Source organism: Myxine glutinosa, chromosome 1 (genome assembly GCF_964187855.1).
Source record: "Myxine glutinosa chromosome 1, kmMyxGlut1.1, whole genome shotgun sequence".
Lineage (NCBI taxonomy): Eukaryota > Metazoa > Chordata > Myxini > Myxiniformes > Myxinidae > Myxine > Myxine glutinosa.
Genome location: NC_136261.1, coordinates 203,122,931 through 203,260,629, shown reverse-complemented (window position 1 = coordinate 203,260,629; position 137,699 = coordinate 203,122,931).

Here is a 137,699-nt window from a genome sequence, read left to right as displayed (position 1 = left end):
GTTTGGCGGATGTGTTAGTTTGGCACATGTGTTTGTTTGGCCGATGTGTTAGTTTGGTGGATGTGTTAGTTTGGCGCATGTGTTAGTTTGGCGGATGTCTTAGTTTGGCACATGTTTGTTTGGCGGATATGTTAGTTTGGCTGATGTCTTAGTTTGGCGCATGTGTTTGTTTGGCGGATGTGTTCGTTTGGCGGATGTCTTAGTTTGGCGGATGTGTTAGTTTGGCGGATGTGTTAGTTTGGCGGAGGTCCTCGTTTGGCGGATGTGTTAGTTTGGCGGATGTCTTAGGTTGGCGCATGTGTTTGTTTGGCGGATGTGTTAGTTTGGCGGAGGTCTTCGTTTGGCGGATGTGTTAGTTTGGCGGATGTCTTAGGTTGGCGCATGTGTTTGTTTGGCGGATGTGTTAGTTTGGCGGATGTCTTAGTTTGGCGCATGTGTTAGTTTGGCACATGTGTTAGTTTGGCGGATGTCTTAGTTTGGTGGATGTGTTAGTTTGGCGCATGTATTTGTTTGGCGGATGTTTTAGTTTGGCGTATGTCTTACTTTTGCGCATGTGTTAGTTTGGCGGATGTCTTAGTTTGGCGCATGTGTTAGTTTGGCGGATGTCTTAGTTTGGCGCATGTGTTTGTTTGGCGGATGTGTTAGTTTGGCGGATGTCTGAGGTTGGCGCTTGTGTTTGTTTGGCGGATGTGTTAGTTTGGCGCATGGGTTTGTTTGGCGGATGTGTTAGTTTGGTGGATGTGTTAGTTTGGCGCATGTGTTTGTTTGGCGGATGTGTTTGTTTGGCGGATGTCTTAGTTTGGCGCATGTGTTTGTTTGGCGGATGTGTTTGTTTGGCGGATGTCTTAGTTTGGCGCATGTGTTTGTTTGGCGGATGCGTTAGTTTGGCGGATGTGTTAGTTTGGCGGCTGTCTTAGTTTGGCGCATGTGTTTGTTTGGCGGATGTGTTAGTTTTGCGGATGTCTTAGTTTGGCGCATGTGTTTGTTTGGCGGATGTGTTAGTTTGGTGGATGTCTTAGTTTGTCGCATGTGTTAGTTTGGCGGATGTCTTAGTTTGACGCATGTGTTTCTTTGGCAGATGTGTTAGTTTCGCGGATGTCTTAGTATGGCGCATGTGTTTGTATGGCGGATATGTTAGTTTGGCGGATGTCTTAGTTTAGCGCATGTGTTTGTTTGGCGCATGTGTTAGTTTGGCGGATGTCTTAGTTTGGCGCATGTGTTTCTTTGGCGGATGTGTTAGTTTGGCGCATGTGTTTCTTTGGCGGATGTGTTAGTTTGGCGGATGTCTTAGTTTGGCGCATGTGTTTGTTTGGCGGATGTGTTAGTTTGGCGGATGTCTTAGTGTGGCGGATGTCTTAGTTTGGCGCATGTGTTTGTTTGGCGCATGTGTTTGTTTGGCGGATGTGTTAGTTTGGCGGATGTCTTAGTTTGGCAGATGTTTTAGTGTGGCGGATGTCTTAGTTTGGCTCATATGTTAGTTTGGCGGATGTGTTAGTTTGGCGGATGTCTTAGTTTGGCGCGTGTGTTTCTTTGGCGGATGTGTTAGTTTGGTGGATGTCTTAGTTTGGCGCATGTGTTTGTTTGGCGGATGTGTTAGTTTCGCGGATGTCTTAGTTTGGCGCATGTGTTTGTTTGGCGGATGTGTTAGTTTGGCGGATGTCTTAGTTTTGCGCATGTGTTTGTTTGGCGGATGTGTTAGTTTGGCGGATGTCTTAGTTTGGCGCATGTGTTAGTTTGGCAGATGTCTTAGTTTGGCGCATGTGTTTGTTTGGCGGATGTGTTAGTTTGGCGGATGTCTTAGTTTGGCGCATGTGTTAGTTTGGCAGATGTCTTAGTTTGGCGCATGTGTTTGTTTGGCGGATGTGTTAGTTTGGCGGATGTCTTAGTTTGGCGCATGTTAGTTTGGCGGATGTCTTAGTTTTGCGCATGTGTTAGTTTGGCAGATGTCTTAGTTTGGCGCATGTGTTTGTTTGGCGGATGTGTTAGTTTGGCGGATGTCTTAGTTTGGCGCATGTGTTAGTTTGGCGGATGTCTTAGTTTTGCGCATGTGTTTGTTTGGTGGATGTGTTAGTTTGGCGGATGTCTTAGTTTGGCGCATGTGTTTGTTTGGCGGATATGTTAGTTTGGCGGATGTCTGAGGTTGGCGCATGTGTTTGTTTGGCGGATGGGTTAGTTTGGCGCATGTGTTTGTTTGGCGGATGTGTTAGTTTGGTGGATGTGTTAGTTTGGCGGATGTCTTAGTTTGGTGCATGTGTTAATTTGGCGGATGTCTTAGTTTGGCGCATGTTTGTTTGGCGGATATGTTAGTTTGGCGGATGTCTTAGTTTGGCGCATGTGTTAGTTTGGCGGATGTGTTAGTTTGGCGGACGTGTTAGTTTGGCGCATGTGTTAGTTTTGCGGATGTCTTAGTTTGGCGCATGTGTTTGTTTGGCGCATGTGTTAGTTTGGCGGATGTGTTAGTTTGGCGCATGTGTTGGTTTGGCGGATGTCTTAGTTTGGCGCATGTGTTTGTTTGGCGCATGTGTTTGTTTGGCGGATGTGTTAGTTTGGCGGATGTCTTAGTTTGGCGCATGTGTTAGTTTGGCGGGTGTCTTAGTTTTGCGCATGTGGTTGTTTGGTGGATGTGTTAGTTTGGCGCATGTGTTTGTTTGGCGGATGTGTTAGTTTGGCGCATGTGTTTGTTTGGCGGATGTGTTAGTTTTGCGGATGTCTTAGTTTGGCGCATGTGTTTGTTTGGCGCATGTGTTAGTTTGGCGGATGTGTTAGTTTGGCGCATGTGTTGGTTTGGCGGATGTCTTAGTTTGGCGCATGTGTTTGTTTGGCGGATGTGTTAGTTTGGCGGATGTCTTAGTTTGGCGCATGTGTTAGTTTGGCGGGTGTCTTAGTTTTGCGCATGTGGTTGTTTGGTGGATGTGTTAGTTTGGCGCATGTGTTTGTTTGGCGGATGTGTTAGTTTGGCGCATGTGTTTGTTTGGCGGATGTGTTAGTTTGGCGGATGTGTTAGTTTGGCGGATGTCTTAGTTTGGCGCATGTGTTAGTTTGGCGGATGTCTTAGTTTGGCGCATGTTTGTTTGGCGGATGTGTTAGTTTGGCGGATGTCTTAGTTTGGCGCATGTGTTAGTTTGGCGGATGTCTTAGTTTGGCGCATGTTTGTTTGGCGGATATGTTAGTTTGGCTGATGTCTTAGTTTGGCGCATGTTTGTTTGGCAGATGTATTAGTTTGGCGCATGTGTTAGTTTGGCGGATGTCTTAGTTTGGCGCATGTTTGTTTGGCGGATATGTTAGTTTGGCTAATGTCTTAGTTTGGCACATGTGTTTGTTTGTCGGATGTGTTAGTTTGGCGGATGTGTTAGTTTGGTGGATGTCTTAGTTTGTCGCATGTGTTAGTTTGGCAGATGTCTTAGTTTGGCGCATGTGTTTGTTTGGCGGATGTGTTAGTTTTGCGGATGTCTTAGTTTGGCGCATGTGTTTGTTTGGCGGATGTGTTAGTTTGGCGGATGTCTTAGCTTGTCGCATGTGTTAGTTTGGTGGATGTCTTAATTTGGCGCATGTGTTAGTTTGGCGGATGGCTTAGTTTGGCGCATGTGTTTGTTTGGCGGATGTGTTAGTTTTGCGGATGTCTTAGTTTTGCGGATGTCTTAGTTTGGCGGATGTCTTAGTTTGGGGCATGTGTTTGTTTGGCGGATGTGTTAGTTTGGTGGATGTGTTAGTTTGGCAGATGTCTTAGTTTGGCGCATGTGTTAGTTTGGCGGATGTCTGAGGTTGGCGCTTGTGTTTGTTTGGCGGATGTGTTAGTTTGGCGATGTCTTAGTTTGGCGCATGTGTTAGTTTGGCGGATGTCTTAGTTTGGCGCATGTGTTAGTTTGGCAGATGTCTTAGTTTGGTGGATGTGTTAGTTTGGCGGATGTCTTAGTTTGGCGGATGTCTTAGTTTGGCGGATGTCTTAGTGTCGCGGATGTCTTAGTTTGGCTCATGTGTTAGTTTGGCGGATGTGTTAGTTTGGCGGATGTCTTCGTTTGGCGCATGTGTTTGTTTGGCGGATGTGTTAGTTTGGCGGATGTCTTAGTTTGGCGCATGTGTTTGTTTGGCGGATGTGTTAGTTTGGCGGATGTCTTAGTTTGGCGCATGTTTGTTTGGCGGATATGTTAGTTTGGCTGATGTCTTAGTTTGGCGCATGTTTGTTTGGCAGATGTATTAGTTTGGCGCATGTGTTAGTTTGGCGGATGTCTTAGTTTGGCGCATGTTTGTTTGGCGGATATGTTAGTTTGGCTAATGTCTTAGTTTGGCACATGTGTTTGTTTGTCGGATGTGTTAGTTTGGCGGATGTGTTAGTTTGGTGGATGTCTTAGTTTGTCGCATGTGTTAGTTTGGCAGATGTCTTAGTTTGGCGCATGTGTTTGTTTGGCGGATGTGTTAGTTTTGCGGATGTCTTAGTTTGGCGCATGTGTTTGTTTGGCGGATGTGTTAGTTTGGCGGATGTCTTAGCTTGTCGCATGTGTTAGTTTGGTGGATGTCTTAATTTGGCGCATGTGTTAGTTTGGCGGATGGCTTAGTTTGGCGCATGTGTTTGTTTGGCGGATGTGTTAGTTTTGCGGATGTCTTAGTTTTGCGGATGTCTTAGTTTGGCGGATGTCTTAGTTTGGGGCATGTGTTTGTTTGGCGGATGTGTTAGTTTGGTGGATGTGTTAGTTTGGCAGATGTCTTAGTTTGGCGCATGTGTTAGTTTGGCGGATGTCTGAGGTTGGCGCTTGTGTTTGTTTGGCGGATGTGTTAGTTTGGCGATGTCTTAGTTTGGCGCATGTGTTAGTTTGGCGGATGTCTTAGTTTGGCGCATGTGTTAGTTTGGCAGATGTCTTAGTTTGGTGGATGTGTTAGTTTGGCGGATGTCTTAGTTTGGCGGATGTCTTAGTTTGGCGGATGTCTTAGTGTCGCGGATGTCTTAGTTTGGCTCATGTGTTAGTTTGGCGGATGTGTTAGTTTGGCGGACGTGTTAGTTTGGCGCATGTGTTAGTTTTGCGGATGTCTTAGTTTGGCGCATGTGTTTGTTTGGCGCATGTGTTAGTTTGGCGGATGTGTTAGTTTGGCGCATGTGTTGGTTTGGCGGATGTCTTAGTTTGGCGCATGTGTTTGTTTGGCGCATGTGTTTGTTTGGCGGATGTGTTAGTTTGGCGGATGTCTTAGTTTGGCGCATGTGTTAGTTTGGCGGGTGTCTTAGTTTTGCGCATGTGGTTGTTTGGTGGATGTGTTAGTTTGGCGCATGTGTTTGTTTGGCGGATGTGTTAGTTTGGCGCATGTGTTTGTTTGGCGGATGTGTTAGTTTTGCGGATGTCTTAGTTTGGCGCATGTGTTTGTTTGGCGCATGTGTTAGTTTGGCGGATGTGTTAGTTTGGCGCATGTGTTGGTTTGGCGGATGTCTTAGTTTGGCGCATGTGTTTGTTTGGCGGATGTGTTAGTTTGGCGGATGTCTTAGTTTGGCGCATGTGTTAGTTTGGCGGGTGTCTTAGTTTTGCGCATGTGGTTGTTTGGTGGATGTGTTAGTTTGGCGCATGTGTTTGTTTGGCGGATGTGTTAGTTTGGCGCATGTGTTTGTTTGGCGGATGTGTTAGTTTGGCGGATGTGTTAGTTTGGCGGATGTCTTAGTTTGGCGCATGTGTTAGTTTGGCGGATGTCTTAGTTTGGCGCATGTTTGTTTGGCGGATGTGTTAGTTTCGCGGATGTCTTAGTTTGGCGCATGTGTTAGTTTGGCGGATGTCTTAGTTTGGCGCATGTTTGTTTGGCGGATATGTTAGTTTGGCTGATGTCTTAGTTTGGCGCATGTTTGTTTGGCAGATGTATTAGTTTGGCGCATGTGTTAGTTTGGCGGATGTCTTAGTTTGGCGCATGTTTGTTTGGCGGATATGTTAGTTTGGCTAATGTCTTAGTTTGGCACATGTGTTTGTTTGTCGGATGTGTTAGTTTGGCGGATGTGTTAGTTTGGTGGATGTCTTAGTTTGTCGCATGTGTTAGTTTGGCAGATGTCTTAGTTTGGCGCATGTGTTTGTTTGGCGGATGTGTTAGTTTTGCGGATGTCTTAGTTTGGCGCATGTGTTTGTTTGGCGGATGTGTTAGTTTGGCGGATGTCTTAGCTTGTCGCATGTGTTAGTTTGGTGGATGTCTTAATTTGGCGCATGTGTTAGTTTGGCGGATGGCTTAGTTTGGCGCATGTGTTTGTTTGGCGGATGTGTTAGTTTTGCGGATGTCTTAGTTTTGCGGATGTCTTAGTTTGGCGGATGTCTTAGTTTGGGGCATGTGTTTGTTTGGCGGATGTGTTAGTTTGGTGGATGTGTTAGTTTGGCAGATGTCTTAGTTTGGCGCATGTGTTAGTTTGGCGGATGTCTGAGGTTGGCGCTTGTGTTTGTTTGGCGGATGTGTTAGTTTGGCGATGTCTTAGTTTGGCGCATGTGTTAGTTTGGCGGATGTCTTAGTTTGGCGCATGTGTTAGTTTGGCAGATGTCTTAGTTTGGTGGATGTGTTAGTTTGGCGGATGTCTTAGTTTGGCGGATGTCTTAGTTTGGCGGATGTCTTAGTGTCGCGGATGTCTTAGTTTGGCTCATGTGTTAGTTTGGCGGATGTGTTAGTTTGGCGGATGTCTTCGTTTGGCGCATGTGTTTGTTTGGCGGATGTGTTAGTTTGGCGGATGTCTTAGTTTGGCGCATGTGTTTGTTTGGCGGATGTGTTAGTTTGGCGGATGTCTTAGTTTGGCGCATGTTTGTTTGGCGGATATGTTAGTTTGGCTGATGTCTTAGTTTGGCGCATGTTTGTTTGGCAGATGTATTAGTTTGGCGCATGTGTTAGTTTGGCGGATGTCTTAGTTTGGCGCATGTTTGTTTGGCGGATATGTTAGTTTGGCTAATGTCTTAGTTTGGCACATGTGTTTGTTTGTCGGATGTGTTAGTTTGGCGGATGTGTTAGTTTGGTGGATGTCTTAGTTTGTCGCATGTGTTAGTTTGGCAGATGTCTTAGTTTGGCGCATGTGTTTGTTTGGCGGATGTGTTAGTTTTGCGGATGTCTTAGTTTGGCGCATGTGTTTGTTTGGCGGATGTGTTAGTTTGGCGGATGTCTTAGCTTGTCGCATGTGTTAGTTTGGTGGATGTCTTAATTTGGCGCATGTGTTAGTTTGGCGGATGGCTTAGTTTGGCGCATGTGTTTGTTTGGCGGATGTGTTAGTTTTGCGGATGTCTTAGTTTTGCGGATGTCTTAGTTTGGCGGATGTCTTAGTTTGGGGCATGTGTTTGTTTGGCGGATGTGTTAGTTTGGTGGATGTGTTAGTTTGGCAGATGTCTTAGTTTGGCGCATGTGTTAGTTTGGCGGATGTCTGAGGTTGGCGCCTGTGTTTGTTTGGCGGATGTGTTAGTTTGGCGATGTCTTAGTTTGGCGCATGTGTTTGTTTGGCGGATGGGTTAGTTTGGCGCATGTGTTTGTTTGGCGGATGTGTTAGTTTGGTGGATGTGTTAGTTTGGCGGATGTCTTAGTTTGGTGCATGTGTTAATTTGGCGGATGTCTTAGTTTGGCGCATGTTTGTTTGGCGGATATGTTAGTTTGGCGGATGTCTTAGTTTGGCGCATGTGTTAGTTTGGCGGATGTGTTAGTTTGGCGGACGTGTTAGTTTGGCGCATGTGTTAGTTTTGCGGATGTCTTAGTTTGGCGCATGTGTTTGTTTGGCGCATGTGTTAGTTTGGCGGATGTGTTAGTTTGGCGCATGTGTTGGTTTGGCGGATGTCTTAGTTTGGCGCATGTGTTTGTTTGGCGCATGTGTTTGTTTGGCGGATGTGTTAGTTTGGCGGATGTCTTAGTTTGGCGCATGTGTTAGTTTGGCGGGTGTCTTAGTTTTGCGCATGTGGTTGTTTGGTGGATGTGTTAGTTTGGCGCATGTGTTTGTTTGGCGGATGTGTTAGTTTGGCGCATGTGTTTGTTTGGCGGATGTGTTAGTTTTGCGGATGTCTTAGTTTGGCGCATGTGTTTGTTTGGCGCATGTGTTAGTTTGGCGGATGTGTTAGTTTGGCGCATGTGTTGGTTTGGCGGATGTCTTAGTTTGGCGCATGTGTTTGTTTGGCGGATGTGTTAGTTTGGCGGATGTCTTAGTTTGGCGCATGTGTTAGTTTGGCGGGTGTCTTAGTTTTGCGCATGTGGTTGTTTGGTGGATGTGTTAGTTTGGCGCATGTGTTTGTTTGGCGGATGTGTTAGTTTGGCGCATGTGTTTGTTTGGCGGATGTGTTAGTTTGGCGGATGTGTTAGTTTGGCGGATGTCTTAGTTTGGCGCATGTGTTAGTTTGGCGGATGTCTTAGTTTGGCGCATGTTTGTTTGGCGGATGTGTTAGTTTGGCGGATGTCTTAGTTTGGCGCATGTGTTAGTTTGGCGGATGTCTTAGTTTGGCGCATGTTTGTTTGGCGGATATGTTAGTTTGGCTGATGTCTTAGTTTGGCGCATGTTTGTTTGGCAGATGTATTAGTTTGGCGCATGTGTTAGTTTGGCGGATGTCTTAGTTTGGCGCATGTTTGTTTGGCGGATATGTTAGTTTGGCTAATGTCTTAGTTTGGCACATGTGTTTGTTTGTCGGATGTGTTAGTTTGGCGGATGTGTTAGTTTGGTGGATGTCTTAGTTTGTCGCATGTGTTAGTTTGGCAGATGTCTTAGTTTGGCGCATGTGTTTGTTTGGCGGATGTGTTAGTTTTGCGGATGTCTTAGTTTGGCGCATGTGTTTGTTTGGCGGATGTGTTAGTTTGGCGGATGTCTTAGCTTGTCGCATGTGTTAGTTTGGTGGATGTCTTAATTTGGCGCATGTGTTAGTTTGGCGGATGGCTTAGTTTGGCGCATGTGTTTGTTTGGCGGATGTGTTAGTTTTGCGGATGTCTTAGTTTTGCGGATGTCTTAGTTTGGCGGATGTCTTAGTTTGGGGCATGTGTTTGTTTGGCGGATGTGTTAGTTTGGTGGATGTGTTAGTTTGGCAGATGTCTTAGTTTGGCGCATGTGTTAGTTTGGCGGATGTCTGAGGTTGGCGCTTGTGTTTGTTTGGCGGATGTGTTAGTTTGGCGATGTCTTAGTTTGGCGCATGTGTTAGTTTGGCGGATGTCTTAGTTTGGCGCATGTGTTAGTTTGGCAGATGTCTTAGTTTGGTGGATGTGTTAGTTTGGCGGATGTCTTAGTTTGGCGGATGTCTTAGTTTGGCGGATGTCTTAGTGTCGCGGATGTCTTAGTTTGGCTCATGTGTTAGTTTGGCGGATGTGTTAGTTTGGCGGATGTCTTCGTTTGGCGCATGTGTTTGTTTGGCGGATGTGTTAGTTTGGCGGATGTCTTAGTTTGGCGCATGTGTTTGTTTGGCGGATGTGTTAGTTTGGCGGATGTCTTAGTTTGGCGCATGTTTGTTTGGCGGATATGTTAGTTTGGCTGATGTCTTAGTTTGGCGCATGTTTGTTTGGCAGATGTATTAGTTTGGCGCATGTGTTAGTTTGGCGGATGTCTTAGTTTGGCGCATGTTTGTTTGGCGGATATGTTAGTTTGGCTAATGTCTTAGTTTGGCACATGTGTTTGTTTGTCGGATGTGTTAGTTTGGCGGATGTGTTAGTTTGGTGGATGTCTTAGTTTGTCGCATGTGTTAGTTTGGCAGATGTCTTAGTTTGGCGCATGTGTTTGTTTGGCGGATGTGTTAGTTTTGCGGATGTCTTAGTTTGGCGCATGTGTTTGTTTGGCGGATGTGTTAGTTTGGCGGATGTCTTAGCTTGTCGCATGTGTTAGTTTGGTGGATGTCTTAATTTGGCGCATGTGTTAGTTTGGCGGATGGCTTAGTTTGGCGCATGTGTTTGTTTGGCGGATGTGTTAGTTTTGCGGATGTCTTAGTTTTGCGGATGTCTTAGTTTGGCGGATGTCTTAGTTTGGGGCATGTGTTTGTTTGGCGGATGTGTTAGTTTGGTGGATGTGTTAGTTTGGCAGATGTCTTAGTTTGGCGCATGTGTTAGTTTGGCGGATGTCTGAGGTTGGCGCTTGTGTTTGTTTGGCGGATGTGTTAGTTTGGCGATGTCTTAGTTTGGCGCATGTGTTAGTTTGGCGGATGTCTTAGTTTGGCGCATGTGTTAGTTTGGCAGATGTCTTAGTTTGGTGGATGTGTTAGTTTGGCGGATGTCTTAGTTTGGCGGATGTCTTAGTTTGGCGGATGTCTTAGTGTCGCGGATGTCTTAGTTTGGCTCATGTGTTAGTTTGGCGGATGTGTTAGTTTGGCGGACGTGTTAGTTTGGCGCATGTGTTAGTTTTGCGGATGTCTTAGTTTGGCGCATGTGTTTGTTTGGCGCATGTGTTAGTTTGGCGGATGTGTTAGTTTGGCGCATGTGTTGGTTTGGCGGATGTCTTAGTTTGGCGCATGTGTTTGTTTGGCGCATGTGTTTGTTTGGCGGATGTGTTAGTTTGGCGGATGTCTTAGTTTGGCGCATGTGTTAGTTTGGCGGGTGTCTTAGTTTTGCGCATGTGGTTGTTTGGTGGATGTGTTAGTTTGGCGCATGTGTTTGTTTGGCGGATGTGTTAGTTTGGCGCATGTGTTTGTTTGGCGGATGTGTTAGTTTTGCGGATGTCTTAGTTTGGCGCATGTGTTTGTTTGGCGCATGTGTTAGTTTGGCGGATGTGTTAGTTTGGCGCATGTGTTGGTTTGGCGGATGTCTTAGTTTGGCGCATGTGTTTGTTTGGCGGATGTGTTAGTTTGGCGGATGTCTTAGTTTGGCGCATGTGTTAGTTTGGCGGGTGTCTTAGTTTTGCGCATGTGGTTGTTTGGTGGATGTGTTAGTTTGGCGCATGTGTTTGTTTGGCGGATGTGTTAGTTTGGCGCATGTGTTTGTTTGGCGGATGTGTTAGTTTGGCGGATGTGTTAGTTTGGCGGATGTCTTAGTTTGGCGCATGTGTTAGTTTGGCGGATGTCTTAGTTTGGCGCATGTTTGTTTGGCGGATGTGTTAGTTTCGCGGATGTCTTAGTTTGGCGCATGTGTTAGTTTGGCGGATGTCTTAGTTTGGCGCATGTTTGTTTGGCGGATATGTTAGTTTGGCTGATGTCTTAGTTTGGCGCATGTTTGTTTGGCAGATGTATTAGTTTGGCGCATGTGTTAGTTTGGCGGATGTCTTAGTTTGGCGCATGTTTGTTTGGCGGATATGTTAGTTTGGCTAATGTCTTAGTTTGGCACATGTGTTTGTTTGTCGGATGTGTTAGTTTGGCGGATGTGTTAGTTTGGTGGATGTCTTAGTTTGTCGCATGTGTTAGTTTGGCAGATGTCTTAGTTTGGCGCATGTGTTTGTTTGGCGGATGTGTTAGTTTTGCGGATGTCTTAGTTTGGCGCATGTGTTTGTTTGGCGGATGTGTTAGTTTGGCGGATGTCTTAGCTTGTCGCATGTGTTAGTTTGGTGGATGTCTTAATTTGGCGCATGTGTTAGTTTGGCGGATGGCTTAGTTTGGCGCATGTGTTTGTTTGGCGGATGTGTTAGTTTTGCGGATGTCTTAGTTTTGCGGATGTCTTAGTTTGGCGGATGTCTTAGTTTGGGGCATGTGTTTGTTTGGCGGATGTGTTAGTTTGGTGGATGTGTTAGTTTGGCAGATGTCTTAGTTTGGCGCATGTGTTAGTTTGGCGGATGTCTGAGGTTGGCGCTTGTGTTTGTTTGGCGGATGTGTTAGTTTGGCGATGTCTTAGTTTGGCGCATGTGTTAGTTTGGCGGATGTCTTAGTTTGGCGCATGTGTTAGTTTGGCAGATGTCTTAGTTTGGTGGATGTGTTAGTTTGGCGGATGTCTTAGTTTGGCGGATGTCTTAGTTTGGCGGATGTCTTAGTGTCGCGGATGTCTTAGTTTGGCTCATGTGTTAGTTTGGCGGATGTGTTAGTTTGGCGGATGTCTTCGTTTGGCGCATGTGTTTGTTTGGCGGATGTGTTAGTTTGGCGGATGTCTTAGTTTGGCGCATGTGTTTGTTTGGCGGATGTGTTAGTTTGGCGGATGTCTTAGTTTGGCGCATGTTTGTTTGGCGGATATGTTAGTTTGGCTGATGTCTTAGTTTGGCGCATGTTTGTTTGGCAGATGTATTAGTTTGGCGCATGTGTTAGTTTGGCGGATGTCTTAGTTTGGCGCATGTTTGTTTGGCGGATATGTTAGTTTGGCTAATGTCTTAGTTTGGCACATGTGTTTGTTTGTCGGATGTGTTAGTTTGGCGGATGTGTTAGTTTGGTGGATGTCTTAGTTTGTCGCATGTGTTAGTTTGGCAGATGTCTTAGTTTGGCGCATGTGTTTGTTTGGCGGATGTGTTAGTTTTGCGGATGTCTTAGTTTGGCGCATGTGTTTGTTTGGCGGATGTGTTAGTTTGGCGGATGTCTTAGCTTGTCGCATGTGTTAGTTTGGTGGATGTCTTAATTTGGCGCATGTGTTAGTTTGGCGGATGGCTTAGTTTGGCGCATGTGTTTGTTTGGCGGATGTGTTAGTTTTGCGGATGTCTTAGTTTTGCGGATGTCTTAGTTTGGCGGATGTCTTAGTTTGGGGCATGTGTTTGTTTGGCGGATGTGTTAGTTTGGTGGATGTGTTAGTTTGGCAGATGTCTTAGTTTGGCGCATGTGTTAGTTTGGCGGATGTCTGAGGTTGGCGCTTGTGTTTGTTTGGCGGATGTGTTAGTTTGGCGATGTCTTAGTTTGGCGCATGTGTTAGTTTGGCGGATGTCTTAGTTTGGCGCATGTGTTAGTTTGGCAGATGTCTTAGTTTGGTGGATGTGTTAGTTTGGCGGATGTCTTAGTTTGGCGGATGTCTTAGTTTGGCGGATGTCTTAGTGTCGCGGATGTCTTAGTTTGGCTCATGTGTTAGTTTGGCGGATGTGTTAGTTTGGCGGATGTCTTCGTTTGGCGCATGTGTTTGTTTGGCGGATGTGTTAGTTTGGCGGATGTCTTAGTTTGGCGCATGTGTTTGTTTGGCGGATGTGTTAGTTTGGCGGATTTCTTAGTTTGGCACATGTGTTTGTTTGGCGCATGTGTTAGTTTCGCTGACGTCTTAGTTTGGCGCATGTGTTTCTTTGGCGGATGTGTTAGTTTGGCGGATGTCTTAGTTTGGCGGATGTCTTAGTTTGGCGCATGTGTTAGTTTGGCGGATGTGTTAGTTTGGCGGATGTGTTAGTTTGGCGGAGGTCTTCGTTTGGCGGATGTGTTAGTTTGGCGGATGTCTTAGGTTGGCGCATGTGTTTGTTTGGCGGATGTCTTAGTTTGGTGGATGTCTTAGTTTGTCGGATGTCTTAGTTTGGCGCATGTGTTTGTTTGGCGGATGTCTTAGTTTGGTGCATGTGTTTGTTTGGCGGATGTGTTAGTTTGTGGGATGCGCATGTGTTTGTTTGGCGGATGTCCTAGTTTGGCGCATGTGTTTGTTTGGCGGATGTGTTAGTTTGGCGGATGACTTAGTTTGGCGCATGTGTTTGTTTGGTTGAGGTGTTAGTTTGGCGTATGTGTTTGTTTGGCGGATGTGTTCGTTTTGCGGATATCTAAGTTTGGCGCATGTGTTTGTTTGGCGGATGTGTTAGTTTGGCGGATGTCTTAGTTTGGCGCATGTGTTTGTTTGGTGGATGTGTTAGTTTGGCGGATGTCTTAGTTTGGCGCATGTGTTTGTTTGGCGGATGGGTTAGTTTGGCGCATGTGTTTGTTTGGCGGATGTGTTAGTTTGGTTGATGTGTTAGTTTGGCGGATGTCTTAGTTTGGCGCATGTGTTAATTTTGCGGATGTCTTAGTTTGGCGCATGTTTGTTTGGCGGATATGTTAGTTTGGCTGATGTCTTAGTTTGGCGCATGTGTTTGTTTGGCGGATGTGTTAGTTTGGCGGATGTCTTAGTTTGGCGCATGTGTTAGTTTGGCGGAGGTCTTCCTTTGGCGGATGTGTTAGTTTGGCGGATGTCTTAGGTTGGCGCATGTGTTTGCTTGGCGGATGTGTTAGTTTGGCGGAGGTCTTCGTTTGGCGGATGTGTTAGTTTGGCGGATGTGTTAGTTTGGCGGATGTCTTAGTTTGGCGCATGTGTTTGTTTGGCGGATGTGTTAGTTTGGCGGATGTCTTACTTTGGCGCATGTGTTAGTTTGGCGCATGTGTTAGTTTGGCGGATGTGTTAGTTTGGCGGATGTCTTAGTTTGGCACATGTGTTAGTTTCGCGGACGTCTTCGTTTGGCGCATGTGTTAATTTGGCGGATGGCTTAGTTTGGCGCATGTGTTTCTTTTGGCGGATGTGTTAGTTTGGCGTATGTCTTAGTTTGGCGCATGTGTTTGTTTGGCGCATGTGTTTGTTTGGCGCATGTGTTAGTTTGGCGGATGTCTTAGTTTGGCGCATGTGTTAGTTTGGCGCATGTGTTAGTTTGGCGGATGTCTTAGTTTGGCACATGTGTTTGTTTGGCGGATGTGTTAGTTTGGCGGATGTCTTAGTTTGGCGCATGTGTTAGTTTGGCGGGTGTCTTAGTTTTGCGCATGTGGTTGTTTGGTGGATGTGTTAGTTTGGCGGATGTCTTAGTTTGGCGCATGTGTTTGTTTGGCGGATATGTTAGTTTGGCGGATGTCTTAGTTTGGCGCATGTGTTTTTTTGGCGGATGTGTTAGTTTGGCGGATGTCTGAGGTTGGCGCTTGTGTTTGTTTGGCGGATGTGTTAGTTTGGCGCATGTCTTTGTTTGGCGGATGTGTTAGTTTGGCGGATGTCTTAGTTTGGCGCATGTGTTAGTTTGGTGGATGTCTTAGTTTGGCGCATGTTTGTTTGGCGGATATGTGAGTTTGGCTGATGTCTTAGTTTGGCGCATGTGTTTGTTTGGCGGATGTGTTAGTTTGGTGGACGTGTTAGTGTGGCGGATGTCTTAGTTTGGCGCATGTGTTAGATTGGCAGATGTCTTAGTTTGGTGCATGTTTGTTTGGCGGATATGTTAATTTGGCTGATGTCTTAGTTTGGCGCATGTGTTTGTTTGGCGGATGTGTTAGTTTGGCGGATGAGTTAGTTTGGTGGATGTCTTAGTTTGTCGCATGTGTTAGTTTGGCGGATGTCTTAGTTTGGCGCATGTGTTTGTTTGGCGCATGTGTTTGTTTGGCGGATGTGTTAGTTTTGCGGATGTCTTAGTTTGGCGCATGTGTTTGTTTGGCGCATGTGTTTGTTTGGCGCATGTGTTTGTTTGGCGCATGTGTTTGTTTGGCGGATGTGTTAGTTTTGCGGATGTCTTAGTTTGTCGCATGTGTTAGTTTGGTGGAAGTCTTAGTTTGGCGCATGTGTTTTTTTGGCGGATGTGTTAGTTTGGCGGATGTCTTAGTTTGGCGCATGTGTTTGTTTGGCGGATGTGTTAGTTTCACGGATGTCTTAGTTTGGCGCATGTGTTTCTTTGGCGGATGTGTTAGTTTGGCGGATGTCTTAGTTTGGCACATGTGTTTGTTTGGCGCAGGTGTTAGTTTCGCAGACGTCTTCGTTTGGCGCATGTGTTAGTTTGGCGGATGGCTTAGTTTGGCGCATGTGTTTCTTTTGGCGGATGTGTTAGTTTGGCGGATGTCTTAGTTTGGCGCATGTGTTTGTTTGGCGCATGTGTTAGTTTGGTGGATGTCTTAGTTTGGCGGATGTGTTAGTTTGGCGGATGTGTTTGTTTGGCGGAGGTCTTCGTTTGGCGCATGTGTTTGTTTGGCGGATGTGTTCGTTTGGCGGATGCCTTAGTTTGGCGCATGTGTTTGTTTGGCAGATGCGTTAGTTTGGCGGATGTGTGAGTTTGGCGGATGTCTTAGTTTGGCGGATGTGTTTGTTTGGCGGATGTGTTAGTTTGGCACATGTGTTTGTTTGGCCGATGTGTTAGTTTGGTGGATGAGTTAGTTTGGCGCATGTGTTAGTTTGGCGGATGTCTTAGTTTGGCACATGTTTGTTTGGCGGATATGTTAGTTTGGCTGATGTCTTAGTTTGGCGCATGTGTTTGTTTGGCGGATGTGTTCGTTTGGCGGATGTCTTAGTTTGGCGGATGTGTTAGTTTGGCGGATGTGTTAGTTTGGCGGAGGTCCTCGTTTGGCGGAGGTCCTCGTTTGGCGGATGTGTTAGTTTGGCGGATGTCTTAGGTTGGCGCATGTGTTTGTTTGGCGGATGTGTTAGTTTGGCGGAGGTCTTCGTTTGGCGGATGTGTTAGTTTGGCGGATGTCTTTGGTTGGCGCATGTGTTTGTTTGGCGGATGTGTTAGTTTGGCGGATGTCTTAGTTTGGCGCATGTGTTAGTTTGGCGCATGTGTTAGTTTGGCGGATGTCTTAGTTTGGCGGATGTGTTAGTTTGGCGAATGTATTTGTTTGGCGGATGTTTTAGTTTGGCGTATGTCTTACTTTTGCGCATGTGTTAGTTTGGCGGATGTCTTAGTTTGGCGCATGTGTTAGTTTGGCGGATGTCTTAGTTTGGCGCATGTGTTTGTTTGGCGGATGTGTTAGTTTGGCGGATGTCTGAGGTTGGCGCTTGTGTTTGTTTGGCGGATGTGTTAGTTTGGCGCATGTGTTTGTTTGGCGGATGTGTTAGTTTGGTGGATGTGTTAGCTTGGCGGATGTCTTAGTTTGGCGCATGTGTTAGTTTGGCGGATGTCTTAGTTTGGTGCATGTTTGTTTGGCGGATATGTTAGTTTGGCTGATGTCTTAGTTTGGCGCATGTGTTTGTTTGGCGGATGTGTTTGTTTGGCGGATGTCTTAGTTTGGCGCATGTGTTTGTTTGGCGGATGCGTTAGTTTGGCGGATGTGTTAGTTTGGCGGCTGTCTTAGTTTGGCGCATGTGTTTGTTTGGCGGATGTGTTAGTTTTGCGGATGTCTTAGTTTGGCGCATGTGTTTGTTTGGCGGATGTGTTAGTTTGGTGGATGTCTTAGTTTGTCGCATGTGTTAGTGTGGCGGATGTCTTAGTTTGACGCATGTGTTTCTTTGGCAGATGTGTTAGTTTGGCGGATGTCTTAGTTTGGCGCATGTGTTTGTTTGGCGGATGTGTTAGTTTCGCGGATGTCTTAGTATGGCGCATGTGTTTGTATGGCGGATATGTTAGTTTGGCGGATGTCTTAGTTTAGCGCATGTGTTTGTTTGGCGCATGTGTTAATTTTGCGGATGTCTTAGTTTGGCGCATGTTTGTTTGGCGGATATGTTAGTTTGGCTGATGTCTTAGTTTGGCGCATGTGTTTGTTTGGCGGATGTGTTAGTTTGGCGGATGTCTTAGTTTGGCGCATGTGTTAGTTTGGCGGATGTGTTAGTTTGGCGGATGGCTTAGTTTGGCGCATGTGTTTGTTTGGCGGATGTGTTAGTTTTGCGGATGTCTTAGTTTGGCGGATGTCTTAGTTTGGCGCATGTGTTTGTTTGGCGCATGTGTTAGTTTGGCGGATGTCTTAGTTTGGCGCATGTGTTTCTTTGGCGGATGTGTTAGTTTGGCGGATGTCTTAGTTTGGCGCATGTGTTTGTTTGGCGGATGTGTTGGTTTGGCGGATGTCTTAGTGTGGCGGATGTCTTAGTTTGGCGCATGTGTTAGTTTGGCAGATGTGTTAGTTTGGCGGATGTCTTAGTTTGGCGTGTGTGTTTCTTTGGCGGATGTGTTAGTTTGGCGGATGTCTTAGTTTGGCGCATGTGTTTGTTTGGCGGATGTGTTAGTTTGGCGGATGTCTTAGTTTGGCGCATGTGTTAGTTTGGCGGATGTGTTAGTTTGGCGGATGTCTTAGTTTGGCACATGTGTGTTTGTTTGGCGCAGGTGTTAGTTTCGCGGACGTCTTCGTTTGGCGCATGTGTTAATTTGGCGGATGGCTTAGTTTGGCGCATGTGTTTCTTTTGGCGGATGTGTTAGTTTGGCGGATGTCTTAGTTTGGCGCATGTGTTTGTTTGGCGCATGTGTTAGTTTGGCGGATGTCTTAGTTTGGTGCATGTGTTAGTTTGGCGGATGTCTTAGTTTGGCGCATGTGTTAGTTTGGCGGGTGTCTTAGTTTGGCGGATGTGTTAGTTTGGCACATGTATTTCTTTGGCGGATGTGTTAGTTTGGAGGATGTCTTAGTTTGGCGCATGTGTTAGTTTGGCGGAGGTCTTCCTTTGGCGGATGTGTTAGTTTGGCGGATGTCTTAGGTTGGCGCATGTGTTTGCTTGGCGGATGTGTTAGTTTGGCGGAGGTCTTCGTTTGGCGGATGTGTTAGTTTGGCGGATGTGTTAGTTTGGCGGATGTCTTAGTTTGGCGCATGTGTTTGTTTGGCGGATGTGTTAGTTTGGCGGATGTCTTACTTTGGCGCATGTGTTAGTTTGGCGCATGTGTTAGTTTGGCGGATGTGTTAGTTTGGCGGATGTCTTAGTTTGGCACATGTGTGTTTGTTTGGCGCATGTGTTAGTTTCGCGGACGTCTTCGTTTGGCGCATGTGTTAATTTGGCGGATGGCTTAGTTTGGCGCATGTGTTTCTTTTGGCGGATGTGTTAGTTTGGCGTATGTCTTAGTTTGGCGCATGTGTTTGTTTGGCGCATGTGTTTGTTTGGCGCATGTGTTAGTTTGGCGGATGTCTTAGTTTGGCGCATGTGTTAGTTTGGCGCATGTGTTAGTTTGGCGGATGTCTTAGTTTGGCACATGTGTTTGTTTGGCGGATGTGTTAGTTTGGCGGATGTCTTAGTTTGGCGCATGTGTTAGTTTGGCGGGTGTCTTAGTTTTGCGCATGTGGTTGTTTGGTGGATGTGTTAGTTTGGCGGATGTCTTAGTTTGGCGCATGTGTTTGTTTGGCGGATATGTTAGTTTGGCGGATGTCTTAGTTTGGCGCATGTGTTTTTTTGGCGGATGTGTTAGTTTGGCGGATGTCTGAGGTTGGCGCTTGTGTTTGTTTGGCGGATGTGTTAGTTTGGCGCATGTCTTTGTTTGGCGGATGTGTTAGTTTGGCGGATGTCTTAGTTTGGCGCATGTGTTAGTTTGGTGGATGTCTTAGTTTGGCGCATGTTTGTTTGGCGGATATGTGAGTTTGGCTGATGTCTTAGTTTGGCGCATGTGTTTGTTTGGCGGATGTGTTAGTTTGGTGGACGTGTTAGTGTGGCGGATGTCTTAGTTTGGCGCATGTGTTAGATTGGCAGATGTCTTAGTTTGGTGCATGTTTGTTTGGCGGATATGTTAATTTGGCTGATGTCTTAGTTTGGCGCATGTGTTTGTTTGGCGGATGTGTTAGTTTGGCGGATGAGTTAGTTTGGTGGATGTCTTAGTTTGTCGCATGTGTTAGTTTGGCGGATGTCTTAGTTTGGCGCATGTGTTTGTTTGGCGCATGTGTTTGTTTGGCGGATGTGTTAGTTTTGCGGATGTCTTAGTTTGGCGCATGTGTTTGTTTGGCGCATGTGTTTGTTTGGCGCATGTGTTTGTTTGGCGCATGTGTTTGTTTGGCGGATGTGTTAGTTTTGCGGATGTCTTAGTTTGTCGCATGTGTTAGTTTGGTGGAAGTCTTAGTTTGGCGCATGTGTTTTTTTGGCGGATGTGTTAGTTTGGCGGATGTCTTAGTTTGGCGCATGTGTTTGTTTGGCGGATGTGTTAGTTTCACGGATGTCTTAGTTTGGCGCATGTGTTTCTTTGGCGGATGTGTTAGTTTGGCGGATGTCTTAGTTTGGCACATGTGTTTGTTTGGCGCAGGTGTTAGTTTCGCAGACGTCTTCGTTTGGCGCATGTGTTAGTTTGGCGGATGGCTTAGTTTGGCGCATGTGTTTCTTTTGGCGGATGTGTTAGTTTGGCGGATGTCTTAGTTTGGCGCATGTGTTTGTTTGGCGCATGTGTTAGTTTGGTGGATGTCTTAGTTTGGCGGATGTGTTAGTTTGGCGGATGTGTTTGTTTGGCGGAGGTCTTCGTTTGGCGCATGTGTTTGTTTGGCGGATGTGTTCGTTTGGCGGATGCCTTAGTTTGGCGCATGTGTTTGTTTGGCAGATGCGTTAGTTTGGCGGATGTGTGAGTTTGGCGGATGTCTTAGTTTGGCGGATGTGTTTGTTTGGCGGATGTGTTAGTTTGGCACATGTGTTTGTTTGGCCGATGTGTTAGTTTGGTGGATGAGTTAGTTTGGCGCATGTGTTAGTTTGGCGGATGTCTTAGTTTGGCACATGTTTGTTTGGCGGATATGTTAGTTTGGCTGATGTCTTAGTTTGGCGCATGTGTTTGTTTGGCGGATGTGTTCGTTTGGCGGATGTCTTAGTTTGGCGCATGTGTTTGTTTGGCGGATGTGTTAGTTTGGTGGATGTGTTAGCTTGGCGGATGTCTTAGTTTGGCGCATGTGTTAGTTTGGCGGATGTCTTAGTTTGGTGCATGTTTGTTTGGCGGATATGTTAGTTTGGCTGATGTCTTAGTTTGGCGCATGTGTTTGTTTGGCGGATGTGTTTGTTTGGCGGATGTCTTAGTTTGGCGCATGTGTTTGTTTGGCGGATGCGTTAGTTTGGCGGATGTGTTAGTTTGGCGGCTGTCTTAGTTTGGCGCATGTGTTTGTTTGGCGGATGTGTTAGTTTTGCGGATGTCTTAGTTTGGCGCATGTGTTTGTTTGGCGGATGTGTTAGTTTGGTGGATGTCTTAGTTTGTCGCATGTGTTAGTGTGGCGGATGTCTTAGTTTGACGCATGTGTTTCTTTGGCAGATGTGTTAGTTTGGCGGATGTCTTAGTTTGGCGCATGTGTTTGTTTGGCGGATGTGTTAGTTTCGCGGATGTCTTAGTATGGCGCATGTGTTTGTATGGCGGATATGTTAGTTTGGCGGATGTCTTAGTTTAGCGCATGTGTTTGTTTGGCGCATGTGTTAATTTTGCGGATGTCTTAGTTTGGCGCATGTTTGTTTGGCGGATATGTTAGTTTGGCTGATGTCTTAGTTTGGCGCATGTGTTTGTTTGGCGGATGTGTTAGTTTGGCGGATGTCTTAGTTTGGCGCATGTGTTAGTTTGGCGGATGTGTTAGTTTGGCGGATGGCTTAGTTTGGCGCATGTGTTTGTTTGGCGGATGTGTTAGTTTTGCGGATGTCTTAGTTTGGCGGATGTCTTAGTTTGGCGCATGTGTTTGTTTGGCGCATGTGTTAGTTTGGCGGATGTCTTAGTTTGGCGCATGTGTTTCTTTGGCGGATGTGTTAGTTTGGCGGATGTCTTAGTTTGGCGCATGTGTTTGTTTGGCGGATGTGTTGGTTTGGCGGATGTCTTAGTGTGGCGGATGTCTTAGTTTGGCGCATGTGTTAGTTTGGCAGATGTGTTAGTTTGGCGGATGTCTTAGTTTGGCGTGTGTGTTTCTTTGGCGGATGTGTTAGTTTGGCGGATGTCTTAGTTTGGCGCATGTGTTTGTTTGGCGGATGTGTTAGTTTGGCGGATGTCTTAGTTTGGCGCATGTGTTAGTTTGGCGGATGTGTTAGTTTGGCGGATGTCTTAGTTTGGCACATGTGTGTTTGTTTGGCGCAGGTGTTAGTTTCGCGGACGTCTTCGTTTGGCGCATGTGTTAATTTGGCGGATGGCTTAGTTTGGCGCATGTGTTTCTTTTGGCGGATGTGTTAGTTTGGCGGATGTCTTAGTTTGGCGCATGTGTTTGTTTGGCGCATGTGTTAGTTTGGCGGATGTCTTAGTTTGGTGCATGTGTTAGTTTGGCGGATGTCTTAGTTTGGCGCATGTGTTAGTTTGGCGGGTGTCTTAGTTTGGCGGATGTGTTAGTTTGGCACATGTATTTCTTTGGCGGATGTGTTAGTTTGGAGGATGTCTTAGTTTGGCGCATGTGTTAGTTTGGCGGAGGTCTTCCTTTGGCGGATGTGTTAGTTTGGCGGATGTCTTAGGTTGGCGCATGTGTTTGCTTGGCGGATGTGTTAGTTTGGCGGAGGTCTTCGTTTGGCGGATGTGTTAGTTTGGCGGATGTGTTAGTTTGGCGGATGTCTTAGTTTGGCGCATGTGTTTGTTTGGCGGATGTGTTAGTTTGGCGGATGTCTTACTTTGGCGCATGTGTTAGTTTGGCGCATGTGTTAGTTTGGCGGATGTGTTAGTTTGGCGGATGTCTTAGTTTGGCACATGTGTGTTTGTTTGGCGCATGTGTTAGTTTCGCGGACGTCTTCGTTTGGCGCATGTGTTAATTTGGCGGATGGCTTAGTTTGGCGCATGTGTTTCTTTTGGCGGATGTGTTAGTTTGGCGTATGTCTTAGTTTGGCGCATGTGTTTGTTTGGCGCATGTGTTTGTTTGGCGCATGTGTTAGTTTGGCGGATGTCTTAGTTTGGCGCATGTGTTAGTTTGGCGCATGTGTTAGTTTGGCGGATGTCTTAGTTTGGCACATGTGTTTGTTTGGCGGATGTGTTAGTTTGGCGGATGTCTTAGTTTGGCGCATGTGTTAGTTTGGCGGGTGTCTTAGTTTTGCGCATGTGGTTGTTTGGTGGATGTGTTAGTTTGGCGGATGTCTTAGTTTGGCGCATGTGTTTGTTTGGCGGATATGTTAGTTTGGCGGATGTCTTAGTTTGGCGCATGTGTTTTTTTGGCGGATGTGTTAGTTTGGCGGATGTCTGAGGTTGGCGCTTGTGTTTGTTTGGCGGATGTGTTAGTTTGGCGCATGTCTTTGTTTGGCGGATGTGTTAGTTTGGCGGATGTCTTAGTTTGGCGCATGTGTTAGTTTGGTGGATGTCTTAGTTTGGCGCATGTTTGTTTGGCGGATATGTGAGTTTGGCTGATGTCTTAGTTTGGCGCATGTGTTTGTTTGGCGGATGTGTTAGTTTGGTGGACGTGTTAGTGTGGCGGATGTCTTAGTTTGGCGCATGTGTTAGATTGGCAGATGTCTTAGTTTGGTGCATGTTTGTTTGGCGGATATGTTAATTTGGCTGATGTCTTAGTTTGGCGCATGTGTTTGTTTGGCGGATGTGTTAGTTTGGCGGATGAGTTAGTTTGGTGGATGTCTTAGTTTGTCGCATGTGTTAGTTTGGCGGATGTCTTAGTTTGGCGCATGTGTTTGTTTGGCGCATGTGTTTGTTTGGCGGATGTGTTAGTTTTGCGGATGTCTTAGTTTGGCGCATGTGTTTGTTTGGCGCATGTGTTTGTTTGGCGCATGTGTTTGTTTGGCGCATGTGTTTGTTTGGCGGATGTGTTAGTTTTGCGGATGTCTTAGTTTGTCGCATGTGTTAGTTTGGTGGAAGTCTTAGTTTGGCGCATGTGTTTTTTTGGCGGATGTGTTAGTTTGGCGGATGTCTTAGTTTGGCGCATGTGTTTGTTTGGCGGATGTGTTAGTTTCACGGATGTCTTAGTTTGGCGCATGTGTTTCTTTGGCGGATGTGTTAGTTTGGCGGATGTCTTAGTTTGGCACATGTGTTTGTTTGGCGCAGGTGTTAGTTTCGCAGACGTCTTCGTTTGGCGCATGTGTTAGTTTGGCGGATGGCTTAGTTTGGCGCATGTGTTTCTTTTGGCGGATGTGTTAGTTTGGCGGATGTCTTAGTTTGGCGCATGTGTTTGTTTGGCGCATGTGTTAGTTTGGTGGATGTCTTAGTTTGGCGGATGTGTTAGTTTGGCGGATGTGTTTGTTTGGCGGAGGTCTTCGTTTGGCGCATGTGTTTGTTTGGCGGATGTGTTCGTTTGGCGGATGCCTTAGTTTGGCGCATGTGTTTGTTTGGCAGATGCGTTAGTTTGGCGGATGTGTGAGTTTGGCGGATGTCTTAGTTTGGCGGATGTGTTTGTTTGGCGGATGTGTTAGTTTGGCACATGTGTTTGTTTGGCCGATGTGTTAGTTTGGTGGATGAGTTAGTTTGGCGCATGTGTTAGTTTGGCGGATGTCTTAGTTTGGCACATGTTTGTTTGGCGGATATGTTAGTTTGGCTGATGTCTTAGTTTGGCGCATGTGTTTGTTTGGCGGATGTGTTCGTTTGGCGGATGTCTTAGTTTGGCGGATGTGTTAGTTTGGCGGATGTGTTAGTTTGGCGGAGGTCCTCGTTTGGCGGAGGTCCTCGTTTGGCGGATGTGTTAGTTTGGCGGATGTCTTAGGTTGGCGCATGTGTTTGTTTGGCGGATGTGTTAGTTTGGCGGAGGTCTTCGTTTGGCGGATGTGTTAGTTTGGCGGATGTCTTAGGTTGGCGCATGTGTTTGTTTGGCGGATGTGTTAGTTTGGCGGATGTCTTAGTTTGGCGCATGTGTTAGTTTGGCGCATGTGTTAGTTTGGCGGATGTCTTAGTTTGGCGGATGTGTTAGTTTGGCGAATGTATTTGTTTGGCGGATGTTTTAGTTTGGCGTATGTCTTACTTTTGCGCATGTGTTAGTTTGGCGGATGTCTTAGTTTGGCGCATGTGTTAGTTTGGCGGATGTCTTAGTTTGGCGCATGTGTTTGTTTGGCGGATGTGTTAGTTGGCGGATGTCTGAGGTTGGCGCTTGTGTTTGTTTGGCGGATGTGTTAGTTTGGCGCATGTGTTTGTTTGGCGGATGTGTTAGTTTGGTGGATGTGTTAGCTTGGCGGATGTCTTAGTTTGGCGCATGTGTTAGTTTGGCGGATGTCTTAGTTTGGTGCATGTTTGTTTGGCGGATATGTTAGTTTGGCTGATGTCTTAGTTTGGCGCATGTGTTTGTTTGGCGGATGTGTTTGTTTGGCGGATGTCTTAGTTTGGCGCATGTGTTTGTTTGGCGGATGCGTTAGTTTGGCGGATGTGTTAGTTTGGCGGCTGTCTTAGTTTGGCGCATGTGTTTGTTTGGCGGATGTGTTAGTTTTGCGGATGTCTTAGTTTGGCGCATGTGTTTGTTTGGCGGATGTGTTAGTTTGGTGGATGTCTTAGTTTGTCGCATGTGTTAGTGTGGCGGATGTCTTAGTTTGACGCATGTGTTTCTTTGGCAGATGTGTTAGTTTGGCGGATGTCTTAGTTTGGCGCATGTGTTTGTTTGGCGGATGTGTTAGTTTCGCGGATGTCTTAGTATGGCGCATGTGTTTGTATGGCGGATATGTTAGTTTGGCGGATGTCTTAGTTTAGCGCATGTGTTTGTTTGGCGCATGTGTTAGTTTGGCGGATGTCTTAGTTTGGCGCATGTGTTTCTTTGGCGGATGTGTTAGTTTGGCGGATGTCTTAGTTTGGCGCATGTGTTTGTTTGGCGGATGTGTTAGTTTGGCGGATGTCTTAGTGTGGCGGATGTCTTAGTGTGGAGGATGTCTTAGTTTGGCGCATGTGTTTGTTTGGCGCATGTGTTTGTTTGGCGGATGTGTTAGTTTGGCGGATGTCTTAGTTTGGCAGATGTTTTAGTGTGGCGGATGTCTTAGTTTGGCTCATATGTTAGTTTGGCGGATGTGTTAGTTTGGCGGATGTCTTAGTTTGGCGCGTGTGTTTCTTTGGCGGATGTGTTAGTTTGGTGGATGTCTTAGTTTGGCGCATGTGTTTGTTTGGCGGATGTGTTAGTTTCGCGGATGTCTTAGTTTGGCGCATGTGTTTGTTTGGCAGATGTGTTAGTTTGGCGCATGTGTTTTTTTGGCGGATGTGTTAGTTTGGCGGATGTCTTAGTTTGGCACATGTGTTAGTTTGGCGGATGTCTTAGTTTGGCGCATGTGTTAGTTTGGCAGATGTCTTAGTTTGGCGCATGTGTTTGTTTGGTGGATGTGTTAGTTTGGCGGATGTCTTAGTTTGGCGCATGTGTTAGTTTGGTGGATGTCTTTGTTTTGCGCATGTGTTTGTTTGGCAGATGTGTTAGTTTGGCGGATGGCTTAGTTTGGCGCATGTGTTTGTTTGGCGGATGTGTTCGTTTTACGGATGTGTTAGTTTTGCGGATGTCTTAGTTTGGCGAATGTGTTTGTTTGGCGGATGTGTTAGTTTGGCGGATGTGTTAGTTTGGCGGATGTCTTCGTTTGGCGCATGTGTTTGTTTGGCGGATCTGTTAGTTTGGCGGATGTCTTAGTTTGGCGCATGTGTTTGTTTGGCAGATGTGTTAGTTTGGCGGATGTCTTAGTTTGGCACATGTGTTTGTTTGGCGCATGTGTTAGTTTCACGGACATCTTAGTTTGGCGCATGTGTTTCTTTGGCGGATGTGTTAGTTTGGCAGATGTCTTAGTTTGGCGCATGTGTTTCTTTGGCGGATGTGTTAGTTTGGCGGATGTCTTAGTTTGGTGGATGTGTTTGTTTGGCGGATATGTTAGTTTGGCTGATGTCTTAGTTTGGCGCATGTGTTTGTTTGGCGGATGTGTTAGTTTGGCGGATGTCTTCGTTTGGCGCATGTGTTTGTTTGGCGGATGTGTTAGTTTGGCGGATGCCTTAGTTTGGCGCATGTGTTTGTTTGGCAGATGCGTTAGTTTGGCGGAGTGTGAGTTTGGCGGATGTCTTAGTTTGGCGGATGTGTTTGTTTGGCGGATGTGTTCGTTTGGCACATGTGTTTGTTTGGCCGATGTGTTAGTTTGGTGGATGTGTTAGTTTGGCGCATGTGTTAGTTTGGCGGATGTCTTAGTTTGGCACATGTTTGTTTGGCGGATATGTTAGTTTGGCTGATGTCTTAATTTGGCGCATGTGTTTGTTTGGCGGATGTGTTCGTTTGGCGGATGTCTTAGTTTGGCGGATGTGTTAGTTTGGCGGATGTGTTAGTTTGGCGGAGGTCCTCGTTTGGCGGATGTGTTAGTTTGGCGGATGTCTTAGGTTGGCGCATGTGTTTGTTTGGCGGATGTGTTAGTTTGGCGGAGGTCTTCGTTTGGCGGATGTGTTAGTTTGGCGGATGTCTTAGGTTGGCGCATGTGTTTGTTTGGCGGATGTGTTAGTTTGGCGGATGTCTTAGTATGGCGCATGTGTTAGTTTGGCGCATGTGTTAGTTTGGCGGATGTCTTAGTTTGGTGGATGTGTTAGTTTGGCGCATGTATTTGTTTGGCGGATGTTTTAGTTTGGCGTATGTCTTACTTTTGCGCATGTGTTAGTTTGGCGGATGTCTTAGTTTGGCGCATGTGTTAGTTTGGCGGATGTCTTAGTTTGGCGCATGTGTTTGTTTGGCGGATGTGTTAGTTTGGCGGATGTCTGAGGTTGGCGCTTGTGTTTGTTTGGCGGATGTGTTAGTTTGGCGCATGGGTTTGTTTGGCGGATGTGTTAGTTTGGTGGATGTGTTAGTTTGGCGCATGTGTTTGTTTGGCGGATGTGTTTGTTTGGCGGATGTCTTAGTTTGGCGCATGTGTTTGTTTGGCGGATGTGTTTGTTTGGCGGATGTCTTAGTTTGGCGCATGTGTTTGTTTGGCGGATGCGTTAGTTTGGCGGATGTGTTAGTTTGGCGGCTGTCTTAGTTTGGCGCATGTGTTTGTTTGGCGGATGTGTTAGTTTTGCGGATGTCTTAGTTTGGCGCATGTGTTTGTTTGGCGGATGTGTTAGTTTGGTGGATGTCTTAGTTTGTCGCATGTGTTAGTTTGGCGGATGTCTTAGTTTGACGCATGTGTTTCTTTGGCAGATGTGTTAGTTTCGCGGATGTCTTAGTATGGCGCATGTGTTTGTATGGCGGATATGTTAGTTTGGCGGATGTCTTAGTTTAGCGCATGTGTTTGTTTGGCGCATGTGTTAGTTTGGCGGATGTCTTAGTTTGGCGCATGTGTTTCTTTGGCGGATGTGTTAGTTTGGCGCATGTGTTTCTTTGGCGGATGTGTTAGTTTGGCGGATGTCTTAGTTTGGCGCATGTGTTTGTTTGGCGGATGTGTTAGTTTGGCGGATGTCTTAGTGTGGCGGATGTCTTAGTTTGGCAGATGTTTTAGTGTGGCGGATGTCTTAGTTTGGCTCATATGTTAGTTTGGCGGATGTGTTAGTTTGGCGGATGTCTTAGTTTGGCGCGTGTGTTTCTTTGGCGGATGTGTTAGTTTGGTGGATGTCTTAGTTTGGCGCATGTGTTTGTTTGGCGGATGTGTTAGTTTCGCGGATGTCTTAGTTTGGCGCATGTGTTTGTTTGGCAGATGTGTTAGTTTGGCGCATGTGTTTTTTTGGCGGATGTGTTAGTTTGGCGGATGTCTTAGTTTTGCGCATGTGTTAGTTTGTTGGATGTCTTAGTTTGGCGCATGTGTTAGTTTGGCAGATGTCTTAGTTTGGCGCATGTGTTAGTTTGGTGGATGTCTTTGTTTTGCGCATGTGTTTGTTTGGCGGATGTGTTAGTTTGGCGGATGGCTTAGTTTGGCGCATGTGTTTGTTTGGCGGATGTGTTCGTTTTACGGATGTGTTAGTTTTGCGGATGTCTTAGTTTGGCGAATGTGTTTGTTTGGCGGATGTGTTAGTTTGGCGGATGTGTTAGTTTGGCGGATGTCTTCGTTTGGCGCATGTGTTTGTTTGGCGGATCTGTTAGTTTGGCGGATGTCTTAGTTTGGCGCATGTGTTTGTTTGGCAGATGTGTTAGTTTGGCGGATGTCGTAGTTTGGCACATGTGTTTGTTTGGCGCATGTGTTAGTTTCACGGACATCTTAGTTTGGCGCATGTGTTTCTTTGGCGGATGTGTTAGTTTGGCAGATGTCTTAGTTTGGCGCATGTGTTTCTTTGGCGGATGTGTTAGTTTGGCGGATGTCTTAGTTTGGCGGATGTGTTTGTTTGGCGGATATGTTAGTTTGGCTGATGTCTTAGTTTGGCGCATGTGTTTGTTTGGCGGATGTGTTAGTTTGGCGGATGTCTTCGTTTGGCGCATGTGTTTGTTTGGCGGATGTGTTAGTTTGGCTGATGTCTTAGTTTGGCGCATGTGCTTGTTTGGCGGATGTGTTCGTTTGGCGGATGTGTTCGTTTGGCGGATGTGTTAGTTTGGCGCATGTGTTTGTTTGGCGGCTGCGTTTGTTTGGCGGATGTGTGAGTTTGGCGGATGTCTTAGTTTGGCGGATGTGTTTGTTTGGCGGATATGTTAGTTTGGCTGATGTCTTAGTTTGGCGCATGTGTTTGTTTGGCGGATGTGTTAGTTTGGCGGATGTCTTCGTTTGGCGCATGTGTTTGTTTGGCGGATGTTTTAGTTTGGCAGATGTGTTAGTTTGGCGGATGTCTTAGTTTGGCGCATGTGTTTGTTTGGCGCATGTGTTTGTTTGGCGGATGTGTTATGTTGGCGGATGTCTTAGTTTGTCGCATGTGTTAGTTTGGTAGATGTCTTAGTTTGGCGCATGTGTTTCTTTGGCGGATGTGTTAGTTTGGCGGATGTCTTAGTTTGGTGCATGTGTTTGTTTGGCGGATGTGTTAGTTTCACGGATGTCTTAGTTTGGCGCATGTGTTTGTTTGGCGGATGTGTTAGTTTGGCGGATGTCTTAGTTTGGCGCATGTGTTTCTTTGGCAGATGTGTTAGTTTGGCGGATGTGTTTGTTTGGCGCATGTGTTTGTTTGGCGCATGTGTTTGTTTCGCGGATGTGTTAGTTTGGTGGATGTCTTAGTTTGTGACATGTGTTAGTTTGGCGGATGTCTTAGTTTGGCGCATGTGTTTGTTTGGCGGATGTGTTATGTTGGCGGATGTCTTAGTTTGTCGCATGTGTTAGTTTGGTGGATGTCTTAGTTTGGCGCATGTGTTTCTTTGGCGGATGTGTTAGTTTGGCGGATGTCTTAGTTTGGTGCATGTGTTTGTTTGGCGGATGTGTTAGTTTCACGGATGTCTTAGTTTGGCGCATGTGTTTCTTTGGCGGATGTGTTAGTTTGGCGGATGTCTTAGTTTGGCGGATGTCTTAGTTTGGCGCATGTGTTTGTTTGGCGGATGTGTTAGTTTGGCGGATGTCTTAGTGTGGCGGATGTCTTAGTTTGGCGCATGTGTTTGTTTGGCGCATGTGTTTGTTTGGCGGATGTGTTAGTTTGGCGGATGTGTTAGTTTGGCGTATGTCTTAGTTTGGCAGATGTTTTAGTGTGGCGGATGTCTTAGTTTGGCTCATATGTTAGTTTGGCGGATGTGTTAGTTTGGCGGATGTCTTAGTTTGGCACGTGTGTTTCTTTGGCGGATGTGTTAGTTTGGCGGATGTCTTAGTTTGGCGCATGTGTTTGTTTGGCAGATGTGTTAGTTTGGCGCATGTGTTTTTTTGGCGGATGTGTTAGTTTGGTGGATGTCTTAGTTTGGCGCATGTGTTAGTTTGGCGGATGTCTTAGTTTGGCGCATGTGTTAGTTTGGCAGATGAATTAGTTTGGCGCATGTGTTTGTTTGGTGGATGTGTTAGTTTGGCGGATGGCTTAGTTTGGGGCATGTGTTTGTTTGGCGGATGTGTTCGTTTTACGGATGTGTTAGTTTTGCGGATGTCTTAGTTTGGCGAATGTGTTTGTTTGGCGGATGTGTTAGTTTGGCGGATGTGTTAGTTTGGCGGATGTCTTAGTTTGGCGCATGTGTTTGTTTGGCGGATGTTTTAGTTTGGCGGATGTGTTAGTTTGGCGGATGTCTTAGTTTGGCACATGTGTTTGTTTGGCGGATGTGTTAGTTTTGCGGATGTCTTAGTTTGGCGCATGTGTTTGTTTCGCGGATGTGTTAGTTTGGCGGATGTGTTAGTTTGGCGGATGTCTTAGTTTGGCGCATGTGTTTGTTTGGCGGATGTCTTAGTTTGGTGCATGTGTTTGTTTGGCGTATGTGTTAGTTTGTGGGATGCGCATGTGTTTGTTTGGCTGATGTGTTAGTTTGGCGGATGTCCTAGTTTGGCGCATGTGTTTGTTTGGCGGATGTGTTTGTTTGGCGGAGGTGTTAGTTTGGCGCATGTGTTTGTTTGGCGGATGTGTTAGTTTTGCGGATATCTAAGTTTGGCGCATGTGTTTGTTTGGCGGATGTCTTAGTTTGGCACATGTTTGTTTGGCGGATATGTTAGTTTGGCTGATGTCTTAGTTTGGCGCATGTGCTTGTTTGGCGGATGTGTTTGTTTGGCGGATGTGTTAGTTTGGCGCATGTGTTTGTTTGGCCGATGTGTTAGTTTGGTAGATGTGTTAGTTTGGCGGATGTCTTAGTTTGGCGCATGTGTTAGTTTGGCGGATGTCTTAGTTTGGCACATGTTTGTTTGGCGAATATGTTAGTTTGGCTGATGTCTTAGTTTGGCGCATGTGCTTGTTTGGCGGATGTGTTCGTTTGGCGGATGTCTTAGTTTGGCGCATGTGTTTGTTTGGCGGCTGCGTTTGTTTGGCGGATGTGTGAGTTTGGCGGATGTCTTAGTTTGGCGGATGTGTTTGTTTGGCGGATATGTTAGTTTGGCTGATGTCATAGTTTGGCGCATGTGTTTGTTTGGCGGATGTGTTCGTTTGGCGGATGTCTTCGTTTGGCGCATGTGTTTGTTTGGCGGATGTGTTAGTTTGGCTGATGTCTTAGTTTGGCGCATGTGCTTGTTTGGCGGATGTGTTCGTTTGGCGGATGTGTGAGTTTGGCGGATGTCTTAGTTTGGCGCATGTGTTTGTTTGGCGGCTGCGTTTGTTTGGCGGATGTGTGAGTTTGGCGGATGTCTTAGTTTGGCGGATGTGTTTGTTTGGCGGATATGTTAGTTTGGCTGATGTCTTAGTTTGGCGCATGTGTTTGTTTGGCGGATGTCTTAGTTTGGCGCATGTTTGTTTGGCGGATGTGTTAGTTTGGCGGATGTCTTAGTTTGGCGCATGTGTTAGTTTGGCGGATGTCTTAGTTTGGCGCATGTTTGTTTGGCGGATATGTTAGTTTGGCTGATGTCTTAGTTTGGCGCATGTTTGTTTGGCAGATGTATTAGTTTGGCGCATGTGTTAGTTTGGCGGATGTCTTAGTTTGGCGCATGTTTGTTTGGCGGATATGTTAGTTTGGCTAATGTCTTAGTTTGGCACATGTGTTTGTTTGTCGGATGTGTTAGTTTGTCGGATGTGTTAGTTTGGCGGATGTGTTAGTTTGGTGGATGTCTTAGTTTGTCGCATGTGTTAGTTTGGCAGATGTCTTAGTTTGGCGCATGTGTTTGTTTGGCGGATGTGTTAGTTTTGCGGATGTCTTAGTTTGGCGCATGTGTTTGTTTGGCGGATGTGTTAGTTTGGCGGATGTCTTAGCTTGTCGCATGTGTTAGTTTGGTGGATGTCTTAATTTGGCGCATGTGTTAGTTTGGCGGATGGCTTAGTTTGGCGCATGTGTTTGTTTGGCGGATGTGTTAGTTTTGCGGATGTCTTAGTTTTGCGGATGTCTTAGTTTGGCGGATGTCTTAGTTTGGGGCATGTGTTTGTTTGGCGGATGTGTTAGTTTGGTGGATGTGTTAGTTTGGCAGATGTCTTAGTTTGGCGCATGTGTTAGTTTGGCGGATGTCTGAGGTTGGCGCTTGTGTTTGTTTGGCGGATGTGTTAGTTTGGCGATGTCTTAGTTTGGCGCATGTGTTAGTTTGGCGGATGTCTTAGTTTGGCGCATGTGTTAGTTTGGCAGATGTCTTAGTTTGGTGGATGTGTTAGTTTGGCGGATGTCTTAGTTTGGCGGATGTCTTAGTTTGGCGGATGTCTTAGTGTCGCGGATGTCTTAGTTTGGCTCATGTGTTAGTTTGGCGGATGTGTTAGTTTGGCGGATGTCTTCGTTTGGCGCATGTGTTTGTTTGGCGGATGTGTTAGTTTGGCGGATGTCTTAGTTTGGCGCATGTGTTTGTTTGGCGGATGTGTTAGTTTGGCGGATTTCTTAGTTTGGCACATGTGTTTGTTTGGCGCATGTGTTAGTTTCGCTGACGTCTTAGTTTGGCGCATGTGTTTCTTTGGCGGATGTGTTAGTTTGGCGGATGTCTTAGTTTGGCGGATGTCTTAGTTTGGCGCATGTGTTAGTTTGGCGGATGTGTTAGTTTGGCGGAGGTCTTCGTTTGGCGGATGTGTTAGTTTGGCGGATGTCTTAGGTTGGCGCATGTGTTTGTTTGGCGGATGTCTTAGTTTGGTGGATGTCTTAGTTTGTCGGATGTCTTAGTTTGGCGCATGTGTTTGTTTGGCGGATGTCTTAGTTTGGTGCATGTGTTTGTTTGGCGGATGTGTTAGTTTGTGGGATGCGCATGTGTTTGTTTGGCGGATGTCCTAGTTTGGCGCATGTGTTTGTTTGGCGGATGTGTTAGTTTGGCGGATGACTTAGTTTGGCGCATGTGTTTGTTTGGTTGAGGTGTTAGTTTGGCGTATGTGTTTGTTTGGCGGATGTGTTCGTTTTGCGGATATCTAAGTTTGGCGCATGTGTTTGTTTGGCGGATGTGTTAGTTTGGCGGATGTCTTAGTTTGGCGCATGTGTTTGTTTGGTGGATGTGTTAGTTTGGCGGATGTCTTAGTTTGGCGCATGTGTTTGTTTGGCGGATGGGTTAGTTTGGCGCATGTGTTTGTTTGGCGGATGTGTTAGTTTGGTTGATGTGTTAGTTTGGCGGATGTCTTAGTTTGGCGCATGTGTTAATTTTGCGGATGTCTTAGTTTGGCGCATGTTTGTTTGGCGGATATGTTAGTTTGGCTGATGTCTTAGTTTGGCGCATGTGTTTGTTTGGCGGATGTGTTAGTTTGGCGGATGTCTTAGTTTGGCGCATGTGTTAGTTTGGCGGATGTGTTAGTTTGGCGGATGGCTTAGTTTGGCGCATGTGTTTGTTTGGCGGATGTGTTAGTTTTGCGGATGTCTTAGTTTGGCGGATGTCTTAGTTTGGCGCATGTGTTTGTTTGGCGCATGTGTTAGTTTGGCGGATGTCTTAGTTTGGCGCATGTGTTTCTTTGGCGGATGTGTTAGTTTGGCGGATGTCTTAGTTTGGCGCATGTGTTTGTTTGGCGGATGTGTTGGTTTGGCGGATGTCTTAGTGTGGCGGATGTCTTAGTTTGGCGCATGTGTTAGTTTGGCAGATGTGTTAGTTTGGCGGATGTCTTAGTTTGGCGTGTGTGTTTCTTTGGCGGATGTGTTAGTTTGGCGGATGTCTTAGTTTGGCGCATGTGTTTGTTTGGCGGATGTGTTAGTTTGGCGGATGTCTTAGTTTGGCGCATGTGTTAGTTTGGCGGATGTGTTAGTTTGGCGGATGTCTTAGTTTGGCACATGTGTGTTTGTTTGGCGCAGGTGTTAGTTTCGCGGACGTCTTCGTTTGGCGCATGTGTTAATTTGGCGGATGGCTTAGTTTGGCGCATGTGTTTCTTTTGGCGGATGTGTTAGTTTGGCGGATGTCTTAGTTTGGCGCATGTGTTTGTTTGGCGCATGTGTTAGTTTGGCGGATGTCTTAGTTTGGTGCATGTGTTAGTTTGGCGGATGTCTTAGTTTGGCGCATGTGTTAGTTTGGCGGGTGTCTTAGTTTTGCGCATGTGGTTGTCTGGTGGATGTGTTAGTTTGGCGGATGTCTTAGTTTGGCGCATGTGTTAGTTTGGCGGAGGTCTTCCTTTGGCGGATGTGTTAGTTTGGCGGATGTCTTAGGTTGGCGCATGTGTTTGCTTGGCGGATGTGTTAGTTTGGCGGAGGTCTTCGTTTGGCGGATGTGTTAGTTTGGCGGATGTGTTAGTTTGGCGGATGTCTTAGTTTGGCGCATGTGTTAGTTTGGCGCATGTGTTAGTTTGGCGGATGTCTTAGTTTGGCGGATGTGTTAGTTTGGCACATGTATTTCTTTGGCGGATGTGTTAGTTTGGAGGATGTCTTAGTTTGGCGCATGTGTTAGTTTGGCGGATGTCTTAGTTTGGCGCATGTGTTAGTTTGGCGGATGTCATAGTTTGGCGCATGTGTTTCTTTGGCGGATGTGTTAGTTTGGCGGATGTCTTAGTTTGGCGCATGTGTTTGTTTGGCGGATGTGTTAGTTTGGCGGATGTCTTACTTTGGCGCATGTGTTAGTTTGGCGCATGTGTTAGTTTGGCGGATGTGTTAGTTTGGCGGATGTCTTAGTTTGGCACATGTGTGTTTGTTTGGCGCATGTGTTAGTTTCGCGGACGTCTTCGTTTGGCGCATGTGTTAATTTGGCGGATGGCTTAGTTTGGCGCATGTGTTTCTTTTGGCGGATGTGTTAGTTTGGCGTATGTCTTAGTTTGGCGCATGTGTTTGTTTGGCGCATGTGTTAGTTTGGCGGATGTCTTAGTTTGGCGCATGTGTTAGTTTGGCGGATGTCTTAGTTTGGCACATGTGTTTGTTTGGCGGATGTGTTAGTTTGGCGGATGTCTTAGTTTGGCGCATGTGTTAGTTTGGCGGGTGTCTTAGTTTTGCGCATGTGGTTGTTTGGTGGATGTGTTAGTTTGGCGGATGTCTTAGTTTGGCGCATGTGTTTGTTTGGCGGATATGTTAGTTTGGCGGATGTCTTAGTTTGGCGCATGTGTTTTTTTGGCGGATGTGTTAGTTTGGCGGATGTCTGAGGTTGGCGCTTGTGTTTGTTTGGCGGATGTGTTAGTTTGGCGCATGTCTTTGTTTGGCGGATGTGTTAGTTTGGCGGATGTCTTAGTTTGGCGCATGTGTTAGTTTGGTGGATGTCTTAGTTTGGCGCATGTTTGTTTGGCGGATATGTGAGTTTGGCTGATGTCTTAGTTTGGCGCATGTGTTTGTTTGGCGGATGTGTTAGTTTGGTGGACGTGTTAGTGTGGCGGATGTCTTAGTTTGGCGCATGTGTTAGATTGGCAGATGTCTTAGTTTGGTGCATGTTTGTTTGGCGGATATGTTAATTTGGCTGATGTCTTAGTTTGGCGCATGTGTTTGTTTGGCGGATGTGTTAGTTTGGCGGATGAGTTAGTTTGGTGGATGTCTTAGTTTGTCGCATGTGTTAGTTTGGCGGATGTCTTAGTTTGGCGCATGTGTTTGTTTGGCGCATGTGTTTGTTTGGCGGATGTGTTAGTTTTGCGGATGTCTTAGTTTGTCGCATGTGTTAGTTTGGTGGAAGTCTTAGTTTGGCGCATGTGTTTTTTTGGCGGATGTGTTAGTTTGGCGGATGTCTTAGTTTGGCGCATGTGTTTGTTTGGCGGATGTGTTAGTTTCACGGATGTCTTAGTTTGGCGCATGTGTTTCTTTGGCGGATGTGTTAGTTTGGCGGATGTCTTAGTTTGGCACATGTGTTTGTTTGGCGCAGGTGTTAGTTTCGCAGACGTCTTCGTTTGGCGCATGTGATAGTTTGGCGGATGGCTTAGTTTGGCGCATGTGTTTCTTTTGGCGGATGTGTTAGTTTGGCGGATGTCTTAGTTTGGCGCATGTGTTTGTTTGGCGCATGTGTTAGTTTGGTGGATGTCTTAGTTTGGCGGATGTGTTAGTTTGGCGGATGTGTTTGTTTGGCGGAGGTCTTCGTTTGGCGCATGTGTTTGTTTGGCGGATGTGTTCGTTTGGCGGATGCCTTAGTTTGGCGCATGTGTTTGTTTGGCAGATGCGTTAGTTTGGCGGATGTGTGAGTTTGGCGGATGTCTTAGTTTGGCGGATGTGTTTGTTTGGCGGATGTGTTAGTTTGGCACATGTGTTTGTTTGGCCGATGTGTTAGTTTGGTGGATGAGTTAGTTTGGCGCATGTGTTAGTTTGGCGGATGTCTTAGTTTGGCACATGTTTGTTTGGCGGATATGTTAGTTTGGCTGATGTCTTAGTTTGGCGCATGTGTTTGTTTGGCGGATGTGTTCGTTTGGCGGATGTCTTAGTTTGGCGGATGTGTTAGTTTGGCGGATGTGTTAGTTTGGCGGAGGTCCTCGTTTGGCGGATGTGTTAGTTTGGCGGATGTCTTAGGTTGGCGCATGTGTTTGTTTGGCGGATGTGTTAGTTTGGCGGAGGTCTTCGTTTGGCGGATGTGTTAGTTTGGCGGATGTCTTAGGTTGGCGCATGTGTTTGTTTGGCGGATGTGTTAGTTTGGCGGATGTCTTAGTTTGGCGCATGTGTTAGTTTGGCGCATGTGTTAGTTTGGCGGATGTCTTAGTTTGGCGGATGTGTTAGTTTGGCGAATGTATTTGTTTGGCGGATGTTTTAGTTTGGCGTATGTCTTACTTTTGCGCATGTGTTAGTTTGGCGGATGTCTTAGTTTGGCGCATGTGTTAGTTTGGCGGATGTCTTAGTTTGGCGCATGTGTTTGTTTGGCGGATGTGTTAGTTTGGCGGATGTCTGAGGTTGGCGCTTGTGTTTGTTTGGCGGATGTGTTAGTTTGGCGCATGTGTTTGTTTGGCGGATGTGTTAGTTTGGTGGATGTGTTAGCTTGGCGGATGTCTTAGTTTGGCGCATGTGTTAGTTTGGCGGATGTCTTAGTTTGGTGCATGTTTGTTTGGCGGATATGTTAGTTTGGCTGATGTCTTAGTTTGGCGCATGTGTTTGTTTGGCGGATGTGTTTGTTTGGCGGATGTCTTAGTTTGGCGCATGTGTTTGTTTGGCGGATGCGTTAGTTTGGCGGATGTGTTAGTTTGGCGGCTGTCTTAGTTTGGCGCATGTGTTTGTTTGGCGGATGTGTTAGTTTTGCGGATGTCTTAGTTTGGCGCATGTGTTTGTTTGGCGGATGTGTTAGTTTGGTGGATGTCTTAGTTTGTCGCATGTGTTAGTGTGGCGGATGTCTTAGTTTGACGCATGTGTTTCTTTGGCAGATGTGTTAGTTTGGCGGATGTCTTAGTTTGGCGCATGTGTTTGTTTGGCGGATGTGTTAGTTTCGCGGATGTCTTAGTATGGCGCATGTGTTTGTATGGCGGATATGTTAGTTTGGCGGATGTCTTAGTTTAGCGCATGTGTTTGTTTGGCGCATGTGTTAGTTTGGCGAATGTCTTAGTTTGGCGCATGTGTTTCTTTGGCGGATGTGTTAGTTTGGCGGATGTCTTAGTTTGGCGCATGTGTTTGTTTGGCGGATGTGTTAGTTTGGCGGATGTCTTAGTGTGGCGGATGTCTTAGTGTGGCGGATGTCTTAGTTTGGCGCATGTGTTTGTTTGGCGCATGTGTTTGTTTGGCGGATGTGTTAGTTTGGCGGATGTCTTAGTTTGGCAGATGTTTTAGTGTGGCGGATGTCTTAGTTTGGCTCATATGTTAGTTTGGCGGATGTGTTAGTTTGGCGGATGTCTTAGTTTGGCGCGTGTGTTTCTTTGGCGGATGTGTTAGTTTGGTGGATGTCTTAGTTTGGCGCATGTGTTTGTTTGGCGGATGTGTTAGTTTCGCGGATGTCTTAGTTTGGCGCATGTGTTTGTTTGGCAGATGTGTTAGTTTGGCGCATGTGTTTTTTTGGCGGATGTGTTAGTTTGGCGGATGTCTTAGTTTGGCACATGTGTTAGTTTGGCGGATGTCTTAGTTTGGCGCATGTGTTAGTTTGGCAGATGTCTTAGTTTGGCGCATGTGTTTGTTTGGTGGATGTGTTAGTTTGGCGGATGTCTTAGTTTGGCGCATGTGTTAGTTTGGTGGATGTCTTTGTTTTGCGCATGTGTTTGTTTGGCAGATGTGTTAGTTTGGCGGATGGCTTAGTTTGGCGCATGTGTTTGTTTGGCGGATGTGTTCGTTTTACGGATGTGTTAGTTTTGCGGATGTCTTAGTTTGGCGAATGTGTTTGTTTGGCGGATGTGTTAGTTTGGCGGATGTGTTAGTTTGGCGGATGTCTTCGTTTGGCGCATGTGTTTGTTTGGCGGATCTGTTAGTTTGGCGGATGTCTTAGTTTGGCGCATGTGTTTGTTTGGCAGATGTGTTAGTTTGGCGGATGTCTTAGTTTGGCACATGTGTTTGTTTGGCGCATGTGTTAGTTTCACGGACATCTTAGTTTGGCGCATGTGTTTCTTTGGCGGATGTGTTAGTTTGGCAGATGTCTTAGTTTGGCGCATGTGTTTCTTTGGCGGATGTGTTAGTTTGGCGGATGTCTTAGTTTGGCGGATGTGTTTGTTTGGCGGATATGTTAGTTTGGCTGATGTCTTAGTTTGGCGCATGTGTTTGTTTGGCGGATGTGTTAGTTTGGCGGATGTCTTCGTTTGGCGCATGTGTTTGTTTGGCGGATGTGTTAGTTTGGCGGATGCCTTAGTTTGGCGCATGTGTTTGTTTGGCAGATGCGTTAGTTTGGCGGATGTGTGAGTTTGGCGGATGTCTTAGTTTGGCGGATGTGTTTGTTTGGCGGATGTGTTAGTTTGGCACATGTGTTTGTTTGGCCGATGTGTTAGTTTGGTGGATGTGTTAGTTTGGCGCATGTGTTAGTTTGGCGGATGTCTTAGTTTGGCGGATGTCTTAGTTTGGCACATGTTTGTTTGGCGGATATGTTAGTTTGGCTGATGTCTTAATTTGGCGCATGTGTTTGTTTGGCGGATGTGTTCGTTTGGCGGATGTCTTAGTTTGGCGGATGTGTTAGTTTGGCGCATGTGTTAGTTTGGCGGAGGTCCTCGTTTGGCGCATGTGTTAGTTTGGCGGATGTCTTAGTTTGGCGCATGTGTTTGTTTGGCGGATGTGTTAGTTTGGCGGATGTCTGAGGTTGGCGCTTGTGTTTGTTTGGCGGATGTGTTAGTTTGGCGCATGGGTTTGTTTGGCGGATGTGTTAGTTTGGTGGATGTGTTAGTTTGGCGCATGTGTTTGTTTGGCGGATGTGTTTGTTTGGCGGATGTCTTAGTTTGGCGCATGTGTTTGTTTGGCGGATGTGTTTGTTTGGCGGATGTCTTAGTTTGGCGCATGTGTTTGTTTGGCGGATGCGTTAGTTTGGCGGATGTGTTAGTTTGGCGGCTGTCTTAGTTTGGCGCATGTGTTTGTTTGGCGGATGTGTTAGTTTTGCGGATGTCTTAGTTTGGCGCATGTGTTTGTTTGGCGGATGTGTTAGTTTGGTGGATGTCTTAGTTTGTCGCATGTGTTAGTTTGGCGGATGTCTTAGTTTGACGCATGTGTTTCTTTGGCAGATGTGTTAGTTTCGCGGATGTCTTAGTATGGCGCATGTGTTTGTATGGCGGATATGTTAGTTTGGCGGATGTCTTAGTTTAGCGCATGTGTTTGTTTGGCGCATGTGTTAGTTTGGCGGATGTCTTAGTTTGGCGCATGTGTTTCTTTGGCGGATGTGTTAGTTTGGCGCATGTGTTTCTTTGGCGGATGTGTTAGTTTGGCGGATGTCTTAGTTTGGCGCATGTGTTTGTTTGGCGGATGTGTTAGTTTGGCGGATGTCTTAGTGTGGCGGATGTCTTAGTTTGGCAGATGTTTTAGTGTGGCGGATGTCTTAGTTTGGCTCATATGTTAGTTTGGCGGATGTGTTAGTTTGGCGGATGTCTTAGTTTGGCGCGTGTGTTTCTTTGGCGGATGTGTTAGTTTGGTGGATGTCTTAGTTTGGCGCATGTGTTTGTTTGGCGGATGTGTTAGTTTCGCGGATGTCTTAGTTTGGCGCATGTGTTTGTTTGGCAGATGTGTTAGTTTGGCGCATGTGTTTTTTTGGCGGATGTGTTAGTTTGGCGGATGTCTTAGTTTTGCGCATGTGTTAGTTTGTTGGATGTCTTAGTTTGGCGCATGTGTTAGTTTGGCAGATGTCTTAGTTTGGCGCATGTGTTTGTTTGGTGGATGTGTTAGTTTGGCGGATGTCTTAGTTTGGCGCATGTGTTAGTTTGGTGGATGTCTTTGTTTTGCGCATGTGTTTGTTTGGCGGATGTGTTAGTTTGGCGGATGGCTTAGTTTGGCGCATGTGTTTGTTTGGCGGATGTGTTCGTTTTACGGATGTGTTAGTTTTGCGGATGTCTTAGTTTGGCGAATGTGTTTGTTTGGCGGATGTGTTAGTTTGGCGGATGTGTTAGTTTGGCGGATGTCTTCGTTTGGCGCATGTGTTTGTTTGGCGGATCTGTTAGTTTGGCGGATGTCTTAGTTTGGCGCATGTGTTTGTTTGGCAGATGTGTTAGTTTGGCGGATGTCGTAGTTTGGCACATGTGTTTGTTTGGCGCATGTGTTAGTTTCACGGACATCTTAGTTTGGCGCATGTGTTTCTTTGGCGGATGTGTTAGTTTGGCAGATGTCTTAGTTTGGCGCATGTGTTTCTTTGGCGGATGTGTTAGTTTGGCGGATGTCTTAGTTTGGCGGATGTGTTTGTTTGGCGGATATGTTAGTTTGGCTGATGTCTTAGTTTGGCGCATGTGTTTGTTTGGCGGATGTGTTAGTTTGGCGGATGTCTTCGTTTGGCGCATGTGTTTGTTTGGCGGATGTGTTAGTTTGGCTGATGTCTTAGTTTGGCGCATGTGCTTGTTTGGCGGATGTGTTCGTTTGGCGGATGTGTTCGTTTGGCGGATGTGTTAGTTTGGCGCATGTGTTTGTTTGGCGGCTGCGTTTGTTTGGCGGATGTGTGAGTTTGGCGGATGTCTTAGTTTGGCGGATGTGTTTGTTTGGCGGATATGTTAGTTTGGCTGATGTCTTAGTTTGGCGCATGTGTTTGTTTGGCGGATGTGTTAGTTTGGCGGATGTCTTCGTTTGGCGCATGTGTTTGTTTGGCGGATGTTTTAGTTTGGCAGATGTGTTAGTTTGGCGGATGTCTTAGTTTGGCGCATGTGTTTGTTTGGCGGATGTGTTAGTTTGGCAGATGTGTTAGTTTGGCGGATGTCTTAGTTTGGCGCATGTGTTTGTTTGGCGGATGTGTTAGTTTTGCGGATGTCTTAGTTTGGCGCATGTGTTTGTTTCGCGGATGTGTTAGTTTGGTGGATGTCTTAGTTTGTCACATGTGTTAGTTTGGCGGATGTCTTAGTTTGGCGCATGTGTTTGTTTGGCGGATGTGTTATGTTGGCGGATGTCTTAGTTTGTCGCATGTGTTAGTTTGGTGGATGTCTTAGTTTGGCGCATGTGTTTCTTTGGCGGATGTGTTAGTTTGGCGGATGTCTTAGTTTGGTGCATGTGTTTGTTTGGCGGATGTGTTAGTTTCACGGATGTCTTAGTTTGGCGCATGTGTTTGTTTGGCGGATGTGTTAGTTTGGCGGATGTCTTAGTTTGGCGCATGTGTTTCTTTGGCAGATGTGTTAGTTTGGCGGATGTGTTTGTTTGGCGCATGTGTTTGTTTGGCGCATGTGTTTGTTTCGCGGATGTGTTAGTTTGGTGGATGTCTTAGTTTGTGACATGTGTTAGTTTGGCGGATGTCTTAGTTTGGCGCATGTGTTTGTTTGGCGGATGTGTTATGTTGGCGGATGTCTTAGTTTGTCGCATGTGTTAGTTTGGTGGATGTCTTAGTTTGGCGCATGTGTTTCTTTGGCGGATGTGTTAGTTTGGCGGATGTCTTAGTTTGGTGCATGTGTTTGTTTGGCGGATGTGTTAGTTTCACGGATGTCTTAGTTTGGCGCATGTGTTTCTTTGGCGGATGTGTTAGTTTGGCGGATGTCTTAGTTTGGCGGATGTCTTAGTTTGGCGCATGTGTTTGTTTGGCGGATGTGTTAGTTTGGCGGATGTCTTAGTGTGGCGGATGTCTTAGTTTGGCGCATGTGTTTGTTTGGCGCATGTGTTTGTTTGGCGGATGTGTTAGTTTGGCGGATGTGTTAGTTTGGCGTATGTCTTAGTTTGGCAGATGTTTTAGTGTGGCGGATGTCTTAGTTTGGCTCATATGTTAGTTTGGCGGATGTGTTAGTTTGGCGGATGTCTTAGTTTGGCGCGTGTGTTTCTTTGGCGGATGTGTTAGTTTGGCGGATGTCTTAGTTTGGCGCATGTGTTTGTTTGGCAGATGTGTTAGTTTGGCGCATGTGTTTTTTTGGCGGATGTGTTAGTTTGGTGGATGTCTTAGTTTGGCGCATGTGTTAGTTTGGCGGATGTCTTAGTTTGGCGCATGTGTTTGTTTGGCGGATGTCTTAGTTTGGTGCATGTGTTTGTTTGGCGTATGTGTTAGTTTGTGGGATGCGCATGTGTTTGTTTGGCTGATGTGTTAGTTTGGCGGATGTCCTAGTTTGGCGCATGTGTTTGTTTGGCGGATGTGTTTGTTTGGCGGAGGTGTTAGTTTGGCGCATGTGTTTGTTTGGCGGATGTGTTAGTTTTGCGGATATCTAAGTTTGGCGCATGTGTTTGTTTGGCGGATGTCTTAGTTTGGCACATGTTTGTTTGGCGGATATGTTAGTTTGGCTGATGTCTTAGTTTGGCGCATGTGCTTGTTTGGCGGATGTGTTTGTTTGGCGGATGTGTTAGTTTGGCGCATGTGTTTGTTTGGCCGATGTGTTAGTTTGGTAGATGTGTTAGTTTGGCGGATGTCTTAGTTTGGCGCATGTGTTAGTTTGGCGGATGTCTTAGTTTGGCACATGTTTGTTTGGCGAATATGTTAGTTTGGCTGATGTATTAGTTTGGCGCATGTGCTTGTTTGGCGGATGTGTTCGTTTGGCGGATGTCTTAGTTTGGCGCATGTGTTTGTTTGGCGGCTGCGTTTGTTTGGCGGATGTGTGAGTTTGGCGGATGTCTTAGTTTGGCGGATGTGTTTGTTTGGCGGATATGTTAGTTTGGCTGATGTCATAGTTTGGCGCATGTGTTTGTTTGGCGGATGTGTTCGTTTGGCGGATGTCTTCGTTTGGCGCATGTGTTTGTTTGGCGGATGTGTTAGTTTGGCTGATGTCTTAGTTTGGCGCATGTGCTTGTTTGGCGGATGTGTTCGTTTGGCGGATGTGTGAGTTTGGCGGATGTCTTAGTTTGGCGCATGTGTTTGTTTGGCGGCTGCGTTTGTTTGGCGGATGTGTGAGTTTGGCGGATGTCTTAGTTTGGCGGATGTGTTTGTTTGGCGGATATGTTAGTTTGGCTGATGTCTTAGTTTGGCGCATGTGTTTGTTTGGCGGATGTGTTAGTTTGGCGCATGTGTTTGTTTCGCGGATGTGTTAGTTTGGTGGATGTCTTAGTTTGTCGCATGTGTTAGTTTGGCGGATGTCTTAGTTTGGCGCATGTGTTAGTTTGGCGGACGTCTTAGTTTGGCGCATGTGTTAGTTTGGCGGATGTCTTAGTTTGGCGCATGTATTTGTTTGGCGGATGTGTTATTTGGCGGATGTCTTACTTTGGCGCGTGTGTTAGTTTGGCGCATGTGTTAGTTTGGCGGATGTGTTAGTTTGGCGGATGTCTTAGTTTGGCACATGTGTGTTAGTTTGGCGCATGTGTTAGTTTGGCGGATGTCTTAGTTTGGCGCATGTGTTAGTTTGGCGGATGTCTTAGTTTGGCACATGTGTTTGTTTGGCGGATGTGTTAGTTTGGCGGATGTCTTAGTTTGGCGCATGTGTTAGTTTGGCGGGTGTCTTAGTATTGCGCATGTGGTTGTTTGGTGGATGTGTTAGTTTGGCGGATGTCTGAGGTTGGCGCTTGTGTTTGTTTGGCGGATGTGTCAGTTTGGCGCATGTCTTTGTTTGGCGGATGTGTTAGTTTGGCGGATGTCTTAGTTTGGCGCATGTGTTAGTTTGGTGGATGTATTAGTTTGGTGCATGTTTGTTTGGCGGATATGTTAATTTGGCTGATGTCTTAGTTTGGCGCATGTGTTTGTTTGGCGGATGTGTTAGTTTGGTGGATGTCTTAGTTTGTCGCATGTGTTAGTTTGGCGGATGTCTTAGTTTGGCGCATGTGTTTGTTTGGCGCATGTGTTTGTTTGGCGGATGTGTTAGTTTTGCGGATGTCTTAGTTTGTCGCATGTGTTAGTTTGGTGGAAGTCTTAGTTTGGCGCATGTGTTTTTTTGGCGGATGTGTTAGTTTGGCGGATGTCTTAGTTTGGCGCATGTGTTTGTTTGGCGGATGTGTTAGTTTCACGGATGTCTTAGTTTGGCGCATGTGTTTCTTTGGCGGATGTGTTAGTTTGGCGGATGTCTTAGTTTGGCACATGTGTTTGTTTGGCGCAGGTGTTAGTTTCGCAGACGTCTTCGTTTGGCGCATGTGTTGGTTTGGCGGATGGCTTAGTTTGGCGCATGTGTTTCTTTTGGCGGATGTGTTAGTTTGGCGGATGTCTTAGTTTGGCGCATGTGTTTGTTTGGCGCATGTGTTAGTTTGGTGGATGTCTTAGTTTGGCGGATGTGTTAGTTTGGCGGATGTGTTAGTTTGGCGGAGGTCTTCGTTTGGCGCATGTGTTTGTTTGGCGGATGTGTTCGTTTGGCGGATGCCTTAGTTTGGCGCATGTGTTTGTTTGGCAGATGCGTTCGTTTGGCGGATGTGTGAGTTTGGCGGATGTCTTAGTATGGCGCATGTGTTGTATGGCGGATATGTTAGTTTGGCGGATGTCTTAGTTTAGCGCATGTGTTTGTTTGGCGCATGTGTTAGTTTGGCGGATGTCTTAGTTTGGCGCATGTGTTTCTTTGGCGGATGTGTTAGTTTGGCGGATGTCTTAGTTTGGCGCATGTGTTTGTTTGGCGGATGTGTTAGTTTGGCGGATGTCTTAGTGTGGCGGATGTCTTAGTGTGGCGGATGTCTTAGTTTGGCGCATGTGTTTGTTTGGTGCATGTGTTTGTTTGGCGGATGTGTTAGTTTGGCGGATGTCTTAGTTTGGCAGATGTTTTAGTGTGGCGGATGTCTTAGTTTGGCTCATATGTTAGTTTGGCGGATGTGTTAGTTTGGCGGATGTCTTAGTTTGGCGCGTGTGTTTCTTTGGCGGATGTGTTAGTTTGGTGGATGTCTTAGTTTGGCGCATGTGTTTGTTTGGCGGATGTGTTAGTTTCGCGGATGTCTTAGTTTGGCGCATGTGTTTGTTTGGCAGATGTGTTAGTTTGGCGCATGTGTTTTTTTGGCGGATGTGTTAGTTTGGCGGATGTCTTAGTTTGGCGCATGTGTTAGTTTGGCGGATGTCTTAGTTTGGCACATGTGTTAGTTTGGCAGATGTCTTAGTTTGGCGCATGTGTTTGTTTGGTGGATGTGTTAGTTTGGCGGATGTCTTAGTTTGGCGCATGTGTTAGTTTGGTGGATGTCTTTGTTTTGCGCATGTGTTTGTTTGGCGGATGTGTTAGTTTGGCGGATGGCTTAGTTTGGCGCATGTGTTTGTTTGGCGGATGTGTTCGTTTTACGGATGTGTTAGTTTTGCGGATGTCTTAGTTTGGCGAATGTGTTTGTTTGGCGGATGTGTTAGTTTGGCGGATGTGTTAGTTTGGCGGATGTCTTCGTTTGGCGCATGTGTTTGTTTGGCGGATCTGTTAGTTTGGCGGATGCCTTAGTTTGGCGCATGTGTTTGTTTGGCAGATGTGTTAGTTTGGCGGATGTCTTAGTTTGGCACATGTGTTTGTTTGGCGCATGTGTTAGTTTCACGGACATCTTAGTTTGGCGCATGTGTTTCTTTGGCGGATGTGTTAGTTTGGCAGATGTCTTAGTTTGGCGCATGTGTTTCTTTGGCGGATGTGTTAGTTTGGCGGATGTCTTAGTTTGGCGGATGTGTTTGTTTGGCGGATATGTTAGTTTGGCTGATGTCTTAGTTTGGCGCATGTGTTTGTTTGGCTGATGTGTTAGTTTGGCTGATGTCTTAGTTTGGCGCATGTGCTTGTTTGGCGGATGTGTTCGTTTGGCGGATGTGTTCGTTTGGCGGATGTCTTAGTTTGGCGCATGTGTTTGTTTGGCGGCTGCGTTTGTTTGGCGGATGTGTGAGTTTGGCGGATGTCTTAGTTTGGCGGATGTGTTTGTTTGGCGGATATGTTAGTTTGGCTGATGGCTTAGTTTGGCGCATGTGTTTGTTTGGCGGATGTGTTAGTTTGGCGGATGTCTTCGTTTGGCGCATGTGTTTGTTTGGCGGATGTGTTAGTTTGGCAGATGTGTTAGTTTGGCGGATGTCTTAGTTTGGCGCATGTGTTTGTTTGGCGGATGTGTTAGTTTGGCAGATGTGTTAGTTTGGCGGATGTCTTAGTTTGGCGCATGTGTTTGTTTGGCGGATGTGTTAGTTTTGCGGATGTCTTAGTTTGGCGCATGTGTTTGTTTCGCGGATGTGTTAGTTTGGTGGATGTCTTAGTTTGTCACATGTGTTAGTTTGGCGGATGTCTTAGTTTGGCGCATGTGTTTGTTTGGCGGATGTGTTATGTTGGCGGATGTCTTAGTTTGTCGCATGTGTTAGTTTGGTGGATGTCTTAGTTTGGCGCATGTGTTTCTTTGGCGGATGTGTTAGTTTGGCGGATGTCTTAGTTTGGTGCATGTGTTTGTTTGGCGGATGTGTTAGTTTCACGGATGTCTTAGTTTGGCGCATGTGTTTGTTTGGCGGATGTGTTAGTTTGGCGGATGTCTTAGTTTGGCGCATGTGTTTGTTTGGCGGATGTGTTCGTTTGGCGGATGTCTTAGTTTGGCGGATGTGTTAGTTTGGCGGATGTGTTAGTTTGGCGGAGGTCCTCGTTTGGCGGATGTGTTAGTTTGGTGGATGTCTTAGGTTGGCGCAAGTGTTTGTTTGGCGGATGTGTTAGTTTGGCGGAGGTCTTCGTTTGGCGGATATGTTAGTTTGGCGGATGTCTTAGGTTGGCGCATGTGTTTGTTTGGCGGATGTGTTAGTTTGGCGGATGTCTTAGTTTGGCGCATGTGTTAGTTTGGCGCATGTGTTAGTTTGGCGGATGTCTTAGTTTGGCGGATGTGTTAGTTTGGCGCATGTATTTGTTTGGCGGATGTTTTAGTTTGGCGTATGTCTTACTTTTGCGCATGTGTTAGTTTGGCGGATGTCTTAGTTTGGCGCATGTGTTAGTTTGGCGGATGTCTTAGTTTGGCGCATGTGTTTGTTTGGCGGATGTGTTAGTTTGGCGGATGTCTGAGGTTGGCGCTTGTGTTTGTTTGGCGGATGTCTTAGTTTGGCGCATGTGTTTGTTTGGCGGATGCGTTAGTTTGGCGGATGTGTTAGTTTGGCGGCTGTCTTAGTTTGGCGCATGTGTTTGTTTGGTGGATGTGTTCGTTTTGCGGATGTCTTAGTTTGGCGCATGTGTTTGTTTGGCGGATGTGTTCGTTTGGTGGATGTCTTAGTTTGTCGCATGTGTTAGTTTGGCGGATGTCTTAGTTTGACGCATGTGTTTCTTTGGCAGATGTGTTAGTTTGGCGGATGTCTTAGTTTGGCGCATGTGTTTGTTTGGCGCATGTGTTTGTTTGGCGGATGTGTTAGTTTCGCGGATGTCTTAGTATGGCGCATGTGTTTGTATGGCGGATATGTTAGTTTGGCGGATGTCTTAGTTTAGCGCATGTGTTTGTTTGGCGCATGTGTTAGTTTGGCGGATGTCTTAGTTTGGCGCATGTGTTTCTTTGGCGGATGTGTTAGTTTGGCGGATGTCTTAGTTTGGCGCATGTGTTTGTTTGGCGGATGTGTTACTTTGGCGGATGTCTTAGTGTGGCGGATGTCTTAGTTTGGCGCATGTGTTTGTTTGGGGCATGTGTTTGTTTGGCGGATGTGTTAGTTTGGCGGATGTCTTAGTTTGGCAGATGTTTTAGTGTGGCGGATGTCTTAGTTTGGCTCATATGTTAGTTTGGCGGATGTGTTAGTTTGGCGGATGTCTTAGTTTGGCGCGTGTGTTTCTTTGGCGGATGTGTTAGTTTGGTGGATGTCTTAGTTTGGCGCATGTGTTTGTTTGGCGGATGTGTTAGTTTGGCGCATGTGTTTTTTTGGCGGATGTGTTAGTTTGGCGGATGTCTTAGTTTGGCGCATGTGTTAGTTTGGCGGATGTCTTAGTTTGGCGCATGTGTTAGTTTGGCAGATGTCTTAGTTTGGCGCATGTGTTTGTTTGGTGGATGTGTTAGTTTGGCGGATGTCTTAGTTTGGCGCATGTGTTAGTTTGGTGGATGGCTTTGTTTTGCGCATGTGTTTGTTTGGCGGATGTGTTAGTTTGGCGGATGGCTTAGTTTGGCGCATGTGTTTGTTTGGCGGATGTGTTCGTTTTACGGATGTGTTAGTTTTGCGGATGTCTTAGTTTGGCGAATGTGTTTGTTTGGCGGATGTGTTAGTTTGGCGGATGTGTTAGTTTGGCGGATGTCTTCGTTTGGCGCATGTGTTTGTTTGGCGGATCTGTTAGTTTGGCGGATGTCTTAGTTTGGCGCATGTGTTTGTTTGGCAGATGTGTTAGTTTGGCGGATGTCTTAGTTTGGCACATGTGTTTGTTTGGCGCATGTGTTAGTTTCACGGACATCTTAGTTTGGCGCATGTGTTTCTTTGGCGGATGTGTTAGTTTCGCAGATGTCTTAGTTTGGCGCATGTGTTTCTTTGGCGGATGTGTTAGTTTGGCGGATGTCTTAGTTTGGCGGATGTGTTTGTTTGGCGGATATGTTAGTTTGGCTGATGTCTTTGTTTGGCGCATGTGTTTGTTTGGCGTATGTGTTAGTTTGGCGGATGTCTTCGTTTGGCGCATGTGTTTGTTTGGCGGATGTGTTAGTTTGGCTGATGTCTTAGTTTGGCGCATGTGCTTGTTTGGCGGATGTGTTCGTTTGGCGGATGTGTTCGTTTGGCGGATGTCTTAGTTTGGCGCATGTGTTTGTTTGGCGGCTGCGTTTGTTTGGCGGATGTGTGAGTTTGGCGGATGTCTTAGTTTGGCGGATGTGTTTGTTTGGCGGATATGTTAGTTTGGCTGATGTCTTAGTTTGGCGCATGTGTTTGTTTGGCGGATGTGTTAGTTTGGCGGATGTCTTCGTTTGGCGCATGTGTTTGTTTGGCGGATGTGTTAGTTTGGCAGATGTGTTAGTTTGGCGGATGTCTTAGTTTGGCGCATGTGTTTGTTTGGCGGATGTGTTAGTTTGGCAGATGTGTTAGTTTGGCGGATGTCTTAGTTTGGCGCATGTGTTTGTTTGGCGGATGTGTTCGTTTTGCGGATGTCTTAGTTTGGCGCATGTGTTTGTTTCGCGGATGTGTTAGTTTGGTGGATGTCTTAGTTTGTCACATGTGTTAGTTTGGCGGATGTCTTAGTTTGGCGCATGTGTTTGTTTGGCGGATGTGTTATGTTGGCGGATGTCTTAGTTTGTCGCATGTGTTAGTTTGGTGGATGTCTTAGTTTGGCGCATGTGTTTCTTTGGCGGATGTGTTAGTTTGGCGGATGTCTTAGTTTGGTGCATGTGTTTGTTTGGCGGATGTGTTAGTTTCACCGATGTCTTAGTTTGGCGCATGTGTTTGTTTGGCGGATGTGTTAGTTTGGCGGATGTCTTAGTTTGGCGCATGTGTTTGTTTGGCGGATGTGTTAGTTTGGTGGATGTCTTAGTTTGTCGCATGTGTTAGTTTGGTGGATGTCTTAGTTTGGCGCATGTGTTTCTTTAGCGGATGTGTTAGTTTGGCGGATGTCTTAGTTTGGCGCATGTGTTTGTTTGGCGGATGCGTTAGTTTGGCGGATGTGTTAGTTTGGCGGATGTGTTAGTTTGGCGCATGTGTTTGTTTGGCGGATGTGTTAGTTTGGTGGATGTGTTAGTTTGGCGGATGTCTTAGTTTGGCGCATGTGTTAGTTTGGCGGATGTCTTAGTTTGGCACATGTTTGTTTGGTGGATATGTTAGTTTGGCTGATGTCTTAGTTTGGCGCATGTGTTTCTTTGGCGGATGTGTTAGTTTGGCGGATGTCTTAGTTTGGCGCATGTGTTTGTTTGGCGGATGTGTTAGTTTGGCGGATGTCTTAGTTTGGGGCATGTGTTTGTTTGGCGGAGATGTTAGTTTGGCTGATGTCTTAGTTTGGGGCATGTGTTTGTTTGGCGGATGTGTTAGTTTGGCGGATGTGTTAGTTTGGCGGATGTGTTAGTTTGGCAGATGTGTTAGTTTGGCGGATGTCTTAGTTTGGCGCATGTGTTTGTTTGGCGGATGTGTTAGTTTTGCGGATGTCTTAGTTTGGCGCATGTGTTTGTTTGGCGGATGTGTTCGTTTGGTGGATGTCTTAGTTTGTCGCATGTGTTAGTTTGGCGGATGTCTTAGTTTGACGCATGTGTTTCTTTGGCAGATGTGTTAGTTTGGCGGATGTCTTAGTTTGGCGCATGTGTTTGTTTGGCGGATGTGTTAGTTTCGCGGATGTCTTAGTATGGCGCATGTGTTTGTATGGCGGATATGTTAGTTTGGCGGATGTCTTAGTTTAGCGCATGTGTTTGTTTGGCGCATGTGTTAGTTTGGCGGATGTCTTAGTTTGGCGCATGTGTTTCTTTGGCGGATGTGTTAGTTTGGCGGATGTCTTAGTTTGGCGCATGTGTTTGTTTGGCGGATGTGTTACTTTGGCGGATGTCTTAGTGTGGCGGATGTCTTAGTTTGGCGCATGTGTTTGTTTGGGGCATGTGTTTGTTTGGCGGATGTGTTAGTTTGGCGGATGTCTTAGTTTGGCAGATGTTTTAGTGTGGCGGATGTCTTAGTTTGGCTCATATGTTAGTTTGGCGGATGTGTTAGTTTGGCGGATGTCTTAGTTTGGCGCGTGTGTTTCTTTGGCGGATGTGTTAGTTTGGTGGATGTCTTAGTTTGGCGCATGTGTTTGTTTGGCGGATGTGTTAGTTTGGCGCATGTGTTTTTTTGGCGGATGTGTTAGTTTGGCGGATGTCTTAGTTTGGCGCATGTGTTAGTTTGGCGGATGTCTTAGTTTGGCGGATGTCTTAGTTTGGCGCATGTGTTAGTTTGGCAGATGTCTTAGTTTGGCGCATGTGTTTGTTTGGTGGATGTGTTAGTTTGGCGGATGTCTTAGTTTGGCGCATGTGTTAGTTTGGTGGATGTCTTTGTTTTGCGCATGTGTTTGTTTGGCGGATGTGTTAGTTTGGCGGATGGCTTAGTTTGGCGCATGTGTTTGTTTGGCGGATGTGTTCGTTTTACGGATGTGTTAGTTTTGCGGATGTCTTAGTTTGGCGAATGTGTTTGTTTGGCGGATGTGTTAGTTTGGCGGATGTGTTAGTTTGGCGGATGTCTTCGTTTGGCGCATGTGTTTGTTTGGCGGATCTGTTAGTTTGGCGGATGTCTTAGTTTGGCGCATGTGTTTGTTTGGCAGATGTGTTAGTTTGGCGGATGTCTTAGTTTGGCACATGTGTTTGTTTGGCGCATGTGTTAGTTTCACGGACATCTTAGTTTGGCGCATGTGTTTCTTTGGCGGATGTGTTAGTTTCGCAGATGTCTTAGTTTGGCGCATGTGTTTCTTTGGCGGATGTGTTAGTTTGGCGGATGTCTTAGTTTGGCGGATGTGTTTGTTTGGCGGATATGTTAGTTTGGCTGATGTCTTTGTTTGGCGCATGTGTTTGTTTGGCGTATGTGTTAGTTTGGCGGATGTCTTCGTTTGGCGCATGTGTTTGTTTGGCGGATGTGTTAGTTTGGCTGATGTCTTAGTTTGGCGCATGTGCTTGTTTGGCGGATGTGTTCGTTTGGCGGATGTGTTCGTTTGGCGGATGTCTTAGTTTGGCGCATGTGTTTGTTTGGCGGCTGCGTTTGTTTGGCGGATGTGTGAGTTTGGCGGATGTCTTAGTTTGGCGGATGTGTTTGTTTGGCGGATATGTTAGTTTGGCTGATGTCTTAGTTTGGCGCATGTGTTTGTTTGGCGGATGTGTTAGTTTGGCGGATGTCTTCGTTTGGCGCATGTGTTTGTTTGGCGGATGTGTTAGTTTGGCAGATGTGTTAGTTTGGCGGATGTCTTAGTTTGGCGCATGTGTTTGTTTGGCGGATGTGTTAGTTTGGCAGATGTGTTAGTTTGGCGGATGTCTTAGTTTGGCGCATGTGTTTGTTTGGCGGATGTGTTCGTTTTGCGGATGTCTTAGTTTGGCGCATGTGTTTGTTTCGCGGATGTGTTAGTTTGGTGGATGTCTTAGTTTGTCACATGTGTTAGTTTGGCGGATGTCTTAGTTTGGCGCATGTGTTTGTTTGGCGGATGTGTTATGTTGGCGGATGTCTTAGTTTGTCGCATGTGTTAGTTTGGTGGATGTCTTAGTTTGGCGCATGTGTTTCTTTGGCGGATGTGTTAGTTTGGCGGATGTCTTAGTTTGGTGCATGTGTTTGTTTGGCGGATGTGTTAGTTTCACCGATGTCTTAGTTTGGCGCATGTGTTTGTTTGGCGGATGTGTTAGTTTGGCGGATGTCTTAGTTTGGCGCATGTGTTTGTTTGGCGGATGTGTTAGTTTGGTGGATGTCTTAGTTTGTCGCATGTGTTAGTTTGGTGGATGTCTTAGTTTGGCGCATGTGTTTCTTTAGCGGATGTGTTAGTTTGGCGGATGTCTTAGTTTGGCGCATGTGTTTGTTTGGCGGATGCGTTAGTTTGGCGGATGTGTTAGTTTGGCGGATGTGTTAGTTTGGCGCATGTGTTTGTTTGGCGGATGTGTTAGTTTGGTGGATGTGTTAGTTTGGCGGATGTCTTAGTTTGGCGCATGTGTTAGTTTGGCGGATGTCTTAGTTTGGCACATGTTTGTTTGGTGGATATGTTAGTTTGGCTGATGTCTTAGTTTGGCGCATGTGTTTCTTTGGCGGATGTGTTAGTTTGGCGGATGTCTTAGTTTGGCGCATGTGTTTGTTTGGCGGATGTGTTAGTTTGGCGGATGTCTTAGTTTGGGGCATGTGTTTGTTTGGCGGAGATGTTAGTTTGGCTGATGTCTTAGTTTGGGGCATGTGTTTGTTTGGCGGATGTGTTAGTTTGGCGGATGTGTTAGTTTGGCGGATGTGTTAGTTTGGCAGATGTGTTAGTTTGGCGGATGTCTTAGTTTGGCGCATGTGTTTGTTTGGCGGATGTGTTAGTTTTGCGGATGTCTTAGTTTGGCGCATGTGTTTGTTTCGCGGATGTGTTAGTTTGGTGGATGTCTTAGTTTATCGCATGTGTTAGTTTGGCGGATGTCTTAGTTTGGCGCATGTGTTTGTTTGGCGGATGTGTTAGTTTGGCGGATGTCTTAGTTTGTCGCATGTGTTAGTTTGGTGGATGTCTTAGTTTGGCGCATGTGTTTCTTTGGCGGATGTGTTAGCTTGGCGGATGTCTTAGTTTGGTGCATGTGTTTGTTTGGCAGATGTGTTAGTTTCACGGATGTCTAAGTTTGGCGCATGTGTTTGTTTGGCGGATGTGTTAGTTTGGCGGATGTCTTAGTTTGGCACATGTGTTTGTTTGGCGCAGGTGTTAGTTTCGCGGACGTCTTCGTTTGGCGCATGTGTTAGTTTGGCGGATGGCTTAGTTTGGCGCATGTGTTTCTTTTGGCGGATGTGTTAGTTTGGCGGAGGTCTTCGTTTGGCGGATGTGTTAGTTTGGCGGATGTCTTAGGTTGGCGCATGTGTTTGTTTGGCGCATGTGTTTGTTTGGCGGATGTCTTAGTTTGGCGCATGTGTTAGTTTGGTGGATGTCTTAGTTTGGCGGATGTGTTAGTTTGGCACATGTATTTGTTTGGCGGATGTGTTAGTTTGGCGGATGTCTTCGTGTGGCGGATGTCTTAGTTTGGTGCATGTGTTAGTTTAGCGGATGTGTTAGTTTGGCGGATGTCTTAGTTTGGCGCATGTGTTTGTTTGGCGGATGTGTTAGTTTGGCGGATGTCTTACTTTGGCGCATGTGTTAGTTTGGCGCATGTGTTAGTTTGGCGCATGTGTTAGTTTGGCGGATGTGTTAGTTTGGCACATGTGTGTTTGTTTGGCGCAGGTGTTAGTTTCGCGGACGTCTTCGTTTGGCGCATGTGTTAATTTGGCGGATGGCTTAGTTTGGCGCATGTGTTTCTTTTGGCGGATGTGTTAGTTTGGCGTATGTCTTAGTTTGGCGCATGTGTTTGTTTGGCGCATGTGTTAGTTTGGCGGATGTCTTAGTTTGGCGCATGTGTTAGTTTGGCGGATGTCTTTGTTTGGCACATGTGTTTGTTTGGCGGATGTGTTAGTTTGGCGGATGTCTTAGTTTGGCGCATGTGTTAGTTTGGCAGATGTCTTAGTTTGGTGCATGTTTGTTTGGCGGATATGTTAATTTGGCTGATGTCTTAGTTTGGCGCATGTGTTTGTTTGGCGGATGTGTTAGTTTGGCGGATGTGTTAGTTTGGTGGATGTCTTAGTTTGTCGCATGTGTTAGTTTGGCGGATGTCTTAGTTTGGCGCATGTGTTTGTTTGGCGCATGTGTTTGTTTGGCGGATGTGTTAGTTTTGCGGATGTCTTCGTTTGTCGCATGTGTTAGTTTGGTGGAAGTCTTAGTTTGGCGCATGTGTTTTTTTGGCGGATGTGTTAGTTTGGCGGATGTCTTAGTTTGGCGCATGTGTTTGTTTGGCGGATGTGTTAGTTTCACGGATGTCTTAGTTTGGCGCATGTGTTTGTTTGGCGGATGTGTTAGTTTGGCGGATGTCTTAGTTTGGCACATGTGTTTGTTTGGCGCAGGTGTTAGTTTCGCAGACGTCTTCGTTTGGCGCATGTGTTAGTTTGGCGGATGGCTTAGTTTGGCACATGTGTTTCTTTTGGCGGATGTGTTAGTTTGGCGGATGTCTTAGTTTGGCGCATGTGTTTGTTTGGCGCATGTGTTAGTTTGGCGGATGTCTTAGTTTGGCGGATGTGTTAGTTTGGCGGATGTGTTAGTTTGGCGGAGGTCTTCGTTTGGCGCATGTGCTTGTTTGGCGGATGTGTTCGTTTGGCGGATGCCTTAGTTTGGCGCATGTGTTTGTTTGGCAGATGCGTTAGTTTGGCGGATGTGTGAGTTTGGCGGATGTCTTAGTTTGGCGGATGTGTTTGTTTGGCCGATGTGTTAGTTTGGTGGATGTGTTAGTTTGGCGGATGTCTTAGTTTGGCGCATGTGTTAGTTTGGCGGATGTCTTCGTTTGGCGCATGTGCTTGTTTGGCGGATGTGTTCGTTTGGCGGATGTCTTAGTTTGGTGGATGTGTTAGTTTGGCGGATGTGTTAGTTTGGCGGAGGTCCTCGTTTGGCGGATGTGTTAGTTTGGCGGATGTCTTAGGTTGGCGCATGTGTTTGTTTGGCGGATGTGTTAGTTTGGCGGAGGTCTTCGTTTGGCGGATGTCTTAGGTTGGCGCATGTGTTTGTTTGGCGGATGTGTTAGTTTGGCGGATGTCTTAGTTTGGCGCATGTGTTAGTTTGGCGCATGTGTTAGTTTGGCGGATGTCTTAGTTTGGCGGATGTGTTAGTTTGGCGCATGTATTTGTTTGGCGGATGTTTTAGTTTGGCGTATGTCTTACTTTTGCGCATGTGTTAGTTTGGCGGATGTCTTAGTTTGGCGCATGTGTTAGTTTGGCGGATGTCTTAGTTTGGCGCATGTGTTTGTTTGGCGGATGTGTTAGTTTGGCGCATGTGTTTGTTTGGCGGATGTGTTAGTTTGGTGGATGTGTTAGCTTGGCGGATGTCTTAGTTTGGCGCATGTGTTAGTTTGGCGGATGTCTTAGTTTGGTGCATGTTTGTTTGGCGGATATGTTAGTTTGGCTGATGTCTTAGTTTGGTGCATGTTTGTTTGGCGGATATGTTAGTTTGGCTGATGTCTTAGTTTGGCGCATGTGTTTGTTTGGCGGATGCGTTAGTTTGGCGGCTGTCTTAGTTTGGCGCATGTGTTTGTTTGGCGGATGTGTTAGTTTTGCGGATGTCTTAGTTTGGCGCATGTGTTTGTTTGGCGGATGTGTTAGTTTGGTGGATGTCTTAGTTTGTCGCATGTGTTAGTTTGGCGGATGTCTTAGTTTGACGCATGTGTTTCTTTGGCAGATGTGTTAGTTTGGCGGATGTCTTAGTTTGGCGCATGTGTTTGTTTGGCGGATGTGTTAGTTTCGCGGATGTCTTAGTATGGCGCATGTGTTTGTATGGCGGATATGTTAGTTTGGCGGATGTCTTAGTTTAGCGCATGTGTTTGTTTGGCGCATGTGTTAGTTTGGCGGATGTCTTAGTTTGGCGCATGTGTTTCTTTGGCGGATGTGTTAGTTTGGCGGATGTCTTAGTTTGGCGCATGTGTTAGTTTGGCGGATGTCTTAGTGTGGCGGATGTCTTAGTTTGGCGCATGTGTTTGTTTGGCGCATGTGTTTGTTTGGCGGATGTGTTAGTTTGGCGGATGTCTTAGTTTGGCAGATGTTTTAGTGTGGCGGATGTCTTAGTTTGGCTCATATGTTAGTTTGGCGGATGTGTTAGTTTGGCGGATGTCTTAGTTTGGCGCGTGTGTTTCTTTGGCGGATGTGTTAGTTTGGTGGATGTCTTAGTTTGGCGCATGTGTTTGTTTGGCGGATGTGTTAGTTTCGCGGATGTCTTAGTTTGGCGCATGTGTATGTTTGGCAGATGTGTTAGTTTGGCGCATGTGTTTTTTTGGCGGATGTTTTAGTTTGGCGGATGTCTTAGTTTGGCGCATGTGTTAGTTTGGCGGATGTCTTAGTTTGGCGCATGTGTTAGTTTGGCAGATGTCTTAGTTTGGCGCATGTGTTTGTTTGGTGGATGTGTTAGTTTGGCGGATGTCTTAGTTTGGCGCATGTGTTAGTTTGGTGGATGTCTTTGTTTTGCGCATGTGTTTGTTTGGCGGATGTGTTAGTTTGGCGGATGGCTTAGTTTGGCGCATGTGTTTGTTTGGCGGATGTGTTCGTTTTACGGATGTGTTAGTTTTGCGGATGTCTTAGTTTGGCGAATGTGTTTGTTTGGCGGATGTGTTAGTTTGGCGGATGTGTTAGTTTGGCGGATGTCTTCGTTTGGCGCATGTGTTTGTTTGGCGGATCTGTTAGTTTGGCGGATGTCTTAGTTTGGCGTATGTGTTTGTTTGGCAGATGTGTTAGTTTGGCGGATGTCTTAGTTTGGCACATGTGTTTGTTTGGCGCATGTGTTAGTTTCACGGACATCTTAGTTTGGCGCATGTGTTTCTTTGGCGGATGTGTTAGTTTGGCAGATGTCTTAGTTTGGCGCATGTGTTTCTTTGGCGGATGTGTTAGTTTGGCGGATGTCTTTGTTTGGCGCTTGTGTTAGTTTGGCGGATGTCTTAGTTTGGCGGATGTCTTAGTTTGGCGGATGTGTTAGTTTGGCGGATCTGTTAGTTTGGCGGAGGTCTTCGTTTGGCGGATGTGTTAGTTTGGCAGATGTCTTAGGTTGGCGCATGTGTTTGTTTGGCGGATGTCTTAGTTTGGCGGATGTCTTAGTTTGGCGGATGTCTTAGTTTGGCGGATGTCTTAGTTTGGCGTATGTGTTTGTTTGGCGGAGGTGTTAGTTTGGCGCATGTGTTTGTTTGGCGGATGTGTTAGTTTTGCGGATATCTAAGTTTGGCGCATGTGTTTGTTTGGCGGATGTGTTAGTTTGGCGGATGTGTTAGTTTGGCGGATGTGTTAGTTTGGCGCATGTGTTAGTTTGGCGGATGTGTTAGTTTGGCGCATGTGTTAGTTTGGCGCATGTGTTTCTTTGGCGGATGTGTTTCTTTGGCGCATGTGTTAGTTTGGCGGATGTCTTAGTTTGGCGCATGTGTTTCTTTGGCGCATGTGTTTCTTTGGCAGATGTGTTAGTTTGGCGGATGTCTTAGTTTGGCGCATGTGTTTGTTTGGCGGATGTGTTAGTTTGGCGGATGTCTTAGTTTGGCGCATGTGTTAGTTTGGTGGATGTCTTAGTTTGGCGCATGTGTTAGTTTGGCAGATGTCTTAGTTTGACGCATGTGTTTGTTTGGTGGATGTGTTAGTTTGGCGAATGTCTTAGTTTGGCGCATGTGTTAGTTTGGTGGATGTCTTTGTTTTGCGCATGTGTTTGTTTGGCAGATGTGTTAGTTTGGCGGATGTCTTAGTTTGGCGCATGTGTTTGTTTGGCGGATGTGTTAGTTTGGCGGATGTGTTAATTTTGCGGATGTCTTAGTTTGGCGCATGTGTTTGTTTGGCGGATGTGTTAGTTTGGCGGATGTGTTAGTTTGGCGGATGTGTTAGTTTGGCGGATGTCTTCGTTTGGCGCATGTGTTTCTTTGGCGGATCTGTTAGTTTGGCGGATGTCTTAGTTTGGCGCATGTGTTTGTTTGGCGGATGTGTTAGTTTGGCGGATGTGTTAGTTTTGTGGATGTCTTAGTTTGGCGGATGTGTTAGTTTGGCGGATGTCTTAGTTTGGCGCATGTGTTAGTTTGGTGGATGTCTTTGTTTTGCGCATGTGTTTGTTTGGCAGATGTGTTAGTTTGGCGGATGTCTTAGTTTGGCGCATGTGTTTGTTTGGCGGATGTGTTAGTTTGGCGGATGTGTTAGTTTTGCGGATGTCTTAGTTTGGCGCATGTGTTAGTTTGGCGGATGTGTTAGTTTGGCGGATGTGTTAGTTTGGCGGATGTCTTAGTTTGGCGCATGTGTTTGTTTGGCGGATGTGTTAGTTTGGCGGATGTGTTAGTTTGGCGGATGTCTTAGTTTGGCGCATGTGTTTGTTTGACGGATGTGTTAGTTTTGTGGAGGTCTTAGTTTGGCGCATGTGTTTGTTTGGCGGATGTGTTTGTTTGGCGCATGTCTTCGTTTGGCGCATGTGTTTGTTTGGCGGATGTGTTCGTTTGGCGGATGCTTTAGTTTGGCGCATGTGTTTGTTTGGCAGATGCGTTAGTTTGGCGGATGTGTGAGTTTGGCGGATGTCTTAGTTTGGCGGATGTGTTTGTTTGGCGGATGTGTTAGTTTGGCACATGTGTTTGTTTGGCCGATGTGTTAGTTTGGTGGATGAGTTAGTTTGGCGCATGTGTTAGTTTGGCGGATGTCTTAGTTTGGCACATGTTTGTTTGGCGGATATGTTAGTTTGGCTGATGTCTTAGTTTGGCGCATTTGTTTGTTTGGCGGATGTGTTCGTTTGGCGGATGTCTTAGTTTGGCGGATGTGTTAGTTTGGCGGATGTGTTAGTTTGGCGGAGGTCCTCGTTTGGCGGATGTGTTAGTTTGGCGGATGTCTTAGGTTGGCACATGTTTGTTTGGCGGATATGTTAGTTTGGCTGATGTCTTAGTTTGGCGCATGTGTTTGTTTGGCGGATGTGTTCGTTTGGCGGATGTCTTAGTTTGGCGGATGTGTTAGTTTGGCGGATGTCTTAGTTTGGCACATGTTTGTTTGGCGGATATGTTAGTTTGGCTGATGTCTTAGTTTGGCGCATGTGTTTGTTTGGCGGATGTGTTCGTTTGGCGGATGTCTTAGTTTGGCGGATGTGTTAGTTTGGCGGATGTCTTAGTTTGGCACATGTTTGTTTGGCGGATATGTTAGTTTGGCTGATGTCTTAGTTTGGCGCATGTGTTTGTTTGGCGGATGTGTTCGTTTGGCGGATGTCTTAGTTTGGCGGATGTGTTAGTTTGGCGGATGTGTTAGTTTGGCGGAGGTCTTCGTTTGGCGGATGTGTTAGTTTGGCGGATGTCTTAGGTTGGCGCATGTGTTTGTTTGGCGGATGTGTTAGTTTGGCGGATGTCTTAGTTTGGCGCATGTGTTAGTTTGGCGCATGTGTTAGTTTGGCGGATGTCTTAGTTTGGCGGATGTGTTAGTTTGGCGAATGTATTTGTTTGGCGGATGTTTTAGTTTGGCGTATGTCTTACTTTTGCGCATGTGTTAGTTTGGCGGATGTCTTAGTTTGGCGCATGTGTTAGTTTGGCGGATGTCTTAGTTTGGCGCATGTGTTTGTTTGGCGGATGTGTTAGTTTGGCGGATGTCTGAGGTTGGCGCTTGTGTTTGTTTGGCGGATGTGTTAGTTTGGCGGATGTCTTAGTTTGGCGCATGTGTTTGTTTGGCGGATGTGTTAGTTTGGCGGATGTCTTAGTGTGGCGGATGTCTTAGTGTGGCGGATGTCTTAGTTTGGCACATGTGTTTGTTTGGCGCATGTGTTTGTTTGGCGGATGTGTTAGTTTGGCGGATGTCTTAGTTTGGCAGATGTTTTAGTGTGGCGGATGTCTTAGTTTGGCTCATATGTTAGTTTGGCGGATGTGTTAGTTTGGCGGATGTCTTAGTTTGGCGCGTGTGTTTCTTTGGCGGATGTGTTAGTTTGGTGGATGTCTTAGTTTGGCGCATGTGTTTGTTTGGCGGATGTGTTAGTTTCGCGGATGTCTTAGTTTGGCGCATGTGTTTGTTTGGCAGATGTGTTAGTTTGGCGCATGTGTTTTTTTGGCGGATGTGTTAGTTTGGCGGATGTCTTAGTTTGGCACATGTGTTAGTTTGGCGGATGTCTTAGTTTGGCGCATGTGTTAGTTTGGCAGATGTCTTAGTTTGGCGCATGTGTTTGTTTGGTGGATGTGTTAGTTTGGCGGATGTCTTAGTTTGGCGCATGTGTTAGTTTGGTGGATGTCTTTGTTTTGCGCATGTGTTTGTTTGGCGGATGTGTTCGTTTTACGGATGTGTTAGTTTTGCGGATGTCTTAGTTTGGCGAATGTGTTTGTTTGGCGGATGTGTTAGTTTGGCGGATGTGTTAGTTTGGCGGATGTCTTCGTTTGGCGCATGTGTTTGTTTGGCGGATCTGTTAGTTTGGCGGATGTCTTAGTTTGGCGCATGTGTTTGTTTGGCAGATGTGTTAGTTTGGCGGATGTCTTAGTTTGGCACATGTGTTTGTTTGGCGCATGTGTTAGTTTCACGGACATCTTAGTTTGGCGCATGTGTTTCTTTGGCGGATGTGTTAGTTTGGCAGATGTCTTAGTTTGGCGCATGTGTTTCTTTGGCGGATGTGTTAGTTTGGCGGATGTCTTAGTTTGGCGGATGTGTTTGTTTGGCGGATATGTTAGTTTGGCTGATGTCTTAGTTTGGCGCATGTGTTTGTTTGGCGGATGTGTTAGTTTGGCGGATGTCTTCGTTTGGCGCATGTGTTTGTTTGGCGGATGTGTTAGTTTGGCGGATGCCTTAGTTTGGCGCATGTGTTTGTTTGGCAGATGCGTTAGTTTGGCTGATGTCTTAGTTTGGCGCATGTGTTTGTTTGGCGGATGTGTGAGTTTGGCGGATGTCTTAGTTTGGCGCATGTGTTTCTTTGGCGGATGTGTTAGTTTGGCTGATGTCTTAGTTTGGCGCATGTGTTTGTTTGGCGGATGTGTGAGTTTGGCGGATGTCTTAGTTTGGCGGATGTGTTTGTTTGGCGGATATGTTAGTTTGGCACATGTGTTTGTTTGGCCGATGTGTTAGTTTGGTGGATGTGTTAGTTTGGCGCATGTGTTAGTTTGGCGGATGTCTTAGTTTGGCACATGTTTGTTTGGCGGATATGTTAGTTTGGCTGATGTCTTAGTTTGGCGCATGTGTTTGTTTGGCGGATGTGTTCGTTTGGCGGATGTCTTAGTTTGGCGGATGTGTTAGTTTGGCGGATGTGTTAGTTTGGCGGAGGTCCTCGTTTGGCGGATGTGTTACTTTGGCGGATGTCTTAGGTTGGCGCATGTGTTTGTTTGGCGGATGTGTTAGTTTGGCGGAGGTCTTCGTTTGGCGGATGTGTTAGTTTGGCGGATGTCTTAGGTTGGCGCATGTGTTTGTTTGGCGGATGTGTTAGTTTGGCGGATGTCTTAGTTTGGCGCATGTGTTAGTTTGGCGCATGTGTTAGTTTGGCGGATGTCTTAGTTTGGTGGATGTGTTAGTTTGGCGCATGTATTTGTTTGGCGGATGTTTTAGTTTGGCGTATGTCTTACTTTTGCGCATGTTAGTTTGGCGGATGTCTTAGTTTGGCGCATGTGTTAGTTTGGCGGATGTCTTAGTTTGGCGCATGTGTTTGTTTGGCGGATGTGTTAGTTTGGCGGATGTCTGAGGTTGGCGCTTGTGTTTGTTTGGCGGATGTGTTCGTTTGGCGCATGGGTTTGTTTGGCGGATGTGTTAGTTTGGTGGATGTGTTAGCTTGGCGGATGTCTTAGTTTGGCGCATGTGTTAGTCTTAGTTTGGTGCATGTTTGTTTGGCGGATATGTTAGTTTGGCTGATGTCTTAGTTTGGCGCATGTGTTTGTTTGGCGGATGTGTTTGTTTGGCGGATGTCTTAGTTTGGCGCATGTGTTTGTTTGGCGGATGCGTTAGTTTGGCGGATGTGTTAGTTTGGCGGCTGTCTTAGTTTGGCGCATGTGTTTGTTTGGCGGATGTGTTAGTTTTGCGGATGTCTTAGTTTGGCGCATGTGTTTGTTTGGCGGATGTGTTAGTTTGGTGGATGTCTTAGTTTGTCGCATGTGTTAGTTTGGCGGATGTCTTAGTTTGACGCATGTGTTTCTTTGGCAGATGTGTTAGTTTCGCGGATGTCTTAGTATGGCGCATGTGTTTGTATGGCGGATATGTTAGTTTGGCGGATGTCTTAGTTTAGCGCATGTGTTTGTTTGGCGCATGTGTTAGTTTGGCGGATGTCTTAGTTTGGCGCATGTGTTTCTTTGGCGGATGTGTTAGTTTGGCGCATGTGTTTCTTTGGCGGATGTGTTAGTTTGGCGGATGTCTTAGTTTGGCGCATGTGTTTGTTTGGCGGATGTGTTAGTTTGGCGGATGTCTTAGTGTGGCGGATGTCTTAGTTTGGCGCATGTGTTTGTTTGGCGCATGTGTTTGTTTGGCGGATGTGTTAGTTTGGCGGATGTCTTAGTTTGGCAGATGTTTTAGTGTGGCGGATGTCTTAGTTTGGCTCATATGTTAGTTTGGCGGATGTGTTAGTTTGGCGGATGTCTTAGTTTGGCGCGTGTGTTTCTTTGGCGGATGTGTTAGTTTGGTGGATGTCTTAGTTTGGCGCATGTGTTTGTTTGGCGGATGTGTTAGTTTCGCGGATGTCTTAGTTTGGCGCATGTGTTTGTTTGGCAGATGTGTTAGTTTGGCGCATGTGTTTTTTTGGCGGATGTGTTAGTTTGGCGGATGTCTTAGTTTTGCGCATGTGTTAGTTTGTTGGATGTCTTAGTTTGGCGCATGTGTTAGTTTGGCAGATGTCTTAGTTTGGCGCATGTGTTTGTTTGGTGGATGTGTTAGTTTGGCGGATGTCTTAGTTTGGCGCATGTGTTAGTTTGGTGGATGTCTTTGTTTTGCGCATGTGTTTGTTTGGCGGATGTGTTAGTTTGGCGGATGGCTTAGTTTGGCGCATGTGTTTGTTTGGCGGATGTGTTCGTTTTACGGATGTGTTAGTTTTGCGGATGTCTTAGTTTGGCGAATGTGTTTGTTTGGCGGATGTGTTAGTTTGGCGGATGTGTTAGTTTGGCGGATGTGTTAGTTTGGGGGATGTCTTCGTTTGGCGCATGTGTTTGTTTGGCGGATCTGTTAGTTTGGCGGATGTCTTAGTTTGGCGCATGTGTTTGTTTGGCAGATGTGTTAGTTTGGCGGATGTCTTAGTTTGGCACATGTGTTTGTTTGGCGCATGTGTTAGTTTCACGGACATCTTAGTTTGGCGCATGTGTTTCTTTGGCGGATGTGTTAGTTTGGCAGATGTCTTAGTTTGGCGCATGTGTTTCTTTGGCGGATGTGTTAGTTTGGCGGATGTCTTAGTTTGGCGGATGTGTTTGTTTGGCGGATATGTTAGTTTGGCTGATGTCTTAGTTTGGCGCATGTGTTTGTTTGGCGGATGTGTTAGTTTGGCGGATGTCTTCGTTTGGCGCATGTGTTTGTTTGGCGGATGTGTTAGTTTGGCTGATGTCTTAGTTTGGCGCATGTGCTTGTTTGGCGGATGTGTTCGTTTGGCGGATGTGTTCGTTTGGCGGATGTGTTAGTTTGGCGCATGTGTTTGTTTGGCGGCTGCGTTTGTTTGGCGGATGTGTGAGTTTGGCGGATGTCTTAGTTTGGCGGATGTCTTAGTTTGGCGGATGTGTTTGTTTGGCGGATATGTTAGTTTGGCTGATGTCTTAGTTTGGCGCATGTGTTTGTTTGGCGGATGTTTTAGTTTGGCAGATGTGTTAGTTTGGCGGATGTCTTAGTTTGGCGCATGTGTTTGTTTGGCGGATGTGTTAGTTTGGCAGATGTGTTAGTTTGGCGGATGTCTTAGTTTGGCGCATGTGTTTGTTTGGCGGATGTGTTAGTTTTGCGGATGTCTTAGTTTGGCGCATGTGTTTGTTTCGCGGATGTGTTAGTTTGGTGGATGTCTTAGTTTGTCACATGTGTTAGTTTGGCGGATGTCTTAGTTTGGCGCATGTGTTTGTTTGGCGGATGTGTTATGTTGGCGGATGTGTTAGTTTGGCGGATGTCTTAGTTTGGCAGATGTTTTAGTGTGGCGGATGTCTTAGTTTGGCTCATATGTTAGTTTGGCGGATGTGTTAGTTTGGCGGATGTCTTAGTTTGGCGCGTGTGTTTCTTTGGCGGATGTGTTAGTTTGGTGGATGTCTTAGTTTGGCGCATGTGTTTGTTTGGCGGATGTGTTAGTTTCGCGGATGTCTTAGTTTGGCGCATGTGTTTGTTTGGCAGATGTGTTAGTTTGGCGCATGTGTTTTTTTGGCGGATGTGTTAGTTTGGCGGATGTCTTAGTTTGGCACATGTGTTAGTTTGGCGGATGTCTTAGTTTGGCGCATGTGTTAGTTTGGCAGATGTCTTAGTTTGGCGCATGTGTTTGTTTGGTGGATGTGTTAGTTTGGCGGATGTCTTAGTTTGGCGCATGTGTTAGTTTGGTGGATGTCTTTGTTTTGCGCATGTGTTTGTTTGGCGGATGTGTTCGTTTTACGGATGTGTTAGTTTTGCGGATGTCTTAGTTTGGCGAATGTGTTTGTTTGGCGGATGTGTTAGTTTGGCGGATGTGTTAGTTTGGCGGATGTCTTCGTTTGGCGCATGTGTTTGTTTGGCGGATCTGTTAGTTTGGCGGATGTCTTAGTTTGGCGCATGTGTTTGTTTGGCAGATGTGTTAGTTTGGCGGATGTCTTAGTTTGGCACATGTGTTTGTTTGGCGCATGTGTTAGTTTCACGGACATCTTAGTTTGGCGCATGTGTTTCTTTGGCGGATGTGTTAGTTTGGCAGATGTCTTAGTTTGGCGCATGTGTTTCTTTGGCGGATGTGTTAGTTTGGCGGATGTCTTAGTTTGGCGGATGTGTTTGTTTGGCGGATATGTTAGTTTGGCTGATGTCTTAGTTTGGCGCATGTGTTTGTTTGGCGGATGTGTTAGTTTGGCGGATGTCTTCGTTTGGCGCATGTGTTTGTTTGGCGGATGTGTTAGTTTGGCGGATGCCTTAGTTTGGCGCATGTGTTTGTTTGGCAGATGCGTTAGTTTGGCTGATGTCTTAGTTTGGCGCATGTGTTTGTTTGGCGGATGTGTGAGTTTGGCGGATGTCTTAGTTTGGCGCATGTGTTTCTTTGGCGGATGTGTTAGTTTGGCTGATGTCTTAGTTTGGCGCATGTGTTTGTTTGGCGGATGTGTGAGTTTGGCGGATGTCTTAGTTTGGCGGATGTGTTTGTTTGGCGGATATGTTAGTTTGGCACATGTGTTTGTTTGGCCGATGTGTTAGTTTGGTGGATGTGTTAGTTTGGCGCATGTGTTAGTTTGGCGGATGTCTTAGTTTGGCACATGTTTGTTTGGCGGATATGTTAGTTTGGCTGATGTCTTAGTTTGGCGCATGTGTTTGTTTGGCGGATGTGTTCGTTTGGCGGATGTCTTAGTTTGGCGGATGTGTTAGTTTGGCGGATGTGTTAGTTTGGCGGAGGTCCTCGTTTGGCGGATGTGTTACTTTGGCGGATGTCTTAGGTTGGCGCATGTGTTTGTTTGGCGGATGTGTTAGTTTGGCGGAGGTCTTCGTTTGGCGGATGTGTTAGTTTGGCGGATGTCTTAGGTTGGCGCATGTGTTTGTTTGGCGGATGTGTTAGTTTGGCGGATGTCTTAGTTTGGCGCATGTGTTAGTTTGGCGCATGTGTTAGTTTGGCGGATGTCTTAGTTTGGTGGATGTGTTAGTTTGGCGCATGTATTTGTTTGGCGGATGTTTTAGTTTGGCGTATGTCTTACTTTTGCGCATGTTAGTTTGGCGGATGTCTTAGTTTGGCGCATGTGTTAGTTTGGCGGATGTCTTAGTTTGGCGCATGTGTTTGTTTGGCGGATGTGTTAGTTTGGCGGATGTCTGAGGTTGGCGCTTGTGTTTGTTTGGCGGATGTGTTCGTTTGGCGCATGGGTTTGTTTGGCGGATGTGTTAGTTTGGTGGATGTGTTAGCTTGGCGGATGTCTTAGTTTGGCGCATGTGTTAGTCTTAGTTTGGTGCATGTTTGTTTGGCGGATATGTTAGTTTGGCTGATGTCTTAGTTTGGCGCATGTGTTTGTTTGGCGGATGTGTTTGTTTGGCGGATGTCTTAGTTTGGCGCATGTGTTTGTTTGGCGGATGCGTTAGTTTGGCGGATGTGTTAGTTTGGCGGCTGTCTTAGTTTGGCGCATGTGTTTGTTTGGCGGATGTGTTAGTTTTGCGGATGTCTTAGTTTGGCGCATGTGTTTGTTTGGCGGATGTGTTAGTTTGGTGGATGTCTTAGTTTGTCGCATGTGTTAGTTTGGCGGATGTCTTAGTTTGACGCATGTGTTTCTTTGGCAGATGTGTTAGTTTCGCGGATGTCTTAGTATGGCGCATGTGTTTGTATGGCGGATATGTTAGTTTGGCGGATGTCTTAGTTTAGCGCATGTGTTTGTTTGGCGCATGTGTTAGTTTGGCGGATGTCTTAGTTTGGCGCATGTGTTTCTTTGGCGGATGTGTTAGTTTGGCGCATGTGTTTCTTTGGCGGATGTGTTAGTTTGGCGGATGTCTTAGTTTGGCGCATGTGTTTGTTTGGCGGATGTGTTAGTTTGGCGGATGTCTTAGTGTGGCGGATGTCTTAGTTTGGCGCATGTGTTTGTTTGGCGCATGTGTTTGTTTGGCGGATGTGTTAGTTTGGCGGATGTCTTAGTTTGGCAGATGTTTTAGTGTGGCGGATGTCTTAGTTTGGCTCATATGTTAGTTTGGCGGATGTGTTAGTTTGGCGGATGTCTTAGTTTGGCGCGTGTGTTTCTTTGGCGGATGTGTTAGTTTGGTGGATGTCTTAGTTTGGCGCATGTGTTTGTTTGGCGGATGTGTTAGTTTCGCGGATGTCTTAGTTTGGCGCATGTGTTTGTTTGGCAGATGTGTTAGTTTGGCGCATGTGTTTTTTTGGCGGATGTGTTAGTTTGGCGGATGTCTTAGTTTTGCGCATGTGTTAGTTTGTTGGATGTCTTAGTTTGGCGCATGTGTTAGTTTGGCAGATGTCTTAGTTTGGCGCATGTGTTTGTTTGGTGGATGTGTTAGTTTGGCGGATGTCTTAGTTTGGCGCATGTGTTAGTTTGGTGGATGTCTTTGTTTTGCGCATGTGTTTGTTTGGCGGATGTGTTAGTTTGGCGGATGGCTTAGTTTGGCGCATGTGTTTGTTTGGCGGATGTGTTCGTTTTACGGATGTGTTAGTTTTGCGGATGTCTTAGTTTGGCGAATGTGTTTGTTTGGCGGATGTGTTAGTTTGGCGGATGTGTTAGTTTGGCGGATGTGTTAGTTTGGGGGATGTCTTCGTTTGGCGCATGTGTTTGTTTGGCGGATCTGTTAGTTTGGCGGATGTCTTAGTTTGGCGCATGTGTTTGTTTGGCAGATGTGTTAGTTTGGCGGATGTCTTAGTTTGGCACATGTGTTTGTTTGGCGCATGTGTTAGTTTCACGGACATCTTAGTTTGGCGCATGTGTTTCTTTGGCGGATGTGTTAGTTTGGCAGATGTCTTAGTTTGGCGCATGTGTTTCTTTGGCGGATGTGTTAGTTTGGCGGATGTCTTAGTTTGGCGGATGTGTTTGTTTGGCGGATATGTTAGTTTGGCTGATGTTTTAGTTTGGCGCATGTGTTTGTTTGGCGGATGTGTTAGTTTGGCGGATGTCTTCGTTTGGCGCATGTGTTTGTTTGGCGGATGTGTTAGTTTGGCTGATGTCTTAGTTTGGCGCATGTGCTTGTTTGGCGGATGTGTTCGTTTGGCGGATGTGTTCGTTTGGCGGATGTGTTAGTTTGGCGCATGTGTTTGTTTGGCGGCTGCGTTTGTTTGGCGGATGTGTGAGTTTGGCGGATGTCTTAGTTTGGCGGATGTCTTAGTTTGGCGGATGTGTTTGTTTGGCGGATATGTTAGTTTGGCTGATGTCTTAGTTTGGCGCATGTGTTTGTTTGGCGGATGTTTTAGTTTGGCAGATGTGTTAGTTTGGCGGATGTCTTAGTTTGGCGCATGTGTTTGTTTGGCGGATGTGTTAGTTTGGCAGATGTGTTAGTTTGGCGGATGTCTTAGTTTGGCGCATGTGTTTGTTTGGCGGATGTGTTAGTTTTGCGGATGTCTTAGTTTGGCGCATGTGTTTGTTTCGCGGATGTGTTAGTTTGGTGGATGTCTTAGTTTGTCACATGTGTTAGTTTGGCGGATGTCTTAGTTTGGCGCATGTGTTTGTTTGGCGGATGTGTTATGTTGGCGGATGTCTTAGTTTGTCGCATGTGTTAGTTTGGTGGATGTCTTAGTTTGGCGCATGTGTTTCTTTGGCGGATGTGTTAGTTTGGCGGATGTCTTAGTTTGGTGCATGTGTTTGTTTGGCGGATGTGTTAGTTTCACGGATGTCTTAGTTTGGCGCATGTGTTTGTTTGGCGGATGTGTTAGTTTGGTGGATGTCTTAGTTTGGCGCATGTGTTTCTTTGGCGGATGTGTTAGTTTGGCGGATGTCTTAGTTTGGTGCATGTGTTTGTTTGGCGGATGTGTTAGTTTCACGGATGTCTTAGTTTGGCGCATGTGTTTGTTTGGCGGATGTGTTAGTTTGGCGGATGTCTTAGTTTGGCGCATGTGTTTGTTTGGCGGATGTGTTAGTTTGGCGGATGTCTTAGTGTGGCGGATGTCTTAGTTTGGCGCATGTGTTTGTTTGGCGGATGTGTTAGTTTGGCGGATGTGTTAGTTTGGCGTATGTCTTAGTTTGGCAGATGTTTTAGTGTGGCGGATGTCTTAGTTTGGCTCATATGTTAGTTTGGCGGATGTGTTAGTTTGGCGGATGTCTTAGTTTGGCGCGTGTGTTTCTTTGGCGGATGTGTTAGTTTAGTGGATGTCTTAGTTTGGCGCATGTGTTTGTTTGGCGGATGTGTTAGTTTCGCGGATGTCTTAGTTTGGCGCATGTGTTTGTTTGGCAGATGTGTTAGTTTGGCGCATGTGTTTTTTTGGCGGATGTGTTAGTTTGGCGGATGTCTTAGTTTGGCGCATGTGTTAGTTTGGCGCATGTGTTAGTTTGGCAGATGTCTTAGTTTGGCGCATGTGTTTGTTTGGTGGATGTGTTAGTTTGGCGGATGTCTTAGTTTGGCGCATGTGTTAGTTTGGTGGATGTCTTTGTTTTGCGCATGTGTTTGTTTGGCGGATGTGTTAGTTTGGCGGATGGCTTAGTTTGGCGCATGTGTTTGTTTGGCGGATGTGTTCGTTTTACGGATGTGTTAGCTTTGCGGATGTCTTAGTTTGGCGAATGTGTTTGTTTGGCGGATGTGTTAGTTTGGCGGATGTGTTAGTTTGGTGGATGTCTTCGTTTGGCGCATGTGTTTGTTTGGCGGATCTGTTAGTTTGGCGGATGTCTTAGTTTGGCGCATGTGTTTGTTTGGCGCATGTGTTAGTTTCACGGACATCTTAGTTTGGCGCATGTGTTTCTTTGGCGGATGTGTTAGTTTGGCAGATGTCTTAGTTTGGCGCATGTGTTTCTTTGGCGGATGTGTTAGTTTGGCGGATGTCTTAGTTTGGCGGATGTGTTTGTTTGGCGGATATGTTAGTTTGGCTGATGTCTTAGTTTGGCGCATGTGTTTGTTTGGCGGATGTGTTAGTTTGGCGGATGTCTTCGTTTGGCGCATGTGTTTGTTTGGCGGATGTGTTAGTTTGGCTGATGTCTTAGTTTGGCGCATGTGCTTGTTTGGCGGATGTGTTCGTTTGGCGGATGTGTTAGTTTGGCGCATGTGTTTGTTTGGCGGCTGCGTTTGTTTGGCGGATGTGTGAGTTTGGCGGATGTCTTAGTTTGGCGGATGTGTTTGTTTGGCGGATATGTTAGTTTGGCTGATGTCTTAGTTTGGCGCATGTGTTTGTTTGGCGGATGTGTTAGTTTGGCGGATGTCTTCGTTTGGCGCATGTGTTTGTTTGGCGGATGTGTTAGTTTGGCAGATGTGTTAGTTTGGCGGATGTCTTAGTTTGGCGCATGTGTTTGTTTGGCGGATGTGTTAGTTTGGCAGATGTGTTAGTTTGGCGGATGTCTTAGTTTGGCGCATGTGTTTGTTTGGCGGATGTGTTAGTTTTGCGGATGTCTTAGTTTGGCGCATGTGTTTGTTTCGCGGATGTGTTAGTTTGGTGGATGTCTTAGTTTGTGACATGTGTTAGTTTGGCGGATGTCTTAGTTTGGCGCATGTGTTTGTTTGGCGGATGTGTTATGTTGGCGGATGTCTTAGTTTGTCGCATGTCTTAGTTTGGTGGATGTCTTAGTTTGGCGCATGTGTTTCTTTGGCGGATGTGTTAGTTTGGCGGATGTCTTAGTTTGGTGCATGTGTTTGTTTGGCGGATGTGTTAGTTTCACGGATGTCTTAGTTTGCCGCATGTGTTTGTTTGGCGGATGTGTTAGTTTGGCGGATGTCTTAGTTTGGCGCTTGTGTTTGTTTGGCGGATGTGTTAGTTTCACGGATGTCTTAGTTTGGCGCATGTGTTTGTTTGGCGGATGTGTTAGTTTGGCGGATGTCTTAGTTTGGCGCATGTGTTTCTTTGGCGGATGTGTTAGTTTGGCGGATGTCTTAGTTTGGCGGATGTCTTAGTTTGGCGCATGTGTTTGTTTGGCGGATGTGTTAGTTTGGCGGATGTCTTAGTGTGGCGGATGTCTTAGTTTGGCGCATGTGTTTGTTTGGCGCATGTGTTTGTTTGGCGGATGTGTTAGTTTGGCGGATGTCTTAGTTTGGCACATGTGTTTGTTTGGCGCAGGTGTTAGTTTCGCAGACGTCTTCGTTTGGCGCATGTGTTAGTTTGGCGGATGGCTTAGTTTGGCACATGTGTTTCTTTTGGCGGATGTGTTAGTTTGGCGGATGTCTTAGTTTGGCGCATGTGTTTGTTTGGCGCATGTGTTAGTTTGGCGGATGTCTTAGTTTGGCGGATGTGTTAGTTTGGCGGATGTGTTAGTTTGGCGGAGGTCTTCGTTTGGCGCATGTGCTTGTTTGGCGGATGTGTTCGTTTGGCGGATGCCTTAGTTTGGCGCATGTGTTTGTTTGGCAGATGCGTTAGTTTGGCGGATGTGTGAGTTTGGCGGATGTCTTAGTTTGGCGGATGTGTTTGTTTGGCCGATGTGTTAGTTTGGTGGATGTGTTAGTTTGGCGGATGTCTTAGTTTGGCGCATGTGTTAGTTTGGCGGATGTCTTCGTTTGGCGCATGTGCTTGTTTGGCGGATGTGTTCGTTTGGCGGATGTCTTAGTTTGGTGGATGTGTTAGTTTGGCGGATGTGTTAGTTTGGCGGAGGTCCTCGTTTGGCGGATGTGTTAGTTTGGCTGATGTCTTAGGTTGGCGCATGTGTTTGTTTGGCGGATGTGTTAGTTTGGCGGAGGTCTTCGTTTGGCGGATGTGTTAGTTTGGCGGATGTCTTAGGTTGGCGCATGTGTTTGCTTGGCGGATGTGTTAGTTTGGCGGATGTCTTAGTTTGGCGCATGTGTTAGTTTGGCGCATGTGTTAGTTTGGCGGATGTCTTAGTTTGGCGGATGTGTTAGTTTGGCGCATGTATTTGTTTGGCGGATGTTTTAGTTTGGCGTATGTCTTACTTTTGCGCATGTGTTAGTTTGGCGGATGTCTTAGTTTGGCGCATGTGTTAGTTTGGCGGATGTCTTAGTTTGGCGCATGTGTTTGTTTGGCGGATGTGTTAGTTTGGCGCATGTGTTTGTTTGGCGGATGTGTTAGTTTGGTGGATGTGTTAGCTTGGCGGATGTCTTAGTTTGGCGCATGTGTTAGTTTGGCGGATGTGTTTGTTTGGTGGATGTGTTAGTTTGGCGAATGTCTTAGTTTGGCGCATGTGTTAGTTTGGTGGATGTCTTTGTTTTGCGGATGTGTTTGTTTGGCGGATGTCTTAGTTTGGCGCATGTGTTTGTTTGGCGGATGCGTTAGTTTGGCGGCTGTCTTAGTTTGGCGCATGTGTTTGTTTGGCGGATGTGTTAGTTTTGCGGATGTCTTAGTTTGGCGCATGTGTTTGTTTGGCGGATGTGTTAGTTTGGTGGATGTCTTAGTTTGTCGCATGTGTTAGTTTGGCGGATGTCTTAGTTTGACGCATGTGTTTCTTTGGCAGATGTGTTAGTTTGGCGGATGTCTTAGTTTGGCGCATGTGTTTGTTTGGCGGATGTGTTAGTTTCGCGGATGTCTTAGTATGGCGCATGTGTTTGTATGGCGGATATGTTAGTTTGGCGGATGTCTTAGTTTAGCGCATGTGTTTGTTTGGCGCATGTGTTAGTTTGGCGGATGTCTTAGTTTGGCGCATGTGTTTCTTTGGCGGATGTGTTAGTTTGGCGGATGTCTTAGTTTGGCGCATGTGTTAGTTTGGCGGATGTCTTAGTGTGGCGGATGTCTTAGTTTGGCGCATGTGTTTGTTTGGCGCATGTGTTTGTTTGGCGGATGTGTTAGTTTGGCGGATGTCTTAGTTTGGCAGATGTTTTAGTGTGGCGGATGTCTTAGTTTGGCTCATATGTTAGTTTGGCGGATGTGTTAGTTTGGCGGATGTCTTAGTTTGGCGCGTGTGTTTCTTTGGCGGATGTGTTAGTTTGGTGGATGTCTTAGTTTGGCGCATGTGTTTGTTTGGCGGATGTGTTAGTTTCGCGGATGTCTTAGTTTGGCGCATGTGTATGTTTGGCAGATGTGTTAGTTTGGCGCATGTGTTTTTTTGGCGGATGTTTTAGTTTGGCGGATGTCTTAGTTTGGCGCATGTGTTAGTTTGGCGGATGTCTTAGTTTGGCGCATGTGTTAGTTTGGCGGATGTGTTAGTTTGGCGCGTGTGTTTGTTTGGCGGATGTGTTCGTTTGGTGGATGTGTTAGTTTGGCAGATGTCTTAGTTTGGCGGATCTGTTAGTTTGGCGGATGTCTTAGTTTGGCGCATGTGTTTGTTTGGCAGATGTGTTAGTTTGGCGGATGTCTTAGTTTGGCACATGTGTTTGTTTGGCGCATGTGTTAGTTTCACGGACATCTTAGTTTGGCGCATGTGTTTCTTTGGCGGATGTGTTAGTTTGGCAGATGTCTTAGTTTGGCGCATGTGTTTCTTTGGCGGATGTGTTAGTTTGGCGGATGTCTTAGTTTGGCGGATGTGTTTGTTTGGCGGATATGTTAGTTTGGCTGATGTCTTAGTTTGGCGCATGTGTTTGTTTGGCGGATGTGTTAGTTTGGCGGATGTCTTCGTTTGGCGCATGTGTTTGTTTGGCGGATGTGTTAGTTTGGCGGATGCCTTAGTTTGGCGCATGTGTTTGTTTGGCAGATGCGTTAGTTTGGCGGATGTGTGAGTTTGGCGGATGTCTTAGTTTGGCGGATGTGTTTGTTTGGCGGATATGTTAGTTTGGCACATGTGTTTGTTTGGCCGATGTGTTAGTTTGGTGGATGTGTTAGTTTGGCGCATGTGTTAGTTTGGCGGATGTCTTAGTTTGGCACATGTTTGTTTGGCGGATATGTTAGTTTGGCTGATGTCTTAGTTTGGCGCATGTGTTTGTTTGGCGGATGTGTTCGTTTGGCGGATGTCTTAGTTTGGCGCATGTGTTAGTTTGGCGGATGTGTTAGTTTGGAGGAGGTCCTCGTTTGGCGGATGTGTTACTTTGGCGGATGTCTTAGGTTGGCGCATGTGTTTGTTTGGCGGATGTGTTAGTTTGGCGGAGGTCTTCGTTTGGCGGATGTGTTAGTTTGGCGGATGTCTTAGGTTGGCGCATGTGTTTGTTTGGCGGATGTGTTAGTTTGGCGGATGTCTTAGTTTGGCGCATGTGTTAGTTTGGCGCATGTGTTAGTTTGGCGGATGTCTTAGTTTGGTGGATGTGTTAGTTTGGCGCATGTATTTGTTTGGCGGATGTTTTAGTTTGGCGTATGTCTTACTTTTGCGCATGTGTTAGTTTGGCGGATGTCTTAGTTTGGCGCATGTGTTAGTTTGGCGGATGTCTTAGTTTGGCGCATGTGTTTGTTTGGCGGATGTGTTAGTTTGGCGGATGTCTTAGTTTGGCGCATGTGTTTGTTTGGCGGATGCGTTAGTTTGGCGGATGTGTTAGTTTGGCGGCTGTCTTAGTTTGCCGCATGTGTTTGTTTGGCGGATGTGTTAGTTTTGCGGATGTCTTAGTTTGGCGCATGTGTTTGTTTGGCGGATGTGTTAGTTTGGTGGATGTCTTAGTTTGTCGCATGTGTTAGTGTGGCGGATGTCTTAGTTTGACGCATGTGTTTCTTTGGCAGATGTGTTAGTTTGGCGGATGTCTTAGTTTGGCGCATGTGTTTGTTTGGCGGATGTGTTAGTTTCGCGGATGTCTTAGTATGGCGCATGTGTTTGTATGGCGGATATGTTAGTTTGGCGGATGTCTTAGTTTAGCGCATGTGTTTGTTTGGCGCATGTGTTAGTTTGGCGGATGTCTTAGTTTGGCGCATGTGTTTCTTTGGCGGATGTGTTAGTTTGGCGGATGTCTTAGTTTGGCGCATGTGTTTGTTTGGCGGATGTGTTAGTTTGGCGGATGTCTTAGTGTGGCGGATGTCTTAGTGTGGCGGATGTCTTAGTTTGGCACATGTGTTTGTTTGGCGCATGTGTTTGTTTGGCGGATGTGTTAGTTTGGCGGATGTCTTAGTTTGGCAGATGTTTTAGTGTGGCGGATGTCTTAGTTTGGCTCATATGTTAGTTTGGCGGATGTGTTAGTTTGGCGGATGTCTTAGTTTGGCGCGTGTGTTTCTTTGGCGGATGTGTTAGTTTGGTGGATGTCTTAGTTTGGCGCATGTGTTTGTTTGGCGGATGTGTTAGTTTCGCGGATGTCTTAGTTTGGCGCATGTGTTTGTTTGGCAGATGTGTTAGTTTGGCGCATGTGTTTTTTTGGCGGATGTGTTAGTTTGGCGGATGTCTTAGTTTGGCACATGTGTTAGTTTGGCGGATGTCTTAGTTTGGCGCATGTGTTAGTTTGGCAGATGTCTTAGTTTGGCGCATGTGTTTGTTTGGTGGATGTGTTAGTTTGGCGGATGTCTTAGTTTGGCGCATGTGTTAGTTTGGTGGATGTCTTTGTTTTGCGCATGTGTTTGTTTGGCAGATGTGTTAGTTTGGCGGATGGCTTAGTTTGGCGCATGTGTTTGTTTGGCGGATGTGTTCGTTTTACGGATGTGTTAGTTTTGCGGATGTCTTAGTTTGGCGAATGTGTTTGTTTGGCGGATGTGTTAGTTTGGCGGATGTGTTAGTTTGGCGGATGTCTTCGTTTGGCGCATGTGTTTGTTTGGCGGATCTGTTAGTTTGGCGGATGTCTTAGTTTGGCGCATGTGTTTGTTTGGCAGATGTGTTAGTTTGGCGGATGTCTTAGTTTGGCACATGTGTTTGTTTGGCGCATGTGTTAGTTTCACGGACATCTTAGTTTGGCGCATGTGTTTCTTTGGCGGATGTGTTAGTTTGGCAGATGTCTTAGTTTGGCGCATGTGTTTCTTTGGCGGATGTGTTAGTTTGGCGGATGTCTTAGTTTGGCGGATGTGTTTGTTTGGCGGATATGTTAGTTTGGCTGATGTCTTAGTTTGGCGCATGTGTTTGTTTGGCGGATGTGTTAGTTTGGCGGATGTCTTCGTTTGGCGCATGTGTTTGTTTGGCGGATGTGTTAGTTTGGCGGATGCCTTAGTTTGGCGCATGTGTTTGTTTGGCAGATGCGTTAGTTTGGCGGATGTGTGAGTTTGGCGGATGTCTTAGTTTGGCGGATGTGTTTGTTTGGCGGATATGTTAGTTTGGCACATGTGTTTGTTTGGCCGATGTGTTAGTTTGGTGGATGTGTTAGTTTGGCGCATGTGTTAGTTTAGCGGATGTCTTAGTTTGGCACATGTTTGTTTGGCGGATATGTTAGTTTGGCTGATGTCTTAGTTTGGCGCATGTGTTTGTTTGGCGGATGTGTTCGTTTGGCGGATGTCTTAGTTTGGCGCATGTGTTAGTTTGGCGGATGTGTTAGTTTGGAGGAGGTCCTCGTTTGGCGGATGTGTTACTTTGGCGGATGTCTTAGGTTGGCGCATGTGTTTGTTTGGCGGATGTGTTAGTTTGGCGGAGGTCTTCGTTTGGCGGATGTGTTAGTTTGGCGGATGTCTTAGGTTGGCGCATGTGTTTGTTTGGCGGATGTGTTAGTTTGGCGGATGTCTTAGTTTGGCGCATGTGTTAGTTTGGCGCATGTGTTAGTTTGGCGGATGTCTTAGTTTGGTGGATGTGTTAGTTTGGCGCATGTATTTGTTTGGCGGATGTTTTAGTTTGGCGTATGTCTTACTTTTGCGCATGTGTTAGTTTGGCGGATGTCTTAGTTTGGCGCATGTGTTAGTTTGGCGGATGTCTTAGTTTGGCGCATGTGTTTGTTTGGCGGATGTGTTAGTTTGGCGGATGTCTTAGTTTGGGGCATGTGTTTGTTTGGCGCATGTGTTAGTTTGGCGGAGGTCTTCGTTTGGCGGATGTGTTAGTTTGGCGGATGTCTTTGTTTGGCGCATGTGTTAGTTTGGCGGAGGTCTTCGTTTGGCGGATGTGTTAGTTTGGCGGATGTCTTAGTTTGGCGCATGTGTTAGTTTGGTGGATGTCTTTGTTTTGCGCATGTGTTTGTTTGGCAGATGTGTTAGTTTGGCGGATGTCTTAGTTTGGCGCATGTGTTTGTTTGGCGGATGTGTTAGTTTGGCGGATGTGTTAGTTTTGCGGATGTCTTAGTTTGGCGCATGTGTTAGTTTGGCGGATGTGTTAGTTTGGCGGATGTGTTAGTTTGGCGGATGTCTTAGTTTGGCGCATGTGTTTGTTTGGCGGATGTGTTAGTTTGGCGGATGTGTTAGTTTGGCGGATGTCTTAGATTGGCGCATGTGTTTGTTTGACGGATGTGTTAGTTTTGTGGATGTCTTAGTTTGGCGCATGTGTTTGTTTGGCGGATGTGTTTGTTTGGCGCATGTCTTCGTTTGGCGCATGTGTTTGTTTGGCGGATGTGTTCGTTTGGCGGATGCTTTAGTTTGGCGCATGTGTTTGTTTGGCAGATGCGTTAGTTTGGCGGATGTGTGAGTTTGGCGGATGTCTTAGTTTGGCGGATGTGTTTGTTTGGCGGATGTGTTAGTTTGGCACATGTGTTTGTTTGGCCGATGTGTTAGTTTGGTGGATGAGTTAGTTTGGCGCATGTGTTAGTTTGGCGGATGTCTTAGTTTGGCACATGTTTGTTTGGCGGATATGTTAGTTTGGCTGATGTCTTAGTTTGGCGCATTTGTTTGTTTGGCGGATGTGTTCGTTTGGCGGATGTCTTAGTTTGGCGGATGTGTTAGTTTGGCGGATGTGTTAGTTTGGCGGATGTCTTAGGTTGGCACATGTTTGTTTGGCGGATATGTTAGTTTGGCTGATGTCTTAGTTTGGCGCATGTGTTTGTTTGGCGGATGTGTTCGTTTGGCGGATGTCTTAGTTTGGCGGATGTGTTAGTTTGGCGGATGTCTTAGTTTGGCACATGTTTGTTTGGCGGATATGTTAGTTTGGCTGATGTCTTAGTTTGGCGCATGTGTTTGTTTGGCGGATGTGTTCGTTTGGCGGATGTCTTAGTTTGGCGGATGTGTTAGTTTGGCGGATGTCTTAGTTTGGCACATGTTTGTTTGGCGGATATGTTAGTTTGGCTGATGTCTTAGTTTGGCGCATGTGTTTGTTTGGCGGATGTGTTCGTTTGGCGGATGTCTTAGTTTGGCGGATGTGTTAGTTTGGCGGATGTGTTAGTTTGGCGGAGGTCCTCGTTTGGCGGATGTGTTAGTTTGGCGGATGTCTTAGGTTGGCGCATGTGTTTGTTTGGCGGATGTGTTAGTTTGGCGGAGGTCTTCGTTTGGCGGATGTGTTAGTTTGGCGGATGTCTTAGGTTGGCGCATGTGTTTGTTTGGCGGATGTGTTAGTTTGGCGGATGTCTTAGTTTGGCGCATGTGTTAGTTTGGCGCATGTGTTAGTTTGGCGGATGTCTTAGTTTGGCGGATGTGTTAGTTTGGCGAATGTATTTGTTTGGCGGATGTTTTAGTTTGGCGTATGTCTTACTTTTGCGCATGTGTTAGTTTGGCGGATGTCTTAGTTTGGCGCATGTGTTAGTTTGGCGGATGTCTTAGTTTGGCGCATGTGTTTGTTTGGCGGATGTGTTAGTTTGGCGGATGTCTGAGGTTGGCGCTTGTGTTTGTTTGGCGGATGTGTTAGTTTGGCGCATGTGTTTGTTTGGCGGATGTGTTAGTTTGGTGGATGTGTTAGCTTGGCGGATGTCTTAGTTTGGCGCATGTGTTAGTTTGGCGGATGTCTTAGTTTGGTGCATGTTTGTTTGGCGGATATGTTAGTTTGGCTGATGTCTTAGTTTGGCGCATGTGTTTGTTTGGCGGATGTGTTTGTTTGGCGGATGTCTTAGTTTGACGCATGTGTTTGTTTGGCGGATGCGTTAGTTTGGCGGATGTGTTAGTTTGGCGGCTGTCTTAGTTTGGCGCATGTGTTTGTTTGGCGGATTTGTTAGTTTTGCGGATGTCTTAGTTTGGCGCATGTGTTTGTTTGGCGGATGTGTTAGTTTGGTGGATGTCTTAGTTTGTCGCATGTGTTAGTGTGGCGGATGTCTTAGTTTGACGCATGTGTTTCTTTGGCAGATGTGTTAGTTTGGCGGATGTCTTAGTTTGGCGCATGTGTTTGTTTGGCGGATGTGTTAGTTTCGCGGATGTCTTAGTATGGCGCATGTGTTTGTATGGCGGATATGTTAGTTTGGCGGATGTGTTAGTTTGGCGGATGTCTTAGTTTGGCACATGTTTGTTTGGCGGATATGTTAGTTTGGCTGATGTCTTAGTTTGGCGCATGTGTTTGTTTGGCGGATGTGTTCGTTTGGCGGATGTCTTAGTTTGGCGGATGTGTTAGTTTGGCGGATGTGTTAGTTTGGCGGAGGTCCTCGTTTGGCGGATGTGTTAGTTTGGCGGATGTCTTAGGTTGGCGCATGTGTTTGTTTGGCGGATGTGTTAGTTTGGCGGAGGTCTTCGTTTGGCGGATGTGTTAGTTTGGCGGATGTCTTAGGTTGGCGCATGTGTTTGTTTGGCGGATGTGTTAGTTTGGCGGAGGTCTTCGTTTGGCGGATGTGTTAGTTTGGCGGATGTCTTAGTTTGGCGCATGTGTTAGTTTGGCGCATGTGTTAGTTTGGCGGATGTCTTAGTTTGGCGGATGTGTTAGTTTGGCGAATGTATTTGTTTGGCGGATGTTTTAGTTTGGCGTATGTCTTACTTTTGCGCATGTGTTAGTTTGGCGGATGTCTTAGTTTGGCGCATGTGTTAGTTTGGCGGATGTCTTAGTTTGGCGCATGTGTTTGTTTGGCGGATGTGTTAGTTTGGCGGATGTCTGAGGTTGGCGCTTGTGTTTGTTTGGCGGATGTGTTAGTTTGGCGCATGTGTTTGTTTGGCGGATGTGTTAGTTTGGTGGATGTGTTAGCTTGGCGGATGTCTTAGTTTGGCGCATGTGTTAGTTTGGCGGATGTCTTAGTTTGGTGCATGTTTGTTTGGCGGATATGTTAGTTTGGCTGATGTCTTAGTTTGGCGCATGTGTTTGTTTGGCGGATGTGTTTGTTTGGCGGATGTCTTAGTTTGGCGCATGTGTTTGTTTGGCGGATGCGTTAGTTTGGCGGATGTGTTAGTTTGGCGGCTGTCTTAGTTTGGCGCATGTGTTTGTTTGGCGGATGTGTTAGTTTTGCGGATGTCTTAGTTTGGCGCATGTGTTTGTTTGGCGGATGTGTTAGTTTGGTGGATGTCTTAGTTTGTCGCATGTGTTAGTGTGGCGGATGTCTTAGTTTGACGCATGTGTTTCTTTGGCAGATGTGTTAGTTTGGCGGATGTCTTAGTTTGGCGCATGTGTTTGTTTGGCGGATGTGTTAGTTTCGCGGATGTCTTAGTATGGCGCATGTGTTTGTATGGCGGATATGTTAGTTTGGCGGATGTCTTAGTTTAGCGCATGTGTTTGTTTGGCGCATGTGTTAGTTTGGCGGATGTCTTAGTTTGGCGCATGTGTTTCTTTGGCGGATGTGTTAGTTTGGCGGATGTCTTAGTTTGGCGCATGTGTTTGTTTGGCGGATGTGTTAGTTTGGCGGATGTCTTAGTGTGGCGGATGTCTTAGTGTGGCGGATGTCTTAGTTTGGCACATGTGTTTGTTTGGCGCATGTGTTTGTTTGGCGGATGTGTTAGTTTGGCGGATGTCTTAGTTTGGCAGATGTTTTAGTGTGGCGGATGTCTTAGTTTGGCTCATATGTTAGTTTGGCGGATGTGTTAGTTTGGCGGATGTCTTAGTTTGGCGCGTGTGTTTCTTTGGCGGATGTGTTAGTTTGGTGGATGTCTTAGTTTGGCGCATGTGTTTGTTTGGCGGATGTGTTAGTTTCGCGGATGTCTTAGTTTGGCGCATGTGTTTGTTTGGCAGATGTGTTAGTTTGGCGCATGTGTTTTTTTGGCGGATGTGTTAGTTTGGCGGATGTCTTAGTTTGGCACATGTGTTAGTTTGGCGGATGTCTTAGTTTGGCGCATGTGTTAGTTTGGCAGATGTCTTAGTTTGGCGCATGTGTTTGTTTGGTGGATGTGTTAGTTTGGCGGATGTCTTAGTTTGGCGCATGTGTTAGTTTGGTGGATGTCTTTGTTTTGCGCATGTGTTTGTTTGGCAGATGTGTTAGTTTGGCGGATGGCTTAGTTTGGCGCATGTGTTTGTTTGGCGGATGTGTTCGTTTTACGGATGTGTTAGTTTTGCGGATGTCTTAGTTTGGCGAATGTGTTTGTTTGGCGGATGTGTTAGTTTGGCGGATGTGTTAGTTTGGCGGATGTCTTCGTTTGGCGCATGTGTTTGTTTGGCGGATCTGTTAGTTTGGCGGATGTCTTAGTTTGGCGCATGTGTTTGTTTGGCAGATGTGTTAGTTTGGCGGATGTCTTAGTTTGGCACATGTGTTTGTTTGGCGCATGTGTTAGTTTCACGGACATCTTAGTTTGGCGCATGTGTTTCTTTGGCGGATGTGTTAGTTTGGCAGATGTCTTAGTTTGGCGCATGTGTTTCTTTGGCGGATGTCTTAGTTTGGCGGATGTGTTTGTTTGGCGGATATGTTAGTTTGGCTGATGTCTTAGTTTGGCGCATGTGTTTGTTTGGCGGATGTGTTAGTTTGGCGGATGTCTTCGTTTGGCGCATGTGTTTGTTTGGCGGATGTGTTAGTTTGGCGGATGCCTTAGTTTGGTGCATGTGTTTGTTTGGCAGATGCGTTAGTTTGGCGGATGTGTGAGTTTGGCGGATGTCTTAGTTTGGCGGATGTGTTTGTTTGGCGGATATGTTAGTTTGGCACATGTGTTTGTTTGGCCGATGTGTTAGTTTGGTGGATGTGTTAGTTTGGCGCATGTGTTAGTTTGGCGGATGTCTTAGTTTGGCACATGTTTGTTTGGCGGATATGTTAGTTTGGCTGATGTCTTAGTTTGGCGCATGTGTTTGTTTGGCGGATGTGTTCGTTTGGCGGATGTCTTAGTTTGGCGGATGTGTTAGTTTGGCGGATGTGTTAGTTTGGCGGAGGTCCTCGTTTGGCGGATGTGTTACTTTGGCGGATGTCTTAGGTTGGCGCATGTGTTTGTTTGGCGGATGTGTTAGTTTGGCGGAGGTCTTCGTTTGGCGGATGTGTTAGTTTGGCGGATGTCTTAGGTTGGCGCATGTGTTTGTTTGGCGGATGTGTTAGTTTGGCGGATGTCTTAGTTTGGCGCATGTGTTAGTTTGGCGCATGTGTTAGTTTGGCGGATGTCTTAGTTTGGTGGATGTGTTAGTTTGGCGCATGTATTTGTTTGGCGGATGTTTTAGTTTGGCGTATGTCTTACTTTTGCGCATGTGTTAGTTTGGCGGATGTCTTAGTTTGGCGCATGTGTTAGTTTGGCGGATGTCTTAGTTTGGCGCATGTGTTTGTTTGGCGGATGTGTTAGTTTGGCGGATGTCTTAGTTTGGGGCATGTGTTTGTTTGGCGCATGTGTTAGTTTGGCGGAGGTCTTCGTTTGGCGGATGTGTTAGTTTGGCGGATGTCTTTGTTTGGCGCATGTGTTAGTTTGGCGGAGGTCTTCGTTTGGCGGATGTGTTAGTTTGGCGGATGTCTTAGTTTGGCGCATGTGTTAGTTTGGTGGATGTCTTTGTTTTGCGCATGTGTTTGTTTGGCAGATGTGTTAGTTTGGCGGATGTCTTAGTTTGGCGCATGTGTTTGTTTGGCGGATGTGTTAGTTTGGCGGATGTGTTAGTTTTGCGGATGTCTTAGTTTGGCGCATGTGTTAGTTTGGCGGATGTGTTAGTTTGGCGGATGTGTTAGTTTGGCGGATGTCTTAGTTTGGCGCATGTGTTTGTTTGGCGGATGTGTTAGTTTGGCGGATGTGTTAGTTTGGCGGATGTCTTAGTTTGGCGCATGTGTTTGTTTGACGGATGTGTTAGTTTTGTGGATGTCTTAGTTTGGCGCATGTGTTTGTTTGGCGGATGTGTTTGTTTGGCGCATGTCTTCGTTTGGCGCATGTGTTTGTTTGGCGGATGTGTTCGTTTGGCGGATGCTTTAGTTTGGCGCATGTGTTTGTTTGGCAGATGCGTTAGTTTGGCGGATGTGTGAGTTTGGCGGATGTCTTAGTTTGGCGGATGTGTTTGTTTGGCGGATGTGTTAGTTTGGCACATGTGTTTGTTTGGCCGATGTGTTAGTTTGGTGGATGAGTTAGTTTGGCGCATGTGTTAGTTTGGCGGATGTCTTAGTTTGGCACATGTTTGTTTGGCGGATATGTTAGTTTGGCTGATGTCTTAGTTTGGCGCATTTGTTTGTTTGGCGGATGTGTTCGTTTGGCGGATGTCTTAGTTTGGCGGATGTGTTAGTTTGGCGGATGTGTTAGTTTGGCGGAGGTCCTCGTTTGGCGGATGTGTTAGTTTGGCGGATGTCTTAGGTTGGCACATGTTTGTTTGGCGGATATGTTAGTTTGGCTGATGTCTTAGTTTGGCGGATGTGTTAGTTTGGCGGATGTCTTAGTTTGGCACATGTTTGTTTGGCGGATATGTTAGTTTGGCTGATGTCTTAGTTTGGCGCATGTGTTTGTTTGGCGGATGTGTTCGTTTGGCGGATGTCTTAGTTTGGCGGATGTGTTAGTTTGGCGGATGTCTTAGTTTGGCACATGTTTGTTTGGCGGATATGTTAGTTTGGCTGATGTCTTAGTTTGGCGCATGTGTTTGTTTGGCGGATGTGTTCGTTTGGCGGATGTCTTAGTTTGGCGGATGTGTTAGTTTGGCGGATGTGTTAGTTTGGCGGAGGTCCTCGTTTGGCGGATGTGTTAGTTTGGCTGATGTCTTAGTTTGGCGCATGTGTTTGTTTGGCGGATGTGTTCGTTTGGCGGATGTCTTAGTTTGGCGGATGTGTTAGTTTGGCGGATGTGTTAGTTTGGCGGAGGTCCTCGTTTGGCGGATGTGTTAGTTTGGCGGATGTCTTAGGTTGGCGCATGTGTTTGTTTGGCGGATGTGTTAGTTTGGCGGAGGTCTTCGTTTGGCGGATGTGTTAGTTTGGCGGATGTCTTAGGTTGGCGCATGTGTTTGTTTGGCGGATGTGTTAGTTTGGCGGATGTCTTAGTTTGGCGCATGTGTTAGTTTGGCGCATGTGTTAGTTTGGCGGATGTCTTAGTTTGGCGGATGTGTTAGTTTGGCGAATGTATTTGTTTGGCGGATGTTTTAGTTTGGCGTATGTCTTACTTTTGCGCATGTGTTAGTTTGGCGGATGTCTTAGTTTGGCGCATGTGTTAGTTTGGCGGATGTCTTAGTTTGGCGCATGTGTTTGTTTGGCGGATGTGTTAGTTTGGCGGATGTCTGAGGTTGGCGCTTGTGTTTGTTTGGCGGATGTGTTTGTTTGGCGGATGTGTTAGTTTGGTGGATGTGTTAGCTTGGCGGATGTCTTAGTTTGGCGCATGTGTTAGTTTGGCGGATGTCTTAGTTTGGTGCATGTTTGTTTGGCGGATATGTTAGTTTGGCTGATGTCTTAGTTTGGCGCATGTGTTTGTTTGGCGGATGTGTTTGTTTGGCGGATGTCTTAGTTTGGCGCATGTGTTTGTTTGGCGGATGCGTTAGTTTGGCGGATGTGTTAGTTTGGCGGCTGTCTTAGTTTGGCGCATGTGTTTGTTTGGCGGATGTGTTAGTTTTGCGGATGTCTTAGTTTGGCGCATGTGTTTGTTTGGCGGATGTGTTAGTTTGGTGGATGTCTTAGTTTGTCGCATGTGTTAGTGTGGCGGATGTCTTAGTTTGACGCATGTGTTTCTTTGGCAGATGTGTTAGTTTGGCGGATGTCTTAGTTTGGCGCATGTGTTTGTTTGGCGGATGTGTTAGTTTCGCGGATGTCTTAGTATGGCGCATGTGTTTGTATGGCGGATATGTTAGTTTGGCGGATGTGTTAGTTTGGCGGATGTGTTAGTTTGGCGGATGTCTTAGTTTGGCACATGTTTGTTTGGCGGATATGTTAGTTTGGCTGATGTCTTAGTTTGGCGCATGTGTTTGTTTGGCGGATGTGTTCGTTTGGCGGATGTCTTAGTTTGGCGGATGTGTTAGTTTGGCGGATGTGTTAGTTTGGCGGAGGTCCTCGTTTGGCGGATGTGTTAGTTTGGCGGATGTCTTAGGTTGGCGCATGTGTTTGTTTGGCGGATGTGTTAGTTTGGCGGAGGTCTTCGTTTGGCGGATGTGTTAGTTTGGCGGATGTCTTAGGTTGGCGCATGTGTTTGTTTGGCGGATGTGTTAGTTTGGCGGATGTCTTAGTTTGGCGCATGTGTTAGTTTGGCGCATGTGTTAGTTTGGCGGATGTCTTAGTTTGGCGGATGTGTTAGTTTGGCGAATGTATTTGTTTGGCGGATGTTTTAGTTTGGCGTATGTCTTACTTTTGCGCATGTGTTAGTTTGGCGGATGTCTTAGTTTGGCGCATGTGTTAGTTTGGCGGATGTCTTAGTTTGGCGCATGTGTTTGTTTGGCGGATGTGTTAGTTTGGCGGATGTCTGAGGTTGGCGCTTGTGTTTGTTTGGCGGATGTGTTAGTTTGGCGCATGTGTTTGTTTGGCGGATGTGTTAGTTTGGTGGATGTGTTAGCTTGGCGGATGTCTTAGTTTGGCGCATGTGTTAGTTTGGCGGATGTCTTAGTTTGGTGCATGTTTGTTTGGCGGATATGTTAGTTTGGCTGATGTCTTAGTTTGGCGCATGTGTTTGTTTGGCGGATGTGTTTGTTTGGCGCATGTGTTTGTTTGGCGGATGCGTTAGTTTGGCGGATGTGTTAGTTTGGCGGCTGTCTTAGTTTGGCGCATGTGTTTGTTTGGCGGATGTGTTAGTTTTGCGGATGTCTTAGTTTGGCGCATGTGTTTGTTTGGCGGATGTGTTAGTTTGGTGGATGTCTTCGTTTGTCGCATGTGTTAGTGTGGCGGATGTCTTAGTTTGACGCATGTGTTTCTTTGGCAGATGTGTTAGTTTGGCGGATGTCTTAGTTTGGCGCATGTGTTTGTTTGGCGGATGTGTTAGTTTCGCGGATGTCTTAGTATGGCGCATGTGTTTGTATGGCGGATATGTTAGTTTGGCGGATGTCTTAGTTTAGCGCATGTGTTTGTTTGGCGCATGTGTTAGTTTGGCGGATGTCTTAGTTTGGCGCATGTGTTTCTTTGGCGGATGTGTTAGTTTGGCGGATGTCTTAGTTTGGCGCATGTGTTTGTTTGGCGGATGTGTTAGTTTGGCGGATGTCTTAGTGTGGCGGATGTCTTAGTGTGGCGGATGTCTTAGTTTGGCACATGTGTTTGTTTGGCGCATGTGTTTGTTTGGCGGATGTGTTAGTTTGGCGGATGTCTTAGTTTGGCAGATGTTTTAGTGTGGCGGATGTCTTAGTTTGGCTCATATGTTAGTTTGGCGGATGTGTTAGTTTGGCGGATGTCTTAGTTTGGCGCGTGTGTTTCTTTGGCGGATGTGTTAGTTTGGTGGATGTCTTAGTTTGGCGCATGTGTTTGTTTGGCGGATGTGTTAGTTTCGCGGATGTCTTAGTTTGGCGCATGTGTTTGTTTGGCAGATGTGTTAGTTTGGCGCATGTGTTTTTTTGGCGGATGTGTTAGTTTGGCGGATGTCTTAGTTTGGCACATGTGTTAGTTTGGCGGATGTCTTAGTTTGGCGCATGTGTTAGTTTGGCAGATGTCTTAGTTTGGCGCATGTGTTTGTTTGGTGGATGTGTTAGTTTGGCGGATGTCTTAGTTTGGCGCATGTGTTAGTTTGGTGGATGTCTTTGTTTTGCGCATGTGTTTGTTTGGCAGATGTGTTAGTTTGGCGGATGGCTTAGTTTGGCGCATGTGTTTGTTTGGCGGATGTGTTCGTTTTACGGATGTGTTAGTTTTGCGGATGTCTTAGTTTGGCGAATGTGTTTGTTTGGCGGATGTGTTAGTTTGGCGGATGTGTTAGTTTGGCGGATGTCTTCGTTTGGCGCATGTGTTTGTTTGGCGGATCTGTTAGTTTGGCGGATGTCTTAGTTTGGCGCATGTGTTTGTTTGGCAGATGTGTTAGTTTGGCGGATGTCTTAGTTTGGCACATGTGTTTGTTTGGCGCATGTGTTAGTTTCACGGACATCTTAGTTTGGCGCATGTGTTTCTTTGGCGGATGTGTTAGTTTGGCAGATGTCTTAGTTTGGCGCATGTGTTTCTTTGGCGGATGTCTTAGTTTGGCGGATGTGTTTGTTTGGCGGATATGTTAGTTTGGCTGATGTCTTAGTTTGGCGCATGTGTTTGTTTGGCGGATGTGTTAGTTTGGCGGATGTCTTCGTTTGGCGCATGTGTTTGTTTGGCGGATGTGTTAGTTTGGCGGATGCCTTAGTTTGGCGCATGTGTTTGTTTGGCAGATGCGTTAGTTTGGCGGATGTGTGAGTTTGGCGGATGTCTTAGTTTGGCGGATGTGTTTGTTTGGCGGATATGTTAGTTTGGCACATGTGTTTGTTTGGCCGATGTGTTAGTTTGGTGGATGTGTTAGTTTGGCGCATGTGTTAGTTTGGCGGATGTCTTAGTTTGGCACATGTTTGTTTGGCGGATATGTTAGTTTGGCTGATGTCTTAGTTTGGCGCATGTGTTTGTTTGGCGGATGTGTTCGTTTGGCGGATGTCTTAGTTTGGCGGATGTGTTAGTTTGGCGGATGTGTTAGTTTGGCGGAGGTCCTCGTTTGGCGGATGTGTTACTTTGGCGGATGTCTTAGGTTGGCGCATGTGTTTGTTTGGCGGATGTGTTAGTTTGGCGGAGGTCTTCGTTTGGCGGATGTGTTAGTTTGGCGGATGTCTTAGGTTGGCGCATGTGTTTGTTTGGCGGATGTGTTAGTTTGGCGGATGTCTTAGTTTGGCGCAAGTGTTAGTTTGGCGCATGTGTTAGTTTGGCGGATGTCTTAGTTTGGTGGATGTGTTAGTTTGGCGCATGTATTTGTTTGGCGGATGTTTTAGTTTGGCGTATGTCTTACTTTTGCGCATGTGTTAGTTTGGCGGATGTCTTAGTTTGGCGCATGTGTTAGTTTGGCGGATGTCTTAGTTTGGCGCATGTGTTTGTTTGGCGGATGTGTTAGTTTGGCGGATGTCTTAGTTTGGGGCATGTGTTTGTTTGGCGCATGTGTTAGTTTGGCGGAGGTCTTCGTTTGGCGGATGTGTTAGTTTGGCGGATGTCTTTGTTTGGCGCATGTGTTAGTTTGGCGGAGGTCTTCGTTTGGCGGATGTGTTAGTTTGGCGGATGTCTTAGTTTGGCGCATGTGTTAGTTTGGTGGATGTCTTTGTTTTGCGCATGTGTTTGTTTGGCAGATGTGTTAGTTTGGCGGATGTCTTAGTTTGGCGCATGTGTTTGTTTGGCGGATGTGTTAGTTTGGCGGATGTGTTAGTTTTGCGGATGTCTTAGTTTGGCGCATGTGTTAGTTTGGCGGATGTGTTAGTTTGGCGGATGTGTTAGTTTGGCGGATGTCTTAGTTTGGCGCATGTGTTTGTTTGGCGGATGTGTTAGTTTGGCGGATGTGTTAGTTTGGCGGATGTGTTAGTTTGGCGGATGTCTTAGTTTGGCGCATGTGTTTGTTTGACGGATGTGTTAGTTTTGTGGATGTCTTAGTTTGGCGCATGTGTTTGTTTGGCGGATGTGTTTGTTTGGCGCATGTCTTCGTTTGGCGCATGTGTTTGTTTGGCGGATGTGTTCGTTTGGCGGATGCTTTAGTTTGGCGCATGTGTTTGTTTGGCAGATGCGTTAGTTTGGCGGATGTGTGAGTTTGGCGGATGTCTTAGTTTGGCGGATGTGTTTGTTTGGCGGATGTGTTAGTTTGGCACATGTGTTTGTTTGGCCGATGTGTTAGTTTGGTGGATGAGTTAGTTTGGCGCATGTGTTAGTTTGGCGGATGTCTTAGTTTGGCACATGTTTGTTTGGCGGATATGTTAGTTTGGCTGATGTCTTAGTTTGGCGCATTTGTTTGTTTGGCGGATGTGTTCGTTTGGCGGATGTCTTAGTTTGGCGGATGTGTTAGTTTGGCGGATGTGTTAGTTTGGCGGAGGTCCTCGTTTGGCGGATGTGTTAGTTTGGCGGATGTCTTAGGTTGGCACATGTTTGTTTGGCGGATATGTTAGTTTGGCTGATGTCTTAGTTTGGCGCATGTGTTTGTTTGGCGGATGTGTTCGTTTGGCGGATGTCTTAGTTTGGCGGATGTGTTAGTTTGGCGGATGTCTTAGTTTGGCACATGTTTGTTTGGCGGATATGTTAGTTTGGCTGATGTCTTAGTTTGGCGCATGTGTTTGTTTGGCGGATGTGTTCGTTTGGCGGATGTCTTAGTTTGGCGGATGTGTTAGTTTGGCGGATGTCTTAGTTTGGCACATGTTTGTTTGGCGGATATGTTAGTTTGGCTGATGTCTTAGTTTGGCGCATGTGTTTGTTTGGCGGATGTGTTCGTTTGGCGGATGTCTTAGTTTGGCGGATGTGTTAGTTTGGCGGATGTGTTAGTTTGGCGGAGGTCCTCGTTTGGCGGATGTGTTAGTTTGGCGGATGTCTTAGGTTGACGCATGTGTTTGTTTGGCGGATGTGTTAGTTTGGCGGAGGTCTTCGTTTGGCGGATGTGTTAGTTTGGCGGATGTCTTAGGTTGGCGCATGTGTTTGTTTGGCGGATGTGTTAGTTTGGCGGATGTCTTAGTTGGCGCATGTGTTAGTTTGGCGCATGTGTTAGTTTGGCGGATGTCTTAGTTTGGCGGATGTGTTAGTTTGGCGAATGTATTTGTTTGGCGGATGTTTTAGTTTGGCGTATGTCTTACTTTTGCGCATGTGTTAGTTTGGCGGATGTCTTAGTTTGGCGCATGTGTTAGTTTGGCGGATGTCTTAGTTTGGCGCATGTGTTTGTTTGGCGGATGTGTTAGTTTGGCGGATGTCTGAGGTTGGCGCTTGTGTTTGTTTGGCGGATGTGTTAGTTTGGCGCATGTGTTTGTTTGGCGGATGTGTTAGTTTGGTGGATGTGTTAGCTTGGCGGATGTCTTAGTTTGGCGCATGTGTTAGTTTGGCGGATGTCTTAGTTTGGTGCATGTTTGTTTGGCGGATATGTTAGTTTGGCTGATGTCTTAGTTTGGCGCATGTGTTTGTTTGGCGGATGTGTTTGTTTGGCGGATGTCTTAGTTTGGCGCATGTGTTTGTTTGGCGGATGCGTTAGTTTGGCGGATGTGTTAGTTTGGCGGCTGTCTTAGTTTGGCGCATGTGTTTGTTTGGCGGATGTGTTAGTTTTGCGGATGTCTTAGTTTGGCGCATGTGTTTGTTTGGCGGATGTGTTAGTTTGGTGGATGTCTTAGTTTGTCGCATGTGTTAGTGTGGCGGATGTCTTAGTTTGACGCATGTGTTTCTTTGGCAGATGTGTTAGTTTGGCGGATGTCTTAGTTTGGCGCATGTGTTTGTTTGGCGGATGTGTTAGTTTCGCGGATGTCTTAGTATGGCGCATGTGTTTGTATGGCGGATATGTTAGTTTGGCGGATGTCTTAGTTTAGCGCATGTGTTTGTTTGGCGCATGTGTTAGTTTGGCGGATGTCTTAGTTTGGCGCATGTGTTTCTTTGGCGGATGTGTTAGTTTGGCGGATGTCTTAGTTTGGCGCATGTGTTTGTTTGGCGGATGTGTTAGTTTGGCGGATGTCTTTGTGTGGCGGATGTCTTAGTGTGGCGGATGTCTTAGTTTGGCACATGTGTTTGTTTGGCGCATGTGTTTGTTTGGCGGATGTGTTAGTTTGGCGGATGTCTTAGTTTGGCAGATGTTTTAGTGTGGCGGATGTCTTAGTTTGGCTCATATGTTAGTTTGGCGGATGTGTTAGTTTGGCGGATGTCTTAGTTTGGCGCGTGTGTTTCTTTGGCGGATGTGTTAGTTTGGTGGATGTCTTAGTTTGGCGCATGTGTTTGTTTGGCGGATGTGTTAGTTTCGCGGATGTCTTAGTTTGGCGCATGTGTTTGTTTGGCAGATGTGTTAGTTTGGCGCATGTGTTTTTTTGGCGGATGTGTTAGTTTGGCGGATGTCTTAGTTTGGCACATGTGTTAGTTTGGCGGATGTCTTAGTTTGGCGCATGTGTTAGTTTGGCAGATGTCTTAGTTTGGCGCATGTGTTTGTTTGGTGGATGTGTTAGTTTGGCCGATGTCTTAGTTTGGCGCATGTGTTTGTTTGGCGGATGTGTTCGTTTTACGGATGTGTTAGTTTTGCGGATGTCTTAGTTTGGCGAATGTGTTTGTTTGGCGGATGTGTTAGTTTGGCGGATGTGTTAGTTTGGCGGATGTCTTCGTTTGGTGCATGTGTTTGTTTGGCGGATCTGTTAGTTTGGCGGATGTCTTAGTTTGGCGCATGTGTTTGTTTGGCAGATGTGTTAGTTTGGCGGATGTCTTAGTTTGGCACATGTGTTTGTTTGGCGCATGTGTTAGTTTCACGGACATCTTAGTTTGGCGCATGTGTTTCTTTGGCGGATGTGTTAGTTTGGCAGATGTCTTAGTTTGGCGCATGTGTTTCTTTGGCGGATGTGTTAGTTTGGCGGATGTCTTAGTTTGGCGGATGTGTTTGTTTGGCGGATATGTTAGTTTGGCTGATGTCTTAGTTTGGCGCATGTGTTTGTTTGGCGGATGTGTTAGTTTGGCGGATGTCTTCGTTTGGCGCATGTGTTTGTTTGGCGGATGTGTTAGTTTGGCGGATGCCTTAGTTTGGCGCATGTGTTTGTTTGGCAGATGCGTTAGTTTGGCGGATGTGTGAGTTTGGCGGATGTCTTAGTTTGGCGGATGTGTTTGTTTGGCGGATATGTTAGTTTGGCACATGTGTTTGTTTGGCCGATGTGTTAGTTTGGTGGATGTGTTAGTTTGGCGCATGTGTTAGTTTGGCGGATGTCTTAGTTTGGCACATGTTTGTTTGGCGGATATGTTAGTTTGGCTGATGTCTTAGTTTGGCGCATGTGTTTGTTTGGCGGATGTGTTCGTTTGGCGGATGTCTTAGTTTGGCGGATGTGTTAGTTTGGCGGATGTGTTAGTTTGGCGGAGGTCCTCGTTTGGCGGATGTGTTACTTTGGCGGATGTCTTAGGTTGGCGCATGTGTTTGTTTGGCGGATGTGTTAGTTTGGCGGAGGTCTTCGTTTGGCGGAGGTGTTAGTTTGGCGGATGTCTTAGGTTGGCGCATGTGTTTGTTTGGCGGATGTCTTAGTTTGGCGGATGTCTTAGTTTGGCGCATGTGTTAGTTTGGCGCATGTGTTAGTTTGGCGGATGTCTTAGTTTGGTGGATGTGTTAGTTTGGCGCATGTATTTGTTTGGCGGATGTTTTAGTTTGGCGTATGTCTTACTTTTGCGCATGTGTTAGTTTGGCGGATGTCTTAGTTTGGCGCATGTGTTAGTTTGGCGGATGTCTTAGTTTGGCGCATGTGTTTGTTTGGCGGATGTGTTAGTTTGGCGGATGTCTGAGGTTGGCGCTTGTGTTTGTTTGGCGGATGTGTTCGTTTGGCGCATGGGTTTGTTTGGCGGATGTGTTAGTTTGGTGGATGTGTTAGCTTGGCGGATGTCTTAGTTTGGCGCATGTGTTAGTCTTAGTTTGGTGCATGTTTGTTTGGCGGATATGTTAGTTTGGCTGATGTCTTAGTTTGGCGCATGTGTTTGTTTGGCGGATGTGTTTGTTTGGCGGATGTCTTAGTTTGGCGCATGTGTTTGTTTGGCGGATGCGTTAGTTTGGCGGATGTGTTAGTTTGGCGGCTGTCTTAGTTTGGCGCATGTGTTTGTTTGGCGGATGTGTTAGTTTTGCGGATGTCTTAGTTTGGCGCATGTGTTTGTTTGGCGGATGTGTTAGTTTGGTGGATGTCTTAGTTTGTCGCATGTGTTAGTTTGGCGGATGTCTTAGTTTGACGCATGTGTTTCTTTGGCAGATGTGTTAGTTTCGCGGATGTCTTAGTATGGCGCATGTGTTTGTATGGCGGATATGTTAGTTTGGCGGATGTCTTAGTTTAGCGCATGTGTTTGTTTGGCGCATGTGTTAGTTTGGCGGATGTCTTAGTTTGGCGCATGTGTTTCTTTGGCGGATGTGTTAGTTTGGCGCATGTGTTTCTTTGGCGGATGTGTTAGTTTGGCGCATGTGTTTGTTTGGCGGATGTGTTAGTTTGGCGAATGTCTTAGTGTGGCGGATGTCTTAGTTTGGCGCATGTGTTTGTTTGGCGCATGTGTTTGTTTGGCGGATGTGTTAGTTTGGCGGATGTCTTAGTTTGGCAGATGTTTTAGTGTGGCGGATGTCTTAGTTTGGCTCATATGTTAGTTTGGCGGATGTGTTAGTTTGGCGGATGTCTTAGTTTGGCGCGTGTGTTTCTTTGGCGGATGTGTTAGTTTGGTGGATGTCTTAGTTTGGCGCATGTGTTTGTTTGGCGGATGTGTTAGTTTCGCGGATGTCTTAGTTTGGCGCATGTGTTTTTTTGGCGGATGTGTTAGTTTGGCGGATGTCTTAGTTTTGCGCATGTGTTAGTTTGTTGGATGTCTTAGTTTGGCGCATGTGTTAGTTTGGCAGATGTCTTAGTTTGGCGCATGTGTTTGTTTGGTGGATGTGTTAGTTTGGCGGATGTCTTAGTTTGGCGCATGTGTTAGTTTGGTGGATGTCTTTGTTTTGCGCATGTGTTTGTTTGGCGGATGTGTTAGTTTGGCGGATGGCTTAGTTTGGCGCATGTGTTTGTTTGGCGGATGTGTTCGTTTTACGGATGTGTTAGTTTTGCGGATGTCTTAGTTTGGCGAATGTGTTTGTTTGGCGGATGTGTTAGTTTGGCGGATGTGTTAGTTTGGCGGATGTGTTAGTTTGGGGGATGTCTTCGTTTGGTGCATGTGTTTGTTTGGCGGATCTGTTAGTTTGGCGGATGTCTTAGTTTGGCGCATGTGTTTGTTTGGCAGATGTGTTAGTTTGGCGGATGTCTTAGTTTGGCACATGTGTTTGTTTGGCGCATGTGTTAGTTTCACGGACATCTTAGTTTGGCGCATGTGTTTCTTTGGCGGATGTGTTAGTTTGGCAGATGTCTTAGTTTGGCGCATGTGTTTCTTTGGCGGATGTGTTAGTTTGGCGGATGTCTTAGTTTGGCGGATGTGTTTGTTTGGCGGATATGTTAGTTTGGCTGATGTCTTAGTTTGGCGCATGTGTTTGTTTGGCGGATGTGTTAGTTTGGCGGATGTCTTCGTTTGGCGCATGTGTTTGTTTGGCGGATGTGTTAGTTTGGCTGATGTCTTAGTTTGGCGCATGTGCTTGTTTGGCGGATGTGTTCGTTTGGCGGATGTGTTCGTTTGGCGGATGTGTTAGTTTGGCGCATGTGTTTGTTTGGCGGCTGCGTTTGTTTGGCGGATGTGTGAGTTTGGCGGATGTCTTAGTTTGGCGGATGTGTTTGTTTGGCGGATATGTTAGTTTGGCTGATGTCTTAGTTTGGCGCATGTGTTTGTTTGGCGGATGTTTTAGTTTGGCAGATGTGTTAGTTTGGCGGATGTCTTAGTTTGGCGCATGTGTTTGTTTGGCGGATGTGTTAGTTTGGCAGATGTGTTAGTTTGGCGGATGTCTTAGTTTGGCGCATGTGTTTGTTTGGCGGATGTGTGCGTTTTGCGGATGTCTTAGTTTGGCGCATGTGTTTGTTTCGCGGATGTGTTAGTTTGGTGGATGTCTTAGTTTGTCACATGTGTTAGTTTGGCGGATGTCTTAGTTTGGCGCATGTGTTTGTTTGGCGGATGTGTTATGTTGGCGGATGTCTTAGTTTGTCGCATGTGTTAGTTTGGTGGATGTCTTAGTTTGGCGCATGTGTTTCTTTGGCGGATGTGTTAGTTTGGCGGATGTCTTAGTTTGGTGCATGTGTTTGTTTGGCGGATGTGTTAGTTTCACGGATGTCTTAGTTTGGCGCATGTGTTTGTTTGGCGGATGTGTTAGTTTGGTGGATGTCTTAGTTTGGCGCATGTGTTTCTTTGGCGGATGTGTTAGTTTGGCGGATGTCTTAGTTTGGTGCATGTGTTTGTTTGGCGGATGTGTTAGTTTCACGGATGTCTTAGTTTGGCGCATGTGTTTGTTTGGCGGATGTGTTAGTTTGGCGGATGTCTTAGTTTGGCGCATGTGTTTGTTTGGCGGATGTGTTAGTTTGGCGGATGTCTTAGTGTGGCGGATGTCTTAGTTTGGCGCATGTGTTTGTTTGGCGCATGTGTTTGTTTGGCGGATGTGTTAGTTTGGCGGATGTGTTAGTTTGGCGTATGTCTTAGTTTGGCAGATGTTTTAGTGTGGCGGATGTCTTAGTTTGGCTCATATGTTAGTTTGGCGGATGTGTTAGTTTGGCGGATGTCTTAGTTTGGCGCGTGTGTTTCTTTGGCGGATGTGTTAGTTTAGTGGATGTCTTAGTTTGGCGCATGTGTTTGTTTGGCGGATGTGTTAGTTTCGCGGATGTCTTAGTTTGGCGCATGTGTTTGTTTGGCAGATGTGTTAGTTTGGCGCATGTGTTTTTTTGGCGGATGTGTTAGTTTGGCGGATGTCTTAGTTTGGCGCATGTGTTAGTTTGGCGCATGTGTTAGTTTGGCAGATGTCTTAGTTTGGCGCATGTGTTTGTTTGGTGGATGTGTTAGTTTGGCGGATGTCTTAGTTTGGCGCATGTGTTAGTTTGGTGGATGTCTTTGTTTTGCGCATGTGTTTGTTTGGCGGATGTGTTAGTTTGGCGGATGGCTTAGTTTGGCGCATGTGTTTGTTTGGCGGATGTGTTCGTTTTACGGATGTGTTAGCTTTGCGGATGTCTTAGTTTGGCGAATGTGTTTGTTTGGCGGATATGTTAGTTTGGCGGATGTGTTAGTTTGGCGGATGTCTTCGTTTGGCGCATGTGTTTGTTTGGCGGATCTGTTAGTTTGGCGGATGTCTTAGTTTGGCGCATGTGTTTGTTTGGCGCATGTGTTAGTTTCACGGACATCTTAGTTTGGCGCATGTGTTTCTTTGGCGGATGTGTTAGTTTGGCAGATGTCTTAGTTTGGCGCATGTGTTTCTTTGGCGGATGTGTTAGTTTGGCGGATGTCTTAGTTTGGCGGATGTGTTTGTTTGGCGGATATGTTAGTTTGGCTGATGTCTTAGTTTGGCGCATGTGTTTGTTTGGCGGATGTGTTAGTTTGGCGGATGTCTTCGTTTGGCGCATGTGTTTGTTTGGCGGATGTGTTAGTTTGGCTGATGTCTTAGTTTGGCGCATGTGCTTGTTTGGCGGATGTGTTCGTTTGGCGGATGTGTTAGTTTGGCGCATGTGTTTGTTTGGCGGCTGCGTTTGTTTGGCGGATGTGTGAGTTTGGCGGATGTCTTAGTTTGGCGGATGTGTTTGTTTGGCGGATATGTTAGTTTGGCTGATGTCTTAGTTTGGCGCATGTGTTTGTTTGGCGGATGTGTTAGTTTGGCGGATGTCTTCGTTTGGCGCATGTGTTTGTTTGGCGGATGTGTTAGTTTGGCAGATGTGTTAGTTTGGCGGATGTCTTAGTTTGGCGCATGTGTTTGTTTGGCGGATGTGTTAGTTTGGCAGATGTGTTAGTTTGGCGGATGTCTTAGTTTGGCGCATGTGTTTGTTTGGCGGATGTGTTAGTTTTGCGGATGTCTTAGTTTGTGACATGTGTTAGTTTGGCGGATGTCTTAGTTTGGCGCATGTGTTTGTTTGGCGGATGTGTTATGTTGGCGGATGTCTTAGTTTGTCGCATGTGTTAGTTTGGTGGATGTCTTAGTTTGGCGCATGTGTTTCTTTGGCGGATGTGTTAGTTTGGCGGATGTCTTAGTTTGGTGCATGTGTTTGTTTGGCGGATGTGTTAGTTTCACGGATGTCTTAGTTTGGCGCATGTGTTTGTTTGGCGGATGTGTTAGTTTGGCGGATGTCTTAGTTTGGCGCTTGTGTTTGTTTGGCGGATGTGTTAGTTTCACGGATGTCTTAGTTTGGCGCATGTGTTTGTTTGGCGGATGTGTTAGTTTGGCGGATGTCTTAGTTTGGCGCATGTGTTTCTTTGGCGGATGTGTTAGTTTGGCGGATGTCTTAGTTTGGCGGATGTCTTAGTTTGGCGCATGTGTTTGTTTGGCGGATGTGTTAGTTTGGCGGATGTCTTAGTGTGGCGGATGTCTTAGTTTGGCGCATGTGTTTGTTTGGCGCATGTGTTTGTTTGGCGGATGTGTTAGTTTGGCGGATGTGTTAGTTTGGCGTATGTCTTAGTTTGGCAGATGTTTTAGTGTGGCGGATGTCTTAGTTTGGCTCATATGTTAGTTTGGCGGATGTGTTAGTTTGGCGGATGTCTTAGTTTGGCGCGTGTGTTTCTTTGGCGGATGTGTTAGTTTGGCGGATGTCTTAGTTTGGCGCATGTGTTTGTTTGGCAGATGTGTTAGTTTGGCGCATGTGTTTTTTTGGCGGATGTGTTAGTTTGGCGGATGTCTTAGTTTGGCGCATGTGTTAGTTTGGCAGATGTCTTAGTTTGGCGCATGTGTTAGTTTGGCAGATGTCTTAGTTTGGCGCATGTGTTTGTTTGGTGGATGTGTTAGTTTGGCGGATGGCTTAGTTTGGGGCATGTGTTTGTTTGGCGGATGTGTTCGTTTTACGGATGTGTTAGTTTTGCGGATGTCTTAGTTTGGCGAATGTGTTTGTTTGGCGGATGTGTTAGTTTGGCGGATGTGTTAGTTTGGCGGATGTCTTAGTTTGGCGCATGTGTTTGTTTGGCGGATGTGTTAGTTTGGCGGATGTGTTAGTTTGGCGGATGTCTTAGTTTGGCACATGTGTTTGTTTGGCGGATGTGTTAGTTTTGCGGATGTCTTAGTTTGGCGCATGTGTTTGTTTCGCGGATGTGTTAGTTTGGCGGATGTGTTAGTTTGGCGGATGTCTTAGTTTGGCGCATGTGTTTGTTTGGCGGATGTGTTAGTTTGGCAGATGTGTTAGTTTGGCGGATGTCTTAGTTTGGCACATGTGTTTGTTTGGCGGATGTGTTAGTTTTGCGGATGTCTTAGTTTGGCGCATGTGTTTGTTTCGCGGATGTGTTAGTTTGGTGGATGTCTTAGTTTGGCACATGTTTGTTTGGTGGATATGTTAGTTTGGCTGATGTCTTAGTTTGGCGCATGTGTTTCTTTGGCGGATGTGTTAGTTTGGCGGATGTCTTAGTTTGGCGCATGTGTTTGTTTGGCGGATGTGTTAGTTTGGCGGATGTCTTAGTTTGGGGCATGTGTTTGTTTGGCGGAGATGTTAGTTTGGCTGATGTCTTAGTTTGGGGCATGTGTTTGTTTGGCGGATGTGTTAGTTTGGCGGATGTCTTAGTTTGGCGCATGTGTTTGTTTGGCGGATGTGTTAGTTTGGCGGATGTGTTAGTTTGGCGGATGTGTTAGTTTGGCGGATGTCTTAGTTTGGGGCATGTGTTTGTTTGGCGCATGTGTTAGTTTGGCGGAGGTCTTCGTTTGGCGGATGTGTTAGTTTGGCGGATGTCTTAGGTTGGCGCATGTGTTTGTTTGGCGGATGTCTTAGTTTGGCGGATGTCTTAGTTTGGCGCATGTGTTTGTTTGGCGGATGTCTTAGTTTGGTGCATGTGTTTGTTTGGCGTATGTGTTAGTTTGTGGGATGCGCATGTGTTTGTTTGGCTGATGTGTTAGTTTTGGCGGATGTCCTAGTTTGGCGCATGTGTTTGTTTGGCGGATGTGTTTGTTTGGCGGAGGTGTTAGTTTGGCGCATGTGTTAGTTTGGCGGATGTCTTAGTTTGGCACATGTTTGTTTGGCGAATATGTTAGTTTGGCTGATGTCTTAGTTTGGCGCATGTGCTTGTTTGGCGGATGTGTTCGTTTGGCGGATGTCTTAGTTTGGCGCATGTGTTTGTTTGGCGGCTGCGTTTGTTTGGCGGATGTGTGAGTTTGGCGGATGTCTTAGTTTGGCGGATGTGTTTGTTTGGCGGATATGTTAGTTTGGCTGATGTCTTAGTTTGGCGCATGTGTTTGTTTGGCGGATGTGTTAGTTTGGCGGATGTCTTCGTTTGGCGCATGTGTTTGTTTGGCGGATGTGTTAGTTTGGCTGATGTCTTAGTTTGGCGCATGTGCTTGTTTGGCGGATGTGTTCGTTTGGCGGATGTGTGAGTTTGGCGGATGTCTTAGTTTGGCGCATGTGTTTGTTTGGCGGCTGCGTTTGTTTGGCGGATGTGTGAGTTTGGCGGATGTCTTAGTTTGGCGGATGTGTTTGTTTGGCGGATATGTTAGTTTGGCTGATGTCTTAGTTTGGCGCATGTGTTTGTTTGGCGGATGTGTTAGTTTGGCGCATGTGTTTGTTTCGCGGATGTGTTAGTTTGGTGGATGTCTTAGTTTGTCGCATGTGTTAGTTTGGCGGATGTCTTAGTTTGGCGCATGTGTTAGTTTGGCGGACGTCTTAGTTTGGCGCATGTGTTAGTTTGGCGGATGTCTTAGTTTGGCGCATGTATTTGTTTGGCGGATGTGTTATTTGGCGGATGTCTTACTTTGGCGCGTGTGTTAGTTTGGCGCATGTGTTAGTTTGGCGGATGTGTTAGTTTGGCGGATGTCTTAGTTTGGCACATGTGTGTTTGTTTGGCGCAGGTGTTAGTTTCGCGGACGTCTTCGTTTGGCGCATGTGTTAATTTGGCGGATGGCTTAGTTTGGCGCATGTGTTTCTTTTGGCGGATGTGTTAGTTTGGCGTATGTCTTAGTTTGGCGCATGTGTTTGTTTGGCGCATGTGTTAGTTTGGCGGATGTCTTAGTTTGGCGCATGTGTTAGTTTGGCGGATGTCTTAGTTTGGCACATGTGTTTGTTTGGCGGATGTGTTAGTTTGGCGGATGTCTTAGTTTGGCGCATGTGTTAGTTTGGTGGTTGTCTTAGTTTTGCGCATGTGGTTGTTTGGTGGATGTGTTAGTTTGGCGGATGTCTGAGGTTGGCGCTTGTGTTTGTTTGGCGGATGTGTCAGTTTGGCTCATGTCTTTGTTTGGCGGATGTGTTAGTTTGGCGGATGTCTTAGTTTGGCTCATGTGTTAGTTTGGTGGATGTCTTAGTTTGGTGCATGTTTGTTTGGCGGATATGTTAATTTGGCTGATGTCTTAGTTTGGCGCATGTGTTTGTTTGGCGGATGTGTTAGTTTGGTGGATGTCTTAGTTTGTCGCATGTGTTAGTTTGGCGGATGTCTTAGTTTGGCGCATGTGTTTGTTTGGCGCATGTGTTTGTTTGGCGGATGTGTTAGTTTTGCGGATGTCTTAGTTTGTCGCATGTGTTAGTTTGGTGGAAGTCTTAGTTTGGCGCATGTGTTTTTTTGGCGGATGTGTTAGTTTGGCGGATGTCTTAGTTTGGCGCATGTGTTTGTTTGGCGGATGTGTTAGTTTCACGGATGTCTTAGTTTGGCGCATGTGTTTCTTTGGCGGATGTGTTAGTTTGGCGGATGTCTTAGTTTGGCACATGTGTTTGTTTGGCGCAGGTGTTAGTTTCGCAGACGTCTTCGTTTGGCGCATGTGTTGGTTTGGCGGATGGCTTAGTTTGGCGCATGTGTTTCTTTTGGCGGATGTGTTAGTTTGGCGGATGTCTTAGTTTGGCGCATGTGTTTGTTTGGCGCATGTGTTAGTTTGGTGGATGTCTTAGTTTGGCGGATGTGTTAGTTTGGCGGATGTGTTAGTTTGGCGGAGGTCTTCGTTTGGCGCATGTGTTTGTTTGGCGGATGTGTTCGTTTGGCGGATGCCTTAGTTTGGCGCATGTGTTTGTTTGGCAGATGCGTTCGTTTGGCGGATGTGTGAGTTTGGCGGATGTCTTAGTTTGGCGGATGTGTTTGTTTGGCGGATGTGTTAGTTTGGCACATGTATTTGTTTGCCCGATGTGTTAGTTTGGTGGATGTGTTAGTTTGGCGCATGTGTTAGTTTGGCGGATGTCTTAGTTTGGCACATGTTTGTTTGGCAGATATGTTAGTTTGGCTGATGTCTTAGTTTGGCGCATGTGTTTGTTTGGCGGATGTGTTCGTTTGGCGGATGTCTTAGTTTGGCGGATGTGTTAGTTTGGCGGATGTGTTAGTTTGGCGGAGGTCCTCGTTTGGCGGATGTGTTAGTTTGGCGGATGTCTTAGGTTGGCGCATGTGTTTGTTTGGCGGATGTGTTAGTTTGGCAGAGGTCTTCGTTTGGCGGATGTGTTAGTTTGGCGGATGTCTTAGGTTGGCGCATGTGTTTGTTTGGCGGATGTGTTAGTTTGGCGGATGTCTTAGTTTGGCGCATGTGTTAGTTTGGCGCATGTGTTAGTTTGGCGGATGTCTTAGTTTGGCGGATGTCTTAGTTTGGCGCATGTATTTGTTTGGCGGATGTTTTAGTTTGGCGTATGTCTTACTTTTGCGCATGTGTTAGTTTGGCGGATGTCTTAGTTTGGCGCATGTGTTAGTTTGGCGGATGTCTTAGTTTGGCGCATGTGTTTGTTTGGCGGATGTGTTCGTTTGGCGGATGTCTGAGGTTGGCGCTTGTGTTTGTTTGGCGGATGTGTTAGTTTGGCGCATGTGTTTGTTTGGCGGATGTGTTAGTTTGGTGGATGTGTTAGCTTGGCGGATGTCTTAGTTTGGCGCATGTGTTAGTTTGGCGGATGTCTTAGTTTGGTGCATGTTTGTTTGGCGGATATGTTAGTTTGGCTGATGTCTTAGTTTGGCGCATGTGTTTGTTTGGCGGATGTGTTTGTTTGGCGGATGTCTTAGTTTGGCGCATGTGTTTGTTTGGCGGATGCGTTAGTTTGGCGGATGTGTTAGTTTGGCGCATGTGTTTGTTTGGCGGATGTGTTAGTTTGGCGGATGTCTTAGTGTGGCGGATGTCTTAGTGTGGCGGATGTCTTAGTGTGGCGGATGTCTTAGTTTGGCGCATGTGTTTGTTTGGCGCATGTGTTTGTTTGGCGCATGTGTTTGTTTGGCGGATGTGTTAGTTTGGCGGATGTCTTAGTTTGGCAGATGTTTTAGTGTGGCGGATGTCTTAGTTTGGCTCATATGTTAGTTTGGCGGATGTGTTAGTTTGGCGGATGTCTTAGTTTGGCGCGTGTGTTTCTTTGGCGGATGTGTTAGTTTGGTGGATGTCTTAGTTTGGCGCATGTGTTTGTTTGGCGGATGTGTTAGTTTCGCGGATGTCTTAGTTTGGCGCATGTGTTTGTTTGGCAGATGTGTTAGTTTGGCGCATGTGTTTTTTTGGCGGATGTGTTAGTTTGGCGGATGTCTTAGTTTGGCGCATGTGTTAGTTTGGCGGATGTCTTAGTTTGGCGCATGTGTTAGTTTGGCAGATGTCTTAGTTTGGCGCATGTGTTTGTTTGGTGGATGTGTTAGTTTGGCGGATGTCTTAGTTTGGCGCATGTGTTAGTTTGGTGGATGTCTTTGTTTTGCGCATGTGTTTGTTTGGCGGATGTGTTAGTTTGGCGGATGGCTTAGTTTGGCGCATGTGTTTGTTTGGCGGATGTGTTCGTTTTACGGATGTGTTAGTTTTGCGGATGTCTTAGTTTGGCGAATGTGTTTGTTTGGCGGATGTGTTAGTTTGGCGGATGTGTTAGTTTGGCGGATGTGTTAGTTTGGCGGATGTCTTCGTTTGGCGCATGTGTTTGTTTGGCGGATCTGTTAGTTTGGCGGATGTCTTAGTTTGGCGCATGTGTTTGTTTGGCAGATGTGTTAGTTTGGCGGATGTCTTAGTTTGGCACATGTGTTTGTTTGGCGCATGTGTTAGTTTCACGGACATCTTAGTTTGCCGCATGTGTTTCTTTGGCGGATGTGTTAGTTTGGCAGATGTCTTAGTTTGGCGCATGTGTTTCTTTGGCGGATGTGTTAGTTTGGCGGATGTCTTAGTTTGGCGGATGTGTTTGTTTGGCGGATATGTTAGTTTGGCTGATGTCTTAGTTTGGCGCATGTGTTTGTTTGGCGGATGTGTTAGTTTGGCTGATGTCTTAGTTTGGCGCATGTGCTTGTTTGGCGGATGTGTTCGTTTGGCGGATGTGTTCGTTTGGCGGATGTCTTAGTTTGGCGCATGTGTTTGTTTGGCGGCTGCGTTTGTTTGGCGGATGTGTGAGTTTGGCGGATGTCTTAGTTTGGCGGATGTGTTTGTTTGGCGGATATGTTAGTTTGGCTGATGGCTTAGTTTGGTGCATGTGTTTGTTTGGCGGATGTGTTAGTTTGGCGGATGTCTTCGTTTGGCGCATGTGTTTGTTTGGCGGATGTGTTAGTTTGGCAGATGTGTTAGTTTGGCGGATGTCTTAGTTTGGCGCATGTGTTTGTTTGGCGGATGTGTTAGTTTGGCAGATGTGTTAGTTTGGCGGATGTCTTAGTTTGGCGCATGTGTTTGTTTGGCGGATGTGTTAGTTTTGCGGATGTCTTAGTTTGGCGCATGTGTTTGTTTCGCGGATGTGTTAGTTTGGTGGATGTCTTAGTTTGTCACATGTGTTAGTTTGGCGGATGTCTTAGTTTGGCGCATGTGTTTGTTTGGCGGATGTGTTATGTTGGCGGATGTCTTAGTTTGTCGCATGTGTTAGTTTGGTGGATGTCTTAGTTTGGCGCATGTGTTTCTTTGGCGGATGTGTTAGTTTGGCGGATGTCTTAGTTTGGTGCATGTGTTTGTTTGGCGGATGTGTTAGTTTCACGGATGTCTTAGTTTGGCGCATGTGTTTGTTTGGCGGATGTGTTAGTTTGGCGGATGTCTTAGTTTGGCGCATGTGTTTGTTTGGCGGATGTGTTCGTTTGGCGGATGTCTTAGTTTGGCGGATGTGTTAGTTTGGCGGATGTGTTAGTTTGGCGGAGGTCCTCGTTTGGCGGATGTGTTAGTTTGGCGGATGTCTTAGGTTGGCGCATGTGTTTGTTTGGCGGATGTGTTAGTTTGGCGGAGGTCATCGTTTGGCGGATATGTTAGTTTGGCGGATGTCTTAGGTTGGCGCATGTGTTTGCTTGGCGGATGTGTTAGTTTGGCGGATGTCTTAGTTTGGCGCATGTGTTAGTTTGGCGCATGTGTTAGTTTGGCGCATGTGTTAGTTTGGCGGATGTCTTAGATTGGCGGATGTGTTAGTTTGGCGCATGTATTTGTTTGGCGGATGGTTTAGTTTGGCGTATGTCTTACTTTTGCGCATGTGTTAGTTTGGCGGATGTCTTAGTTTGGCGCATGTGTTAGTTTGGCGGATGTCTTAGTTTGGCGCATGTGTTTGTTTGGCGGATGTGTTAGTTTGGCGGATGTCTGAGGTTGGCGCTTGTGTTTGTTTGGCGGATGTGTTAGTTTGGCGCATGTGTTTGTTTGGCGGATGTGTTAGTTTGGTGGATGTGTTAGCTTGGCGGATGTCTTAGTTTGGCGCATGTGTTAGTTTGGCGGATGTCTTAGTTTGGTGCATGTTTGTTTGGCGGATATGTTAGTTTGGCTGATGTCTTAGTTTGGCGCATGTGTTTGTTTGGTGGATGTGTTCGTTTTGCGGATGTCTTAGTTTGGCGCATGTGTTTGTTTGGCGGATGTGTTCGTTTGGTGGATGTCTTAGTTTGTCGCATGTGTTAGTTTGGCGGATGTCTTAGTTTGACGCATGTGTTTCTTTGGCAGATGTGTTAGTTTGGCGGATGTCTTAGTTTGGCGCATGTGTTTGTTTGGCGGATGTGTTAGTTTCGCGGATGTCTTAGTATGGCGCATGTGTTTGTATGGCGGATATGTTAGTTTGGCGGATGTCTTAGTTTAGCGCATGTGTTTGTTTGGCGCATGTGTTAGTTTGGCGGATGTCTTAGTTTGGCGCATGTGTTTCTTTGGCGGATGTGTTAGTTTGGCGGATGTCTTAGTTTGGCGCATGTGTTTGTTTGGCGGATGTGTTAGTTTGGCGGATGTCTTAGTGTGGCGGATGTCTTAGTTTGGCGCATGTGTTTGTTTGGGGCATGTGTTTGTTTGGCGGATGTGTTAGTTTGGCGGATGTCTTAGTTTGGCAGATGTTTTAGTGTGGCGGATGTCTTAGTTTGGCTCATATGTTAGTTTGGCGGATGTGTTAGTTTGGCGGATGTCTTAGTTTGGCGCGTGTGTTTCTTTGGCGGATGTGTTAGTTTGGTGGATGTCTTAGTTTGGCGCATGTGTTTGTTTGGCGGATGTGTTAGTTTCGCGGATGTCTTAGTTTGGCGCATGTGTTTGTTTGGCAGATGTGTTAGTTTGGCGCATGTGTTTTTTTGGCGGATGTGTTAGTTTGGCGGATGTCTTAGTTTGGCGCATGTGTTAGTTTGGCGGATGTCTTAGTTTGGCGCATGTGTTAGTTTGGCAGATGTCTTAGTTTGGCGCATGTGTTTGTTTGGTGGATGTGTTAGTTTGGCGGATGTCTTAGTTTGGCGCATGTGTTAGTTTGGTGGATGTCTTTGTTTTGCGCATGTGTTTGTTTGGCGGATGTGTTAGTTTGGCGGATGGCTTAGTTTGGCGCATGTGTTTGTTTGGCGGATGTGTTCGTTTTACGGATGTGTTAGTTTTGCGGATGTCTTAGTTTGGCGAATGTGTTTGTTTGGCGGATGTGTTAGTTTGGCGGATGTGTTAGTTTGGCGGATGTCTTCGTTTGGCGCATGTGTTTGTTTGGCGGATCTGTTAGTTTGGCGGATGTCTTAGTTTGGCGCATGTGTTTGTTTGGCAGATGTGTTAGTTTGGCGGATGTCTTAGTTTGGCACATGTGTTTGTTTGGCGCATGTGTTAGTTTCACGGACATCTTAGTTTGGCGCATGTGTTTGTTTGGCGGATGTGTTAGTTTGGCAGATGTGTTAGTTTGGCGGATGTCTTAGTTTGGCGCATGTGTTTGTTTGGCGGATGTGTTAGTTTGGCAGATGTGTTAGTTTGGCGGATGTCTTAGTTTGGCGCATGTGTTTGTTTGGCGGATGTGTTCGTTTTGCGGATGTCTTAGTTTGGCGCATGTGTTTGTTTCGCGGATGTGTTAGTTTGGTGGATGTCTTAGTTTGTCACATGTGTTAGTTTGGCGGATGTCTTAGTTTGGCGCATGTGTTAGTTTGGTGGATGTCTTAGTTTGGCGCATGTGTTTCTTTGGCGGATGTGTTAGTTTGGCGGATGTCTTAGTTTGGCGGATGTGTTATGTTGGCGGATGTCTTAGTTTGTCGCATGTGTTAGTTTGGTGGATGTCTTAGTTTGGCGCATGTGTTTCTTTGGCGGATGTGTTAGTTTGGCGGATGTCTTAGTTTGGTGCATGTGTTTGTTTGGCGGATGTGTTAGTTTCACCGATGTCTTAGTTTGGCGCATGTGTTTGTTTGGCGGATGTGTTAGTTTGGCGGATGTCTTAGTTTGGCGCATGTGTTTGTTTGGCGGATGTGTTAGTTTGGTGGATGTCTTAGTTTGTCGCATGTGTTAGTTTGGTGGATGTCTTAGTTTGGCGCATGTGTTTCTTTAGCGGATGTGTTAGTTTGGCGGATGTCTTAGTTTGGCGCATGTGTTTGTTTGGCGGATGCGTTAGTTTGGCGGATGTGTTAGTTTGGCGGATGTGTTAGTTTGGCGCATGTGTTTGTTTGGCGGATGTGTTAGTTTGGTGGATGTGTTAGTTTGGCGGATGTCTTAGTTTGGCGCATGTGTTAGTTTGGCGGATGTCTTAGTTTGGCACATGTTTGTTTGGTGGATATGTTAGTTTGGCTGATGTCTTAGTTTGGCGCATGTGTTTCTTTGACGGATGTGTTAGTTTGGCGGATGTCTTAGTTTGGCGCATGTGTTTGTTTGGCGGATGTGTTAGTTTGGCGGATGTCTTAGTTTGGGGCATGTGTTTGTTTGGCGGAGATGTTAGTTTGGCTGATGTCTTAGTTTGGGGCATGTGTTTGTTTGGCGGATGTGTTAGTTTGGCGGATGTGTTAGTTTGGCGGATGTGTTAGTTTGGCAGATGTGTTAGTTTTGCGGATGTCTTAGTTTGTCGCATGTGTTAGTTTGGCGGATGTCTTAGTTTGGCGCATGTGTTTGTTTGGCCGATGTGTTAGTTTGGCGGATGTCTTAGTTTGTCGCATGTGTTAGTTTGGTGGATGTCTTAGTTTGGCGCATGTGTTTCTTTGGCGGATGTGTTAGTTTGGCGGATGTCTTAGTTTGGTGCATGTGTTTGTTTGGCGGATGTGTTAGTTTCACGGATGTCTAAGTTTGGCGCTTGTGTTTGTTTGGCGGATGTGTTAGTTTGGCGGATGACTTAGTTTGGCACATGTGTTTGTTTGGCGCAGGTGTTAGTTTCGCGGACGTCTTCGTTTGGCGCATGTGTTAGTTTGGCGGATGGCTTAGTTTGGCGCATGTGTTTCTTTTGGCGGATGTGTTAGTTTGGCGGAGGTCTTCGTTTGGCGGATGTGTTAGTTTGGCGGATGTCTTAGGTTGGCGCATGTGTTTGTTTGGCGCATGTGTTTGTTTGGCGGATGTCTTAGTTTGGCGCATGTGTGAGTTTGGTGGATGTCTTAGTTTGGCGGATGTGTTAGTTTGGCGCATGTATTTGTTTGGCGGATGTGTTAGTTTGGCGGATGTCTTAGTTTGGCGCATGTGTTAGTTTGGCGGATGTCTTAGTTTGGCGCATGTGTTTGTTTGGCGGATGTGTTAGTTTGGCGGATGTGTTAGTTTGGCGGATGTCTTAGTTTGGCGCATGTGTTTGTTTGGCGGATGTGTTAGTTTGGCGGATGTCTTCGTGTGGCGGATGTCTTAGTTTGGTGCATGTGTTAGTTTAGCGGATGTGTTAGTTTGGCGGATGTCTTAGTTTGGCGCATGTGTTTGTTTGGCGGATGTGTTAGTTTGGCGGATGTCTTACTTTGGCGCATGTGTTAGTTTGGCGCATGTGTTAGTTTGGCGCATGTGTTAGTTTGGCGGATGTGTTAGTTTGGCACATGTGTGTTTGTTTGGCGCAGGTTTTAGTTTCGCGGACGTCTTCGTTTGGCGCATGTGTTAATTTGGCGGATGGCTTAGTTTGGCGCATGTGTTTCTTTTGGCGGATGTGTTAGTTTGGCGTATGTCTTAGTTTGGCGCATGTGTTTGTTTGGCGCATGTGTTAGTTTGGCGGATGTCTTAGTTTGGCGCATGTGTTAGTTTGGCGGATGTCTTTGTTTGGCACATGTGTTTGTTTGGCGGATGTGTTAGTTTGGCGGATGTCTTAGTTTGGCGCATGTGTTAGTTTGGCAGATGTCTTAGTTTGGTGCATGTTTGTTTGGCGGATATGTTAATTTGGCTGATGTCTTAGTTTGGCGCATGTGTTTGTTTGGCGGATGTGTTAGTTTGGCGGATGTGTTAGTTTGGTGGATGTCTTAGTTTGTCGCATGTGTTAGTTTGGCGGATGTCTTAGTTTGGCGCATGTGTTAGTTTGGCAGATGTCTTAGTTTGGTGCATGTTTGTTTGGCGGATATGTTAATTTGGCTGATGTCTTAGTTTGGTGGAAGTCTTAGTTTGGCGCATGTGTTTTTTTGGCGGATGTGTTAGTTTGGCGGATGTCTTAGTTTGGCGCATGTGTTTGTTTGGCGGATGTGTTAGTTTCACGGATGTCTTAGTTTGGCGCATGTGTTTGTTTGGCGGATGTGTTAGTTTGGCGGATGTCTTAGTTTGGCACATGTGTTTGTTTGGCGCAGGTGTTAGTTTCGCAGACGTCTTCGTTTGGCGCATGTGTTAGTTTGGCGGATGGCTTAGTTTGGCGCATGTGTTTCTTTTGGCGGATGTGTTAGTTTGGCGGATGTCTTAGTTTGGCGCATGTGTTTGTTTGGCGCATGTGTTAGTTTGGCGGATGTCTTAGTTTGGCGGATGTGTTAGTTTGGCGGATGTGTTAGTTTGGCGGAGGTCTTCGTTTGGCGCATGTGCTTGTTTGGCGGATGTGTTCGTTTGGCGGATGCCTTAGTTTGGCGCATGTGTTTGTTTGGCAGATGCGTTAGTTTGGCGGATGTGTGAGTTTGGCGGATGTCTTAGTTTGGCGGATGTGTTTGTTTGGCCGATGTGTTAGTTTGGTGGATGTGTTAGTTTGGCGGATGTCTTAGTTTGGCGCATGTGTTAGTTTGGCGGATGTCTTAGTTTGGCACATGTTTGTTTGGCGGATATGTTAGTTTGGCGGATGTGTTAGTTTGGCGCATGTATTTGTTTGGCGGATGTTTTAGTTTGGCGTATGTCTTACTTTTGCGCATGTGTTAGTTTGGCGGATGTCTTAGTTTGGCGCATGTGTTAGTTTGGCGGATGTCTTAGTTTGGCGCATGTGTTTGTTTGGCGGATGTGTTAGTTTGGCGGATGTCTTAGTTTGGCGCATGTGTTTGTTTGGCGGATGTGTTAGTTTGGCGCATGTGTTTGTTTGGCGGATGTGTTAGTTTGGTGGATGTGTTAGCTTGGCGGATGTCTTAGTTTGGCGCATGTGTTAGTTTGGCGGATGTCTTAGTTTGGTGCATGTTTGTTTGGCGGATATGTTAGTTTGGCTGATGTCTTAGTTTGGCGCATGTGTTTGTTTGGCGGATGTGTTTGTTTGGCGGATGTCTTAGTTTGGCGCATGTGTTTGTTTGGCGGATGCGTTAGTTTGGCGGCTGTCTTAGTTTGGCGCATGTGTTTGTTTGGCGGATGTGTTAGTTTTGCGGATGTCTTAGTTTGGCGCATGTGTTTGTTTGGCGGATGTGTTAGTTTGGTGGATGTCTTAGTTTGTCGCATGTGTTAGTTTGGCGGATGTCTTAGTTTGACGCATGTGTTTCTTTGGCAGATGTGTTAGTTTGGCGGATGTCTTAGTTTGGCGCGTGTGTTTCTTTGGCGGATGTGTTAGTTTGGTGGATGTCTTAGTTTGTCGCATGTGTTAGTGTGGCGGATGTCTTAGTTTGGCTCATATGTTAGTTTGGCGGATGTGTTAGTTTGGCGGATGTCTTAGTTTGGCGCGTGTGTTTCTTTGGCGGATGTGTTAGTTTGGTGGATGTCTTAGTTTGGCGCATGTGTTTGTTTGGCGGATGTGTTAGTTTCGCGGATGTCTTAGTTTGGCGCATGTGTATGTTTGGCAGATGTGTTAGTTTGGCGCATGTGTTTTTTTGGCGGATGTTTTAGTTTGGCGGATGTCTTAGTTTGGCGCATGTGTTAGTTTGGCGGATGTCTTAGTTTGGCGCATGTGTTAGTTTGGCAGATGTCTTCGTTTGGCGCATGTGTTTGTTTGGTGGATGTGTTAGTTTGGCGGATGTCTTAGTTTGGCGCATGTGTTAGTTTGGTGGATGTCTTTGTTTTGCGCATGTGTTTGTTTGGCGGATGTGTTAGTTTGGCGGATGGCTTAGTTTGGCGCATGTGTTTGTTTGGCGGATGTGTTCGTTTTACGGATGTGTTAGTTTTGCGGATGTCTTAGTTTGGCGAATGTGTTTGTTTGGCGTATGTGTTAGTTTGGCGGATGTGTTAGTTTGGCGGATGTCTTCGTTTGGCGCATGTGTTTGTTTGGCGGATCTGTTAGTTTGGCGGATGTCTTAGTTTGGCGCATGTGTTTGTTTGGCGCATGTGTTAGTTTCACGGACATCTTAGTTTGGCGCATGTGTTTCTTTGGCGGATGTGTTAGTTTGGCGGATGTCTTTGTTTGGCGCTTGTGTTAGTTTGGCGGATGTCTTAGTTTGGCGGATGTCTTAGTTTGGCGGATGTGTTAGTTTGGCGGATCTGTTAGTTTGGTGGAGGTCTTCGTTTGGCGGATGTGTTAGTTTGGCAGATGTCTTAGGTTGGCGCATGTGTTTGTTTGGCGGATGTCTTAGTTTGGCGGATGTCTTAGTTTGGCGGATGTCTTAGTTTGGCGGATGTCTTAGTTTGGCGTATGTGTTTGTTTGGCGGATGTCTTAGTTTGGTGCATGTGTTTGTTTGGTGGATGTGTTAGTTTGTGGGATGCGCATGTGTTTGTTTGGCGGATGTGTTAGTTTGGCGGATGTCCTAGTTTGGTGCATGTGTTTGTTTGGCGGATGTGTTCGTTTGGCGGATGTCTTAGTTTGGCGCATGTGTTTGTTTGGCGGAGGTGTTAGTTTGGCGCATGTGTTTGTTTGGCGGATGTGTTAGTTTTGCGGATATCTAAGTTTGGCGCATGTGTTTGTTTGGCGGATGTGATAGTTTGGCGGATGTGTTAGTTTGGCGGATGTGTTAGTTTGGCGCATGTGTTAGTTTGGCGGATGTGTTAGTTTGGCGCATGTGTTAGTTTGGCGCATGTGTTTCTTTGGCGGATGTGTTTCTTTGGCGCATGTGTTAGTTTGGCGGATGTCTTAGTTTGGCGCATGTGTTTCTTTGGCGCATGTGTTTCTTTGGCAGATGTGTTAGTTTGGCGGATGTCTTAGTTTGGCGCATGTGTTTGTTTGGCGGATGTGTTAGTTTGGCGGATGTCTTAGTTTGGCGCATGTGTTAGTTTGGTGGATGTCTTAGTTTGGCGCATGTGTTAGTTTGGCAGATGTCTTAGTTTGGCGCATGTGTTTGTTTGGTGGATGTGTTAGTTTGGCGAATGTCTTAGTTTGGCGCATGTGTTAGTTTGATGGATGTCTTTGTTTTGCGCATGTGTTTGTTTGGCAGATGTGTTAGTTTGGCGGATGTCTTAGTTTGGCGCATGTGTTTGTTTGGCGGATGTGTTAGTTTGGCGGATGTGTTAATTTTGCGGATGTCTTAGTTTGGCGCATGTGTTTGTTTGGCGGATGTGTTAGTTTGGCGGATGTGTTAGTTTGGCGGATGTGTTAGTTTGGCGGATGTCTTCGTTTGGCGCATGTGTTTGTTTGGCGGATCTGTTAGTTTGGCGGATGGCTTAGTTTGGCGCATGTGTTTGTTTGGCGGATGTGTTAGTTTGGCGGATGTGTTAGTTTTGTGGATGTCTTAGTTTGGCGGATGTGTTAGTTTGGCGGATGTCTTAGTTTGGCGCATGTGTTAGTTTGGTGGATGTCTTTGTTTTGCGCATGTGTTTGTTTGGCAGATGTGTTAGTTTGGCGGATGTCTTAGTTTGGCGCATGTGTTTGTTTGGCGGATGTGTTAGTTTGGCGGATGTGTTAGTTTTGCGGATGTCTTAGTTTGGCGCATGTGTTTGTTTGGCGGATGTGTTAGTTTGGCGGATGTGTTAGTTTGGCGGATGTGTTAGTTTGGCGGATGTCTTAGTTTGGCGCATGTGTTTGTTTGGCGGATGTGTTAGTTTGGCGGATGTGTTAGTGTGTTAGCTAACACATCCGTAACACATCCGGATGTGTTAGCTAGTTAGCTAACACATCCGCCAAACAAACATGCGCCAACCTCAGACATCCGCCAAACTAACACATCTGCCAAACTAACACATGCGCCAAACAAACACATGCGCCAAACTAAGACATCCGCCAAACTAACACTAGTTTGGCGGATGTCTTAGTTTGGCGCATGTGTTTGTTTGACGGATGTGTTAGTTTTGTGGATGTCTTAGTTTGGCGCATGTGTTTGTTTGGCGGATGTGTTTGTTTGGCGCATGTCTTAGTTTGGCGCATGTGTTAGTTTGGCAGATGTGTTAGTTTGGCGGATGTCTGAGGTTGGCGCATGTTTGTTTGGCGGATGTGTTAGCTTGGCGGATGTGTTAGTTTGGCGGATGTGTTAGTTTGGCGGAGGTCTTCGGTTGGCGGATGTGTTAGTTTGGCGGATGTCTGAGGTTGGCGCATGTGTTTGTTTGGCGGATGTGTTAGTTTGGTGGAGGTCTTCGTTTGGCGGATGTGTTAGTTTGGCAGATGTCTTAGGTTGGCGCATGTGTTTGTTTGGCGGATGTGTTAGTTTGGCGCATGTGTTTGTTTGGCGGATGTGTTAGTTTGGCTGGTGTCTTAGTTTGGCACATGTGTTAGTTTGGCGGATGTCTTAGTTTGGCGCATGTGTTAGTTTGGCGGATGTCTTAGTTTTGCGCATGTGTTTGTTTGGTGAATGTGTTAGTTTGGCGGATGTCTTAGTTTGGCGCATGTGTTTGTTTGGCGGATGTGTTAGTTTGGCGCGTGTGTTTGTTTGGCGGATGTGTTCGTTTGGTGGATGTGTTAGTTTGGCAGATGTCTTAGTTTGGCGCATGTGTTAGTTTGGCGGATGTCTTAGTTTGGCGCATGTTTGTTTGGCGGATATGTTAGTTTGGCTGATGTCTTAGTTTGGCGCCTGTGTTGGTTTGGCGGATGTGTTAGTTTGGCGGATGTGTTAGTTTGGCGGATGTCTTAGTTTGGCGCATGTGTTAGTTTGGCGGATGTCTTAGTTTGGCGCATGTGTTAGTTTGGCGGATGTCTTAGTTTGGCGCATGTGTTTGTTTGGCGGATGTGTTAGTTTGGCGGATGTCTGAGGTTGGCGCTTGTGTTTGTTTGGCGGATGTGTTAGTTTGGCGCATGTGTTTGTTTGGCGGATGTGTTAGTTTGGTGGATGTGTTAGCTTGGCGGATGTCTTAGTTTGGCGCATGTGTTAGTTTGGCGGATGTCTTAGTTTGGTGCATGTTTGTTTGGCGGATATGTTAGTTTGGCTGATGTCTTAGTTTGGCGCATGTTTGTTTGGCGGATGTGTTTGTTTGGCGGATGTGTTTGTTTGGCGGATGTCTTAGTTTGGCGCATGTGTTTGTTTGGCGGATGCGTTAGTTTGGCGGATGTGTTAGTTTGGCGGCTGTCTTAGTTTGGCGCATGTGTTTGTTTGGCGGATGTGTTCGTTTTGCGGATGTCTTAGTTTGGCGCATGTGTTTGTTTGGCGGATGTGTTCGTTTGGTGGATGTCTTAGTTTGTCGCATGTGTTAGTTTGGCGGATGTCTTAGTTTGACGCATGTGTTTCTTTGGCAGATGTGTTAGTTTGGCGGATGTCTTAGTTTGGCGCATGTGTTTGTTTGGCGGATGTGTTAGTTTCGCGGATGTCTTAGTATGGCGCATGTGTTTGTATGGCGGATATGTTAGTTTGGCGGATGTCTTAGTTTAGCGCATGTGTTTGTTTGGCGCATGTGTTAGTTTGGCGGATGTCTTAGTTTGGCGCATGTGTTTCTTTGGCGGATGTGTTAGTTTGGCGGATGTCTTAGTTTGGCGCATGTGTTTGTTTGGCGGATGTGTTAGTTTGGCGGATGTCTTAGAGTGGCGGATGTCTTAGTTTGGCGCATGTGTTTGTTTGGGGCATGTGTTTGTTTGGCGGATGTGTTAGTTTGGCGGATGTCTTAGTTTGGCAGATGTTTTAGTGTGGCGGATATGTTAGTTTGGCTCATATGTTAGTTTGGCGGATGTGTTAGTTTGGCGGATGTCTTAGTTTGGCGCGTGTGTTTCTTTGGCGGATGTGTTAGTTTGGTGGATGTCTTAGTTTGGCGCATGTGTTTGTTTGGCGGATGTGTTAGTTTCGCGGATGTCTTAGTTTGGCGCATGTGTTTGTTTGGCAGATGTGTTAGTTTGGCGCATGTGTTTTTTTGGCGGATGTGTTAGTTTGGCGGATGTCTTAGTTTGGCGCATGTGTTAGTTTGGCGGATGTCTTAGTTTGGCGCATGTGTTAGTTTGGCGCATGTGTTTGTTTGGTGGATGTGTTAGTTTGGCGGATGTCTTAGTTTGGCGCATGTGTTAGTTTGGTGGATGTCTTTGTTTTGCGCATGTGTTTCTTTGGCGGATGTGTTAGTTTGGCGGATGGCTTAGTTTGGCGCATGTGTTTGTTTGGCGGATGTGTTCGTTTTACGGATGTGTTAGTTTTGCGGATGTCTTAGTTTGGCGAATGTGTTTGTTTGGCGGATGTGTTAGTTTGGCGGATGTGTTAGTTTGGCGGATGTGTTTGTTTGGTGGATGTGTTAGTTTGGCGGATGTGTTAGTTTGGCGGATGTGTTTGTTTGGTGGATGTGTTAGTTTGGCGGATGTGTTTGTTTGGTGGATGTGTTAGTTTGGCGGATGTCTTAGTTTGGCGCATGTGTTAGTTTGGTGGATGTCTTTGTTTTGCGCATGTGTTTCTTTGGCGGATGTGTTAGTTTGGCGGATGGCTTAGTTTGGCGCATGTGTTTGTTTGGCGGATGTGTTCGTTTTACGGATGTGTTAGTTTTGCGGATGTCTTAGTTTGGCGAATGTGTTTGTTTGGCGGATGTGTTAGTTTGGCGGATGTGTTAGTTTGGCGGATGTCTTCGTTTGGCGCATGTGTTTGTTTGGCGGATTTGTTAGTTTGGCGGATGTCTTAGTTTGGCGCATGTGTTTGTTTGGCAGATGTGTTGGTTTGGCGGATGTCTTAGTTTGGCACATGTGTTTGTTTGGCGCATGTGTTAGTTTCACGGACATCTTAGTTTGGCGCATGTGTTTCTTTGGCGGATGTGTTAGTTTCGCAGATGTCTTAGTTTGGCGCATGTGTTTCTTTGGCGGATGTGTTAGTTTGGCGGATGTCTTAGTTTGGCGGATGTGTTTGTTTGGCGGATATGTTAGTTTGGCTGATGTCTTAGTTTGGCGCATGTGTTTGTTTGGCGTATGTGTTAGTTTGGCGGATGTCTTCGTTTGGCGCATGTGTTTGTTTGGCGGATGTGTTAGTTTGGCTGATGTCTTAGTTTGGCGCATGTGCTTGTTTGGCGGATGTGTTCGTTTGGCGGATGTGTTCGTTTGGCGGATGTCTTAGTTTGGCGCATGTGTTTGTTTGGCGGCTGCGTTTGTTTGGCGGATGTGTGAGTTTGGCGGATGTCTTAGTTTGGCGGATGTGTTTGTTTGGCGGATATGTTAGTTTGGCTGATGTCTTAGTTTGGCGCATGTGTTAGTTTGGCGGATGTCTTCGTTTGGCGCATGTGTTTGTTTGGCGGATGTGTTCGTTTGGCAGATGTGTTAGTTTGGCGGATGTCTTAGTTTGGCGCATGTGTTTGTTTGGCGGATGTGTTAGTTTGGCAGATGTGTTAGTTTGGCGGATGTCTTAGTTTGGCGCATGTGTTTGTTTGGCGGATGTGTTAGTTTTGCGGATGTCTTAGTTTGGCGCATGTGTTTGTTTCGCGGATGTGTTAGTTTGGTGGATGTCTTAGTTTGTCACATGTGTTAGTTTGGCGGATGTCTTAGTTTGGCGCATGTGTTTGTTTGGCGGATGTGTTATGTTGGCGGATGTCTTAGTTTGTCGCATGTGTTAGTTTGGTGGATGTCTTAGTTTGGCGCATGTGTTTCTTTGGCGGATGTGTTAGTTTGGCGGATGTCTTAGTTTGGTGCATGTGTTTGTTTGGCGGATGTGTTAGTTTCACCGATGTCTTAGTTTGGCGCATGTGTTTGTTTGGCGGATGTGTTAGTTTGGCGGATGTCTTAGTTTGGCGCATGTGTTTGTTTGGCGGATGTGTTAGTTTGGTGGATGTCTTAGTTTGTCGCATGTGTTAGTTTGGTGGATGTCTTAGTTTGGCGCATGTGTTTCTTTAGCGGATGTGTTAGTTTGGCGGATGTCTTAGTTTGGCGCATGTGTTTGTTTGGCGGATGCGTTAGTTTGGCGGATGTGTTAGTTTGGCGGATGTGTTAGTTTGGCGCATGTGTTTGTTTGGCGGATGTGTTAGTTTGGTGGATGTGTTAGTTTGGCGGATGTCTTAGTTTGGCGCATGTGTTAGTTTGGCGGATGTCTTAGTTTGGCACATGTTTGTTTGGTGGATATGTTAGTTTGGCTGATGTCTTAGTTTGGCGCATGTGTTTCTTTGGCGGATGTGTTAGTTTGGCGGATGTCTTAGTTTGGCGCATGTGTTTGTTTGGCGGATGTGTTAGTTTGGCGGATGTCTTAGTTTGGGGCATGTGTTTGTTTGGCGGAGATGTTAGTTTGGCTGATGTCTTAGTTTGGGGCATGTGTTTGTTTGGCGGATGTGTTAGTTTGGCGGATGTGTTAGTTTGGCGGATGTGTTAGTTTGGCAGATGTGTTAGTTTGGCGGATGTCTTAGTTTGGCGCATGTGTTTGTTTGGCGGATGTGTTAGTTTTGCGGATGTCTTAGTTTGGCGCATGTGTTTGTTTCGCGGATGTGTTAGTTTGGTGGATGTCTTAGTTTGTCGCATGTGTTAGTTTGGCGGATGTCTTAGTTTGGCGCATGTGTTTGTTTGGCGGATGTGTTAGTTTGGCGGATGTCTTAGTTTGTCGCATGTGTTAGTTTGGTGGATGTCTTAGTTTGGCGCATGTGTTTCTTTGGCGGATGTGTTAGTTTGGCGGATGTCTTAGTTTGGTGCATGTGTTTGTTTGGCGGATGTGTTAGTTTCACGGATGTCTAAGTTTGGCGCATGTGTTTGTTTGGCGGATGTGTTAGTTTGGCGGATGTCTTAGTTTGGCACATGTGTTTGTTTGGCGCAGGTGTTAGTTTCGCGGACGTCTTCGTTTGGCGCATGTGTTAGTTTGGCGGATGGCTTAGTTTGGCGCATGTGTTTCTTTTGGCGGATGTGTTAGTTTGGCGGAGGTCTTCGTTTGGCGGATGTGTTAGTTTGGCGGATGTCTTAGGTTGGCGCATGTGTTTGTTTGGCGCATGTGTTTGTTTGGCGGATGTCTTAGTTTGGCGCATGTGTTAGTTTGGTGGATGTCTTAGTTTGGCGGATGTGTTAGTTTGGCGCATGTATTTGTTTGGCGGATGTGTTAGTTTGGGGGATGTCTTAGTTTGGCGCATGTGTTAGTTTGGCGGATGTCTTAGTTTGGCGCATGTGTTAGTTTGGCGGATGTCTTAGTTTGGCGCATGTGTTTGTTTGGCGGATGTGTTAGTTTGGCGGATGTGTTAGTTTGGCGGATGTCTTAGTTTGGCGCATGTGTTTGTTTGGCGGATGTGTTAGTTTGGCGGATGTCTTCGTGTGGCGGATGTCTTAGTTTGGTGCATGTGTTAGTTTAGCGGATGTGTTAGTTTGGCGGATGTCTTAGTTTGGCGCATGTGTTTGTTTGGCGGATGTGTTAGTTTGGCGGATGTCTTACTTTGGCGCATGTGTTAGTTTGGCGCATGTGTTAGTTTGGCGCATGTGTTAGTTTGGCGGATGTGTTAGTTTGGCACATGTGTGTTTGTTTGGCGCAGGTGTTAGTTTCGCGGACGTCTTCGTTTGGCGCATGTGTTAATTTGGCGGATGGCTTAGTTTGGCGCATGTGTTTCTTTTGGCGGATGTGTTAGTTTGGCGTATGTCTTAGTTTGGCGCATGTGTTTGTTTGGCGCATGTGTTAGTTTGGCGGATGTCTTAGTTTGGCGGATGTCTTAGTTTGGCGCATGTGTTAGTTTGGCGGATGTCTTTGTTTGGCACATGTGTTTGTTTGGCGGATGTGTTAGTTTGGCGGATGTCTTAGTTTGGCGCATGTTTTAGTTTGGCAGATGTCTTAGTTTGGTGCATGTTTGTTTGGCGGATATGTTAATTTGGCTGATGTCTTAGTTTGGCGCATGTGTTTGTTTGGCGGATGTGTTAGTTTGGCGGATGTGTTAGTTTGGTGGATGTCTTAGTTTGTCGCATGTGTTAGTTTGGCGGATGTCTTAGTTTGGCGCATGTGTTTGTTTGGCGCATGTGTTTGTTTGGCGGATGTGTTAGTTTTGCGGATGTCTTAGTTTGTCGCATGTGTTAGTTTGGTGGAAGTCTTAGTTTGGCGCATGTGTTTTTTTGGCGGATGTGTTAGTTTGGCGGATGTCTTAGTTTGGCGCATGTGTTTGTTTGGCGGATGTGTTAGTTTCACGGATGTCTTAGTTTGGCGCATGTGTTTGTTTGGCGGATGTGTTAGTTTGGCGGATGTCTTAGTTTGGCACATGTGTTTGTTTGGCGCAGGTGTTAGTTTCGCAGACGTCTTCGTTTGGCGCATGTGTTAGTTTGGCGGATGGCTTAGTTTGGCGCATGTGTTTCTTTTGGCGGATGTGTTAGTTTGGCGGATGTCTTAGTTTGGTGCATGTGTTTGTTTGGCGCATGTGTTAGTTTGGCGGATGTCTTAGTTTGGCGGATGTGTTAGTTTGGCGGATGTGTTAGTTTGGCGGAGGTCTTCGTTTGGCGCATGTGTTTGTTTGGCGGATGTGTTCGTTTGGCGGATGCCTTAGTTTGGCGCATGTGTTTGTTTGGCAGATGCGTTAGTTTGGCGGATGTGTGAGTTTGGCAGATGTCTTAGTTTGGCGGATGTGTTTGTTTGGCCGATGTGTTAGTTTGGTGGATGTGTTAGTTTGGCGGATGTCTTAGTTTGGCGCATGTGTTAGTTTGGCGGATGTCTTAGTTTGGCACATGTTTGTTTGGCGGATATGTTAGTTTGGCTGATGTCTTAGTTTGGCGCATGTGTTTGTTTGGCGGATGTGTTCGTTTGGCGGATGTCTTAGTTTGGCGGATGTGTTAGTTTGGCGGATGTGTTAGTTTGGCGGAGGTCCTCGTTTGGCGGATGTGTTAGTTTGGCGGATGTCTTAGGTTGGCGCATGTGTTTGTTTGGCAGATGTGTTAGTTTGGCGGAGGTCTTCGTTTGGCGGATGTGTTAGTTTGGCGGATGTCTTAGGTTGGCGCATGTGTTTGTTTGGCGGATGTGTTAGTTTGGCGGATGTCTTAGTTTGGCGCATGTGTTAGTTTGGCGCATGTGTTAGTTTGGCGGATGTCTTAGTTTGGCGGATGTGTTAGTTTGGCGCATGTATTTGTTTGGCGGATGTTTTAGTTTGGCGTATGTCTTACTTTTGCGCATGTGTTAGTTTGGCGGATGTCTTAGTTTGGCGCATGTGTTAGTTTGGCGGATGTCTTAGTTTGGCGCATGTGTTTGTTTGGCGGATGTGTTAGTTTGGCGCATGTGTTTGTTTGGCGGATGTGTTAGTTTGGTGGATGTGTTAGCTTGGCGGATGTCTTAGTTTGGCGCATGTGTTAGTTTGGCGGATGTCTTAGTTTGGTGCATGTTTGTTTGGCGGATATGTTAGTTTGGCTGATGTCTTAGTTTGGCGCATGTGTTTGTTTGGCGGATGTGTTTGTTTGGCGGGTGTCTTAGTTTGGCGCATGTGTTTGTTTGGCGGATGCGTTAGTTTGGCGGATGTGTTAGTTTGGCGGCTGTCTTAGTTTGGCGCATGTGTTTGTTTGGCGGATGTGTTAGTTTTGCGGATGTCTTAGTTTGGCGCATGTGTTTGTTTGGCGGATGTGTTAGTTTGGTGGATGTCTTAGTTTGTCGCATGTGTTAGTTTGGCGGATGTCTTAGTTTGACGCATGTGTTTCTTTGGCAGATGTGTTAGTTTGGCGGATGTCTTAGTTTGGCGCATGTGTTTGTTTGGCGGATGTGTTAGTTTCGCGGATGTCTTAGTATGGCGCATGTGTTTGTATGGCGGATATGTTAGTTTGGCGGATGTCTTAGTTTAGCGCATGTGTTTGTTTGGCGCATGTGTTAGTTTGGCGGATGTCTTAGTTTGGCGCATGTGTTTCTTTGGCGGATGTGTTAGTTTGGCGGATGTCTTAGTTTGGCGCATGTGTTAGTTTGGCGGATGTCTTAGTGTGGCGGATGTCTTAGTTTGGCTCATATGTTAGTTTGGCGGATGTGTTAGTTTGGCGGATGTCTTAGTTTGGCGCGTGTGTTTCTTTGGCGGATGTGTTAGTTTGGTGGATGTCTTAGTTTGGCGCATGTGTTTGTTTGGCGGATGTGTTAGTTTCGCGGATGTCTTAGTTTGGCGCATGTGTATGTTTGGCAGATGTCTTAGTTTGGCGCATGTGTTTGTTTGGCGGATGTGTTAGTTTGGCGGATGTGTTAATTTTGCGGATGTCTTAGTTTGGCGCATGTGTTTGTTTGGCGGATGTGTTAGTTTGGCGGATGTGTTAGTTTGGCGGATGTGTTAGTTTGGCGGATGTCTTCGTTTGGCGCATGTGTTTGTTTGGCGGATCTGTAAGTTTGGCGGATGTCTTAGTTTGGCGCATGTGTTTGTTTGGCGGATGTGTTAGTTTGGCGGATGTGTTAGTTTGGCGGATGTCTTAGTTTGGCGCATGTGTTAGTTTGGTGGATGTCTTTGTTTTGCGCATGTGTTTGTTTGGCAGATGTGTTAGTTTGGCGGATGTCTTAGTTTGGCGCATGTGTTTGTTTGGCGGATGTGTTAGTTTGGCGGATGTGTTAGTTTTGCGGATGTCTTAGTTTGGCGCATGTGTTTGTTAGGCGGATGTGTTAGTTTGGCGGATGTGTTAGTTTGGCGGATGTGTTAGTTTGGCGGATGTCTTAGTTTGGCGCATGTGTTTGTTTGGCGGATGTGTTAGTTTGGCGGATGTGTTAGTTTGGCGGATGTCTTAGTTTGGCGCATGTGTTTGTTTGACGGATGTGTTAGTTTTGTGGATGTCTTAGTTTGGCGCATGTGTTTGTTTGGCGGATGTGTTTGTTTGGCGCATGTCTTAGTTTGGCGCATGTGTTAGTTTGGCAGATGTGTTAGTTTGGCGGATGTCTGAGGTTGGCGCATGTTTGTTTGGCGGATGTGTTAGCTTGGCGGATGTGTTAGTTTGGCGGATGTGTTAGTTTGGCGGAGGTCTTCGGTTGGCGGATGTGTTAGTTTGGCGGATGTCTGAGGTTGGCGCATGTGTTTGTTTGGCGGATGTGTTAGTTTGGTGGAGGTCTTCGTTTGGCGGATGTGTTAGTTTGGCAGATGTCTTAGGTTGGCGCATGTGTTTGTTTGGCGGATGTGTTAGTTTGGCGCATGTGTTTGTTTGGCGGATGTGTTAGTTTGGCTGGTGTCTTAGTTTGGCACATGTGTTAGTTTGGCGGATGTCTTAGTTTGGCGCATGTGTTAGTTTGGCGGATGTCTTAGTTTTGCGCATGTGTTTGTTTGGTGAATGTGTTAGTTTGGCGGATGTCTTAGTTTGGCGCATGTGTTTGTTTGGCGGATGTGTTAGTTTGGCGCGTGTGTTTGTTTGGCGGATGTGTTCGTTTGGTGGATGTGTTAGTTTGGCAGATGTCTTAGTTTGGCGCATGTGTTAGTTTGGCGGATGTCTTAGTTTGGCGCATGTTTGTTTGGCGGATATGTTAGTTTGGCTGATGTCTTAGTTTGGCGCCTGTGTTGGTTTGGCGGATGTGTTAGTTTGGCGGATGTGTTAGTTTGGCGGATGTCTTAGTTTGGCGCATGTGTTTGTTTGGCGGATGTGTTAGTTTGGCGGATGTGTTAGTTTGGCGGATGTCTTAGTTTGGCGCATGTGTTTGTTTGGCGCATGTGTTAGCTTGGCGGATGTCTTAGTTTGACGCATGTGTTTCTTTGGCAGATGTGTTAGTTTGGCGGATGTCTTAGTTTGGCGCATGTGTTTGTTTGGCGGATGTGTTAGTTTCGCGGATGTCTTAGTATGGCGCATGTGTTTGTTTGGCGGATATGTTAGTTTGGCGGATGTCTTAGTTTAGCGCATGTGTTTGTTTGGTGCATGTGTTAGTTTGGCGGATGTCTTAGTTTGGCGCATGTGTTTCTTTGGCGGATGTGTTAGTTTGGCGGATGTCTTAGTTTGGCGGATGTCTTAGTTTGGCGCATGTGTTTGTTTGGCGGATGTGTTAGTTTGGCGGATGTCTTAGTTTGGCGCATGTGTTTGTTTGGCGCATGTGTTTGTTTGGCGGATGTGTTCGTTTGGCAGATGTCTTAGTTTGGCGGATGTCTTAGTGTGGCAGATGTCTTAGTTTGGCTCATGTGTTAGTTTGGCGGATGTGTTAGTTTGGCGGATGTCTTAGTTTGGCGCGTGTGTTTCTTTGGCGCGTGTGTTTCTTTGGCGGATGTGTTAGTTTGGCGGATGTCTGAGGTTGGCGCATGTGTTTGTTTGGCGCATGTGTTTGTTTGGCGGATGTCTTAGTTTGGCACATGTGTTAGTTTGGCGGATGTGTTAGTTTGGCGGATGTCTGAGGTTGGCGCATGTGTTTGTTTGGCGGATGTGTTAGTTTGGCGCATGTGTTTGTTTGGCAGATGTGTTAGTTTGGCGGATGTGTTAGTTTGGCGGATGTGTTAGTTTGGCGGAGGTCTTCGTTTGGCGGATGTGTTAGTTTGGCGGATGTCTGAGGTTGGCGCATGTGTTTGTTTGGCGGATGTGTTAGTTTGGCGGAGGTCTTCGTTTGGCGGATGTGTTTGTTTGGCATATGTGTTAGTTTGGCGGATGTGTTTGTTTGGCGGATGTGTTAGTTTGGCGGATGTGTTAGTTTGGCGGATGTGTTAGTTTGGCGGATGTGTTAGTTTGGCGGATGTCTTAGTTTTGCGCATGTGTTTGTTTGGCGGATGTGTTAGTATTGCGGATGTGTTTGTTTGGCGGATGTGTTTGTTTGGCGGATGTCTTAGTTTGGCGCATGTGTTTGTTTGGCGGATGTGTTAGTTTGGCGGATGTGTTAGTTTGGCGGATGTGTTAGTTTGGCGGATGTCTTAGTTTTGCGCATGTGTTTGTTTGGCGCATGTGTTTGTTTGGCAGATGTGTTAGTTTGGCGGATGTGTTAGTTTGGCGGATGTGTTAGTTTGGCGGAGGTCTTCGTTTGGCGGATGTGTTAGTTTGGCGGATGTCTGAGGTTGGCGCATGGCGGATGTCTGAGGTGTTAGTATTGCGGATGTGTTTGTTTGGCGGATGTGTTTGTTTGGCGGATGTCTTAGTTTGGCGTACGTGTTTGTTTGGCGGATGTGTAAGTTTGGCGGACGTCTTAGTTTGGCGCATGTCTTAGTTTGGCGGATGTCTTAGTTTGGCGCATGTGTTTGTTTGGCGGATGTGTTAGTTTGGCGGATGTCTGAGGTTGGCGCATGTGTTTGTTTGGCGCATGTGTTTGTTTGGCGGATGTGTTTGTTTGGCGGATGTGTTAGTTTGGCGCATGTCTTAGTTTGGCGCATGTGTTAGTTTGGCGGTTGTCTTAGTTTGGCGCATGTTTTAGTTTTGCAGATGTCTTAGTTTGGCGCATGTGTTTGTTTGGCAGATGTGTTAGTTTGGCGGATGTGTTAGTTTGGCGGATGTCTTAGTTTGGCGCATGTGTTTGTTTGGCGGATGTGTTAGTTTGGCGGATGTCTTTGTTTGACGCATTTGTTTGTTTGGCGGATTTGTTAGTTTGGCGGATGTCTTCGTTTGGCGCATGTGTTAGTTTGGCGGATGGCTTAGTTTGGCGCATGTGTTTCTTTTGGCGGATGTGTTAGTTTGGCGTATGTCCTAGTTTGGCGCATGTGTTTGTTTGGTGCATGTGTTAGTTTGGCAGATGGCTTAGTTTGGCGCATGTGTTAGTTTGGCGGATGTCTTAGTTTGGCGCATGTCTTAGTTTGGCGCATGTGTTTGTTTGGCGGATGTGTTAGTTTGGCGGATGTCTTAGTTTGGCGCATGTGTTAGTTTGGCGGGTGTCTTAGTTTTGCGCATGTGGTTGTTTGGTGGATGTGTTAGTTTGGCGGATGTCTTAGTTTGGCGCATGTGTTTGTTTGGCGGATATGTTAGTTTGGCGGATGTCTTAGTTTGGCGCATGTGTTTGTTTGGCGGATGTGTTAGTTTGGCGGATGTCTGAGGTTGGCGCTGGTGTTTGTTTGGCAGATGTGTTAGTTTGGCTGATGTCTTAGTTTGGCGCATGTGTTTGTTTGGCGGATGTGTTAGTTTGGTGGATGTGTTAGTTTGGCGGATGTTTGTTTGGCGGATATGTTAGTTTGGCTGATGTCTTAGTTTGGCGCATGTTTGTTTGGCGGATATGTTAGTTTGGCTGATGTCTTAGTTTGGCGCATGTGTTTGTTTGGCGGATGTGTTAGTTTGGTGGATGTGTTAGTTTGGCGGATGTCTTAGTTTGGCGCATGTGTTAGTTTGGCAGATGTCTTAGTTTGGCGCATGTTTGTTTGGCGGATATGTTAGTTTGGCTGATGTCTTAGTTTGGCGCATGTGTTTGTTTGGCGGATGTGTTAGTTTGGCGGATGTGTTAGTTTTGCGGATGTCTTAGTTTGGCGCATGTGTTTGTTTGGCGGATGTGTTAGTTTTGCGGATGTCTTAGTTTGGCGCATGTGTTTGTTTGGCGGATGTGTTAGTTTGGCGGATGTCTTAGTTTGTCGCATGTGTTAGTTTGGTGGATGTCTTAGTTTGGCGCATGTGTTTCTTTGGCGGATGTGTTAGTTTGGCGGATGTCTTAGTTTGGCGCATGTGTTTGTTTGGCGGATGTGTTCGTTTCACGGATGTCTTAGTTTGGCGCATGTGTTTGTTTGGCGGATGTGTTAGTTTGGCGGATGTCTTCGTTTGGCACATGTGTTTGTTTGGCGCAGGTGTTAGTTTCGCGGACGTCTTCATATGGCGCATGTGTTCGTTTGGCGGATGGCTTAGTTTGGCGCATGTGTTTCTTTTGGCGGATGTGTTAGTTTGGCGGATGTCTTAGTTTGGCGCATGTGTTTGTTTGGCGCATGTGTTAGTTTGGCGGATGTCTTAGTTTGGCGGATGTGTTAGTTTGGCGGATGTCTGAGGTTGGCGCTTGTGTTTGTTTGGCAGATGTGTTAGTTTGGCGCATGTGTTTGTTTGGCAGATGTGTTAGTTTGGTGGATGTGTTAGTTTGGCGGATGTCTTAGTTTGGCGCATGTGTTAGTTTGGCGGATGTCTTAGTTTGGCGCATGTGTTTGTTTGGCGTTAGTTTGGCGGATGTTTTAGTTTGGCGGATGTCTTAGTTTGGCGCATGTGTTTGCTTGGCGGATATGTTAGTTTGGCTGATGTCTTAGTTTGGCGCATGTGTTTGTTTGGCGGATGTGTTAGTTTGGCGGATGTCTTAGTTTGGTGCATGTGTTTGTTTGGCGGATGTGTTAGTTTGGTGGATGCCTTAGTTTGTCGCATGTGTTAGTTTGGCGGATGTCTTAGTTTGGCGGATGTCTTAGTTTGGCGCATGTGTTAGTTTGGCGGATGTCTTAGTTTGGCGCATGTGTTAGTTTGGCGGATGTCTTAGTTTGGCGCATGTGTTTGTTTGGCGGATGTGTTAGTTTGGCGGATGTCTTAGTTTGGCGCATGTGTTAGTTTGGCGGATGTCTTAATTTTGCGCATGTGTTTGTTTGGTGGATGTGTTAGTTTGGCGGATGTCTTAGTTTGGCGCATGTGTTTGTTTGGCGGATATGTTAGTTTGGCGGATGTCTTAGTTTGGCGCATGTGTTTGTTTGGCGGATGTGTTAGTTTGGCGGATGTCTGAGGTTGGCGCTTGTGTTTGTTTGGCAGATGTGTTAGTTTGGCGCATGTGTTTGTTTGGCGGATGTGTTAGTTTGGTGGATGTGTTAGTTTGGCGGATGTCTTAGTTTGGCGCATGTGTTAGTTTGGCGGATGTCTTAGTTTGGCGCATGTGTTTGTTTGGCGGATGCGTTAGTTTGGCGGATGTTTTAGTTTGGCGGATGTCTTAGTTTGGCGCATGTGTTTGCTTGGCGGATATGTTAGTTTGGCTGATGTCTTAGTTTGGCGCATGTGTTTGTTTGGCGGATGTGTTAGTATGGCGGATGTCTTAGTTTGGCGCATGTGTTTGTTTGGCGGATGTGTTAGTTTGGCGGATGTCTTAGTTTGGCACATGTGTTTGTTTGGCGGATGTGTTAGTTTTGCGGATGTCTTAGTTTGGCGCATGTGTTTGTTTCGCGGATGTGTTAGTTTGGTGGATGTCTTAGTTTGTCGCATGTGTTAGTTTGGCGGATGTCTTAGTTTGGCGCATGTGTTTGTTTGGCGGATGTCTTAGTTTGTCGCATGTGTTAGTTTGGTGGATGTCTTAGTTTGGCGCATGTGTTTCTTTGGTGGATGTGTTAGTTTGGCGGATGTCTTAGTTTGGTGCATGTGTTTGTTTGGCGGATGTGTTAGTTTCACGGATGTCTTAGTTTAGCGCATGTGTTTGTTTGGCGGATGTGTTAGTTGGGCGGATGTGTTTGTTTGGCGCAGGTGTTAGTTTCGCGGACATCTTCGTTTGGCGCATGTGTTTCTTTTGGCGGATGTGTTAGTTTGGCGGAGGTCTTCGTTTGGCGGATGTGTTAGTTTGGCGGATGTCTTAGGTTGGCGCATGTGTTTGTTTGGCGGATGTGTTAGTTTGGCGGAGGTCTTCGTTTGGCGGATGTGTTAGTTTGGCGGATGTCTTAGTTTGGCGCATGTGTTAGTTTGGCGGATGTCTTAGTTTGGCGGATGTGTTAGTTTGGCGCATGTATTTGTTTGGCGGATGTGATAGTTTGGCGGATGTCTTAGTTTGGCGCATGTGTTAGTTTGGCGGATGTCTTAGTTTGGCGCATGTGTTAGTTTGGCGGATGTCTTAGTTTTGCGCATGTGTTTGTTTGGCAGATGTGTTAGTTTCGCGGATGTCTTAGTTTGGCGCATGTGTATGTTTGGCAGATGTGTTAGTTTGGCGCATGTGTTTTTTTGGCGGATGTTTTAGGTTGGCGGATGTCTTAGTTTGGCGCATGTGTTAGTTGGCGGATGTCTTAGTTTGGCGCATGTGTTAGTTTGGCAGATGTCTTAGTTTGGCGCATGTGTTTGTTTGGTGGATGTGTTAGTTTGGCGGATGTCTTAGTTTGGCGCATGTGTTAGTTTGGTGGATGTCTTTGTTTTGCGCATGTGTTTGTTTGGCGGATGTGTTAGTTTGGCGGATGGCTTAGTTTGGCGCATGTGTTTGTTTGGCGGATGTGTTCGTTTTACGGATGTGTTAGTTTTGCGGATGTCTTAGTTTGGCGAATGTGTTTGTTTGGCGGATGTGTTAGTTTGGCGGATGTGTTAGTTTGGCGGATGTCTTCGTTTGGCGCATGTGTTTGTTTGGCGGATTTGTTAGTTTGGCGGATGTCTTAGTTTGGCGCATGTGTTTGTTTGGCAGATGTGTTAGTTTGGCGGATGTCTTAGTTTGGCACATGTGTTTGTTTGGCGCATGTGTTAGTTTCACGGACATCTTAGTTTGGCGCATGTGTTTCTTTGGCGGATGTGTTAGTTTGGCAGATGTCTTAGTTTGGCGCATGTGTTTCTTTGGCGGATGTGTTAGTTTGGCGGATGTCTTTGTTTGGCGCTTGTGTTAGTTTGGCGGATGTCTTAGTTTGGCGGATGTCTTAGTTTGGCGGATGTGTTAGTTTGGCGGAGGTCTTCGTTTGGCGGATGTGTTAGTTTGGCAGATGTCTTAGGTTGGCGCATGTATTTGTTTGGCGGATGTCTTAGTTTGGCGGATGTCTTAGTTTGGCGGATGTCTTAGTTTGGCGGATGTCTTAGTTTGGCGTATGTGTTTGTTTGGCGGATGTCTTAGTTTGGTGCATGTGTTTGTTTGGTGGATGTGTTAGTTTGTGGGATGCGCATGTGTTTGTTTGGCGGATGTGTTAGTTTGGCGGATGTCCTAGTTTGGCGCATGTGTTTGTTTGGCGGATGTGTTCGTTTGGCGGATGTCTTAGTTTGGCGCATGTGTTTGTTTGGCGGAGGTGTTAGTTTGGCGCATGTGTTTGTTTGGCGGATGTGTTAGTTTTGCGGATATCTAAGTTTGGCGCATGTGTTTGTTTGGCGGATGTGTTAGTTTGGCGCATGTGTTAGTTTGGCGGATGTGTTAGTTTGGCGCATGTGTTAGTTTGGCGGATGTGTTAGTTTGGCGCATGTGTTAGTTTGGCGCATGTGTTTCTTTGGCGGATGTGTTTCTTTGGCGCATGTGTTAGTTTGGCGGATGTCTTAGTTTGGCGCATGTGTTTCTTTGGCGCATGTGTTTCTTTGGCAGATGTGTTAGTTTGGCGGATGTCTTAGTTTGGCGCATGTGTTTGTTTGGCGGATGTGTTAGTTTGGCGGATGTCTTAGTTTGGCGCATGTGTTAGTTTGGTGGATGTCTTAGTTTGGCGCATGTGTTAGTTTGGCAGATGTCTTAGTTTGGCGCATGTGTTTGTTTGGTGGATGTGTTAGTTTGGCGAATGTCTTAGTTTGGCGCATGTGTTAGTTTGGTGGATGTCTTTGTTTTGCGCATGTGTTTGTTTGGCAGATGTGTTAGTTTGGCGGATGTCTTAGTTTGGCGCATGTGTTTGTTTGGCGGATGTGTTAGTTTGGCGGATGTGTTAATTTTGCGGATGTCTCAGTTTGGCGCATGTGTTTGTTTGGCGGATGTGTTAGTTTGGCGGATGTGTTAGTTTGGCGGATGTGTTAGTTTGGCGGATGTCTTCGTTTGGCGCATGTGTTTGTTTGGCGGATCTGTTAGTTTGGCGGATGTCTTAGTTTGGCGCATGTGTTTGTTTGGCGGATGTGTTAGTTTGGCGGATGTGTTAGTTTTGTGGATGTCTTAGTTTGGCGGATGTGTTAGTTTGGCGGATGTCCTAGTTTGGCGCATGTGTTAGTTTGGTGGATGTCTTTGTTTTGCGCATGTGTTTGTTTGGCAGATGTGTTAGTTTGGCGGATGTCTTAGTTTGGCGCATGTGTTTGTTTGGCGGATGTGTTAGTTTGGCGGATGTGTTAGTTTTGCGGATGTCTTAGTTTGGCGCATGTGTTTGTTTGGCGGATGTGTTAGTTTGGCGGATGTGTTAGTTTGGCGGATGTGTTAGTTTGGCGGATGTCTTAGTTTGGCGCATGTGTTTGTTTGGCGGATGTGTTAGTTTGGCGGATGTGTTAGTTTGGCGGATGTCTTAGTTTGGCGCATGTGTTTGTTTGACGGATGTGTTAGTTTTGTGGATGTCTTAGTTTGGCGCATGTGTTTGTTTGGCGGATGTGTTTGTTTGGCGCATGTCTTAGTTTGGCGCATGTGTTAGTTTGGCAGATGTGTTAGTTTGGCGGATGTCTGAGGTTGGCGCATGTTTGTTTGGCGGATGTGTTAGCTTGGCGGATGTGTTAGTTTGGCGGATGTGTTAGTTTGGCGGAGGTCTTCGGTTGGCGGATGTGTTAGTTTGGCGGATGTCTGAGGTTGGCGCATGTGTTTGTTTGGCGGATGTGTTAGTTTGGTGGAGGTCTTCGTTTGGCGGATGTGTTAGTTTGGCAGATGTCTTAGGTTGGCGCATGTGTTTGTTTGGCGGATGTGTTAGTTTGGCGCATGTGTTTGTTTGGCGGATGTGTTAGTTTGGCTGGTGTCTTAGTTTGGCACATGTGTTAGTTTGGCGGATGTCTTAGTTTGGCGCATGTGTTAGTTTGGCGGATGTCTTAGTTTTGCGCATGTGTTTGTTTGGTGAATGTGTTAGTTTGGCGGATGTCTTAGTTTGGCGCATGTGTTTGTTTGGCGGATGTGTTAGTTTGGCGCGTGTGTTTGTTTGGCGGATGTGTTCGTTTGGTGGATGTGTTAGTTTGGCAGATGTCTTAGTTTGGCGCATGTGTTAGTTTGGCGGATGTCTTAGTTTGGCGCATGTTTGTTTGGCGGATATGTTAGTTTGGCTGATGTCTTAGTTTGGCGCCTGTGTTGGTTTGGCGGATGTGTTAGTTTGGCGGATGTGTTAGTTTGGCGGATGTCTTAATTTGGCGCATGTGTTTGTTTGGCGGATGTGTTAGTTTGGCGGATGTGTTAGTTTGGCGGATGTCTTAGTTTGGCGCATGTGTTTGTTTGGCGCATGTGTTAGCTTGGTGGATGTCTTAGTTTGACGCATGTGTTTCTTTGGCAGATGTGTTAGTTTGGCGGATGTCTTAGTTTGGCGCATGTGTTTGTTTGGCGGATGTGTTAGTTTCGCGGATGTCTTAGTATGGCGCATGTGTTTGTTTGGCGGATATGTTAGTTTGGCGGATGTCTTAGTTTAGCGCATGTGTTTGTTTGGTGCATGTGTTAGTTTGGCGGATGTCTTAGTTTGGCGCATGTGTTTCTTTGGCGGATGTGTTAGTTTGGCGGATGTCTTAGTTTGGCGGATGTCTTAGTTTGGCGCATGTGTTTGTTTGGCGGATGTGTTAGTTTGGCGGATGTCTTAGTTTGGCGCATGTGTTTGTTTGGCGCATGTGTTTGTTTGGCGGATGTGTTAGTTTGGCGGATGTCTTAGTTTGGCGGATGTCTTAGTGTGGCGGATGTCTTAGTTTGGCTCATGTGTTAGTTTGGCGGATGTGTTAGTTTGGCGGATGTCTTAGTTTGGCGCGTGTGTTTCTTTGGCGCGTGTGTTTCTTTGGCGGATGTGTTAGTTTGGCGGATGTCTGAGGTTGGCGCATGTGTTTGTTTGGCGCATGTGTTTGTTTGGCGGATGTCTTAGTTTGGCACATGTGTTAGTTTGGCGGATGTGTTAGTTTGGCGGATGTCTGAGGTTGGCGCATGTGTTTGTTTGGCGGATGTGTTAGTTTGGCGCATGTGTTTGTTTGGCAGATGTGTTAGTTTGGCGGATGTGTTAGTTTGGCGGATGTGTTAGTTTGGCGGAGGTCTTCGTTTGGCGGATGTGTTAGTTTGGCGGATGTCTTAGTTTGGCGCATGTGTTTGTTTGGCGGATGTGTTAGTTTGGCGGATGTGTTAGTTTGGCGGATGTGTTAGTTTGGCGGATGTCTTAGTTTTGCGCATGTGTTTGTTTGGCGGATGTGTTAGTATTGCGGATGTGTTTGTTTGGCGGATGTGTTTGTTTGGCGGATGTCTTAGTTTGGCGTACGTGTTTGTTTGGCGGATGTGTAAGTTTGGCGGACGTCTTAGTTTGGCGCATGTCTTAGTTTGGCGGATGTCTTAGTTTGGCGCATGTGTTTGTTTGGCGGATGTGTTAGTTTGGCGGATGTCTGAGGTTGGCGCATGTGTTTGTTTGGTGCATGTGTTTGTTTGGCGGATGTGTTTGTTTGGCGGATGTGTTAGTTTGGCGCATGTCTTAGTTTGGCGCATGTGTTAGTTTGGCGGATGTCTTAGTTTGGCGCATGTTTTAGTTTTGCAGATGTCTTAGTTTGGCGCATGTGTTTGTTTGGCAGATGTGTTAGTTTGGCGGATGTGTTAGTTTGGCGGATGTCTTAGTTTGGCGCATGTGTTTGTTTGGCGGATGTGTTAGTTTGGCGGATGTCTTTGTTTGACGCATTTGTTTGTTTGGCGGATTTGTTAGTTTGGCGGATGTCTTCGTTTGGCGCATGTGTTAGTTTGGCGGATGGCTTAGTTTGGCGCATGTGTTTCTTTTGGCGGATGTGTTAGTTTGGCGTATGTCCTAGTTTGGCGCATGTGTTTGTTTGGTGCATGTGTTAGTTTGGCAGATGGCTTAGTTTGGCGCATGTGTTAGTTTGGCGGATGTCTTAGTTTGGCGCATGTCTTAGTTTGGCGCATGTGTTTGTTTGGCGGATGTGTTAGTTTGGCGGATGTCTTAGTTTGGCGCATGTGTTAGTTTGGCGGGTGTCTTAGTTTTGCGCATGTGGTTGTTTGGTGGATGTGTTAGTTTGGCGGATGTCTTAGTTTGGCGCATGTGTTTGTTTGGCGGATATGTTAGTTTGGCGGATGTCTTAGTTTGGCGCATGTGTTTGTTTGGCGGATGTGTTAGTTTGGCGGATGTCTGAGGTTGGCGCTGGTGTTTGTTTGGCGGATGTGTTAGTTTGGCTGATGTCTTAGTTTGGCGCATGTGTTTGTTTGGCGGATGTGTTAGTTTGGTGGATGTGTTAGTTTGGCGGATGTTTGTTTGGCGGATATGTTAGTTTGGCTGATGTCTTAGTTTGGCGCATGTTTGTTTGGCGGATATGTTAGTTTGGCTGATGTCTTAGTTTGGCGCATGTGTTTGTTTGGCGGATGTGTTAGTTTGGTGGATGTGTTAGTTTGGCGGATGTCTTAGTTTGGCGCATGTGTTAGTTTGGCAGATGTCTTAGTTTGGCTCATGTTTGTTTGGCGGATATGTTAGTTTGGCTGATGTCTTAGTTTGGCGCATGTGTTTGTTTGGCGGATGTGTTAGTTTGGCGGATGTGTTAGTTTTGCGGATGTCTTAGTTTGGCGCATGTGTTTGTTTGGCGGATGTGTTAGTTTTGCGGATGTCTTAGTTTGGCGCATGTGTTTGTTTGGCGGATGTGTTAGTTTGGCGGATGTCTTAGTTTGTCGCATGTGTTAGTTTGGTGGATGTCTTAGTTTGGCGCATGTGTTTCTTTGGCGGATGTGTTAGTTTGGCGGATGTCTTAGTTTGGCGCATGTGTTTGTTTGGCGGATGTGTGCGTTTCACGGATGTCTTAGTTTGGCGCATGTGTTTGTTTGGCGGATGTGTTAGTTTGGCGGATGTCTTCGTTTGGCACATGTGTTTGTTTGGCGCAGGTGTTAGTTTCGCGGACGTCTTCATATGGCGCATGTGTTCGTTTGGCGGATGGCTTAGTTTGGCGCATGTGTTTCTTTTGGCGGATGTGTTAGTTTGGCGGATGTCTTAGTTTGGCGCATGTGTTTGTTTGGCGCATGTGTTAGTTTGGCGGATGTCTTAGTTTGGCGGATGTGTTAGTTTGGCGGATGTCTGAGGTTGGCGCTTGTGTTTGTTTGGCAGATGTGTTAGTTTGGCGCATGTGTTTGTTTGGCGGATGTGTTAGTTTGGTGGATGTGTTAGTTTGGCGGATGTCTTAGTTTGGCGCATGTGTTAGTTTGGCGGATGTCTTAGTTTGGCGCATGTGTTTGTTTGGCGTTAGTTTGGCGGATGTTTTAGTTTGGCGGATGTCTTAGTTTGGCGCATGTGTTTGCTTGGCGGATATGTTAGTTTGGCTGATGTCTTAGTTTGGCGCATGTGTTTGTTTGGCGGATGTGTTAGTTTGGCGGATGTCTTAGTTTGGCGCATGTGTTTGTTTGGCGGATGTGTTAGTTTGGTGGATGCCTTAGTTTGTCGCATGTGTTAGTTTGGCGGATGTCTTAGTTTGGCGGATGTCTTAGTTTGGCGCATGTGTTAGTTTGGCGGATGTCTTAGTTTGGCGCATGTGTTAGTTTGGCGGATGTCTTAGTTTGGCGGATGTGTTAGTTTGGCGGATGTCTTAGTTTGGCGCATGTGTTAGTTTGGCGGATGTCTTAATTTTGCGCATGTGTTTGTTTGGTGGATGTGTTAGTTTGGCGGATGTCTTAGTTTGGCGCATGTGTTTGTTTGGCGGATATGTTAGTTTGGCGGATGTCTTAGTTTGGCGCATGTGTTTGTTTGGCGGATGTGTTAGTTTGGCGGATGTCTGAGGTTGGCGCTTGTGTTTGTTTGGCAGATGTGTTAGTTTGGCGCATGTGTTTGTTTGGCGGATGTGTTAGTTTGGTGGATGTGTTAGTTTGGCGGATGTCTTAGCTTGGCGCATGTGTTAGTTTGGCGGATGTCTTAGTTTGGCGCATGTGTTTGTTTGGCGGATGCGTTAGTTTGGCGGATGTTTTAGTTTGGCGGATGTCTTAGTTTGGCGCATGTGTTTGCTTGGCGGATATGTTAGTTTGGCTGATGTCTTAGTTTGGCGCATGTGTTTGTTTGGCGGATGTGTTAGTTTGGCGGATGTCTTAGTTTGGCGCATGTGTTTGTTTGGCGGATGTGTTAGTTTGGCGGATGTCTTAGTTTGGCACATGTGTTTGTTTGGCGGATGTCTTAGTTTGGCGCATGTGTTTGTTTCGCGGATGTGTTAGTTTGGTGGATGTCTTAGTTTGTCGCATGTGTTAGTTTGGCGGATGTCTTAGTTTGGCGCATGTGTTTGTTTGGCGGATGTGTTAGTTTGGTGGATGTCTTAGTTTGTCGCATGTTTTAGTTTGGTGGATGTCTTAGTTTGGCGCATGTGTTTCTTTGGTGGATGTGTTAGTTTGGCGGATGTCTTAGTTTGGTGCATGTGTTTGTTTGGCGGATGTGTTAGTTTCACGGATGTCTTAGTTTGGCGCATGTGTTTGTTTGGCGGATGTGTTAGTTTGGCGGATGTGTTTGTTTGGCGCAGGTGTTAGTTTCGCGGACGTCTTCGTTTGGCGCATGTGTTTCTTTTGGCGGATGTGTTAGTTTGGCGGAGGTCTTCGTTTGGCGGATGTGTTAGTTTGGCGGATGTCTTAGGTTGGCGCATGTGTTTGTTTGGCGGATGTGTTAGTTTGGCGGAGGTCTTCGTTTGGCGGATGTGTTAGTTTGGCGGATGTCTTAGGTTGGCGCATGTGTTTGCTTGGCAGATGTGTTAGTTTGGCGGATGTCTTAGTTTGGCGCATGTGTTAGTTTGGCGGATGTCTTAGTTTGGCGGATGTGTTAGTTTGGCGCATGTATTTGTTTGGCGGATGTGTTAGTTTGGCGGATGTCTTAGTTTGGCGCATGTGTTAGTTTGGCGGATGTCTTAGTTTGGCGCATGTGTTAGTTTGGCGGATGTCTTAGTTTTGCGCATGTGTTTGTTTGGTGGATGTGTTAGTTTGGCGGATGTCTTAGTTTGGCGCATGTGTTTGTTTGGCGGATATGTTAGTTTGGCGGATGTCTTAGTTTGGCGCATGTGTTTGTTTGGCGGATGTTAGTTTGGCGGATGTCTGAGGTTGGCGCTTGTGTTAGTTTGGCGGATGGCTTAGTTTGGCGCATGTGTTTCTTTTGGCGGATGTGTTAGTTTGGCGGATGTCTTAGTTTGGCGCATGTCTTAGTTTGGCGCATGTGTTAGTTTGGCAGATGTCTTAGTTTGGCGGATGTGTTCGTTTGGCGGATGTGTTAGTTTGGCGGAGGTCTTCGTTTGGCGGATGTGTTAGTTTGGCGGATGTCTTAGGTTGGCGCATGTGTTTGTTTGGCGGATGTGTTAGTTTGGCGTAGGTCTTCGTTTGGCGGATGTGTTAGTTTGGCGGATGTCTTAGGTTGGCGCATATGTTTGTTTGGCGGATGTGTTAGTTTGGCGGATGTCTTAGTTTGGCGCATGTGTTAGTTTGGCGGATGTCTTAGTTTGGCGGATGTGTTAGTTTGGCGCATGTATTTGTTTGGCGGATGTGTTAGTTTGGCTGATGTTTTACTTTGGCGCATGTGTTAGTTTGGCGGATGTCTTAATTTGGCGCATGTGTTAGTTTGGCGGATGTCTTAGTTTGGCACATGTGTTTGTTTGGCGGATGTGTTAATTTGGCGGATGTCTTAGTTTTGCGCATGTGTTTGTTTGGTGGATGTGTTAGTTTGGCGGATGTCTTAGTTTGACGCATGTGTTTGTTTGGCGGATATGTTAGTTTGGCGGATGTCTTAGTTTGGCGCATGTGTTTGTTTGGCGGATGTGTTAGTTTGGCGGATGTCTGAGGTTGGCGCTTGTGTTTGTTTGGCGGATGTGTTCGTTTGGCGCATGTGTTTGTTTGGCGGATGTGTTAGTTTGGTGGATGTGTTAGTTTGGCGGATGTCTTAGTTTGGCGCATGTGTTAGTTTGACGGATGTCTTAGTTTGGCACATGTGTTTGTTTGGCGGATGTGTTGGTTTGGCAGATGTGTTAGTTTGGCGGATGTCTTAGTTTGGCGCATGTCTTAGTTTGGCGCATGTGTTTGTTTGGCGGATGTGTTAGTTTGGCGGATGTGTTAGTTTGGCGGATGTCTTAGTTTGGCGCATGTGTTTGTTTGGCGGAGGTGTTAGTTTGGCGCATGTGTTTGTTTGGCGGATGTGTTAGTTTTGCGGATATCTAAGTTTGGCGCATGTGTTTGTTTGGCGGATGTGTTAGTTTGGCAGATGTGTTAGTTTGGCGGATGGCTTAGTTTAGCGCATGTCTTAGTTTGGCGCATGTGTTTGTTTGGCGGATGTGTTAGTTTGGTGGATGTGTTAGTTTGGCGGATGTCTTAGTTTGGTGCATGTGTTAGTTTGGCGGATGTCTTCGTTTGGCGCATGTGTTAGTTTGGCGGATGTCTTAATTTGGCGCATGTGTTTGTTTGGCGGATGTGTTCGTTTGGCGGATGTCTTAGTTTGGCGCATGTGTTAGTTCGGCGGATGTCTTAGTTTGGCGCATGTGTTTGTTTGGCGGATGTGTTCGTTTGTGGGATGCACATGTGTTTGTTTGGCGGATGTGTTAGTTTGGCGGATGTCTTAGTTTGGCGCATGTGTTTGTTTGGCGGATGTGTTAGTTTGGCGGATGTGTTAGTTTAGCGGATGTCTTAGTTTGGTGCATGTGTTTGTTTGACGGATGTGTTAGTTTTGTGGATGTCTTAGTTTGGCGCATGTGTTTGTTTGGCAGATGTGTTTGTTTGGCGCATGTCTTAGTTTGGCGCATGTGTTAGTTTGGCGGATGTCTTAGTTTGGCGCATGTGTTAGTTTGGCGGATGTGTTAGTTTGGCGGATGTCTGAGGTTGGCGCATGTGTTTGTTTGGCGCATGTGTTTGTTTGGCGGATGTGTTAGTTTGGCGCATGTCTTAGTTTGGCGGATGTCTTAGTTTCGCACATGTGTTAGTTTGGCGGATGTGTTAGTTTGGCGGATGTCTGAGGTTGGCGCATGTGTTTGTTTGGCGGATGTGTTAGTTTGGCGCATGTGTTTGTTTGGCGGATGTGTTACTTTGGCGGATGTGTTAGTTTGGCGGATGTGTTAGTTTGGCGGAGGTCTTCGTTTGGCGGATGTGTTAGTTTGGCGGATGTCTGAGGTTGGCGCATGTGTTTGTTTGGCGGATGTGTTAGTTTGGCGGAGGTCTTCGTTTGGCGGATGTGTTAGTTTGGCAGATGTCTTCGGTTGGCGCATGTGTTTGTTTGGCGGATGTGTTAGTTTGGCGCTGTGTTTGTTTGGCGGATGTGTTAGTTTGGCGCATGTGTTTGTTTGGCGGATGTGTTAGTTTGGCGGATGTCTTAGTTTGGCACATGTGTTAGTTTGGCGGATGTCTTAGTTTGGCGCATGTGTTAGTTTGGCGGATGTCTTAATTTTGCGCATGTGTTTGTTTGGTGAATGTGTTAGTTTGGCGAATGTCTTAGTTTGGCGCATGTGTTAGTTTGGCGGATGTCTTAGTTTGGCGCATGTTTGTTTGGCGGATATGTTAGTTTGGCTGATGTCTTAGTTTGGCGCCTGTGTTGGTTTGGCGGATGTGTTAGTTTGGCGGATGTCTTAGTTTGGCGCATGTGTTTGTTTGGCGGATGTGTTAGTTTGGCGGATGTGTTAGTTTGGTGGATGTCTTAGTTTGGCGCATGTGTTTGTTTGGCGGATGTGTTAGTTTTGCGGATGTCTTAGTTTGGCGCATGTGTTTGTTTGGCGTATGTGTTAGTTTGGCGGATGTGTTAGTTTGGCGCATGTGTTTGTTTGGCGGATGTGTTAGTTTTGCGGATGTCTTAGTTTGGCGCATGTGTTAGTTTGGCGGATGTCTTAGTTTGGCGCATGTGTTTGTTTGGCGGATGTGTTAGTTTGGCGGATGTGTTAGTTTGGTGGATGTGTTAGTTTGGCGGATGTCTTAGTTTTGCGCATGTGTTTGTTTGGCGGATGTCTTAGTTTGGTGCATGTGTTTGTTTGGCGGATGTGTTAGTTTGTGGGATGCGCATGTGTTTGTTTGGCGGATGTGTTAGTTTGGCGGATGTGTTAGTTTGGCGGATGTC